The following is a 129,070-nucleotide window of genomic DNA, read 5'->3' as shown; positions in this document are numbered from 1 at the left end:
GTATTGTTGAATTTATGTTTATTTATTATGGTTGGATCTATGTGATTTGTGTCATTTCTGGTTTTGGGTTGAGACGGCGAGGTCGGGACCAAGGAGTTGGTTCCTTCCCAGAATTGTACCATAATTCCTTATATTATTATTTTTAGTTGCATAAAACTGCTCTTTAATGTTTCTTTTCTTTTGTTTGCTGGCAGGGCCTGGGGACCCTGGGGCAGACGAGTGACCAATTAGGTGGTAGCATCTTCACTGTTTGTCGTGGCCTTTTCTGACCTGAGTGGTTGAGTGTGTGTGCAGTGCTAGCATGTGTGTGCACTGGATAGAGTAATTCCCTTAAAGGTGAATTCTTGAGACTGCCCCTTGGGTACGCCCGGGTTTCTGCTGCAGCCAACATTGGTATTCAGCATATTGAAGAGAGTGATTGCTGGTCAACGCTTTTTATTTTATAAATGCTTGCTTAATTATTAATAAAATATATATATTTTCCCATTACCTATGTCTCTGACTCCAACTCTGATCAGGATCTGTGTGTGCCTTTAGTTTAGAGGTTGTGTTAAATTCTTGGGGCGAAATTCCCCAAGTGGCCTAGTCGGAAATAATAAACTGAATTGAGCGTGATAAATTGTTGTCTGTCCAATTCCACATAAAATAGAGCTGCCCGCTTACCGGCGCTTCGCTACACTTATATGACAATATACATATTAGTTACATGAAACATTTCTCTTTAGTATTTTCAGCTTTAGGGATAGGCCTACGTAAATCTTTGAGCAATCGTGAATTTGTAGTCAAAACCATTATAAGTTTGCAATGCAGTTTTTTTAATGTTAATTTGAACAATGGCGTGAATAGCCTAGAATTTACTGCATAACTATAAAGCTCTACATATGCCTAAACTGGATAACATGTTCAACACTTGTTTGTCACATAGCATTAGACCAGGGACTAATATGTCCTGAGAGTAGAACGAAGAGATGGTCCAAGTAATCTCTTGGATCCAGAGGTCATTAACTGTAACGAGTTTGATAATTGTCCCCCTTGAGATCATTTCTTTGTGATCTCAGGTGTGGGAGCCAAGGACAGATCACTGTGATGACCACTGTTTTGTAACTATCCATATGCTAATTGAAGATTTTATTAAAAGTGAGTATTGGCTTGGATTCTATTGAAAGACATGCATACTCAAAAACTCAGATTGCAGATTCTTCCTAAAATGGAAAGTTTTGTAGAAAAAGATGGGGGTCTGCCAATCAGGTTTAACAACACCAGACTTCTATTGTTAGTATATGCAAAGAGTTATACAGTTAATACTTTAAAACCAAGATGTATACAATGCCATAAACAAACCAGTTTTGGCTGTATGGTTCCATAAAGAACCTGTTACATGTGAAGAATCTTTCTGTTTCACAACGGGTCTCTGTGTTAAAACTTTTCTTTAGATTATAAAACAAAATTGTGATTATGTATTTTGTAACTACACATCCACATTTACATATACATCCAAATTAATTTCCCATTTCTTATTATCGGCTTTTATATGTGAGCAAGAGCTATGTTTCTCTAAAGAGACTTCGGGCCTAAACTGAAAATCCAATACTGGGCCTGATGGTTTTAATCGCTGTGGTTTTCATCATGACTATGCGGCTGTTTGGTCAATGACAGACTACTAAAACTACTGTATGTAAGTATGATTTTAATAATTAAATTGGCAGAGGTACTGAAATTAATAAACAATATTCACAAAGCAATATTTTCTCATACTACATCAGGCTTTTAAACAAAATAGCTTTCTATTGTACCATCAAGCTACTGTCATGGTCAAACATAACAAAACATGAACAGTAAACTGAACTTCAAGAGTACAATAAAATAGGGTTTTATATATTTTGTACTTTTAAATGTTTACATTGCAAACTGAAGGTGCACTGCACTTTTAAAAACATGCTTCATTATGCTATTGAAGAACCATTTTTGTGTGTTTCTATAAAGAACCCTTAACATTTCTTTGTGTCACAAAACTCTTTGTGGCAGAAAAGGGTTCTTTAGGTTATGTAAGAAATTGTTCTGTAACACTTTCCTTAAAGCATACACTGTATGTATAAAGCATTTTATAATAGTAGTTTAAAGGCAAATCATGCCTTGTATTGCAGGTTATAATGCATTGTAACGTCTCATGAATAATTATAACTACAGTTGATACATTATAACTCTTATCAATTCATTGTTACATTTTGCCTTTTTAATTTGGTTATAATTCTTTACAACAACATTTAATGTATTATGAATAATTATAATGCGTCATACCCTGTAGTAACCCTTTATAATGCATTATACATAAAGGCTTTAAGTGTTACCAATAGTTCTTATAAAAACCTTTTGTGTAAAATTGTGTAAAATGCAGAACAATTGTAAGTCTGACGATATGGCTGGCAACTACACACAAACATCTGTGGTCATGCTTAATTACTATGCCTCTGAGAAAAGGACTAATTTATAACTAGATAAACATCTTAATAACAGGTCATTATTTCTTTAAACACACAAATTCCCAGGGAGGCAATTTATAGTAACTGCCGATAAGTCTCAAGTACAAGGTCAACAAACTGAGCCCAATAGACAGTGTCAAGAGGACATATCACGCTCAGACCATAATGACATCCCTGAAGAGATCTGGATACTGTAGCACGTGAAACTGTCTCTAAGAGCTTGATGCAATCACAAAATAATTATTTTTTACATTATAAAATAATAATACAATTGATAATGCTTTGACTTTAAATAAAAGCTCTTTGCAAAGGAATTAAGGCTGCTTCAGTTATTTTATTAATGTAATACACTGCAAAAAGATGCTTTAAACTTTACTTGTCTTTGATTCAAACCCAAAAATAAACACTGATACAACACTCAGAAAGGAATATTAATGTGTCATATTCAACACATATGTGTTGTCATTAAACACATCCCTGTGTTATTTAAAAAAAATTAACACAACCGATTTTAGAACAGTAAAAACTGTAATTTTGTTAGAGGTAATTTTATTAACAGGTTTGAGTTCTTCACAAAAAAAAGAATAATCACAGTTTTTAAGTTGAACAAATTTACTGTAGTATCCTAACTAATTTGAGTAGATTCACCAAATTAATTTATTTTCATAGTTGCAAATAGTTCATATGGGGTGGTTTTCCTTACAGGGCTTAAGACTAGTCCTAAACTAAACTGAAAAACAGATTGCACTGACACATCCCGGGGTCTCCTCATCACCTTATCTTACCTTATAGGGGTCAGCTATGACCTAGTGGTTAGAGGGTTTGGGTTTGTGATCAGAAGGTTGCCGGTTCAAATCTCAGTACTAGCAGGTCATGACTGAAGTGCCTTTCAGCAAGACACCTTTCCCCAGATTGCTCTGCAGTAATGTGCCACTGTAGAAAACTACTTGTAAGTCGCTTTGGATAAAAGCGTCTGCCAAATGAATAAATGTAAATGTTATCTGGATCTGTTCCACATTGGTGGAATGATCTACCTGCTGCTACAAGATCAGCAAACTCGGTTGCCATCTTTAAAAAACGCCTGATAATGCATCTCTTCCGTCAACACGTTGCTGATTGATTTAACCTAATTCTTCTTCCTTTCTTTCTTCTTATTAAAAAATAAATAAAACAATTTACTAACCTCACTCGTCAGTCATCATACTGGAGGCTTTCTACAGTATGGATGGTTTTAAAAACTTGTACTTCACAATCTTTTTCATGTTATACATGCTTGTTGTTTTTGCTAACACCGCAGTCATTTTTGTTATAATTATTGACAAAGCTCTCCATAAGCCTATGCACATCTTTCTTTGTAATTTAGCAGTGAATGGCATCTATGGCGGCACAGCTTTACTGCCCTCCTTCCTTAGTACTTTACTATCTCCATATCATGAGGTATCTCTGGCATGTTGTAAAGCTCAAACATACTTTCTGCACACGTATGCTATTATAGAATTTACTATTCTGTCGGTTATGTGCTATGATCGCTATGTGGCTGTCTGTTACCCACTGCATTATCACAGTATTATGACCATGAAAAAAGTGTATAAACTGGTTGCCCTCTCGTGGGGATATCCATTAGTGGCGTTTGGTTTGTTTTTTGTTCTGACTTTGCAGTTAAAGTTTTGTAAAAACATAATAGGGAAAGTGTACTGTTCCAATTATTCTCTGTTAAACTGTCATGTGATGACACCTATGTTGTGAATATTCTGGGATTGCTTTTTGTTGTTGTATATGCTTTTCCTCAGCTTGCAATGTGTAATGATGTGTCGGACACAGCAGGATCCATTTGCAGCTTTATTTGGAACAATCAAACAGGCAAGGTAAATCGGGGACAGACAGAACAACAGAGATAATCCCAGAGCCGAAGTGAGTCACAGGCAGGGGTCGAGACAGGTAGAGAGCAATCAGAGGTCGATATAACAGTCCGGGTCGAGGCAGGTAGCAGAATAATCAGAAGTCGGTATAACAGTCCGGGTCGGGGCAGGTAGCAGAAGAATCATAAGTCGATATACACAATCCAAGGTCGATAACAGAATAGCAAACACAATAAATAAACCGCTCAGAAATTGTACGCCGGGGCAATGCACTACTTCGCAATGAACTGAAGGTAAGCGGTATTTATATGGATGGGTGTAGATTAGCTGCAGGTGTGCATGCAATCAGTCCCAGGTGAATGGCATGATGGGATGTTGAGTTTGAGCCGGTTAATATACTCGTGAGTTTGTCATGTTGAGTCGAAATGTAAACTAATGCAAGAAAAATGTCACAAGAATACAATTCACAAATTGGTCCACACCAGTAGTCTTTAGAATTAAATGCTCCACTCTGTCATGTCACTTACAGGTACATCTAAAAAAATATATCATGAAAAAGGTCAATATGTTTTGTCACTCATTTCAGAAAGTGAACCCATGTGTTATATAGATTCATTACACATAGAGTGAAATATTTCAAGCATTTATTTTTATTTTAATAGCCTACAGATTATTTTGATGATAATGGCTTACATATAATGAAACCCAAAATTCAGTGTCTCAGAAAAGTGGTATGGAGGCAATCCGCCTGTGGCACTGCTCAAGTGTAATGGCGGCATGCATGATTTTCCAGGATAATTGTCCAATGAGGGACTAAGTAAAGTTGTTACTAGGGCTGTCAAAAGATTAAAATTTTTAATCAAAGTAATCACAATGTTTCTTGAATTAATTTAGATTAATCACAATCCTAAATATGAATGAAAAATTCACATTTTCTGTGTACTGTTCTCAGAACAGAAAGATAAATGACAAGAAGCGCATATTACATTTGTCTCTTCTTTTTTATTAATGACAAATCCAAAAAATAATTGTAATTCTAAACAATTTTGGCAACTTAGCCATTGCTCTTAGCAAATACAGGATAGATGAATGGAACGTTTTTCTTTATGAACAAACAACTTGACTTTCACACATCTGCATGTGGCTCTTTTATCTGTAATTTATTCATCTTTTAGCCAGTTGCTAAGGCAAACTAACTGGTTAACATTTTCGGAAAGTAAAGCGGACCGTTTCTTCTGAACAATATGGCCCGCGACTGAGAAGAGTCGTTCACATGGAACCGTGGATGCAGGAGTCGCTAGATATTTGCTGGCAAGCCGGGCCAGCTTGTCATGTGCTCCTGAATGAGCAGCCCACCACTGCATGGGGCAGTCCTCCATACTTATGCTTGGCTCTGCTCTGTACCTGTGTATCTCTCTATCAGGTTGTACCTCTTCATCTGATTCTGAATCTGAGCCCATCTGTAAAAGGTGAGTTTTCTTCCTCGGTGGTCCAAGTCAGCAGATACCTTCTGGGTGATTGTTCACAAAGCATACATCCAAGTGAGGTCCACACCTCTTCCCTTTCACTCTTGGGCAGACTCTTCAAGTCTTTGAAACGTGGATCCAGCGCCGTTGCAAGCTTGAGCCATGCATTGTTAGTATTTTCTTGGCGGGAGGCTAGTTCTTCCATGAAGATTGTCTTAAATCTCCCCACATATGCAGGGTCTTCTTCAGAGACCTTCATCACTTGACGCAGGCGGCAGAGGGCAGGCAGTACCACTGAGCAGGAGATATAGGCCTCTCCACCCAGAATCTCAGTCACATACCTGCAGTAGAATAAAACGCGCACGCACACGCACATGCACACAAACACACACACACAAGGTATTTGAACACTAGTTGGTATGCTGGCAAATAGTTAAATATTAAATTTGAGCTAGATAAGTTCAATTAATTTTTTCAATTTGCACATTATATGAGCATTCCTTACCTGCAGGGCTCTAGGAGAGTGCTCAGTCTCTGCAGTTTGTCCCATTCGGGTGGCGTCAGCATAACCAGTTTGTGGTTTTGTTGGTCCAGTGTTGCTTTTAGTGCTTCTTGATTTCGGTTCAGGCGCTTGATCATTTCCACCGTGGAATTCCACCGCGTTGGCACGTCTTGGATCAGTGGCTCCTGCTGCTGCCCCAGGGCCGCTTGCTGTGCTTTAAGCTCCGTGGTGTTTGCTGCGCTGTGTCTGAAGTGACCGACAATTTTGCGACACTTTGCCAACACATTCCCAAATCCACTATTAGAGAGGCTCACGTTGATGCTTCTCTGTAGCATGTGAGCGATGCAGGGCATGTGCTCGTATGGCAGAAGTTTAGCCGCAGCGGTCATATTTCGTGCACTGTCAGTCCCTATAGTTGTGATTTTTCCTTCAATTTTCCACTTGTGTGCCACGGTTTGAAACTGTTGAGCACATACCTCTGCAAAGTGACGCTCTTCGGTTTTCATTATTGTTAAAGCAAACGACTTCAGTTTCCAGGTTTTAGTGATGTAATGCGCCGTCACACCCAGATAATTGTTGTTACTCACGGAGGTCCAGTGGTCTCCCGTTAAAGCAACATATTCCGCTGAAGCCAAATCCTCTTCCTTCGTTTTCTTTTTAGCGTCATAAAGTTCGTTGATTTTAGTCATCACTGTGCCTCTCGACGGTGGCTTGTAGAATGCGTCTAAAGTTGCCACTTTCAAAACTTCTGCTAGGCCTGTGTCCTCGACAATATTAATCGGTCTACAGTCCATGGCTATCCATTTGGCAATTGTGTCTGTCAGCTTATCTGACGTAGACTTACTTAATGCCCTGCGTTCGGTGAGGGTGGTCTGACGCATGCCAGGCTTAACACCTGAAGTTGAAGCCCCAACAAATGAATGCTTGGCGTTAAGATGATACTTAAGGCTCGAGGTGCTTCGGTGAAACGAAAAGTGCTTCCTGCAGTGTGAGCAAACCACAACATGTTTATTTACTGTTCCATCTTTGTTCTTTTTATACTCGAAGTGTCCATCCAGAGGGCCAACGGGTTCTTCGGACACCTCCATCTCTCCCGTGTCAGCCATGCGGTTTACGCGACGAGAAATGAACGTGGCGGGGGTTGAATTGTGGGTAAAATATGGCGAGAATGCGTTAATGCGTTAAAAAAATGTTCGCCGTTAATTACAGAAATTAATCATCTCGTGTTAACGCGTTAATTTTGACAGCCCTAGTTGTTACATAACTATTTTTCATGTTAAAGAAAATTTTCCGAAACCGGTACAGACGCCGTGGGGAGTGAACGCGTTACTTCCGCGTTTCACATTTAGAACCTGCGGCAGTGTCTTGTTGGAGAGACTTAAAGGAGAAAGAAATGGGAAACTAAATTTTTTTTCAATTTAGCAGATGTGTTGTGGCACACACTGTAGTGGTATAAAGAAGTGGTGTTCTACTGTATTTGAATGTTATAACAACATGTAAACTCATGAAAGCATCATTTTAAATACGGTAGAGCAGTACTTCTACATACAACTGCGGTGCGCTGCTGATGTCCAGTGGACTGTGCGCTGACATGTTGTGCAGCAGCACTTCGGTCAAACTCTTCAGTATATCATGCCCCAAACTAGCCTATTATTTTAAAAACATGAAATGAATTACCTTCCCTGCGTCCAATTTCCCCTACTTGTACTATGCCCTATTAGTAAGTATGGATTTTGTGTTGGAATACTAGGTAGTAGGCTACTTTTGAGGGCATACCAAAAGAGAATGCACACATTGGGAAAAACTACTTCTGTGTGACTGAAGTGACAATTTTCAACTCCGTATTGCATTTAAACATTTCAATCAAAATAATTTATTATTTGTGGTGGCATGCCGTTCAGGAAATTAAGAAATTTATAATATGATTGGTTGAATATGGAATAAACTAGAATTATTTAATGAAAGTCTGAATATAAATATATTCTCCCGCAAGCTTTCGTCAGCAGAACGCAATTATGATGTGGGTGACAGAGAACTATTAGGCATGAAAGCGGCATTCGAGGAATGGAGGCATTGGCTAGAAGGGGCTCAACATCCGTTTACTGTTCTCACCGATCACAAAAATCTGGAATACCTGCGCATCACCAAGAGAATTGTATCCGACAGAGGGCCACAGTTTACATCCCTGCAAGAAACGTAGTCGTAGGTATGTGGGTCCTTTTAAGATTGCTAAACAAATAACTCCTGTATCATTTCGTTTAATATTACCTTCTACTTATTGCATTTCTCCCACTTTTCATGTTTCCTTGCTGAAACCCGGTGGTGGACCGAGAGAGGAGCAGGAGGAGACAACCACCGGACAGACTCCTCAACCCCTGCGGATAGATGGTGAGGAGGCTTATCTGATTCACAACCTCCTCGATTCCAGACGTTGGGGCAACAAACTCCAATATCTGGTTGACTGGGAGGGGTACGGCCCTGAGGAACGATCTTGGGTGGAGGCCAGAGATATCCTCGACCCTTTACTCATCACTCAGTTTCACCGAGACAATCCCGGGAAGCCGGCCCCTCGACCTCGTGGAAGACCCCGGCGTCATCCGCCTCTTCGCTTCGGGAGCCGCTCCCAGAGGGGGGGCTCTGTCACGAGTGAAGCTCCTGCTTCGCTCCTCGATCGCCACCAGAGGGAGACTTCTCCCGAGTATTAACATTTACCCGGACTCCACTTCCCATAGACCCACATACCGGAACTAATTGCACTTACACATGAACCTCATTGGACTGCCTACTTAAACCTCTTACTCATTCACATTCACTGCGAAGTCTTGTTCTGCCCTGGCACCAATTCTGACCGTTATTCCTGTCTGTTTATCCCGTGTATATTTTGGAGAGTTTACTTACCTTGCGATTGTTTGCTGCCTGCCCTGATCATCCGCCTGTTTTGTGACTATGAGATTGACTTACCCTTATATATGTGTTTGCTGGAGATTGACCCTGCCTGTACGACAGCAATTGTGAAGATTAAAGTGTGCAAATGGATCCTCAGACTTCTGGTGTTCCGTTACAACTAGTTTTGTGTACTGTGCTAGGCTTTAATGGACTAGTTTTGATGCACTTATGTATTTTGTTGCCTATGTTCTAATAATTGCTTCTAAAGTAGATGTAAGTATAGATGCAGGGTATCCGAAATCACTCATGTCCATTTACTTCTTCCCCATATAGTGGACAATTATCATTTGCTATTTAGGGAATGAGTGAACGAGAGAGCAAATCACGTAACAAAAAACTGTGGTTAAAATACTACTTAAGCTAAATTGATTCTTTTCATTTTGTCATTGTGGAAGTTAATTTGCTTGTAGACAAACTGAACAAATAAAAAAGGGAAACTAGAGTCATAGAGTCATAAAATCTTTTCTGTGTAATACTGTTGTTGTTGTTTTTACTTTTAATTGCATGACAACCTTGCATTTATGCAATGAAAGACATACTTTGCACTGATGTATAAGAGGATACTCATGTCATGCATGAATCATAGTCATTTGTGAGATTTGCAAGAGATTCCCACCAGTACACCAATGCAAAATTCTGATTATAAAACGGTCAGTTCTGGTCCTTGATTCTGATTGGTTGAGCGGAGATCTAAGCCGTTATAAAATACCCCGATATATAACGGCTGACCGCATTACCTAGAATCACTGCGCCACTCTTGTTACGTACAGCGAAATAATTGTCAAAATGTCAGATTTTGTGAAGAGATTGACATGACAGACAAATTAGACCAATAAGACGACACGCTGAAATTAATGAAAGAGAAATTGAAGACATCAAAAAGTCTAGAAATGAGGTGAATACTCATAAACAGACTATGTGCTCTGTTCGTTGTTTTCAGTCCTGGTGTGCCGAAAAAGATATTGTAGTGAGGTAGGCGGGACGAGAGTCAGGATGCGAGGCCGGTGCGTGAGTGTTTACGAGCGTCAGCTGTACGTGCGACGGTCTCGTATCACGGAGGGGATTGTGGAGCATAAGAGGACGAACGATCGGACCGTCAGTGAGAGAGGAACAGGCCTGGATTTTATGTTGTGGTATTTACGTGTGAGTTATTTATTAATTAAAAGTTCGTTTATGTTCGCCGGTTCCCGTCTCCTTCCTTCCCTTTTATGGAACTTTGTTACACGTATGTTTATTGACTTTAAAACAATGTTCATGTATAAAAATAGAGACATGTTAATGTTAATAGATAAACACCACAGTCTTTAAGCACATTTTTCATTGTGTTCTGCATCTGTGTTGCTTGGCAGCCGCTGTTTCTGAGGAACTACTTTGTTTGGCGGAAGAATATATTTCTATTAAAATAATTACATAATATTTGCTGTGTTTAACTTCATGAAACCTTACTATGCATATGAATTAACCGTTTTATAAAAGCAATAAGCCCCGTGAAGCCGTTGTTCAGTAATTGTTCAACTCCGCTTCGCGTCGTGCCTAACAACGCCCCTTAGCTGTTATAAAATGCACTGTAACCCACGGCTTCTTGGGGCTTATTGCTTTATTGAAATCTTTTCATATGTAAAACTATAGGATCAATTGATAAAACAATACTTCAATTTAATTCACTACGCAATGAAATTAACTGCAGTATTTGCTGAGAAAAACCACCAATAAAAATAAGAAACTCAATAAACATTACAAAAAGTGTCTGTGGAAGTTAATGTATGGTTTGTTAAATTGCCATATCATTAAACAAATGCCTTACACTGGCCTACAATCCACAGGAGTCCACTTTTTTTAATCAGTGCTATTTAACATGCAGCTAATAAAGCCATTTGTTTGGAAAATGCAGTACATTCGACTTTCTAAATTTACAAAAGTTCAGTAATCAATTGCTTTTGTTTAGATATACTACGTTATAACATAACAATAATTAAATTATTCATACAAGATTTATGAATTTACATAAAAATGATCATGTGACTGGAAACCAGTTGACAATTCTCCAGGGTTACACGGAATACTCTATACAGCATTATAAAACAGTAACTGGTGTACATTTCTTTAACAGTCATAATGTGTCATCTAGCTGTTATTCAGTTGCTCTAAAATTTCTGGAACTGCAGGTATCAACACTTTACACATGAACTACATATCTGTGGCCAAAGCACAGTTAAATGTAAAATATGAAATTTGATGTTAATATTATATTATATTATATTACCAATATTTGACAAGAAAATGATGTACTGCTTATGTTTTCAGTGTGTTGTTCAGTCATTCAAAGAAGATGAAAAACTCATCGGTTATGTCATCAGTCATCATACTGGAGGCTTTCTACAGTATGGATGGTCTTAAAAACTTGTACTTCACAATCTTTTTCATGTTATACATGCTTGTTGTTTTTGCTAACACCGCTGTCATTTTTGTTATAATTATTGACAAAGCTCTCCATAAGCCTATGCACATCTTTCTTTGTAATTTAGCAGTGAATGGCATCTATGGCGGCACAGCTTTACTGCCCTCCTTCCTTAGTACTTTACTATCTCCATATCATGAGGTATCTCTGGCATGTTGTAAAGCTCAAACATACTTTCTGCACACGTATGCTATTATAGAATTTACTATTCTGTCGGTTATGTGCTATGATCGCTATGTGGCTGTCTGTTACCCACTGCATTATCACAGTATTATGACCATGAAAAAAGTGTATAAACTGGTTGCCCTCTCGTGGGGATATCCATTAGTGGCGTTTGGTTTGTTTTTTGTTCTGACTTTGCAGTTAAAGTTCTGTAAAAACAAAATAGGGAAAGTGTACTGTTCCAATTTTTCTCTTGTTAAGCTGTCATGTGATGACACCTATGTTGTGAATATTCTGGGATTGCTTTCTGTTGTTGTATATGCTTTTCCTCAGCTTGCAATGACCCTTTACTCATATGGACATATTCTTAAAATATGCCTTACTGCCACTAGAAAGTCTAAAATGAAAGCACTGAAAACATGCACCCCACACTTATTGGCGATTTTAAACTATAGTGTGGGGTGTTTCATAGAAATTGTACAAGGTCGCTTTGACACAAGTTATTTGCCCTTTGAAACTGAAATATTTATGTCACTTTATTTCTTGATTTTTCCTCCTATTCTGAACCCAATCATTTATGGGCTTAGTGTTCATGCTTTAAGAGCCAATCTTTCTAGACTGTTTCGTACGAAAAATAAGTTACAAGTAATACCTAAAAAGCAAGATGTTAAAACTCTGAGCGTGCTTGTCAACTGCATATCTGAGAATGTTTCTTAAAGACACTGTCAGGCTTCTAAGTTCAAAGTGGTCTTAAAATGGGTTTCAAGTGTTTCATGGTTTTCCATAATGCCAGGGCCATTTGTTCTGTCTGTGTCTGGATGCTTCCAATTTACCTAAAACCTAAATTAAATCCATCATGCACTTCATGTTTTCTTTGTTTTCCTGTAGTCAGGATTACACTGAGTATTAATTCCATATATCACAGGCTTCTGAAGAAACAGGCCTAATATGTTCAGCTGGCATAACTGGAATTTCCAATTATTGTTTGTAGCAACACACTGTTCCTTAAATAAAAAAACAAGCCAAAATAGCTGTAACCAGTTCTGAATTGGGAACAGATTTTTCTTTTACTTACAAATGTAACAAAATCATGTTGAGTAGAACTGTAAACTAATGCAAGAAAAATTTCACAAGAATAAAATTCACAAATTGGTCCACACCAGTAGTCTTTAGAATTAAATGCTCCACTTGTCATGTCACTTACAGGTACATCTAAAAAAATATTATATCATGAAAAAGGTCAATATTTTTTGTCACTCATTTCAGAAAGGCAACCCATGTGTTATATAGATTCATTACACAGAGTGAAATATTTCAGGCATTTATTTTTATTTTAATGGCTTACAGATCATTTTGATGATAATGGCTTACAGATAATGAAACCCAAAATTCAGTGTCTCAGAAAAGTGGTATGGAGGCAATCCGCCTGTGGCACTGCTCAAGTGTAATGGCGGCATGCATGATTTTCCAGGATATTGTCCAATGAGGGACTAAGTAAAGTTGTTACGTAACGATTTTTCATGTTAAAGAAAATTTTCCGAAACCGGTGAAGACGCCGGGGGAGTGAACGCGTAACTTCCGCGTTTCACATTTAGAACCCGCGGCAGTGTCCTGTTGGAGAGACTTAAAGGAGAATGAAATGGGAAACAAAGAAAAATTTCTATTTAGCAGATGCTATATGTTGCGGCACACACTGTAGTGGTATAAAGAAGTGGTGTTCTACTGTATTTGAATGTTATAACAACATGTAAACTCATGAAAGCATAATTTCAAATACGGTAGAGCAGTACTTCTATATACAACTGCGGTGCGCTGCTGATGTCCAGTGGACTGTGCGCTGACATGTTGTGCAGCAGCACTTCGATCAAACTCTCCATACAGTATACCATGCCCCAAAATAGCCTATGTTATTTTAAAAACATGAAATGAATTACCTTCCCTGCGTCCAATTTCCCCTACTTGTACTATGCCCTATTAGTAAGTACGGATTTTGTGTTGGAATAGTAGGTAGTAGGCTACTTTTGAGGGCATACCAAAAGAGAATGCACACATTGGGAAAACTTCCGTGTGACTCAAGGGACAATTTTCAACTCCGTATTGCATTTAAACATTCCAATCAAAATAATTTATTATTTGTGGTGTATGGCATGCCGTTCAGGAAATTAAGGAATTTATAATATGATTGGTTGAATATGGAATAAACTAGAATTTATTAAATGAAAGTCTGAATACATGGAATGAAAATAGAATATATTGAATGAAAGTATTAATATATATGGATTGAAACTTGAATACATGGAATTAAACTATTGAATGAAAGTATGAATGTATGGAATGAAACTGACGTCATCGAAGCGCCATCTTGTGATTTCATTTGTGATTATTCAGATGTTGAAAAATTAGTTCTGCTTGTAATCTAGCAGCAATTTTAAGTAATAACAAAATAATAAACACGCTGGTGAATGCATGTACAGGCCAAAGTGCTTGAAACCGGACTCAATAGCCTACGCTTCTAACGATGAAGAAAGTTTGCCATTTCATCGCGATAGCCATTTTTAAACCATCAAATTGAGAAGGTTGTTGTTCTGATAACAAGGAAATAAAGTATTACTCCATTAAGTATTATAAAATGTCCACGTTCATTCCATATATTTAGAGTTTCATTAAATGTATTAGAACTCTCATTCATATATTCAGACTTGCATTCCGTATTCACATTCATTCAAAATATTCTAGTTTTATTCCGTACATTCGGAGATTCATTCCATGTATTCAGACTTTCAACCAATCATGCAGTATTATAAATACTTACATTTCCTGAACGGCTTGCCATAACGGTGTATTAGTTCAATATAATGATTCAGTTAGGCGTCATTCATTTAATTTATGAATTCTGTGTAGTGTAACTGCGCCCTCTTGCAGTAGGTTGTGTGTAATACCCGCCGTTTGAGTGTGCTTTTATCTCGGCTACACTTTGAATTTTCAAATAGACCATTCGGGAACTTTATAAATTATACTCATGCAACTCATGAAGTTTCGAGTACTATTTAGGACGGATAGTATGCAAAGTGGGACGCAGGGTCTGTTTTAATTCTGTAATGGTTTTATTATAAGCCTAAATTGTAGTAACTACGTTTTTGGACAGGTTGATAATATTTGTTTTTACTAGATATACCATGGTTAAACTGTAGTGTGGTGGTTAGTTACCAAGTTACTATTGCAATTTGCAACATTTCTTGAAGGTTAAGGCGGGGTTGTGATAGCTTCAAGTAAGCATGACTTTGCACTTTGATTCTTGTCTGCTCCAAGAGGAGGAGCTGGGTCCCGCGAACAATTCCGGAAACTAGAACTTAATCAAAGCACAAACTAACGTAACATACAAGACATCGTTCAAAACCTCACAAAATGTCCAAGAAAGTAGCTGTAGTTACAGGAGCAAACAAAGGCATCGGACTCGCTATTGTGAAAGGGCTGTGCGATGCGGGTTTCGAGGGCGATATTCTCCTAACCGCACGCAATGAAAAACTGGGACAGGAGGCTGTTTCTGCACTGCTTTCTGAAGGGTGCAAAAACATCGTGTTCCATCAGCTCAATATCTGTGACCAGGGAAGTTGTTTAAAACTCCGCAAGACTCTGGAGGAAAACTACGGTGGCCTGGATGTGCTCATTAACAATGCGGGGATCGCGTTCAAACGTTAGTACCAGAAATCTTTTTGTCATTATTAATCAAAATAATACTATATCTTTAATGTTATCTGTTTCTCAACACGCAGAAAAGAAGTGTACAAATATTGTTTAATCGTATTTGCAGAGGCAGCGACAGAGCCATTTGGAGAGCAGGCTGAGGTGACCATGCGTACCAACTTCTGGGGAACCCTGTGGGTGTGCCATGCCCTCCTGCCAATCCTGCGACCCAGTGCTCGGGTGGTCAATGTGTCTAGTTTTGTCAGCAAGAGATCACTTGATCAGTGCAGTGCTGAATTACAGGCAAAGTAAGAATGAGACCTTTTTAATTGTGTGATGATAATAAATGACAGGTGATATCAAGTGGTTATTTTTTGTTTGTGATTTGGTCAGATTGAGAAGTGCAGATATTTCAGAAGAGGAGCTGTGCTTGTTGATTGGGGAGTTTGTTAGTGCTGCACAGAAGGGGGAACATCAAGCTCAGGGTTGGCCAAACACTGCTTATGGTACCACCAAGGTAACAAACATTCAGTCTCACATACAAAAGAATCCTTGGCTTATTGTTTAATAAACAGACACGCAAGGATCAGGTGATGTGTGGAATGTTGTGAATGTGAAAATCCAAGCATTCTGGGCAATGTTTTGTCCTGTCCTTTGTAGATTGGTGTGACTGTGCTTTCAAGGATCCAGGCACGAGTTCTCACTGAGACGAGGCCGGCAGATGGTATTCTCCTGAATGCTTGCTGTCCAGGGTGGGTGCGGACGGACATGGCTGGACCAAAAGCTCCCAAGAGTCCAGAGGAAGGAGCAGAGACTCCTGTCTATCTGGCCATGCTGCCTGTTGGAGCCAAGGAGCCACATGGACAGTTAGTGTGGGACAAGACTGTACAGGAATGGTAGAAAGAAGAGCCACATTATTAGTTCATTACATCCGAAGGAAACATCATGATTTCCATTTTTGTAAATTATTCATTGTAACTGGTTTAAAAGAAGATTTAATAAAATTGTTCTTTCACACATCTGCCATATGTACAGTATATACTTGAATCTCTGTGCAGTTTATTTTATGATTATTAGCTGGATGACTTGAATCTTTATGGACTTGTTTAAGCTCCCATTATCAAGCTTTTAGGTAGTAAAAATGATAAAGCCTTGTAAACGTCAGTAGCATATGGCCTTTAGTGGACTCAATAGAACTATCTGCACTTAATCTACATTTACATTTTTTTTCTGACAGATTCTGACAGCACATCACTGACGCTATGGCAAGCCGAATTAGCTTTTAATCCTTCTCAGGATATACATTTTTGATATCAACAATTACATTTTTACTAGTGAAAACTATAATTCTTGATATCAATAATGGAATTTCTAATTTTAACAATTGCTATTTTTGATATCGGTAATTACATTTGCACTAGTAAAAATGTGAATTCTTGATATCAACAATGATGTCAGCACTGGCAGTAATGTGTATTCTTGAAATCAAAAATTTAATTTCAACTAGTAAAAAAAAATATTCTTGATATCTGTAATTGCATTTTTACTAGTTAAATATCACAATAGACTGCCATTCGAATTCAATTTCAGATATCAATAATTCATTTCTTATGTGTTAAAAACCTTCAGATATCAGAAATGCAATTCTTACTAGAAAAAATATAATTTCTTAGGTCAACAAATGTTAATTCCTGATATCAATAATTAAACTTTCACTAGTTGAAATGCTCATTCTTGATATCTGTAAATTAATTTTAACATGTTGCATTTGTTATTTCTGACATCAGGAAATATATTTCTGATATCAATAAATCTGAGAGTAATTGTAGATATCTAAAATGGCTTTCTTACTAGTAACAATCACATTATTGATATCAATAATTAACATTGTCACTAGTGAAAATTGTATTATTGATATCAGAAATTAGCATCTTTACATGTAGTAATTCAATTCTTGATATCAAGAATAGACATTATCACTAGTGACCACAACATTATTGATATAAAAAATTGAATAAGTAGAATTTGCATTTCTGATATCTGGAGTAAGACTTTTAACATGAAATCAATTATTTTTTGATATCTGAAATTTAATTTGAATGGCAGTCTACTGTGATATTTAAATGGTAAAAATGCATTTACAGATATCAAGTATTAAGTTATTTACTATTTTAAATAAAAATTTTGATATCAAGAATACACATTTCTGCAAGTGATTGCGTGATTGTTGATATCAAGAATTCTAATTTGTACTAGTGCAAATGTAATTACTGATATCAAAAATATCAATTGTTACTAGTAGAAATTCCATTCTTGATATCAAGACAAAACAAACACATTTTTGACGCGTTAATCTGGAAAAGAATCCTATGCGTTAACGTTGACAGCCCTAGTTAGTTGATTAATTTCTTGATAGGCATAAAGCCTCCCAGCATTAATGCAATTTAACGTGACAAACCTGATAATGGATTCTACAGCATTCCTAGATACGTAATTAGCGTAGCTGTAATTTATAGGGGGGGATTGTGCTAATTATGAAAGAGTGTGCATGCACGTGTTATTTAAGAATGGTTGGAATCTTTCAAATCTGACGTTTACGAAGTATAAATCCGGAGGAGAGTTTTCGGTAAGGTCAGTTTTACTGAAATTAATCGGAATTTTACTCATTATTTAACGTGTGTTTCGTGAATGAGGCCCATTGTTTTCAAGGCCCATGCAGTCAGTTTTATCAGCATCAACATAATGCTGAATCGCAGGGAAAGTGTAGTACTCGTAGAACAGCAGTAGAGGGCACCATAGGTATGTGTAAAATAATATGAAGGCATTGCAACACAACCCCCACTAACGTAATTATAACATTTTACATAGGACCTTCATGTGGGGAAACTATTGGCAAGATGAAAAAAGAACATAAAAAGTCTATATATTCATCAAAGATATTTTTTGAAAAAAGTTGCAAATAAAATAAGATGGCATACTTCGGCTACTTGAGGTTCCATTTAACTATACTTTTAATTTCGCTATGCCCAAATTGTTCCACTAGAGGTCAGCATTGGACTAACAATAATATTCCAACTAACAATTACGTCTATCCTTTCTCATTTGTGATAGTACCACTATTTTCACTTTAACCTTTTATTGACGTAAACTGTTGCCATATCTATAGATTGACTTTCATTTATTCTGTTTTATAATCACTGCATTTTATGCTTGTGTTCCACCTGTAAAGAGGATGGCTTTATATGTAAAGCCGGGGACTGTTTAGAAAAGGTAGACAAATTGTTTATAGTTTGTACGTTTTAAATAGTCCAAGTTAAAATGTATGTATGTTTTCGATCATTCTTATTTAACAAATTGATTGTACAACTATTATATTTTGACCAAACGTTACAATTACATACATTTATCTAGTAGACAGTGTAAAACATTTACTGTAACCATTTAATCCACTTCCTTAATATCAAGCAACAGAAGACAGACAAAACTGGCCTACAGGAAATTGTTCAGATTTCCTGGACAGCTGTAACAGATCGGATGCTTGGAAAACTAAAAAAGTAAAAACATTCAAGAGTGATCACAGATGTGGATGTGCAACTAAATTGCATCATGGCGGCTGAAAAACGTAAAAGTGTGATGTCTGTGAACTAAAAATGATCAAACAAATGAATGGGTACAGAATACAGCAGAAAACTGTACAAACGTTGGCCTCATCCAAGAGATACTCCTCCCATCAGAACCACAGGATAATTGTGACTTCAGCAGCACTTGCAGGTTTTCACAATCATATTTGACAACTGTTCGACCTGAGGAAAGGCACATTTTTATTATACAACATTGTTGCACGTGTTTTATAAATACAAGATTAGATGGCTTCTAGATGGTATATTATTATTAGATGGTATATCATACAATATGTAGGCCACTGACAAAAGTGGTTAAATTCCTTGACACTGTAATGCGACATAAGCAGAATAAAAACATGTAAAAAAAGGTACCTTATGCTGCCTCCCCACATAGTACAGAATGGGCAACGGATCAAGAACTTGCGGTACACAGCAAGGTTGAGCAGAGGCGCCTGGATTATGATGTTTATAGAGTGCAAGTACCTGCGGTAGTCAAATAAACAAATATAAGACATATTTTCTGAATGTCCCAATAATGAAATGTGTAGAGGCATCCATCATTCTGGTACCTGCGAATACTTATTTTCTGAATTCCAGAAGTAAGAGCAAGAGCCAGTGCAATAGTTGGCATAGTAACCCGAGGGCTTGTGTATCCACTTCCAGTCCAGGTCTTTGCGAAAGTCGATATACAGACTTCTCACACAGCAACCGTCAGATTTTCTGCAGTGGTGGTTAAAATAACACATTTATGACTTATGATCTTGACACACCATACACACAAACTTGTATAAACATGGAAAGTTTATTAAAAAAACAAATACTCAGTGCAAACTCCATCGGTTTCTGCTTGCCGCTTGCTGCGAGATTTCAAATGACTGTGGCGATCAACAGGAAGTGACATCACCAAAATGTGGGGCCTTAGCTGTGCAGTTAGGTATGCTGTATCAATTCTTTCGTTAACCAAAGCTGCATACAGAAATTATCATATTAACCTATATAATGCCAACATCATGCAATCTTAATCTTAAATAATTTATTACAGACCCGTTATTGTGAAGTCAAAGTTTGCCTCGGATTTACCACATTCACAGTGTAGCCTCAGCTGAAATCCTTGTTCCTTTTCTGTGATAAAAATTTTATGAACGTGATTTACAGCTCTCATAGTGACAATGTATACAAAATGAATCTCTAAATGTTGTTAGCAATTCACAATGAACAAGCTTAATTCCATGTGACGTCAAACCTTTTAAAGGTACAGTGGCGTCGTTTCTCACCTGACTTCTGCAGCCAGTCCTTCACAGTATGCGTCACGTCAAAAGACAGACGTTTCTTTTCCATTTCTTTGGTAATGAAGCGTGAATCCAGGTAACGGGTTTTATTTCCAATGACCTGGTGCAGCTCCAGTCTTTGCTCTGAACCAGGAGCTAAATTAACTTGTTTAACAAGCATACGGAGCTCTGCCTGGTGAATGATGCGCTCTGGACCCAATGTGTGATTCATCTCTGTGATGTTGAACCATAAGTACTTGCGAACGTTGGTATCGTCTGGTTATGAGACAGATAGCAATCATATTATGAGAAATATGAAACAAACTGGGACGTGCATCTATTTATATTTTACAGAGACATTATGCAGTGTAACTACACCAAAGAGTGTGTTTAAAAATAAGGGGGCCAAAAGGTTCTTTACCAATGTAGCAATGCAATAGAAGAAATATTTTTGAATTCACACGAAAAACATTAAGTCAAAGGTTCTTTAAAAATCATCTTTTTATAATCTGAAGATTTTGTAAAACAGAAAGTTTTTTCAGATGTTAAGGTTCTTCATGGAAACATTTAGACAAAACCTTTTTTTCTTTCCAACTAAGTTCCTGTAAGTGTAAGGTAATAAAAACATTACGCTTCATTATGTAAGGTCTTTAAACCTCTGAAGACATTGTTATGTAAATTGCATTGCTGTCAATAGATGTTGAATAAAAACCTTAGCTTGTCAGCAATTTCTTTTAACAGTAGGCCTAAGTTTTAAATGTAGCTTGAGGCTTAACAAGCTGCAGCTGCAATTCCTTCGCCTGGTCTGCAATAACAACACATTTAGGAATGTGGGGAGCTAAATAAGAACATCAAACTTCATGTCATGAGATGACAAACATAAAAAAAATGTGGAAATGAATAAAAAGCCATTGAAAAGTAACTGTGGTAATTGTCAGTGGTTTTCCATGTTCATTTTAGAAAACCGACACCGTACCATCACCACATAAGCCAAACAAGGGCTTTTGCCATAATCCAAATACGGAAATGAGATTCAATAACAAACTGTGGTATGTTTTTATCAAAATTAGCTTTACCAAAACGCTCTTCATCCAGTATGTTCTCTAAGCAGCTTTCCTGTTTACAGTCAGATCATTTGAACACACCCTCAGGCCTCTGAGGACATCGTCACGCACAAGGGTTTCAGCTGCCGAATCTAAGTGTGCTTCTGTACTGATCCTATTATATCTTTTGCTTGAATCAAAGGGCTACTTACTCAGCTTCATTTGAAACTTGTGAACTTCTTTAGCGTAGTATTCCTCCTCCACTGTTTCCTTTGCAGGTACAAATTCAGGGTCCACCGTCTTTTCTTCACTGAACTCCACAGTGCTGTTGTACACTGACAAGAGTTCCACGGGGATGTTTTGAGATTCTTCTTCATCCATTTCTGGTTCTTTGGGTAATCGTAGCTTGCTGAGAATCTGACCACGAATAGCTTCAACACGCTTTCTCTTTATCAATTCCAAGTCTAAAGGACTGCAAGTTGACAAGGCTCGGCCATAGTGCACAAATCCCAGCAGGCATTGCAGTACCAATAATAATATCTCGGCTCTCATCGTCTTTGAATGTGTTAGTGGATGGTTTAAAACTTGAAGACTGTGTGTGCTGTAGGTGTAATATTGGTTTCACTTAAGCATAGCAGATATGTCCCAAACCCAAAGGCCTGAATCAAAACCAAAACATCACTGAGAGACTGCAGTCCATATTATTGACCATCTGGCAGGCACCAAATCTCTGAAAAACACAAAACTCACCAATAAAGTCAGATGTCCGTCAAATTGTTATGAGATGCCATGCTTCAGTTACAGGACATTGATTCCCATTCAATATCTTCAGTTATTTCTAGGTGCTTATTCAAATGGTATCAGCGGTTCAAAGTAATATCAGTGATTTTTTTGTGTTCTTCCTTTGTTCCGTAAACTCGTGGTGAGCTTTCAAACTTAGGAATGACAAAAGAGGAAAAGGAAGTAGCACAGTTTAAGCAAATGATACAGCACTTCCTCTGCAGTGTCCCCTGCAGATTTAACCCGTACGGCAAATAATATGTGAGCCTACATTCTACATCCACATGTTTTCATAAATTTATGTTTAATAAAAATCAAGTTCCTAATAAAAAACGTAATGCGTTGAATGATGCAGACCTTTTACACAAACTTCACTACAAACAAATGCTGCCATTAGAGGTTTGTTAATAAGGAACTACTAAATTGCGCAACACAGAAAGCATATGCTAGTATTTTATAATACATAAACTAATCTGTTCAATCTCCTGTAGTTCACGGTGACAGAATGCAAAATTAATTCCCAATGGAAGTATCCAAAATTGAAGCTTCATTACTCTCACAAAATTTTTTTTTAGCAGAGGCTTTAAAAACCTTGCAAACTGCACACTTGTAAACATGAAACATAAGCACTTTACCATCCCTGTCTGCCTCTGTGTCTATACAAAGAAGCAAACGGTCCTTTCTCAGTTTTTGAGGGAACATCAAAACAACAGGAAGCAAACAACACTAAAAATACTCTTATGACCTTCTGAAACCATGACTGAAATAAATGGTGTGAAGAGTTTTCTTACCTGTGCTGAACCAGCAAAAGCAGAAAGGTTCCTGTTTTCTACGTTCAAAAGTCTATATTTTAAATCTATAAACTGTATACACTCTTTCTATCGCTTACCATAAATCATCACAGCCTGGGTGAACTTGCTCTTTTTGTCTTTCTTTAGCTGTAGCCTACTTATATGGAAACTCGCACAGGAAATGACAAAAAATTTACAATGTTAGATCTTCGGCAGCATCGGGCTGATCCTCATTATCTCCAAAAGACACATCCTATTACAGCATTTCACAAAACTGTGTGTTTAATACTGATAAAACTGTGGTTTTAAAAACTGTACATAAATAGAAATACAGTCTGTAATCTTGCAGGCTGGTCTTTTAAAAGTTCGAGTCTGTTAAGGCTTTGGTGTTCTGTGTACTAAGCTGTACCCTGTATGTTAAACAATTCTAAATGTATGTTTCAGAAATAACCCTCTTTCAAAAACTGCCACATTTAATTGCATCTAAACACATTTATATAAAACAAAGTGTATAAAAATTGTACGAAAACTAAATTAAAACGTTTCATATCCAAAACAGATTAATCATAAAACATTCTATATACTACACATTTACATTCTGATGATCACATATACTTATATATGTGCTTCTGTTCTATACAACAAAATATCTGCACAAAAATATCTAACAGTCTCTTGTCCAACGTCAGGTCTCCACACCGTATCTGTCAAAGTGCCTCAGAATGACAGACAGCTCTAGTTCGACTGTGCCCATGGCAACCGTGTGGAGTCTGTATCTGTCTGCTCCACTGTAAATGAGATCTGGAGTACGCAGCTGTGGGCCTCCACCGACAAAAATCTGAGCAAGTTGATCCTGCCAGGACCCCAACGGTCGCCATGTTGCACATTGCAGGCGATGCTGCCCTGGGCTTGATGGTACATGGCAATAACCGTAACCGTACAGCTGGCATCGCCCATATGAGTCCTGATGCCACACTTGGAGATGAAGCTTTGGCCATCCTAGAGAGAAATATGAAGTCCCATATATTTCTTCAAAATCACATATTTACTCCAATATCTGCTACTAAGGTTGAATATTTAACAAATACCCTGTAAGCCTTTAGTTGTGTAGTGCAAATCAATAGGATGGCTCCAGTATGCCATGTCTGCAATTTGAGGCATATCCACTTGGGTCTGGCCTTCCTTTAGACCAGACAGAAGCCTCCATGCTCCACCTGATAGCAATACAGTGAAAATGTGTAAGTAATGATGTAATCTTGTTTATACAATTAATTGCTGTCCTAGACGTTTGTTTTAAAAAACAAATTTTCAATGGTTGATAATTAAACATGTGCAAAGTCAGTTTACTATTTAAAAAAATAGACACCTGTGTGTACGCCCCACTTGCAAAAGAGGTTGTTCTGTGGGAAACCAGTGGCCCCAATGATCTGGCCAATTATATGCACTTCTGCCATAAGACTCCTGAAAAATATCATATTCATTAGATACAGTACTACCTAACATTATGTAGTTTGTTAGAAAACAGATCAAAGAGTAGTGGCATATTGTAATATTTATTTATTAATAAGTCTTTTGGATAAAAGGGTCAATATTAAATGTATGCAATGCATACATACACATGTATAAATGTTCTGTTCTTTATTATTGTTATGCATCAATAAATAAACTTTGATGTGACTTTGAAGCACAGTCATCTGTGATAATTTAAGCTAAACAAACAGTCACGTTAACATATATTTGCCAAAATGAACCATGGTTGAATACTGATGTAAAACCATGGTTTTCCTGTTAGTAATCGACACACCAAAAAATATTATAGAAACACTTTTATCACATAAACATGGTTAATTTTTGTAAGGGTATCTATCTACATGGTGAAACTCTATGGACTAATATTGTTTTCATACACAGCTATGTTATAAATATGATAACCAAACTAATAGCTAATAAAACACTTTTTACCGTATAGCAAAACTTTTTTGCTACTAAAAATAAATGTTGCTTTTACGATTAAAGACGTTTTAATTAAGTAATATGCAGATCCACGTTTTACGTGCAATAACAGATTTTGCAACAGATATCCAAACCCAGCCTGCTAAGGTAAATCAGCTAACGGTAACTAGCGACCTGGCTAGACACATTGATTCATTTTCTGCTTTCACCACAGACAAACCAAACACACTAAATAACATCATCGGTCACAGTAAGCACATGTACAATAAAAGAATCAATTTATTCAACAATCATTAAAGCTAATATTATTTCTATAGGAACAAAAATACAAACCTAGCTGACTGTGAGCGTTTCTCCGCTGTTTAGTACACTTCTCTGTCGTTAAGGCTGTCATTTCCTTAGAAACACGGTTTCTTCGTGCGCAGTGAGTTCCGGTTTAACAAACTCATACACTGCCATCTAGCGACGAGTGTGTTGCACAGCAGGTAATAGATGTTTTATATAACTGTACTGGATGACAAAAGAATCAAACTTAGCAAAACAAATATTATCCTCTCACTTAGATTTAAGTGTCAGCATTAACCACACTGACTTTTAAAAAATCTACAATTTTATCCTCAACAGATTAAGGTAAAAGTTATGGTTCAGATATTCACAATAAAAAATGAGTTTGCAATTCTTTATGTGTAAGGGGACTTATAGTCCGACCTATTTGGAGTGTGATGCTGATTTTTATGCTCTAAACTGTAAAATGTTTGCAAATGTCTTAAAATGTTTATGTAGATAACAAGAGCATCCATAAGGAAAATAAAAAGATCCAAACATGTTTTTCTCTTCCCTGTGACCCAGGGTACATCTCACCTTGGATAGAGTTTAACAACACAGATGTATCCTTAGAGAACATGGTTGTACAGGTTGAACAGACAGACAAATAGTAAATATTTGATGGGATTTTTAATGAAAACGCATGGGATTTTGTGCAGGGAATTCTGATGTAACCCAAGACATGATATGATTAAGTATCATAAAATAAACACAGTGTTAAACATATATACGTACATATGTACACATATACGACAATGTTTTAATATTATAGTGTCAATGATGTATAATGACTACTCATCATGTGGTGTGACCATTAATGGAATATATAATATTTATAATTGTATTAATAGAATATTAATAACCTTAATTAAAGAAAAAAATAATCAATATCATTTTTGTCAATGAAAAGTATTTTTTTAAATGATATTTCAAAACATTTTCATCAGGTTTGCAATTTCTAGGAAATTTTCAAAAATAAACTTTTACTAGTCGTCTTAATTAAAACATGAGAACATTACTTACCAAAACTCAAAGAAATGCAAACACTTTGTTTCTAAACACTTTAAATACTGAAAACTTGTAAGAAAAAAAGGTTAAGCATGCTAAGGAAATTAATTAATTTTAAGGATAAATAACACCACATGATATGTTTAAGGCTATGGCCAATTAATCTATGAAAAAACACAAAAAATCACTTTATTCAATTTTTTAAACAATGTTCTGAATGTTTGAATAATTGCAACATTATTATTTTCTGTATTTTAAACTGGTTAAATTTTTATTATCCATTGATTATTTGATTTGTATTTGTGTTTTTGTGTTTTGCTTACCCTTTGTGTTTAGTCACATGTGGGCTACGTACACCCATAAATAACTACTGGGATTCAATACATACTTTATGACATAACGCTACCTCAAGTGGACAAATATTTAAATAGTGAAACCTTATCTTCTCTTCCGTCATTTACTCTTTGTGACTTTAACAACACCTGTGGGAAGAACTACTGAGGATATGCAGTTACAACGACTTTAGATGACAATATTATTCTTTGACTAACAGCAAATGTCCTGAAGTTGCTCTTCTTATTTTCACAACTCTGAAGATGCCTAGTCTAAATCACTCCACATCTAACCTCACTCAGAACCAGAATCCAAGTCTGGCGGATCGAGATGTGAGAACAGTTTTGTCTGTGACCCCATGTGTCATTTTCCTCTATGTCAACGGGGTGATGCTTTTCACCTTGAAGAAAAAGGCTGTTTTCCAGGATTCATCTCGCTACATTCTGTTTGGTCATATGCTTTGGGTGGACACGCTCAATCTGTTCATGAGTGTAGTGCTGTTTGTTATTGCTTTTACTAGGATTCCTTTACTGAAAGTTTTCTGTGTTATTCTTTTGGTTGCTGCAACAGTTTTTTATCAGGTTTCAATCTTAAATCTGGCTTTAATGTCACTGGAGAGGTATTTGGCCATCTGCTTTCCTCTCAGGCATGAAGATATCACCAAGTTCAGAAGAACTCACGTGGCCATTGGTGTTGTCTGGATGATAAGTTGGATAAAGCCCATGTCTGAGCTGACTATTTTCTATGCCTTTGATTCGACAAACACACAAGTTAATTTGTTCTGTTGGAAAAGACTATTTTCAGGCTGCCAATATATAAGAGTCTATAGCCTTTGCTTGTTTATATTTTGTGTCTGTGTGTTTTATTGTAATATTAACTTATGCACCTATAGCAATTGTGGCTAAATCAGCCTCCAGTGATAAGAATTCTGCCAAAAATGCCAATAAGACTGTCCTGTTGCATTTAATACAGCTGGGTCTGGGTGCTGCATCTATTTTATTTGGAGTCATCCAAGAGGCTGCATTCGTTTATACTGACTATTTTACTGCAATGTCCATAATGTATATTTGTTTTGTAGTATTTCAGATTTCCCCCAGATGTCTTAGTCCTCTTATATATGGCCTGAGAGATCAAGCCTTTAGCGGTGTATTTAAATACTACTTCACATTCGGTCTGAAAAGGCAAAACAGTTGTCATACAGAGACACATTTAGCAGCAGGACACTGACAGTTTGTCTATGGTGACTTTATTGAATATGTTTCTTAGAATTGTTTAGCTGATATATATCCTTATCTTTCATTTCAGAAGTAAAAAAAGGTAAATTGCCATAATAGCAAAGCTTTTAACTATATCAAGGATCTGTGGCATAACATGAAAGCATATTTAACTAATATAGGTAAGGTTGAAACACACCGTCTGACTGTATATAGGGAAATATTATATGTATATATATTTTATTTTTTCAATTATAATAGTGTTGTAATGGAAGCAGATTGTTTTATATTTGTCAATTTATACAGTTTGATTGAAATGATGTAACATCTAGACGTAATATGATGTTACTGAGGTCACTTCTGCCTCACCATAAACACAATAAGTTGTCTTCAAATAAAATGTATTTAACACTTAATCAAACTTTTTTTTTGGTTCACATTATAGTAGGTTTTTTGGGGCAGGGGGATTATAACAAATATTGACACTTTTTTCCATAAATTTCACTGACTAAAGTGTCTCACTTTACCATATCACCCTAGTACTTGAGTTCTATGTGCAGTTTTTATATAGCTTTTCTGTTTGTAATCTATATTCTGTGATATACTGCTTCATCACATCTACATTAGCCAAATGTGATACTTTAAGCTTCCAAACTTCACTCTTAAAAATAAAGGTGCTTCACGATGCCACAGAAGAAATTTTTTGTCTGAATTAATACCTTTAACAACGTCAACTGTAATTGCTGTAATAATGCTTTGGATAAAGGAATCGCTCTCAAGAACCTTATTTTATTTTTCAGAGTGTTGCTTATAATATCGATCAAATAAATCCACTGTAATAGAACACTGTGGGGTGGTACATACTGTATGTGTGTCACTTCCATGAAGTAATTTTGTCAATTTTGTGGGTGGAATTTTACCACATTTTATTTTTTTAAGAGTAAATATTACAATGTCATTAAAGTTAAATTTCTGTTTCTTTGTGTGAATGCAAGCAGTCTGCCAAGTTGCAAACCCTAAAGTGAACAAATAACAAAGTTGTTGGCTTGGGGGGAAAGGAGTCGATCTAAATCATGCGAACGAGTCATCTGTTCTTCTAATTTCAGTCCGATTTGTACGGTGGCCCACACAGCAAAACGAAATTTAAAAAGCAAATATAAGTTCACAACACAACACAATCAAGCTACAACACAACGGAATAAAGCCACAACACAACGGAAATCCTCCCGTCTACTAGGGGGCCCGAAAGTTCTTATAATTGTTATTTATTTTTAGGTGCACATTCGTTACATCCGTGCTTGGTTCAGTGCAGATGGCAGCAGGAGAGAAATCCGGCTATTAAAGCCGAGGACAAACATTCTAAGACTTTTTCTTTTAACTGTAGCTAGCAGATTCTAGTCTTAGGCAGTCAGAAAAGAGCACACAACTGCTTCACCACTATACACATTTTAACACATTAACTGACTCGACTGGACTTTCTGCTAAACCAACAAATCTATTGATTTACTGATATAGATGAGCAAGCTTTGTATCCAGCAATGCTCAATGCTCACGTTTTTTACACGTGGTTGTCCTTTAATTGATATAGAGGTTATGCATAATAATGTTAAATAAATTGGTTATGAAAACAATATTTAATAGAGTAATCTATTCTTCGTAAAAGTAAAAAAAATAAATGCAGGCTGAAAGTCCAGAGCTTGCAAACTGAAACTGAGATAGGAGAATGTGGCATTTTCTGCATCTAAATGCAGACTTAAATTTGAAAAATATTTTAATCAAAATAATAATAAAAATTACAACACGTTTTGATTGCTGGATCGCAATTTGATTGCTTGCCCATCTTTTAAACAAGGCTGTATGTTCTTCTGTACCCTTACACACACACACACACACACACACACACAGCGTAAACAATAGCTTTTATTTTTGATTGACAATTTCTATTTAGCTTAAGATGGCTATTTATTTTTCATGAAGGAAAAGTTTCGTTCTAATTGCACCTGCTGCTGTGTGTTTTTCTGCATTTATAAACAATAAAACGTGTATTTTCCATGAAAACAGCCGTGTTTGTCATTTAAGAACATCTTATAATAATAACCCAATGATAGCTTATTCATTTATATTTTTGTCAGCATTTCTCAAAATTTTGCTGTGTGTTCACCGTTTCAAGTGCATTCATAATGTCAGTCGTGGCCATGATAAATATAAATTAAGGCAACTCCGCAGCTGCCAACATACATTAGAATGTCATGACTAGCCAATTAAAATCAAGCTTTCAAAAGTTCTGTGTAACAAGTCTCAAATTTGTTCATGAGATTGTTCAAAACGATCTCATATGAAAAAATTTGAGACTTGCACACAGCACTTTGGAATGCTTTATTTTTGCCACAGTAGAGCACACTTTCCTTTTAAATGCTTTACACAAACAAAACAGGCTACTAAATCCAGCAAAATGCTCACCTCTTGCTCGGCATGCCGAAAGTGCCCCATAGTGGTCTGGGCATTTCCGTTGTGTTTTGACTCGATTCCATTGTGGCTTTTTTCCGTTGTGTTGTGAATTTATATTTGCTTTTTAAATTTAATTTTTCTGTGCACTAGTGGGCCACTGTAGATTTGCGTACTGTGTAATGCCTGCCTAAGTGGTAGACCAATACAGCAGACTTGACCATCTGACCAATCAGATCAGAGTATCCTGATAGAAAGGAGGGGATTAGACAAATACTCTAAATCGGCGAACAAATTTTCAGTCAGTGAGGTGATAATAACGGCCTATTAAAATGAAAGTGTTTTTACACTGTCTATGTACGTAAACTTGTTGGATACTCTATGAACTAAAGTAGGACCTTTAAAATAAAATCACAAATAATTTACTATTTAAACTAAGCTATAGTTTCATAAACCAGCAGGAAACATTTTATCCTTGCAAAGGTGATGCAAAGCGACAGTACAGATAGAAGCATAACTAAATGCAAAGAGGCTATTTTTGACTAAACGTTATATAATAATATTTGTTTACAATTAGAATCTGTAACTATCGCTAACCACTGGGGTACAGCTCAGACCATTTCTTTTCATCTTTGCAACTATAAAAATAGGATTCATTCAGCATGTATGACAGTCTGTGAGTTATTATTGACATACTGCACACACTTCTGTTGCTATATTTTGGATGTGTTTAAACATATTACTGAAATTCATGTAAAAAATGTAAAAAAGAAACTTTCACCCTATCCCTCTAAAATAAAGTTTTCAAGGAAAATTAATTATTAACTTAAGTAATGCATTGATATTGCAATCAAGGAGGTCCCCAAAGGGAGGTTTGTAAACACACACCCACAAACATCCGCTGGGATTCAATACGTACATTATGACATAACTATACCACGAGTTTACGGATATTTAAAATGTGAAGCTCTGGCAGCTCTCTGTGACTTCAACAACACCAGTGAGGGAAAACCTATACTCTAGATTTGCATGTACAAGGATTTTAAATGACCATGCTATAACAGCAAATGTGTCCTGTTTGGTTTCTGATTTCTTTTTGCATTTAAAGATGTCTAATCTAAGTGACTCCAAATCTAACCTCACTCAGACTTTACTTCTGGCGGATCGAGATGTGAGAACAGTTTTGTCTGTGACCCCATGTGTCATTTTCCTCTATGTCAACGGGGTGATGCTTTTCACCTTGAAGAAAAAGGCTGTTTTCCAGGATTCGTCTCGCTACATTCTGTTTGGTCATATGCTTTGGGTGGACACGCTCAATCTGTTCATGAGTGTAGTGCTGTTCGTTATTGCTGTTAGTAGGATTTCGATTATGAAAATTGTCTGTCTCATTCTTTTGGTTGCTGCTACCGTCGTTTATCAGGTTTCAATCTTAAATCTGGCTTTAATGTCACTGGAGAGATATGTGGCCATCTGCTTTCCACTCAGGCATGCAGATATCACCTCGTATAGGAGAACTAACATGGCCATTGGTGTTGTCTGGATGATAAGTTGGTTACAATCCCTCATTGAGATTATTATTTTTTATGCAATTGATACTACGAATACATCAGTAAATTTGTTCTGCTCAAGAACGACTCTTTTCAGACTGCCGATATATAAGAATCTTGATATATCCTCTACTTGTATATATTTTGTGTCTGTTTGTTTTGTTGTAATCTTTACTTATGTATCCATAGCAGCTGTGGCCAAATCAGCATCTGGTGATAAGATTTCAGCCAAAAAAGCCAATAAGACTGTCCTGTTGCATTTAATACAGCTGGGTCTGTGTGCTGCATCTATTTTAGTCGGAGTCATCCAAGAGGTCATTTTTGTCTATACCAACTATATGACTTCAATGAACGTTATGTATTTTTGTTTTGTGGTGTTTCAGATTTTCCCAAGATGTCTAAGTCCTCTTATATATGGCCTGAGAGATCAGGCTTTTAACAGTTTATTCAAATACTACTTCACATTTGGTCTCAAAAAGCAAAACAGTTGTCATGCAGAAACACATTTAGTAGAAAAACACTGAAAAAATTACATTGTCATTGCCTTTGAACTTGTTCAAATCTATCCATAAATTATTTGTTTTTACTCTGATTATGTGATTATATGGTTTTTATATCCGGGATAATTTCCCATAATCGCAAAGACTGTAAGATCGTAGCTAGCCTCTGGCACAACATGTACTACATTATAAAATATATTAAACTAATTTTACAGTGCATATCAGTGTAAACCGTTGTGTGTGACCACAAATGTGTAGAAAATATTCAATTCATAACCTTTTTCTTCATTATGATCATGCTAAAAATAAGGTTGTTTTGCATCTGTTATCTTATACTGCATGTTTAATGGAAACAATGTGACATCTAGATGTTTTAAAGTGAGTTACTGGAGTATTGCCTCACCAGAAATAAAATGTCATTATAGATTACTCAATCAAAACTTTCTTGCTGAATGATTGTTCAATTTACATCTATTATTTCTATCACATCATAAGTCAAAGTAATACAATTGCTTTAAAGGTGATGCTTTAAGCATTTATACAGTCTTACACTTGTTGGAAATCTTTAATATCAATACATTCACAGCAATTAAAACGCAATGCATACAATGTCAATGTGCAGTACCTTCACAGAAACCCGTTACTGCTTCCTTACAGTTATTAGTATTCACACAATGATAATTCTTCTTAATGTTGTGTAACATTACAGTGAAGCAGTTTTAGATTTTCATAGGGAAATATCATCTTAACTCATCTTAGATCCATATAAATTGTAAAAATGTTGGTCCATATATCTGAAATCAGATGCTGTTTTCTGATCTGTGTGTACTGTTTCTCTACACAGAAAGTGTGTAGACCACCAGTAACCTTGTAGCAAGAAGCTTGAAATATACACTTTTTTTAAAAACTGTTTTGTTCCAATGCTTTTACATTATAAACTAGGTCTCACTAATAATGATATATTTTAACACATTACATTTGCCGATCAAAGTTGCACAAATGCGTATCAGGCTAAAATGTTGTTAAACACAAATGTTGGGATGCTCTAAAGCTCTACCATGCAAAAAGGAAGCCAAATGTGAACATGGTCCATGCAACGTCATTGTGTCTTGGGGGCCAAGGCTCATTTAAAATGGACTGTTTCAACGTGGAAATGTGTTATATGGTCATACGAGTCCAAATTTGACATTATTGTTGGAAATCACAGACTTGCTGTCCTCCAGGCTAAAGAGGAGGGAGACCTTCCAGATTGTTTTTTAAGCGTTCAGTTCAAATGCCCGCATCTCTGATGGTATGGGGGTGCACAAGTGCTTAAGTATGGACAGCGTGCATGTTTTGGAAGGCACTGTGAATGCTGAAAGGTATATAAAGGTTTTATATGAAATCTATTTCAGGGAAGTTCTTGTGTATTTTAGCAGGACAATGCAAAACCACAAACTTCAGCTATTACAACAGCATGGCTTCCTTGTAGAAGTGATGAATTGGCCTGTTGTTAGTCTGTATTGTTCAATGTTGATGCTTTTAAATGGTGTTTAAATTGTTAATTACTAATAGGGTCAAAATTATTATAAAATGTATAATGTAAAATAATGTTTTAATTCTGAATTTCAGAATATTTACAATATTTACTCATTCTAACAAAATACCAAATTAAAATGAAATGATTAAAGCACATTTCACACTATGGAAAAAATCAATAGCATATTGACAATAGCCAACATGTTGTAAATTTTGGTAAGATACACTGTATAACAAAATAGGCTATTAGGATGTCATACTATACAAAGAATAGCACTACTTCAAAATGCATTGTTTTCCCTTGCTGGATTCACTGAAAACAAAGTGTGTCATTTGTGATCTAAAAGTGTCATGACAAACACGAACACTTCTTCCCCCATCTTACAGTACGTGATCACATTAAATATTGATGCTCACTATTCAGGATGTTTGTCTTTAAGACGGTTTGGGAATAGGCGTTAAAAAGACTGACAGGGATGTTTTCCAGCAGAGATCTTACTCTAGTCCTCAGGGATTATGCTCTTTCAGAACAAACACATTTGTTATTGACAGGCTGATGTAAAATGATGTTTCATGGCCAAATTAAAACAAATGAATAAATTGCTTATCTTCCCTAAACTATGCAGATAGCACGCGTTTGTGCAATTTCAGTTAATTTCTCACATTGCAATAACTGGCTACATCCCAACATTCAAACAGGCATTGCATAAATATCACAGAAGCTTTCAGTGTATGGTTTAATGCCTTTATCAAGTGTAAAACAGAGGCTTTTATCAAAGTTTGAATGTGAACATTTCTTACTCTGCATCCTAAAATATATTAAGGGAACTAAATCCCTTTACCGCTCATTCTCCTTCACAACTCCTTCCTGGTGGAACATTCTTCCCAATGCGGTCCGGTCAACCACATCTCTCACAACCTTCAAAAAACTACTTAAAACTACTTTCGCTCTTCGGCGAATACTTGACAGGCAAATAAAAAAAAAAACACCATCTTCTCTCAATAGGTAGTGGTCTAGCTTTTGTTGAAACTAGTAACTTTGTATTAGCACCTATTGTACTATTGCTCTTTCTATGACATATCGCTTATTGCTCCCCGAACTCTTTGTAAGTCGCTTTGGATAAACGTGTCTGCTAAATGACTAAATGTAAATGTAAAACATTTCTGACTTAATTTGCATATTGTCCTGTTTGTTTTTTCTTCAAACATAACATGACATGACAGCACAGATGCATAAACAGATATTCCTAATGCAAAGTGATTATATTTGACATTTTTCTCTTGTAATAAAAACAGCTGATGGTGTGCAGTGTGGATTGTGCTCCGGCGCGTTGCGTGAAAGTTTTGGTTGCTTGACCTGAGTTTGAATCTATCACTATAGTGTCACGATATCTGTGAGGACATCTTGTTTTTATATCGGGCATATCATGTCCTAACTCACTTCCTAAACCTCACCCTTGCAGAAACTTTTTGAATATTAAATTAAAGAAGCAAGGTGGAGATTTTAGCGGCATTCAACAGTAAGGTTGCGAATTGTATATATATATAAACACACACGTGCGCACAAACACCCTTACTGTATTTAGCATCTTATGTAGACACGTGTTGAATTGACTTGAATGATTATTGTTATGACAAATTCATAACTGTTTATACTGTATTTTAAAAAAAGAAAATAAACTACATTTATCCTTTATCTGAATCAATAATCCCATTGGGGATAACCCCCCAAAGAGAGGTTGTATCAGATTTCCTTCAACAGATTTGTCCTCAAAATTTGACTAAGGAAATCCACACCCATGAGTGTAACAGTATTTAAAATGTGATGCTCTGGCAGCTTTCCCATGATTTGCTTTCTGTAACTTCAACAACACATATCAGGGAAGAACTACTGTAAGGACTTTGTAAATGACTACATTATTCTCACTCAGTCTTATACTGTATAACTGAATTCGTTTTTTGTTTCTAAGAATGTCTTATAATAAAACTAATCACACTCAGACTTTATTGCTCTTTGACCGAGATGCACCAGTGAAGACTTTTTTTTCCGTGACCCCGTGTGTTATTTTTCTCTATGTCAATGGGGTCATGCTCTTCACCTTGAGGAAAAAGACTGCTTTCAAGGACTCGTCTCGCTACATTCTGTTCGGACACATGCTTTGGGTCGATACGCTCAATCTTTTTATGAGTGTACTGCTGTTTGTTTGTGCTGTTAGTAGGATTTTCATTATGAAAACTGTTTGTCTTGTGCTTCTTATTGTTGCAACAGCTCTCTTTCACGTCTCAACCCTAAATCTGGCTTTGATGTCACTGGAGAGATATGTAGCCATCTGCTTTCCTCTCAGGCATGCAGATATCACCATGTACAGAAAAACTAACATGGCCATTGGTGTAGTCTGGATGATAGGGCTGATTCAATGCTTATCTGAGATGACTATTTTCTATGCCTTTGATTCCACAAACACAGCAATGAATTTGTTTTGCTCAAGAACGACTCTTTTCAGACTGCAGATATATAAGATACTTGACATTGCTTTTACTTGCATATATTTTGTGTCTGTGTGTTTTATTATAATCTTTACTTATGCTTCTATAGCAGCCGTTGCCAAAACGGCCTCATGTGATAAGATGTCAGCCAAAAAAGCCAATAAGACTGTCCTGTTGCATTTAATACAGCTGGGTCTGGGCGCTGCGTCACTGTTGGTAGGCGTCATCCAAGAGGCCATTTATATTTATCTTGACTATATGGCTACGATACACATCATGTATTTTTGCTTTGTAGTCTTTATAATTTTCCCAAAATGTCTAAGTCCTCTCATATATGGCCTGAGAGATCAAGCTTTTAGCGGTTTATTCAAATACTACTTTACATTTGGTTTCAAGAAGCCAAACCCTTGTCATACAGAGACACATTTAGTAGCAGGGATTTGAAAATAGCAGTTTGTGCTGACTTTGTACTGAGGTTTCCTAAAATGCATTTGTAAATAGTAATCTTTGGCTTACGTTTTCTTATATCAAAAAATAAAATGTTCTAATTGTAAAATCAATGTCTGACTTGGTAATGCTGGTGTTTAACAAGACTTAAAAATGACTTCTAACAAGCATGTACATGCATAGCAAACATGTAAATAATCTGTCACCGTGTTTCCCACATTTTCTAGATTTCCCAGAATCAGAATATTTTAAATATACAGAAATACATTGCTTTATATCCTTTTTTACATCCAAGTGTGATCACAAACAGTGGAACAATGTTGTGTATGCATTTTCCTTTTTCTTTCATTACATCTACCTGTTTTGGTCCTGTTACTTTACTGTACTGTACACATTTTCACATGTAGCCTTCTGTTTTTTTACATTCATGGCATTTGAAAGTGCTTAAGTGAAATGCTAACGTAACTGATTTCAATAAAATGAATTCAGAAAGCTCATTACACTTTGTAAAATGATTACCTTATTCTCCGTAAGTTAGCTCAGGACAAGATACATCTTGTTTTAATGAGCTATTTGGTGCTGTATACTGTATATATTTTCAGCAACATTAATGAGCTGTCACATGGAAGCAGCAATACACAATATATGTTTTGTGAAAAAGCAACCTATTTCTGATAACAATTAATGCATTATCCATCCATGATTCTTTTGCTTCATTGGGCTAATAGAAGAGTTTTCACAATAAGATATGCAGCCAAAGTATATCTAAAGTGGGCCACAAATAATTTATGGCACATTCTGTAAAAACCCAGCTAAATTCATTTTTGTAATTTACTGTTTTCTACATAAAATTATCCTAAATAATTTGAAGAACACACTGTAAAAATATAACGTTGATATATTTAATATTGACGGAGTAAAGCCATGTCAGTGATTTAAATAATAGTGAAATTAATGGTTGAAATCAAACTTTTATCTCAGAATTCGTTTTTGAGACCTCAGCCTGGTTGTCACAGACTGGGGTCATATTTTATTAATGTTGGCCATTTAAAAATCTATCTCGTGGGATGACATTGTATACCCATGTTCTACAGCAGCTGTGGCTAAAATAGCTTCCTCTAATAAGATGTCTGCCAAAACCACCTGTCATGTTGCATCTAATACAGCTGGGTCTGAAATCTCCAAGTGACCTATTTTGTTAATTCTAACATAAAACTTATATGGCCTAAGAGACCAAGCTTTAAGTTGCCTGCTTAAATACTTGCAAAATACTGCAAAATCATACAATTCTACACAAAAAAAAGGTTTGGAGCAGGCATATAAAAAATACACTGACAGTACACTGACTTTATTTAAATGTTTTCCTGTAGCAAAAGCATGATATTTTTGTCTAGCCACATACAGTATATGGAAAAAGTCCTTTGTAGGCCTAGTTATTAGGTATTACGATTTTAGCCTATTCATGTTAAGTTAAATGAACAAATTCAGAAACTGCAAGCTGTGTCAAATGACACTGAAACAATGCAACTGTTAAACTTCGCTTCTCTTACTCAACATCTCATATTCATACCCTGCTGCCAGGGAAAGATCTAACAAATTGAGAAATTGAACTGAGGTATTCACACATATGCACACACAAACTCAAAACAAACCATGGGGATTCAAAACGGAAATGATGACATCATTATACCCTGACTTAACGGGTATTTAAAGTGTAACAGAGAACAACACATGCCACAATGTCACAAGCCCTTTCAGGGGTCACCTTGAGGTGGAGTAGGCACTGGAACCGTGATTTCAACAGGCCTATGGTCATCTCCACTAGGGCTCCTGTCCTGCTGTCTGCCACATTGAAGTGCTGCTGGGGGCCTGGTTCAGGTTCAGCTTGAGGGGTTATGAGTGTAGGTTGGCACGGGTAAACCCTATCACCAAGCAGAAGGCCATCGGTCTCTCCTGTAAGGTCACATTGGTTTGGTGCTTTTCCACAGACAGACAGACATGACAATGTGTTCAGTGCATATATTCACTTACCTTGGCCCATTCTGTTGCTCAGAGATTCGTGATATATCTGTGAGTCATGAACAGAGCCGGGCCACTTAGCCTCCACATTTGTAATTATGTGTGCAGCATCAAATATGATCTTCACAGTGAAAAACAAAGACATTAGAGTTACTGTACTTGGACACAGTCTTTGACATTAGGAAACATTAGGTTATGTCAGTGTACCTGCACATTAATGTTGTGGATGGACTTCCTATTGACATAATCAGCTTCATTTTGGGAAGGAGCGATGATGCCATCACTGCACCCAATCACATTGGGAAATCTTAAAGGTTATTTGAATTATTAGCATACTTCCAGAGGTGGCAGCAAGGCCACATTGATTTGATCAGCCTTATTTAGAAAGATGTACACCATTCACCTCTGTGTAATCCTGTGACACTCCTCTTTGATTGCTCTCACTGGTTTGTGGCCAGGAAACTTAACAAAAACGTACAAAAAGTGCTTGAGAGCGAGGCACACTTTTCTTACCGCTCTGCATGCAGTTGCCTTGCCTACGTGTTCTGCATCCCCGGTGTTATATAGAAAGCTACCATCAGCAAAGAAACGTAAGGCCATACAAAGAATCTGCTCAGATGTAAGAGCGCGGCCACGACGAGTGAGGTTTGTGATGTAACGATGAAGCAGAGTGTGGATATATGTAGATAGTGTGGATAAAACGGTAGCGCTCGAATAACAAATCCTCCCGATATGATAAAACATCCAAACTGGGCCTCACCATTCTCTCCCGACGTAAATTTAACTCTCTCCAAATTCATGCAGCTGTCTTTTGTTATCATAGTTGTGTATCAATAGCAGTTGTGGCTACATCAGCCGCCTCTAAGATCTCAGCCAAAAAAGCCAACAAGACTGTCCTGTTACATTTAATACTGCATCTATTTAAGTTGGAGTCATTCAAGATGTCATTTTTGTGCAGATGTTATGACTTTTTTAAATGTAATGTATTTTTGCTTTAAGTTTATAATCCCCAAATGTTGAAGTTCTCTTCAATATATTAAATATATGGCCTAGGAGACCAAGTATTTAGTTCCCTATTTAAATATTACTTATGTGCTAAAGGCAAAATAAAGCCAGTTCTAATAGAAGGACATTTTTTAATACTCGCGATATGCTTTCATTAAACATTAGATAATAATATTTAACTGTTAAAATATGCAACATATGAGCTAGTTGCATTATTTTAAATACATACAAATGGCAACTCAAATAATGTCATTCACAAACATGTTTTTCCACAGAAATGGGAACACATGCTTTCCAAATTCTAATAATATTATGTTGTAAAGGGTTATGTTTTAGAGCTTCTGGTCAAGTTAGAAATTGTATTAACATCATTCAGGATGTTTTGCATTTGTCATTTGCTTTTGTTCAGAAAAAAGTAACTTTTGAACGTTTATAAAATCGTGCACGTTTTGTGTAATGCACGGTATTGAATCCAGAACATTTGTAAATGCTAGCACCAGCAGTAATAATGTAGATTGCAAATAACCAAAATGTTATGAATGTTGTGGCCATTATGATCACGTATACAAATAATTTCAAACATCATGGTTTATACCTTCTGGGTTCATCGAAAACAAAGTGTGTCTTTTGTGACCTAAAAGCTCCAGAGAGTGATATGACAAACACGCACACTGCAATTACAAGTACAAGATCACATTAAATATTTATGTTCACTTAGATGTTTGTTTTTAAGACAATGGGAATAGGTGTTAGACTGACAGAGATGTTTTCCAGCAGAGATTTTACTGTTGTCCTCGGGGACTGTGCTCCTTCAGAACAAACACAAACACATTTGTTATTGACAGGCTAATGGGACTTTTTATGACCAATACTAATGGCTATAATTTCACAAATTACATCTGGACATGACTTTGGCCCGTGGCTGAGGCTGTACAATATTTAGAGTCACCAATACTGTGTGGTTCATAGAACACGTTGCATGCTTCATATTAAACTTCATATTAAGACTTTGACTCTTTTTCTAGAGGTAGGGTTCACGGTTTGAAAACAAATTCATCCATTGCTGTTTATCTTTCCAAAAAACTGGATGAATTAACCATTAACACTGGTTATATTAGAAGTAGAAACCATATTTGGGGGGGGCAGAATGATACATTTATAAAATACTAGTTTTTCTACAAAAATCATGGTTAAAATGAAATGCATAAAACCATCAACGTGTGCGTAACCTACTGTCGCTTAACTATGAAGAACAATGTTAGTTTTGTTATCTTGTTTACACGGAAATGTTATTTTAAATGTGTAAGACCTGTAAAACAGGATCTATGAATAGACTTATCAACACTATCGTTTGAATTCCTAAAGATCTGTTTAATGCAGACATTGTGACATTTATTACCAGAGAGAAAATAAAAAAACGAGCTTGATGACATAAGTCAGTAGATGCAATGCTGGGGTTAAAATATATGCGTTTTAAAAAACGAACGTTTATTTTTTATAAATCATGTTTATAGGAGGCGTCTGGTTGTAGTTCTTCCTGCAGGGGGCGTTTTCATGTTTGACAACTTCCTTGATCAAACATGGCGGCGTACAGAAGGAAATTATTAGCTGCTGGACTAAGGTTGCGTACAATGTATCTCTAAGTCTAATGTTCTTATTATTTATCTAAGTTAAGCTGTGGCATTTTTGTATAATAATCATAAAAGCGATCATTATTTCATTACACGTGTGTGGTGGTGGTGGTAGTATCCCCCGGACGTTGTTGTTGTTCAAAACCAGCTATTGCTCTTTCATTTCTTTTAATAAGTTTTAAAAAAATCAACGTATTAAAATTGTCATAGTGGATTAGTTTTATACTGCCGTTATAACAACTTTTTTCATGTCTTGTGTAGTTGTGCGTCTTCGTTCATAAACAGGAGCGTTTGTAGTCAGAGCCGCCGGAGACTCACTGTGTTGCCCGCAGTCTTGAGAAAACACTGGATGACACTGAGCGTCACAGGAGCTCTATGTGCTGTTCCTTTCACACAGGTCTGAACCATGACAATTTATGAACTGTTATATAGTTGTGATTTAAACGTACATGTACATAAAAAAGCACACATAATACGTATTTTATCAAATTCATCAATGTTTCTTAAATAAGTGGGCCTTTTAAGTCAGGCAAGTCAAATGTATTAATAATACTTTCAAATCAAATGTATTCATAATACATTTGACGAAAACAAGTAGTTAATGCGTTAGCTAAAATGAACTAACAACGAACAATCCTAATACAGCATTTATTAATGTTAGTTCATGTTACTTTATGAAAATCAAACATTATTGTTAATGTCCCATGATCTAACACGAATAACTGTATTGACATGAACTAACATTAATAAGGAATAATAAATGTTGAAAAACGAAATTGTTCATTGTTATCTAATCATAGCTAATGCATTTACAAATGTAAAGTAATAGCACCTTATTGTAAAGTGTACCGAAATAACTTTAAAAGTAATGTAAAATCGAGAAAGAAATCAAACACAAACATAATATGCACATACATACATATGTACACACATACGGTATACTGTAGACATTCTATATGTTGTGTTATTGAGTACAACTGTCATGGTTTTATTGCACGTCCCACAAAAGATGAGATATATTTAGGTACATTATTATCATAAAATCAAGATATTTCTTAGTGTTCAGTTGAATTTTCAAAATGGATATACATCATTCTAGTTATGTCAAGCTCTAGAATAGGTCATTGGATAGAAATCGTGGACAGTTGAGTGTCCTAGAAGGCCAAATATGGACGTAATGATTAATGGTTGGTTTTATGAAAAAACAAATGCATAAATGTTCATCATATTTCTTATAATTCAAAGGAAACGCGTGTGGGTGTTAAATAACATGGCATGGCAGAATTGTTGTTTTTGGCTGAGTTGTTCCTTTAACCCCATTTTCTCTCTTATTTAGAAACCAGAAAGTCTATCCCACGAAGAGCTGGTACGAAGAGCATCATCTCTGGTTACTGACAGCACTAATACTTTCCTGTCACAAACTACCTTAGCACTGCTTGATTCCCTCACAAGTTATGTTAAGGTAAACACAAATATTGGAACATGCATTGATGTTTTTGATATTAGAAATGTAACCATTACAAAAAAATTAACAATATACTTGTCTTCTCTAGGCAATTAACAGTCTTGTTTCATTACACAAGCAATATGTGGATTCCATCAGAAAACTTAGCCCTGCAGAAGAGGAGGCTGTTTGGCAAGTCATTCTTCAGCAACGTCATGGGGTAACAATTTGCGTCACATGGTGCAAAGTTCACTGCTTTTAAATAAGGATTGTCATTACTTGAAGAGGTTTTATGTTTATATTACAGACAACTGATAAGATTCCAACAAAGCGGTTAGCATCTAAACAAAAGTTGAAATAGTAATATAGTTTGTAAGTAAGTTATTGTGACAATGGCTGAAGTATTGTCACGTTGATCATTGAGTAAAAGGTACTGAGAGTTTATATATTTATATATAATCACATAAATACATCTCTAATAAAACGTTATGTCGTAAATATAATGTTATAACTTTTCTTAAAATAGTTTAAATTTAAGGTGGTTGTTCCATATTTAATTAGATAATTCAGAGGCAGAAAGACTGTCAAAGTTTTGAATCCTGCTGGATGACCGCCATAAATCTCTCAGAGGTGGCAGCAGAGGCAGCCTTCAATGCAGGTAAGTTGTATCCAGTCCAATGCTGTTCGGCCTTCGTGATAGTTCACCCAAAAAATTTAATTTGTCATCAAGAACGCATTTGCCATTTCAAACCTGTATGACAGGTTTTCTTCCACGGCATGATGTTTTGAAAAATGTTGTTAACTGGCACCCATTGACTAGCATTAGTTTTGTGTCCATACAACAGAAATGAATGGGTGCCACCACTGTTCGGTTACCAATATTCTTTGAAATATCTTTTGTGTTCTGCAGAAGAAGTCCGTAGAGGTTTGAAATGACCATACGAGTAAATGATGACAAAATTTTCATTTTTGGGTGAACTATCCCTTTAAGGTTAAAAGTCAGCTTTCTGTATTTAGTTCAGAGGTCTCTAACCTGCTCCGGGAGAGCTACTGCCCTGCAGACTGCCGCGCCAACCCTGCTTCAACACATCTGTTTGTAATTATCAAGCAACCCTGAACATCTTGTTTAGCTGATTCAGCTGTGTTTGATTGGTGTTGGAGCTGAGCTGGTGTTGGTTCCATTCCGAAGTAATCATCCCTATGCCCTACTCCCTTCGAAGAGTAAAGCTCTTGATGTGTAAACTCAAAAAGAGGCAAAAACTCAATTGTATCTCTTAATCTGTCCGTTTCAAATTTACTTGGCAAAAGGAGCAATAAAAACAACGTCATGTGCTCTTTATTTGGAGTGATGTTTCATATGGTGTCCCCTTTCCAAACGGCCCCTCGGAGGGCAATTTATCCCATTTGGAACACACTGGAAATCTTCAGGATGGTAGCTCACCAGTAGCAGGGTGGTTTCTGTTGCCACCTGGTGGTCAGCCAGAAGTCACAATTTAACTGTTTTCTCCCACTAGGCGCCGATCAAGCTTCTGTATCAGTACATGCTTATCTACAGGTTGCACAGTCCCAGGTAAAACATGCTCAAACACTGGCAATAGAGGCAGAGAAGGAACTCAAAGACTCTAAAGCTGGTGATAGTAAGAGGCTTCAGAACACCCTAAGCACCACAGAGGAAGATGAGGACATCCCAGATGCATATCTGCGAGAGGATTAATGACATTTCGTCATTTAGCAGACATGACATTAATTAATGGCGTCAAGAACATTTTGAGGAATGTGACAATTCCAAAATAAAAACCAGCTCTGTTAAACCACTGAATTATGACTGGTCATGTCTTGAGTAACGTTCCTGAAAACTTCCAATAGAGGTGGCTCAAGACAAATGCTGTGAAATAATGATTAATTTGAATAATACCAAATTGTGAGGTAAATAATCAGAATTAAAATGAATAAAAATAAATGATAATACTTAGTGTGATTAAAAACATTTACTTAATAATAATTGTTTTGTGTTTTATGCATTACAGTAAGCTAAATATGTATGAATTGAAATTCTTGCATGATTCTGCTTTTATTTTTTTCAATAAATTTAAGGTATGGAATTTTTTTCTGAACTTCCAAATTTTGTTGACAAGCAAAAATGTGTTCTGCAATTTTATTTTATGCAAGTATGTCTGCTTTCTGGTTTGATGGGATATGTTTATTATGCCTTCATTTTATGGAAATAAAATTATTAAATGCAGAAAAGAGAGTATCGTTTTTTTTAAAGAATGAATATAGTTAAATATAAATTATGCAATATATTATTATTAATGATGGTGATAATGTTTTCCTATTTCACTCATTAAATCTTTTTTACTCTACAAGAGTACTGAATTGCACATGAGTGCAATTATTCATAGACAATATTTCAATTTGGGTCATTCACATCTAGCTTGTCTCAGCCTTACTTCTTTCCTGTGTTCTGGGCTGAAGGGCCCATTACCAGTCTATCAATCATGTCAATAGTCTTTCTGACTGTGTGCAGTCCAGAGTGTTCAATCATTTCCCTAGTCACACATTAATTTTGTTTTCCTACATATTAATATGATCATTTTGTATCCTTACATATTGATATAATCGTATTTTGTATGCCTGGTATTCGAAGCAATTGTTTTTTTCAAAACGAGTATATTATTTGTTACACCTTTTTCTAACGGTTATTCAGCCAGCAGAGGGTGCTATAGGATAAATTGTTCACAGTCCTTTTTTTAGTATGGCATCTTTGGCTTCAAAAGTCCTTTCAACTTTTAGATTATTAATTAAATTTTACAGCGTTCTTGCAATAGTTTACTCTCTCATTCTGCCTTCCTAACTGACCAGTGTGATAAAAATGTAGATATTTCGCATCAATTTTCAGAAAAATTTATTTTCTGCCTTTTACTTTCCATGTCAATTATTTGCTGCAACTGTTCTATGCGTACGCGCAGGTTGCTAGCATGTTATATCATGACATTAGGCACATGATTTATTTTCTGAGGAGACCTGTTCTATGTTACTTGTCTAGGTAATGTTTAAAACTGCAGCTTCAAGAAATTCTGCAGTGTACACTTGAATAAACTATAGTGTGCTCTGCAATGAGGGAGTTAAGTCAGATCGTGTTGGTACAAAAGACAGCACCAACCCTCCTCTTTTAAGGGTCCTTGAGGACTCATGCAACATTCCTGGAGCAGGCAACCCCCTCGGTGTGCTTCTGAAATTCTGAAAATATCCTTTTTTAAAGGGGGTAAAATACATTCCCCTTCAAGCAGAGCTAATGGTTTTCTGTGTATTTGGTTGAAACATGATGAAAAGATTCAGCAGAGTTTGAAAGGACAGGTTTGAGCAATAACACCTCAAGTGCTCTGTGTGTCCATTTGTTATGGTTCCAAGACAGCCTCTATAGCCAGATGAAGACTAGATCAACTGCAGCATCACTTCAGTCTGGGATACATTACCATTTGAATGTAACAATGGCATCGCACCATTAAAGATACAAAAACTCTTTGATGTAAGCTTGCCCAGTATCCAGCTTCTTTGTTTATAGATAACGAAGCTTTGTCAAATGAAAATGTATTTAAATTAAACACAAAAAATAAAACTGATGTTTTTGTTAATTGATGTCAATGGCATTAAAATACAAATACAAACTCAAAAGATAATGTGTTTTCTTTAAAGGGATAGTTCACCCAAGTATGAAATTCTCTCATCATTTTCTCACCCTAGTTGTTTCAAACCTGTTTACATTTCTTTGTTTGGTTGAACACAAAGATAGATATTTGGAAGAATGTCAGCAACCAAATAGATTTCATCCCCATGTACTGCCAAAGTATAGGGAAAAATCCATAGGAGTCAATGGGCGATAAGATCTGTTTGGGTTTGGCAGAACAAAGAAATGTTAACATTGTTTGGAACGTCTCCATACGTATCAAAAGACAAACATCCTGTTCACATTATTGATCCCGTATCACACTTTAAATAGAATTTTGGGATGTAGATCATCATAAAACTGTAATTCACTAAGGCCTTCTTACATTTTTTAATCATTGCGAGAACCTCATAAATACATCCATCTCTCTGCCAGGTGAGAATGTGTGCCCATTTTTCTTTCCCACAGTTTTTCCATCTTTCAATTAAATAAATGGTGAAAGAACGATTAGCCAAAAAGTTTGCTTTCCAATAATATATAGAACAATTCCAGACCAAACCCATAAGGTAAAATTAGTGGAGTATATAAGTATATGCATACATTTCCGGAGTCTATTTTTTCCCAATAGGCATGCCTCACATTTAAAAACTAAACTTGACTCTACCTTGTCCGTCTAATAACCAAAAAAGAGAGAATATATTATTGTGTTAATGGCGTCAGCAAACAACATATAAAGAGTTTGAGGATTTTGCTTAAAATTCAATGCTGCAGGATGAGTCTTTGTGAGCCTATCCTTTTGGGGCCAGATAAACAAATCCTCTGATGAGTATAGACTTTCATTGGGCTGTTGATGAGGATATGAACTATTTTGGAGAGGAACCTCTGTCTTTGATGTGCTCTTTAAAAAGTTATATTAATTTGATTTATTTTAATTTATCATAGCCCCCTTTTTTGATCTAAAGGTGGCGCTCTTTTACGGTTGCCTGGGCCTGAATTATTTCAAGGACAACTAATACATTTTGTACACTTTGTAATTAAATCTCTAAGGCATTTTCTAGCATAGATGCACAACCCCGTACAGATTATCTAGCATTTTCTCAATTCAAAAGCTGTTTCATATATACACTGGCGCAAGTTCTTATTTTCCAGCTATCATTCAAATAAAAAATGTGTCCTTGCTTAAACTCAATGAATGAAAATCAACGAATTGTCGACTTAACAAAAATGGGGTTGGAGCTCTAAGACCCCCTGCATTTGTTGGTCAGAAGGATTAGTTTGTTAATTTCTTTATGCCCCAATTAGAGTCAGAGCAACAGCAATGGGGTGAGGTGCGGCTTTGGGCCAAGCAAAGCACAGATTGGGCGCTATAAATTTGTGAGAAGGGGGGCTCTGAGTGGATTAGGGGTACAGAGGATTAACAAAAATGCAAGGTTGGTGCCCCGTTTTGGCCCTCACTCTGTGACACCTCAAGTATTTTGTACACTACTGTTCTGCCCCCCTCCCCCTTCAGTTGTCAACACCAAATCATCAAGACAGTCTTCAAAAACAAATACATTTAAGTGACAGAATGTCTCTTAACACACTATTTTATTGTTTGAAGGAAATATTTATGAGACGGGAATCACGCGAAGCTCATAAATGTTCGGTCTCAAACATTCCTTCAGGGTTCTTAATATGTATTACACTACTTAATTGCAAGTCAGTTGGATTATTTATTAAGGAGTAGCGACCTTTAACGTACATTCTTCAAGTTAATATAATAAAGGACCCTGTAATGGTCACACAACAAAAAAACTCAACATGTTTTTAATCATTATTGACCTAGAGAGTCCAGAGAATTGTACTGTGGTGGAAATTTTGAAATTGCTTGAAAATCAAAGAACTAGTTAGCAAAAGTACGTTTTTAACATCGTCACCGATAACTCGTGAACCGTTTGATTGATGGATCAAGAGGCAAAGTTGTTCAGAATGTGGAGGACTATCGTAAGATATCATTAGTTTGTGTAAATGTGAAATGATCACGTGATGCACAATTGTTTAAATGCAATGAAGTACGCGTCAATTTTGCAATTTTTTGTGTTTTAGCGCCACCTAGTGTCCAAACGACACCTTGTGTAGGTGACCTCGGAGTGATGGTCTACACATATGTTCCAAGCCCCATGATGATGTGTTAATCCGTTCTGGATTTATGGCCATTTTAATGTGATAGGCTCCGTCCATTTTAAGTTTTGACGTGCCTAAGCGACGGTGAAAGGAAAATACTTTTTTTCAATGATTATTTACATTCACACTACACAGAAGTCATCTGCATTGGTTTGGTTCCGATCGGTTGAAAAACCAAGGACTAGTTCGCGAAAGTTGGTTTTTACCATCATCAGCGAGAACTCACGAACCGTTTGATCGACAGATTCGTGTCCAGAGGCAAAGTTGTTCAGAATGAGAAGAGCCATCATTTGATGTAAATAGTTTGAGTATGTCTCGTGATACACAATTGTTTATCCACTCTAAAACCGTTACCGTTGTTTCGATCGGCCCCGTTAACCCTGTCCAATGAGTGCTCAAAATTAATTGGCCGAAGGCGGCCATGTTTTTTGAGAAACGCCAAAGTCCTTTTATACAGTCACGGTGCATGACACAAAGACACACCACACCAAATAATAAGTCGATCGGGCAAACAGTTGCGTTGTTATAGCCCTTTTCGAGTTCTTTGCTATTATAGCGCCACCTAGTGGCCAAACACCGAGTCTTTTTTATTGTGACCCCGGACTGAGAGTCTACATATACGGTCTAAGCCCCGCGAAGATAGCTCAAACGGTTCACGAGTTATATAGCTTCCGGCTTTGATGTTTTTTCAATAAATATTTACATTCACACTCCACAGAATTCATCAGCGTTGGTTTGGTTCCGATCGGGCAAAAATCCAGGGACTAGTTCATTTTTTTTCATAAAATGCAAATTAGCGGTACATTTGGCTGGTTCACGGAGTAACCTGCACAGATACAACCAACTGACAAAGTATCGAGTTTCTACGACTTACGTTGGGCGACGCGTTTTAAGGCGGAAAAAGAAGAAGAAGAAGAAGAAGAAGAATAAAAATCACTACAAAAACAATAGGTTTTCAGCCCTTCGGGCTCGAAACCCTAATAAAATTAAACTATAAAACAGTACATTTAAAACAAAACCTTGTACACTACCAAGAGGTAAACAAACCGCTTACACATTCGTGTAATGTTCCCATAATTCGTTCCTTGCTCTGTGTAATAAATATAAATGGAAATGAAAACTTTCTCAATTAGCTTGATTGTTAGCCACTCATTCGTCCACCAATGAGCTTTTTATTTCAAATTAGTGGGAGTATAAAGATTCAGGTGAGATAACACACCCCCGTAACGAAGTGGCGTTGTGGTACGGTCCAGCCTTTTCCCTATGGAGTTGTTGCTGAGGAGGTTTTCAGAGTTACAGAGAGAACGAAGGCGAGGACGGCGGCGATATGGCGCTGAGAATGACTGCCCGATGTCTCAGGAATAACCCGTTTCGAGCCGGGCTTAACGTTAGGATCCTATTCGTGCTGTGTTTTGTGTCAGGTATGTTTGCTCGGGCTTTATCTGCTGTGTCGCGAGCGCGCAAAGGTTTGATTAAAGTTTGGGGGAATCCATGTAGTAAAGTATTGAGCGCGTGCCGCTAAAGTTTTTAAAACGTAAATGCGCCCAGTTAGATGTTTAATGTCTCGGAAAGATTGCCGAATAGCATGCTCTACTATTTTTGCAGTAACGTTACCGTTATTTTCCCACAAACTACGTGGATTTGGGGAATTCTAAGCACAGGAATCTCGCACGAGGACTGAGATTCAGCTGCCATGGAAACATTCGAGAAAACAGAAACGATCACTGACAGGTGTTTAATAAAGGGTTTTCTTTCCCTCAAATCTTTAAATAATAGTCGGATAACTTTACTCGTAGTGACCCCTTGACATTTGTGCGCTGGCAGAATGGTATGTAGGTTATTGTTTGCCTTGTAAACCATGCCAAATGTGACACTCTTTGTTCTGTCAAAAATATGCAAAGCCGTATTGTGCACATGAATTACAGGATTTTAGCTATTGTGTTTACTCAATTGTGTTGATGTAAAGTTGTACGGCATGCTGATACAGAACTTGCGCGACCTACTTCAGATGATCAATTCCCAGTTTTCAAACGTGATCATCAGGATGTTCATGTCATCGAAACTGCTTGACATTTGTGTTGTATTACTGCACACCCCTCAATTTGCTCTTGGACATAACTAAAAAAATACCCCCCAGAATGATATAACAATGCTCGTGCATAGTTAAACCCATTTTGTCCATGACAAGCACACCTGTCACGACCGCAGTTGCCTTCTTTTAGCAACGGGCCAGCAAATCTTTCAACTGTGTTGTGTATCATTTTGCAGCTGTAGGGGACACGCGCAGACAGAGGTCAGACCAAAACACAGCAGCCGACTCGTGGGCTGTGGGGCGGTATCCATAGTGACCGGTTTGTCTCGCGCCTGATCGATCACTCCGAATTCCATCGTTTCCCTTCCGTGTTCACACGCCTCACAACATTTTTTTGGGGGGTTCTTAAAAGCGCATTTGCTGTGGCAGACTTTTATAATGTTATAGGTAAATGACTGAAATAATGTTTTGAAGCCATATTTCTTGTTTCGGATGACATGCTTATTTTAAATGCGTTGTTAAAGACAATGAAGTTGCCTTTGTCTGAGTAGTCACCACTATTACTCTTACTTTGGAAGCTTCTATTATGAAGATATTTTGGTTAAAAACGTGCTTCACTACACCGAAGACTATAATAGCAGGGCGTTCTGCCCCATAACCTTGTGTCCATCGGGGTCGGTTTCTGCGTCTCCTGTCCTCAGGTCCAGACGCGAATTGTTGTTCCTTGCGCTGCAGTGAGTGATGGCAGCAGGGGAATGAGGAGGAAAGAATAACAGTTAAAATGCCACACAGGAGCTGAAGATTAGTCCTGGCATTCCACTCTGGATAACCCACTCGTCCTCCCAGTTTCCTTCACCTCTCACTACTGCTCTTCACTTCATCCCATTCATGTTGTCTTAATTGCTTTCTCGATCAGTCTTTGTCACAGTGTTCCATTTTTGTCCCAGATTCAAATTGGTCCGTTAATAATTTGCACTTAGAAATTTCTCCCGAGCCATTTTCTTTGTTAAAGTGAGTTTCTCTGTGTGCGTCGTAGGTGATCTCATAAATCTGTATATTGACATACCGCACACGTTACATTGCAAACATTTAGTAATATAACAAAGAGAAATCTCTTGCTGTTTTATGTTAAGAAATAAACATTTATAATATAAAATACCCATATACAGTACTTTCCATAAATATGGTATGCTTTTTTCTTATCATTTTCATTGTTTCATGAAAACCGCAATGTTTACCTGTGTACATTTTGTGCCTGTTAATTATGCAATCTGATTTATTTCCTATTACAAAAATGGAACTCTTGCTTAAAGGATTTGGTTTTGTGTAAGAAATCGTGCCTTAAAGGCATAGTTCACACAAAAATGAAAATTTGTGTTAACTTAAAATTCTATCATTGACAGTTTTTTTACCAGTGATGGAAAAGTCTGTAGACCGTAATTTATTTTGACGGATTACGTTATTGGCAATTTTCTTACTCTCCATTTAGTAATTTTCCCTTCGTTAGAGCTTGATCATAGGCTACTACCTCTGCTCTGAACACAATAGCTAAGGGATATGTGCTTGCCGCCCCTGCCATAAACACAATCGCGAAGGGTTATGTGTGGTTGTTTCACATCTGTATACATGTCTTTGTTCTGTTGAACACATGGAAAGATATTTGGAAGAATGTTAGGAATTGAGTTATGGGACATCATCCGCTGCCATGGTAGATTTTGTTTCATGCGTTTTGTTTTGAACAAATATATTGAAGAATTTCGGAAAAAAAGTTCTGGGGCACATTTGACTGCCATTAAACTTTTCCTACTATGGTAGTCAATGATTTTCCAGAACTGAAAATTGCTAACATTATTCCAAATATCTATCTTTGTTCCACAGAACATGGCAGATCCATTCCAACAACATCGTAAACAATGCTGCCTCCAGACAATACTACGACTTTCCTGCATTTGCTTTTTTGGGCCGCTTACTGTAATCCAGCACCTCAGGTGCCGTGCTGGTTCACTTGACCGAAAGCCTATGCATATTTCCCATAGACAAAACGTGTAAACATCATAAACCTTTATTAATCACAGACCTTTATTTTTTGTGATCTTCCAAAAGTCTTATCAATATTATCTTTACAAAGTAACACCACCTTTGTTACTGTTAAAGCCGAAATGCAGTCAGCAGAAGTAAAGGGTTAACACGATTCCATAAACTATCGATGTCACTACCACCACAACCTCCGACAACTTTCAAACTTTATAAAAAATGTTCCCTGGAATGTAATTACGCTATGAATGAATCCACATCTACGTCTTAAGAGATTCTTGCCCATGTTGCATTATTTGACATCTAACGGTCCCATCAAAGGAAGTAGTCACATTTAGCAACTTGTTATGAACCGCTGTTTTTAAGACCCAATTAGAACTGCGCTGTTGACAAATCATAATCGTGATCATTTTGGCCAATATTGAGATGCTGATTATTTAACATGATTACTCGTTAACCTCTAAAACAACATGGAAAATAAACTTGGCTTTTAGATTCTGAATATAACTGAAAAATAAATGTAAAGAAATAGCACTGCTGAACCACTGTAAAGAAAATGGTGCGCTGTGGATTTATACTACAAGAAAAGAGAGGATCCTTGCAAAATGGAATGCAGCACAATAATAGTTTACCTTGATTATTTTGTTTTTGTAATTGATACAGGCCAAAATTGACGATTACGGTTAATTGCACGGCCTTAGACACAATAAGGCTTTTAAAAAAAAATCACATGCAGGTTTGAATTGATGTGGTTTGTCATGGAATAAAACGTGAAAATATTTTTAGGTTTTAACACATACCTTATTTCAGGCGATTTACCAAAAACAGACTTTACAGCAATGGAATCGTATGTCCTAAAATGCTAACTCGTTTCTGCGTTTTTCATACAAAAATACGTCATCTCTGAGCCTCGCGATTGATGAAACGCCAAAAGGTGAATAATGTCGTTAATTCAATCCTTTCAACACTCCATCTTCTGCATTTCTCTAGAGCTTAAATCACTCTGTCCCTCGAGCACTTGTACGTTATCAAGACTAAAGGCTTTTTGAGGCTGGTGCTGCAGTATTATCAGTATAAAACATGATTTTAACATCGCAAGAGTTCAATAGCTGGAACTCAAACAGTTCCTCTTACCACACTGCAAAACTGTTAAGCCAGCATTATATTGTGTTTGTTGAAAGATCTTTGGCACCATTGTTATTTAATAATTAATTTGTTTAATAACCTAAACCTCTATGATGTGAAAATCATGCATGTTGTGCATGGTTGTTGGAAAGGAGCTTTCTCCACTTAAAGAGGGGTTAAATAATAAATGATCTTTTTATATAGACCTTTCATCTGTGGAGGAGAGTGGGCTCACTGTTCCTGTGGGCCATGATGTCACTGTGGGATATGCCACAAGCCGGATTTGAACCTTCATACTCATGGCATGTGCCATTGTGCTAACCACCACACCATGGCTGGGACAGCATAGGGTTTGTGACTCCTATTTTGAATGACCAACCATAAAGTCAAGGCATTCTTTTTGGGTAACTCATGGAATTTTGTGAGATTGCGTTTAAGTCATCGTGTCTTGGCTAAAAGGAAGTAATTCTAATAGAAAAGAAAATATTAAGTTGATGGTCATTTTAGAATGTTGAAAATTCTAAATTTTTCTTGGCGGTTTTGTGTGTATATATCTGCTCGGCTGGTTTCTCATATTGTGGCCTCTCCACATGGATTTTTTTGTATCGTTTTCTTGTTGTCCTCTTGTTCTGCCTTGCGGGATGGGCCAAAAGACTTTACTTGTCCCTTTTCATCTCGCTTAACTGTAACATTGTAAAGTAAGACCATGAACACAATGGCCTTCAGACTGTTATTCTCACCTTTAAAAATTCTCATCTCTCCACCACTGACAATTTAGATTTAGTGGAATTGTTTTCTGAGACTTTTCTCAAACTGAATTTAGCATCATTCATTTCTGTCCCTCTGCAAATGCTTAAGAAAAGAGGATTAAAGCAATAATTGCGACGCCAGTTTAGAATCTTGCCATCTGGTATGTGTGTGTGCTGTAGCTGCTGTTAAAGCAACATGCAACTGTACGGCTGTTTAGTTTATTCCTATATTCAATTTCCGAAATGACCGGACCTGCTCTGCTGTCTTCTGACCTGAGCATATAGACCTTCAGCCCTGTTTCTATGACCTCAACATGAGGCAGCTGTCTCTCTGTGGGTGGGGAGATGGCCTGTGTGTCTCCTCTGATCCAGCGGTTTAGACATTTCCCCTCTTTAGTCCCCAACTTCACTGTCACTTGATTACTATTTACAGCTGTTCTAGACTGTGATCAAAGACATCACTTGATCTTTGGTGTGATGTTGGCTATGACTAATCCCTAAGGTTTTTTTAGGAGGACTATGATAGTCTTGTGCGTTTAAACTTGCCTGTTAGTTATTCGTGTTAACCATCCGAAACCTGGCTTCCTTAACTAGGGTTGGGGCTATCAACCTGTATGATCACGAAGCCTGCGTATTGTCTGATTTACAGTTTGTCTCGCTAATAGCTTATCTACATCATGATTAAACCGTAGTTACTTTAATGAAACTATGGGTAATTTGTGGTTCCTGTTCTTTATCACAAATTAACTCAAGCACATCTCTGAAAATATGCACATGAATTGATAAGTGTGATCTAGTTCCTATTCGAACCCTACTTAAGAGCAATGTGTTCAGTCTACCCATCAACTTGTCTGTGAAGCTTATTTTACAAGCATAAATGTTTTATAAATTATGTAGCACATCCCAAATAAATTCTAGGTGTTTATGCGTGTTAAAGATTGTTTTCAACTTCAGTTCAAAAGAATGACTTTTTTTTAAAACCATGTCGATAAAACAGGTTGTGGTCTCCAACTGTTAAATTGAACATTACCTTTGAAAATATTTGATTATAAAATGACTCATCGGTCGTGTTATTCATGAATGAGAGGGGGCAGAAAAGACTTCATAGATTTCATACAGTCTGACAAGTCCGTTTTCTTGTTTCTTTGCTTAGGTGCTGTTTTGTTACCATGGTGTCTCTCTAACAGTTCCCCACCTTAATGCTGTATGATTCCATCCATAATGCTGTGTTTGATCCAATCACTGATGTCATATTGCATAGTGTTGTCCGAACGATGCATACTGGCCCAGTTTCTGCATGTTTGCTGCATTGTGCGACCAGTTTCAGATATTTCAAAGATTGTACCAGGAAGTATGAATGTCCACGGGGTCCCTCAGGGGCTCTGCAGCAGAGTTACAAAAGAATGTTTGTATGTGCAGTGGTCAGTTTCAGCCCTCTCTTTGTGTGTGCCCACAGCTCTGGAAGGTTTTAATGAGATGCTTGTTAAGTTTGTGTGTGTTTGATTTACTTGCGTTTACATTTCCATTTAGTAATGGTGTGTTATGTGGCTGCTGAGTTTCTATAATGCCTATATTATATGTGGGTCAGACTTTAGGTTATAGTGTAGTCCTAAGGGACCTGGACAGCACTGTAATTGACCCTGCATTAATCTTTTATTTTTATTGTAAACCCTGATTGTAAAGCTTAATTTGCTGAATGTCATAATTGTGCTGCTTTTAATGCGTTGCAGCATTTTATATTTGATGTAATGCAATAGAAAACTTTAAACCCATCTAAAATGCTTGGAATGCAATGGATTAGACTTTGGTTCTCAGAACGTTCTCCATGCAACCCCCTGTCTTATTGAAGCTGTGACCTGATGGTGAGGTCTTCGAAATGCCCACAGGTCTTTTTCCGTAATGTTTTCAACCCAGCATTGGATAGACTTCCCGTTGGCTAGTGTTTGTTTACAATATATCTTTTCACACTTTGAGCGTTTATTCTGATTCTGTTAGGATTTCCTTAGACTTTTTGTGTTTGACCTTAATTACTGTACATTATGCCTTTGCTCAATCTAACATATTAATTGGCAAGGGACCCGTGTTTTTTGGGTGTCATTTTAAACTCTTGGGCCCGGTTTCACAGACAAGACTGCTTAAGCCCAGACTACGTCTTAGTTAAACTGGGATATTGAAGTTGTTTTTAAAACATACTTTACAAAAAACATTACCTTTTGCATCTTGAGACCAAACAATCACACTTGCATTTCTTAAAATCTATCATTGCATGTTGTTTTTAATCAACATTTAAGTTAGTCTGGATGTGTGATTCAGATCAAGCCCTGTCCAGGAAACTGCCCCCTTGAGCTGGGAAAACCAGAGCTTCGGTTTTGCTTCATTAGTTCTCACAATTGAAGACCGTTTCCCTTCTTATCAGCGTACACCAGGGGTTTTCAGCTTGCCGACGCTGAGATGTGAAGCGGTCACTCATTCCTCCCAAAAGCATTGTATAATGTTCATCCTGTTCACTTATCCGCATTTGGGTGTGAACCATGTTTGGCAGTCTTAAGTACCCCTCACCCTCTTAATTGTGCATCTAGCACTGGACTCTACATATATACATGTAAAAATATGTAGTAAAATAGAGATGTGCCTGATGCTTCGGCATCTCTTGGCTTTTCCCTGTCAATCATTTCTGGGGCAAGAAAACACTGAAGACAATATATTTTTGTTACGCTTTTGTTCAACTGGATCAGTTAGTTTAGTCTAGCCACCGCTTTCTGAAACTGGTTCACCTAAAATCCTTCCACTGTCAGTGCACACATGCTCTATCATTCATGGAAATATCCAGATTGTGGCCCAGATCGTGATCTTCGCTCTGCCTGTTTGGACAACTCAAAGCTCCTCAGCATCTTCGTATGTTGGCTTCTTTCTTTACAGCGTTCCTCCGATGGAACCGTTCTGGTTTTCTCATTTTGTCATTCTGGAATGCACACACTCTGAAAAGCAGTTCTGACAGCCACGCCAGAAGACGATCTCTGTAATTGAGTTTCCTCTCTTCCAAACGCACCAGAATGTTATGCAGCGGCTGTAATTATAAAGGCTCAGCAGCTTCTCGCTGATGACGTCACCACTTTCCAGCTCTAAATGGCCTCATTCTGGTGTGGGGTATCATTAGCTTAAGTTCTACCGGGCAAATGTGAAACCCTGCATGTGACTTTGCATGCTGTTGTCATCTCTATCCTTGCATACAATGGTTTTCATATACTGCACATGGGCGACGTTGAAATTCTTGGAGCTTGTGGTTGAATACTCTCATATGTGTGTCCATATTTTTCTGATGTTTCAGATCTGCATATGAAGCCTCCAGGAGACAACTCTCTTGAAGTCTTTTGATTTTTGTAACGAGCTGGTGATTTAAAGATTAGTGGTATTAGCTTTTTATTTAAGTGCTCCATTTTAAATCCACATGCTTTCAACGGTCTTATATTAGTGATGATAAAATGGGGAGGGCCTCTGTTTGCGTGCATGTGCTTAAAATAGCTGTAGTCGAAAATTTTGAATGTGTACTTTAACAGAAAGGGAGTAGGTCACAGAGAATCTGTGTCTAGAGACTAGAGCAGATGCATTTTGCCATCTAATGGCGTAAGATTTCTGATGTAGCTTTTGCACTGCTAGCTTACTCTGGAAATGTCATTGTGATGCTATAAATATAGTTTGCTCTTGTATGATAAATTGCTTGTGGTGTTGTAGCTTTGAATAACTGTTTTGTGCACTTAAATGTTTGTTAAATTAGTTCTTAATGATGTTTATTCTAGGTTACACACTTGCGTTTTTTAAAAACAAATTATCATTTCAATGGCTTAACTGCAAGATGTTGGAGAAAGTATGTCTGTCTCTTTCACCATTTTCACGTTCAACTTGATGTAGTAGGTCTTCCTCGGAGTCATTTTCATTTCTTTTAGGTGTCTGAAATGTAGTTCAGAGAGATCAAGCTTAACATTTTCCAACATCCTCCACATTGGCAAAGTCTTGACGTCATGCTGAAATTGTTTGCTTGTACCTGCCTTCTCCCTGTTTTCCAATCTGGCCTGTAGATTCGCAGTGATATTTGGGATGATACGCTGGGCAAATTTCCTAGACTGCAAATCTACCAAACTCCCATAGCTTTAAACCTTTATGTATGTTTAGGAGGTCTTATTGGAGCTCCACTTCACCTACCACGGCGACAAGCTTGCATCTCCCACGCTTGAACATCAAATGTACTCTGCTTCCAAACCACTTATTTCTCACTTCTCGTCGCAGCACAAGTTGCCGGGCCGGCCTCAACGCAGACTGTTTTGAAGTGCCTGTGTCCCTTTAGAGACCTGCGGTCAGACGATCTTCGAGACCCGTTTCTGTGTATTCAAATCTGTCTTCACCAGGCTAATACGTCCCAGAGCTGGACTTTGTACAGATATTGGATCCAGCTTGTTTCTGCATCGTTTATCCAGATCTAATAATGACCTAACTTGCTTGCTCTGAATATCACACATCCAGACATATCCTTTGCCTGGCCATTTAGAAACTTCCTTGTTTAGACAATTTTTTTGTTCCATACTGCTAGAGCTGCATGCGTTGTGAAGTGTCATTGGCATAGTAAATCAAATTCAATTGAAATCATGAGGTTGACGCCCATGCCCAACCACTATTTTGTGGCAGGCCAAGTTGCTGCCTATGAACAGCGTCCCACGCCAGTCGATTTAAGGTTGCGTTAGCGGACTTGCATATCTATGTAGTGAGGGGAAATACAGGAAATGAGTAAAATAATTGGCTGGACACAGAAAGCAGCAGGGACTTTCCCATAAGAAACTTGTTTTTTTCTAATAGCACACATTAAAGTCACATTTCATTCATCTTCTGTAGCTGTTGCATGTTGAATGGTATGCAGAGGGCTCAGCTTCACATTTGGATACTTGGTGTGATTAGCATCATGTTTTTAAAGTGGAAAAGGAAGGAAATCTTTTCACTGTTGAGAGACTTGCTGTTATCATGAGGAAAAACGGGGTCTTGAAGTGGGGTGGAGCACACATGTGACACTCTATAATTTGCCCCAGTGGAAAGGTCTCGACTGATGCGTTTAAGCATGCATGTGTTTTACAGTTTCGATTACAAGATCTTTGCGCAGTAGGAAAAATATCTGGTATCGGAAAACTTGATTAAATCTGAAAATGTACAACTAGAGGTTGAAGCATTTCTTTTCACCCCTGTATATTGCATTCTGGTCTAATTTTTAACCCGGCATGGAATGATATTAACATCAGTGTGATGGAAAGACAACCTGGGTAAAATGGAAACATTGGTTTGTTTGCTGCTGTAAGGAAGAATAAGTGCAAAGGTTAAGCTACTTATGCTATGGTTTTTGCTATCTTCAAGATCACGAATTACATTCGTGGCATCACGCATGTTCCTGTTACAATTAGTTCACATGATTAAAGCCATAGTAATTAAGACATTCCCAGAGACCACATCTCATGGAAAATATAGGAAAAAGAGCTTAGTGCCTCAAGTCACATTTGTCTATTGGGATTGAAAGCACGTGCGTGACTTTCTGGGGGTTCCTCGTGCCTGGCCTGGGACCTTTAAAAATATTTTCACTTTAAGCACTTGAATACTCTGGAGTGGGCGGCCACCTCCCCCTCACACTGGCTGTTCACACTCGTATTGGAGAGATTCTGGCAGGCTCCCGACCTCTCTGTGGTCTAGACTGGAGCTAGCTTGTAGCTTTCTGAAGGAGCCCCATGAGTCACTTCACAAACCACCATCTCTGTGTGAGGGCATCAGCTTCCCTGCACTAGCTCAAGCTTAACATTCCCTTTGGCTTCTTGCACTAGCTCAAGCACCTGGATACAGCGAGGTAGCTCTGTATTCTGTCATCAATTCTTTGCTGCTCTGAGGCAGTAAAAAGCCTGTTTGTCTTGAACAATCTGTTGGCCATTGTTTCAGATTTGTAATCTTGTCTTTAAAAGTGAAATATCCAGTTTTTGTGTAGCCTTTCTCCTTCCCGAATAGTCCCAACCCCCAAACTCAAGTCAGATGTTTGTCTGTTTTGGAAAGTTCAACCAAGCTGTGGTGTTTACACGCTTCAGGAAGGCAACCTACTAATGGCTTGCTTGGGTTTTCTTTAAATATTTTCCATATTTAACTAACAATTTCCCATAATTTATTCTGCCTCATGTCATTCCAAACATGTATGACTTTCTGCGAAAAGGATATTTTGGTAACCAAACAATGGCCCCCCCCATTGGCTTCCAGTGATATATTTTCGTCTCATATACCTGTTTTTAATGACAACACAGTAAACGCACATTACCTTTTAAGCTCCCAGCTTTTTTGCATCAAAACCAACATGAATGATACTGCCCACTATGATATGTATGGAGCAATTTGTCATTCAGGGAGGTGGAGACTTACTTGAAGTCTCTGAGTCTCAAACGGCATGAGCAGGCAGCAGGAATGTACCAGTGACCGCATTTATGTGAAACCTGAAGCCGCTGAGCCCGCTGCTACGTGCAGTAATGCCGTAACCCTTAACGTCTGTGCCCATCAGTGTTTTTAATACACATTCACACAACACAATTGTCATTTAACCTTTAACCTCATCATGGAAGTCTGACATTTTCTTTACATGACCTTGAGCCTCTTCAAGCATCCAGGTTTATTTTCAATCGGGGTCTCCTACCCATTTGTGTCTCTGCCTGACATTTTCAGCTTCACAGGCTGCTCCTGTACAGCTCTCATTTTGATTATTATTTAGTGTAATACCTCCCTTAAATGCGTCTCGACGGGTGAGTTGGCATGATCAAAAGCAAAATCGTGAAATCTTTTGTATGATTGTGGATTATCTAAAAGCATTGTTATTAAAATGTTGATCCGATGTGATTGTTATTGAGATTTTATCCTGTCATGGCTGGGATAGGAGTTGAGATTCTGATTGTTTTTTGCAACATGGTAAACTACCTTGAACCTTTAATGTAATTTTCTATACTATTGACGAATGCAATATTATATTAATAACAGTCTTCCAGGGCATATGTTGCACGTGCAACAGAAAAAAGTGTGCAGATCAGCATGTTTGTTTACAGTGCGTTTGTCGTTGTGCTTGTTCATGTGAGTAACTAATGGCGTACCACTTTATTTTTGTTTATATTTAGTTTTTGCGGTTTAAAACGTATCCAGCTGCATGGAGTACATTTTTTGTAACTTGTATTTTCCATTATTATCGTCTGGTATCTGTGTTGTAATCGACATCTGGATATTTGTGAGACATCGTTGATGTACGATACATCCCATCGCCCAGCCCTATTTCACAGTTTGAGTGAAGCTACCGTCAAACCAGTGTTGCCAATTATTTTCATGGAGAGTAGCTAAAGCCCCCCTGAAGTCACTAAATGACGCCATGCACTAATATACATATCCGTAGATAGGTTTCCATTACAGATTTGCGCAAAATACAAAACTCTGAACGATTAAAAAGAAAAAACTAATTTGGGAAAACAAAATTATATCTGCCTAATTGATCCATCTATGTTACTTTAATGTCCTTTGTCATTTAGCTGGCTATGAATGGCAATTTATACTTGTGCAACAACTATTTGGTCTGCAGTGCTACAAAACTAAGCCTCTGTAGCACCGCTGCTATGTCGCAAAAAGTTACCGCACAGCCCTGTCTTCAGACCATAGCACAGACAGACACCGACTGTTTACATAAATGTCCACTATAGTCTCTGTACAGCAGCTCTGAGAATGCTGCTGGCTTATGTTGCATTAGGAGTTGAACACTGACACTGTTCACTTGTGAATAAAAGCTGTTTAAATATACAGGTATGTGAAGGCAAAGTCTAATTCACACTGGTCCGACAAACGCCAATAGACTGACGTTTGTTGCCATTGTCATATCTGTGTGAATTAGCCTTTAGGCTCCATGTAAAATTATAAATCAAGCTTTATTGGACCTTGCCCCTTGCATTCTGTTCCATTTTATTTAGCTGTTTTTGAAGTCCTGTTTTAACACTCCCTTAACAAACTTCCAAATCCAGCCTGGGTATTACAGGGCTTTATTAACACCAGCTAGTCAATGATTTTCTTGAATGTCACCATATTTTAAAAACATTTTGCACAAACTTGCTTTTCATGTCACACACACACACGCACAGCCTCTCTCTCTCGCTCTCCCTTTCCTTCATGCACTGCCATATCTCCTTCCCGGAGCTTAATATCAAAGTTAAGACCATCTGCTGAGTCATGGCAGAGGTGATTGCTCTATTTTGACCAGCCACAAGCAATGAATACAAACTGTCTTTGAGTGGGAAAATTGAACCGTGTCACCTCAGATATGCAGCTTTTACGCAGACGACCTCGCATGCACCAGCACACCTTGCTACCTGCCTGCTGGCGCATGTGAAGAATAGCTGACTGAGCGCAATCCCTTCTGGGATCTGTGTCCTTGCTGTCAGGACAGTTGACTTCCTGTGCCGCTATGACCATTTGTGCTGTATGGATTTAAGTTTACAGTACGTGTGAGTGTATCCATTATGCAGCCACTGATGTTGAGCATTCACAAGTTTAAAGTGAGTTATAAGTGTACAAACAGTCACTATAAAAGTTTCTCAATTGTGCTATTTGAGTGTTGCTGAATTCTCAGGAAGAGTTGAGATTTTTTATATTTATATATATATAATTTGAAAACATAAGTTACTGTAACATTACCAATTAGAATAACTTTGTCCATATGTATTATATAGTGAACTTTTCATAAATTGAAAAATAAAGCACCTGAAAGTCCAAAACTTTTACTTCCTAAATGACTCCAAAGTGGATTGTCAAAGTCGACAAGCAATTAATACTTATGTATTTGGCTATAGCGTGCCACAGGTATGACCTATTTTTGTATGCAAAACCCAGAAGCATTTTAGCACTTCCTGTTCCATTGCATGGAGTCGTTTTTTTGTTAATTGCCAGAAATAAGATCTGTGGTAAACTCTAAGGGGCTGTTTTCCTGGACCAGGGGTCTCATTTATAAAACTGCATAGGTGCAAAGTGTATGTGTGCCCGAAAGTCAAAAATGGTGTACACTGGAAAATATCTCTACTTGTAATACCATGCTTACGCACACCTGTCAGCAATATTAGCTTTATAAATCACAATCACCTGCAAGTGTGGGTACGTGAATCGGCCTAATATCCCACAGTTCCCACCTTGTACATGCCCATTTTTACCCATAGTCACTGCAAAGTGTCACGCACCATAATAGACATATACCGTTTCTGGGTTTTCTATCCGATGATATAGGAAAATAACTAAACATTACGAAACGACATAAGCTTCACTACGATAATTTAAGAGGTCGCTGCAGCATTTATATCTTACAGCATTTAGACTGACCATTAACGCCTCAATGTTAATAAGTGGTGTCATTCACCTGAGATACAATTTGAAGACATTGTAAAAGACGAATGTTCATTCCGGTTTTATGAACGTAGTTGGGACTGATAACGAGGACATAAAGAGAAACAATTGTGCGAGAGCTTGCTGTCTCTATTTTCTGACTTTGAGATTCGATTACTAGCACAGTATGCCAGATGACCCCATGTTTTAATTGACAAAACACCCCAGTTATATCGCCATTGTTATTTGTTTAAAGCTTTGTGTCTTAGAAACTGCACTAGCTAAAAGCAACTACATGCTTTGCTGGTATGTTAATGTCATTGCGACTATAAATCACACAAATAATGCTACATGGGCACAGATCTCGAAAGAAATGTGGACTGGGATTAATTCACGGAGTAATACTTACAGGGAACACGTTTTAATAATGTTTGAAAGAATTTGCAAGGCTTTGTGGTAGTGACTTTGATATCGAGAGGCCGCAGTCTGTTTATACAGTTTATATGTTAGCTTTTTACTTGTGTGGCGCAAAGTTCTCGATTGGGGTGACTAGCATATTTTATAAATAATTAATTTTTACCCTAAATTATTCTTGTGATAAGTCTTAAGAAGGACAGTAAGTATGGAAATGTATTAATAATATTATGAAATATTTTATCCAGCATATTCCCATATATTTTGTTTTCATTGTGACATGAACTTTGCTTGTGACATTTATCTATAGGTACTACTGCATATGAGTAAACGCAGAAGATTTTTAACAGTGCAGATTACACAACAGAATGTGCTTGAGAAACACTGCTGTTTGGCAACCACTGTAATTACTACCTTCTTGATTTCCAAATAATATGCCATTGTTCATCTTGACAGGCAGTCCTGCATTACTAGGATAGTTTGCTGTCATACAACAAATAAATGGCTTTAATTAAAGTCGTCTTTGCACAATTTCCTTTGCATTACCAATTTAAAGCAAGAAAAGTTCAAGCATTAGGCCAAGTTCAATTTCAAGCTTGCTCGACACCCACATAGGCATGTGCCGGTATCACTTTTTCATGCTGCGATTAATTGAGAGAGCATTTATCACGGTATACGGTATTATCACGATATTGTAATTTTACAAGAGAAACAGGTTAAAAAAAGAAAAACTTCAGTTTTGTCCTTTTAGTAACTTGAATAGCTTTTTAATGAACTAAAAGTAACTCAAACATTTAAATACAAATAAATATAAATAAAACAATATAAAATATAAAAGTAAACTGAACAATTATATCAAAATGAATCATGTGCAAACTGCAAAAGTACAACATTTGCAAAAACAGAACGATACACAACTATAAAGTTGTGTTGGGCTTCCTGGCATATTTTTTTGGAACCCAAAATATTTCCAAACCTCTGACTTTACCCTTTTAGAAGGGGGATAAATTGTCGGCAGCGTTCCTCCTTCCGCCATGCTTCTTCTTCATGTGAGAATTTGACTGCGGCGTCAGTGGCCGTGGCGCGCACTGCGTGCAGTGTGATTCTACGTGTGACGTGAACACTGTTTACATCCGGGTGCGCTCACGTGTTCTGCGCAGCATATACGCAGTGTTTGCTCAAGCGGTTGATGGAAAATAAGCTGTAATGCACGTTCTAAAAATAAAAATTCGGATCTATTATTTTTTACGGTATTTTGAAGTGCCCACGATAACAATATTGTGTATATTCATTATCGTGATTTATTGAATTACCGAAAATCGGCACATGTCTACACCCACATAAGGGACTGTTGAGTCCGAGCAGGAGCCTCGTTTATGAACCTGAGTGTTTGGGGACAGTGACTCACCTCTAGCAGATGGGAATACCCAAATGGAGACACCAGTGGCCTAAAATGCCTTTGTTTAAATGCCAATGACATAACACTGCTCAACGTTTACAGCTCCAAATCCTTCTGTTCCTTTCCTCCCTCGTTTATTCCTTGCTGTGAAGGTTTGGCATTGTAACCTATTTGCACCGAGAATTCTAAACCTCAAAATGTGGAGTCTTCACAATTGTAATTTTCTTCCGCTCATAACTAGCATGTATGCTGTAGAGACAAAAGGGAGGGTTCTCGTTGGCAGAATGTTTGGAGTCTGTTGCCAAGCAATGCGGCGGGTACTGATTTACGATTACATCTTCCGACCAGCAGCTTGTTGCAATTAGCATTATCGTTCTAGAGAGCAAGCGGGTGGGTGTGTGCTCGCACAGCATTACTGTTTATTCAACTGCATATGCTCCAGCGTTTCTTCACCAGATCATCACTGATAGATTTCCTACATTTTTCACAATGCCTGTTGCTTTTAACATCTAACTGTTGTCAGTTTTTAATATTTTCTTTTCCTTTCTTGCTGTTGTTCTTTGTTATGGATCCCACATTTTCCTCTGAGCCTGACATGGCTGTATGACATGGACTTTTAGGGATTGTGTTTAGGGGATGGTGAAGGCTGGAGATTAATTCCAGATCTTTTGTTGTTTGAAGTGTTGCTCAGACTGGACCGAAATGACGCTGTTCTGTGAAGGGCTGGTTTTAATTCCGATTCGGGTCAGCAATCGGACAGCATGAATGGTCTCATGTATAGAAGCTCAGCACCAAATCCAAGATGTTTTTCAGTGTTGATCAGTCATAAAAGCTCAGAGGAACTCCAAAATAATTTAATGTAGATCTGTGTCTGAATATTTGCAGATTTTCAAAATCAAGTCCTAGATCTGTTGTTGTACACCAAATCCTGATGTGATGGTCCCATCTACAGGAGTCCAATTTTCTAAGTCAGACAGACTTGAAACATCATGTATAGGTGTGGAATTTTGCTTTGTTTGTAACATGTCATATTGCACTTTACAGATTATTTTTCAACAAGATGCCCTAAAACCAATTATCGACTAGTTGTTTCCTCTAAGAGACCGGCTCACCATCTTTAGGCTAGGCAACCCTACAGAGTGCAGATCTGAGATCTGTGTGTGTGTGTGTGCTTATTCATTGAAAACTCCTGCACATGATTGATGTGGGTAACCATCCTAGATCTTACCATATGATCCAAATTCCATCATCTCCCCACAGAAGACATTCATTTGCTTCAGCCCCCACATGTTAGGGGCCGTGTATGTCTGCGTGGTGTGTTAGCCCATGTTGTGTACTCTGACTGGGAGAACGCAGCTGTCTGGGTGTAATAAGACACACGGGTTGTCCTCATGTGGCCTCCGTTGTTTCTTGGGCATCCTGACCACTCGTGTGTCGCTTGCTCGCTCAGTCTCTAGTCTTTGCTTTTTTCGCACACACCCTCTCTGACATAATTAAGCTTTTGTTCGGCAAATGGAAAGGGGGAAAAAATGATGATGATGGGCCGAGTGCAGGAAAGCAGGTTAACGGAAAGGGAGAGGTAGGGGTGGAGAACAGGGGAAGGTTTTGTAGTGAATGCCCATGTTGTTCTTTTAAAGCCGTATGGGCCTAATGGCCTGGGCAGATTGGGGTAAGGTTGTCCTGCTCGCAGTCGGATCAGCCGGTCTTTAGTTATGTTCATTCTCTGGCCTGCCATGACTCCCTTGTTCCTGACCCATTCTCATACTTAAGAAATCACTTGCACAGGGTTTCTGCAGTGCATCAACGGTTTGGGCTAATTTTAGTCTCTCTGCAGCCCAATGAAAGTTATTTCCTTTACAATTTATAATGAGACAAATTACAGCAACCAATGTGGTATTTTTGGTTAAACACGTAGACGTCTAGTAAAAGAATTGGAAAAATAGACCTTGGCGCCTTATTGATCGGAGCTTGAATGGGATTTGTCAGTTGAGATTGTTGAAGAACTCGCTCTTTTCAAAAAGCCAACAGCAGCTCAAGTGTCCTGACTAATGATATCTGTCTCTTTCTCGCTCTCTCTCTCAGGTGTTGTATATGGCAGTCAGGTGATCGTCCCCCCTAAAGTGAACGCAGTGCTGGGCAAGAATGTCACCCTCAGCTGCAGGGTGCAGGTGGACACGAATCTCAGCTTGACACAGAGCTCTTGGGAGAGGAAGCTGCCCACCGGCTGGGTGACCCTGGCTGTATATAACCCCATGTTCGGCATCTCCATTTCGCCTGAATACATCCGACGCCTGTCCTTCCGTTCACCGTCTATGCACGATGCCACCATTGTGCTGGAAGATGTGGGATTCACTGACATTGGCATCTATACCTGCAAGGTGGCCACATTTCCACTGGGTAACACGCAGGCCTCCACGACCATCAGCGTGCTAGGTAATGCAAACAAAGTTGGCAACGATAAAAGATTAAAATTTTTTTTAGTTGTAGTGTGTATTTGTCAAATAAATCCAATGACTATAATGGGTTAATGTACGCAAGTAAAGCTTGACCGTACGTAAACCGAAACGAGCTGCTAGCTTTCTTATAATTTAAAGTAGCTTCCTCAACACTCTGCCAAAAACGGTCTCAGTATCTTTAATATTATGCACACAGTCAGACTCAGATCATGAGTATTAATGCTAAAGTGGCGTGACGAACCTTTCTCAAATGTGTGGCTCCTAAACAAAGCATGCGAGTGGATACACATCACAGCTGGTAAATAGAGCACCACTTATTTGTTTAAGTGGGCAAGTATGCATGCAGCGGTTGTGCTGTAGAGGAAGAACATAAGAGCAGCCTGGGGCAGGAATGAAACTGTGTTTGGTGAGACGGTCCAGCTCTAACAGGGAACACTGTGTAAACTCTTGTCCCTCACCAAACCCCCATAGCCCAGCTGCCCCGCTGAAGACAGATCGAGCTGAATAAAGCAGCAGGAGTGTATAAATTAAGAATTTGAGACACGTGCAGTGAGTTTAAGATGAAGGTTGTAAGAACAAAAATGCAGATACACTAGTATTGTATTTTAGGTTGATTAAAATAAAAACTTGTCCGAGGCTCAGTGGTAGCTAATAACTGTGATGTATACACTGACGTTAGTCTAAAAGGCAAAGAAATCAGACAGCCATGGTATCGTTAGAAAGGTTTTAACAGAATCATGTTGGTTTCAGTCAAGCTATAGTGAGTGTTTTGCACGTGGAAAGGACAATTCACTAAGGACCCGTTTGAAAACACCTAGACTGAACACTGCGGCATGGTTAATGCTGCTTGGATGTCTTTCATGTGTACGCGAACAAATAAACACAATGGTACAAGCAATGGATTTATGGAAAATAAAATTTTCCCTGATTGTTGGTAAATAATAAATTGGGTGTAAGGTTTATATTGCAGAGATAGATGTATTATCAGTGATGAAGTCATGGCTAAATCTGCCTGTGCTGTGATATTACAGGCAGATTTGGAACATGCACAAGCACAGAGATGAATGAGAACTGGGGAGGTTAATAAAAGGGGAAATTGGGAGTACAGAAAGATGGCAAGTGGTGAAGTGAGACTGCACTGAAATCAAGGAGGGGAGAGCACGAGCTGGAGCTATAATTAGCTTGGGAGGAATGTGCAGCGTGTGTGTGCATTTGTGGGAAAGATGCCCTCTGCTTTTGGGATCCACTGCTCTGTGGGGTCAAGGATGTTGTTACAAGGTCTTGAATATGTTGTTTAAAGTGACAGAATGTTGGCACACGTACGGTCACACAAGTGTCGAGCACATACAAATGTCATACACACCACATGCAAGCTGTAGATCTAGATTGTTGAAGGTACGAGGGGCCACAGCTGCTACTGTTCTCTCTGAAGGTCAGCTGCCAATATTAATACTTTTCTTTCCAGAGATGCATTTAGTAACTTATTGATGAAAGGAGTTTAGGTCGTTTGATAAACATGAATTATTATTTCATACCCCGCATTATTCATTTGAAAGTATCTTCATCCATTTGATGTACATATTGTAAAGTTTCCCCAAAAACGACATTAAAAGTAATTTAAGCCGAACGTAAAGGGATACTCCACCCAAAAATAAAGAAATGTACTCGCTCTCAAGTTCCAAACCTGTATAAATGTCTTTGTTCTGTTGAACACAAAGATATTTGGTAAAATGTTAGCAACTGACATTTCTGGGACATCACGGACTACCATAATAGGAAAAATTGTTGAACCCCAAATTAGATATATCGAAGAATTTAAAAAGAAACCAGTTCTAGAGCCCCTTTGACTACCATTAACATGTTTCCTATTATGGTAGTCAGGGATATCCCATAAACCTGGGGGAGTAATTCATGACAGAATTAAAAATTTTGGGTGTATGACCTTTGTGTGTGCTACACTTCCTTTACAGAACTTTAGAATCCAGTTTGTCTGCACAGAAATGCCCTTTTTCAAAGTTCCCACTAATAAACAGGATCTAAAATTTCAATGCTGTATTGTGAACAGAAACAAAAGCGTTATTAATTTTTGGCACGGACCTAAATGCATAATTTTAGCCTGAATGGTTGTCTTGTCTGGGCCACTTTGTCAGAGACTCGGACAACGTCTCCTTTTGTCCCCACCTGTCGACAGCCCTGAATGGAGAAACGGGAGGTGCACCGCACGTGTCGAGTTTCTGTCAATCACTGCAGGGGCAAAGCTCTGCTTTCCAGAACCGTGCAGGATTCATAACGTTTCCACACATCCAAACCCCGCCCCCTCTACAGAAGGCTACCATGTTATCTGGATAAGCCATTAAAACAAATAATTAAATCTTTTCTGGAAAAGCACTTAGGCCTAGATTTCTCAGAGCACATCCTTAACCAGTAGTTGTGTCTTAATTTTTTTTTTTACGGATTATCTAATAACCCTCCCTGTCATTCTTATCAGTTTATGAATTTATTGGATGTGGTACGAGAGAATCTTAATGCTGGAGGGTTTAGCCTTTATTTGCATTGTAGTCTCATCCGAATGGATTTCCTTTAGCTGGCTTCATTATCTTGATACATCTTGGTTTTAATGGGATGAGCACGTCTCTTCCTATTTCAATCTCTGAATGAAACTAGAACTGTTTAGTACATTAACTTCTAAATATCTCTCTATCGTTCTGTCTCTTTCTCAGTGGAGCCGAAGGTGTACGTCTCGGCCGGATCTTCCGCTCTGATCGATGGTGGAAACGAAACTACAGTGGCGACGTGTATCGCAGAGAGAGGCCGGCCTCCTGCAGACGTCTCCTGGGAGACAGATCTGTACGGAACTTCCGAGGCCCACATGCAAGACGATGCTAATGGCACTACGACAACACAAGTGCACTACACCTGGCAACCCAGCCGCCACGCCCAGGGTCACACTTTAACATGTGTGGTAAAACACCCCGCCCTCCAGAATGACTTCAGGATCCCGTACACTGTCAACGTGCAGTGTGAGTTTTTCTGCTTTGTATTTAACATACATTTTATTGTCATATTACCTGATGTTGATATAATATTTGATCACAATGTCCCTGCTTAATTCCTCCCCCACATGTAGACTTTGTTTGTTAATGTAAATGTAAGCTTGCTTGTTTTACTTTATCCAGCACTCAAAGTTGCTTAAACTTTTTGTCTTTACATGTCAAAGCGATCATCAAATTTATGTCCATAGCCCACATCTGTTTTCCATATTACTCTAGTGCGGTAACTAAACTTATGACATGATGTCTTGTGATTGAACAGCAGGCCCTTATACTGAATAAGAGTATTATTATTTCAGGCAAATTATTTATCGACATCGTTTGACACTTTCCTTCTACATTTGTATGAGGCTGAACAGAGAAGTGTTGAGTAGCAAGAGAGCCATGCAGGCACATGCGTGTGTGCATTACGATGGTGTCGTGTGCGTAAGTGCAGATGGCTGCTGTATGAAATCTAGATGTAGCTGTGTGGGGCGGCCACAGGAAACTGCCATAGTAGGGAGTATTGGGAAGGCGAGGTCACATCAGTCACAAGATGCTCCTGCACTTAACCAGGGACTTTAGTCACGAAAGTTTCCATCTCAATCTTGCTATCCATCATCTCCATCCCTTTGGATGCCTTCATGTCTTAATTCAGCTCTTTCACTTACAGAGAATGGACACTAACCGTATTGATTTGTGCCCTTACAAAAGCTCTTTAAGTGGTCTTGTACTTAGCTGGTCGGACGCGCACTCAAGATATCTAATGAATGGTTGTATGAGTTTGTTCTTGGAGTTGCATTAATAATGTTGAGTTATGGATGCATACAGAAAATATTTGTTGTACTAGTTGTTATGGATAGTATACTTTTGAGTACAAAGACAAACAATATCTGAAGAAGATTTGAACTCCAAGTAATTGTCTTGATGTCTCAAGCTGAACATTGGCTTAACTTTTAAGGACTTACCTTTCATACTTTACATTGAATGATCCCATTGTGCTGTTTGTATATGTGTGTGTAGTTGCTCCAGACATCCAGGTGCTGGGCTATGACGGAGACTGGTATGTTGGCAGGGAGAACGTACAACTTCAGTGTAGAGCCATAGCCAACCCACCCGCCCAGCACTTCAGATGGATCAGGTGTGTAAGCACTACTCACAACACTCTGGAACTGGTTCAAGAGCTGTTGCCAAGCCCTGCATCCGGAAGCCATCTCAAAAACCAGATGCTCACTACAGCTCTACACCAATCACTGTGTTGAACTGTCAGGTTAACTATGCAAATGAACCCGATGCTTGTCATTTCACGAGTGAATACCCAAGGTAGCAAACATTGTAAGAGTTCAAAGCAAGTCTGTTCTCTGGCAGTTATTATTTCAAAATTTTCATCAGGATTGGTCGCTCCTTTGAAAGATTGCACATCATACTTGTGAGATTGAACATTATTCATTGTGGTTGGATCTGTTTCAAGCAATAGAGCTCAAGCAAAAAATAATATACTATCAGTCAAAAATTTGGATGCATCTACTCATTTGTTTAGGGTAACGGAGAATCCATGAAAACAATTAAGTTATACCCATGAAGTTACAGAATTTGTTAAATTCAGACATTGAGGTCATAATCACATTTTGGAAAATACTTTTTACAAAGAACGCCCTTTATTTAAAAAGCGTTATTTTATTATATATTTTTTGTTTTGTGCTAGTAATATAACAAGTTCTCTTGGAATCTAACTTTTTTTTCTTTTACACTGTTTTTAACATTCACCATAAAAACATACAGAATTGACCACATTTAAGGTTTAATTGAGCATTCTGTAACAAGTTGCATGTACATAAAATAATAAATTCCTTTTTATTCAAACAACTGATTTATTTCCAGAACATTAAGTTTAAACTCTTAGTTTTGTTAGGAATGTCATCTTATTGTGAATAAGTATCATGAATTCGATCACGATTCATCGCATCCGGAATAAAAGTGTGTTTAAAAAAACTAAATTAATATGCACAGTACACAGACGTATATTGTTAAAACATACACGCGTATATATTTAAGAAATGTATTTAAATGCATGTTTATAGCATGTCATTTTTCCTATATGTATATATATGTGTGCGCGTGCGTGTGTGTGTGTGTGAATACAAAATGAACAGGCAAAGTACACAGACATATTTTAAAACAAACTTATTTTGGCTGCGATACAATTAGGGCTGTCTAACAATGTATCGAATTGTAAGCTGAATATATAGGTCTTCTACACAAAAAGGTCTACATTTTGTGCACGCTTTCTTCCGCTCTAGTTCCTTGAACTACTCTAGCATACTTTTGAAATTTGGCAATGTGATAATGCAGCTATTGTTAGCTCTTGTACGGCAAATTGCTAACAACATTCCTTATTGGTGAGAAGCGTTTGATAAAGGTGTCATCTAATAACTACATTTTAAACTAAAATATGCTGTCCAAACCTTTCACTGCCACTTTAGGTTAGCCTGAAAAGCTTTACAAATGTGTTAAGTGTGTGTGTGTGTGTGTGTGTGTGTGTTTAGGTTGGATGGAGACATGCCAGAGGGTGCAGTGGTGCTGAATAACTCGTTGGTCTTCACAAAACCCCTGCAGAAAAACGATTCGGGGGTTTACAGGTGTGAGGTGGCAAACGAAATCGGTCTCCAAAGTCGAGACATCAGAATACGCATTCAGGGTGAGTGAAACTCTACTATTTGTCGTGTTAAGATTGAGAAATCAGACGCTCCTGAGGTGAAATCTTCTCTGGAATCCATCCGACTCATTACTCTTAAGAGATCAGCAGCGCTCTGATCATTTCTCAGCTAGAGCCTGATGCCCGAAGACATCAACCCTCCATTATAACATTTCACTTTCACATCCTAAAGTTTTTATTGTTCATTAAACTGATCATTGCGTTTCACAAATCCAGTTTTCACCGTCTGCCATCACAAGTCATGGTATTTACGTCCAGTCACTTTCATGTGAAAACTACACATCAAATCCTTTAATTGGTTTTTGTGGAGCTGGACTCTCTCCTTTTCTCTCTCTCTCTTGCACCTTCAGACTGTCACAGTTATACAAGGTCTAGAAAAGCAAGCAAAAGCAACCTTGACTGAGATGTCCTAGATTCATGAAACATTCACCAGCTCTTTTCAGCCACCATTAATTATGTATTTCTCTCTTTATGCTCGCCCACCTCCAAAGATTTGACGTCTGCGCGCATGAAGCTGTGTGTTCCTGTGTGCGTGGTTGGTTAATGTTGGTCTGTCTCCTCTTTATAAAAGTCCCTTTGCGTCATACGTTTGAATCGTGATGTTTCTACTAGAATGCCTAATGTTACGGTTTGTTCAGTGACTGTGCCTTTGTGATGGTTTGTTGGCGTTAAAGTGTGTGTGTTTGTGTCTTTCTGCTGTGTTGTCACAGAACTTTATGCATGAATATGTGAGGGCGGCACCTGTACTGCATGTTAAATTTGTCACCGCTACCAGTGTGCTCGAAATTCACTATAAAAATGCACAAACCGATCAACCGCTTTTCACTTTGCATATTTGGTACAGTGTATGAGCGCAGGTGGGATACACATGGTTCTTAGTGTAGTCTAAAACATGAGGCAGTGCTTCTGTATACGTAAAGTCCTGTTTGCACTGACAGCAATGGCGACAAAGTCCATCACTAGAAGAATTGCCTTTTTGTTTTAACAGCATGACATGTAACATTTCAGGGCGGGACTATCTGTTCTGCAGCCAATTAAATGTCTGGCGCCACTAGTGTAGAAACTACAATATTAACGGCGTTTACTCTTCTGTAACTTAAAAGAGGAGCTTAACAGTTCGCTTATAATAGCACACAATCAGCCTGAAGGCAAGACCGAGAATTACTTTGCGCTATTTTCACTATACGATTTGTCCATGCACACATACGGCATGTAATGGAAAAAAGTACTCTAGAAACAATGTCAGAAATTGGAGTTCATCTTGTGCATGATATGGTTAATTACGCCTTGCAGGGAAAAGATTTATATACAGGAAAAATGTTAAGCAAGTTATTTTAAGCAGCAAAGAAACTGCTAGTAAAAACATGTCACTCAATTTCGACAAGTAATCATTAATTTGTTGAGATTTTCTTAATGTAAAAGCCCATTACACACCCCACAAATTGCATCACATCCAATGGCATGGACGCCTACTGTTGACCTGATGACCTCAAGCGACTTTAAAATTGCTGTCAGTGAGAACGGGTCTTAAGGGAGTAGCAGAGAGAGAGAGAGAGAGAGAGAGAGAGAGAGAGAACATGTCCGTGAAGGTCAGAAAACCTCTACGTCTTGTTCTCTTCGACTCTGGACATTGATATGCTGATGCTGGAAGCTCTACGGTTTATTGATTAAAATAAATCATTCTTTAACCCGCCAGGCTGAATTGAATAAATTAAAATAAATTGTCGTAATGCATGTCCTTGTGCTTTTAATAAGATGTAATCTGGATATCACACATGCGGTTTAACATGTAATAAGCGTATGCTGGGAACTTCTACGGAGCACAGAGGATTTTGGAGAACCTTTTCTGTATCGCACATTCTGCCAAAGTAATGAATGGAAAGTTTACGTTTTCATCAGCTACGACTATTCTTTTCCACATACATAAACATTCTCACCAGATACACAGATTCATCCGAATAACCTTTGGGCCCCTTTGGTCAAAATACGGTCCTGGAATGCTAAACATGCTACATTATTCATTCCAGCGAGGATAACTAAATGATTCCCTACTTTTACCGGAGCTCTTGATAAGCGCGACCCCTTAAAGTGCCCGATCTCACGCATTGCACTGAAAACATGCACACACATCACAGCAAGCCAAATAGCTCAACATGAACCGCACACACGGTAATGGGATGTTTTGACTTTCAGTCTCCGAGCCTCTCGTGAGAACACTGCTTGCATAGTCAAGATGCATGCCCCAGAATGCACTGCAACGCCACGCTCTGCTCCCTAACTCAATCAAGAGATCAATGCATGATAATGCTGGTGTTAAAGCTCCAATGGAAGTCATGGTAACAGTTAAGATGTAGTAGTCGCCCAATCTTCAGGTATTATTGATATCTGTACCCTCCCCTCCCCTGGTAGCATGCAACCTTTCCCTGACCTCTTCTCCATTTTTGTTCATTCTCATCACTTTGCTATTTGGTCATCCGTACTCCTCTCTCAGCTAACACTAGGTTGCTCCTTAGCTTTCATTGTTGAAATATGTTAATGTTATAATGTATGGTGTTAGCTGGAGATGTTAGTATGTAGGTTCTTTTGAATCCCTTTTCATGAAGCTCCTGGAAGCAGAAACATCTCACCCAACTCTTACTTCCATGTTTTGTGTTTTAGTCAACTTTTGCTCTGGACTACAGTTTCAGGTTTTTACTCTTTTTCAAACAAGGTTTACATGTAGCTTCACTAAATGGCCAAAATGTATGTTGATACTCAAGCAGCACACTAACACATGCTTTTTTAATATTGGCATCTACTTAAAACAACTGGCATTAATGGGACTTTGCTGCCATAACAGACTTTCCACCTGAAGTTGGAATGTGGCTGCAAAGGTTTGCTTGCATTTACTGTAGACTTTAACAGTAGTGAATGTTGGGCAATGGGGCCCTGCTCAATTCATCCCAGTAGACTTCAGGTCTGGGTTATGTGGCTGTCAGTCACCAGACTCTGTTGCCATTTCTTTATGGCCCTAACAGCCATTTTTAAACTCCAGCATGACTGCCCTGTGCATGTTCATGCTGGAACAAAAACAGGGACTTAGACAAACATTACCAGTAGAATAAGGAGATTTCATGGCTGTATGCTTGGTTTTATGCAACTGAGTAATGGATGACGCTGAAATGACCAAACCTGTTAATTTGAATGAGGTGTCCATATTCTTTGGCCATATAGTGTATATTGTTGCAAAAGAACATTTTTAAAACCTTAGCAAAAACTTGGAACTCTCATCAACAGCAATAGAAATATAGTCCAGTTACTTGTGTCATGCAAGCGAATATTACAACCTTTGACACAAATTCATGACCATAAATGATATACTGATGTAGTTGGCATTGACATTATCTACTTTTCTTTGTGTGTTCATTCCTTCCTCCTGCCCCTCCCTCTTGCCTCTCCTTCCTTCCCTCCATTAGATCCTCCCTCAACCACCACCATGCCCCCCACCACCCCTGTCCGCCTCCTAACTGCAGACATCTCTGCCACCGGGCCCGGTAATAAGCAACGAGCGCTCATCACTTCTCCGACCCTGGCGCCTCTGCCGGAGGGGAGCCTGGGTACCATTGTGGGTGGGGCAGTGGGCGGAGCCCTCTTCCTCCTGTTGCTGCTTGTTCTGGCCGGAGTTTATTACCAGCGCCAGCGGCGGACATTCCGCGGCGACTACTACACCAAGCAGTATCACGGTCCCTCTGACATGCAGAAGGCTCCCCAGCCCCATGAGCTACAGCAAGTCTACAACAAAGGCAGTCCAGATACAAAGCCCAAATCCAACCAGGATAATGGCACCATCTACCCAGACAAGGATCGAGAAGAATGGGGAGATTTCGACCGAGAGAGATCACCTAATGGGCGTAGCAGAGCACTAAGGGAAGCGGGCGCTCCTCTCAACCATCAAAACCATCACAATCACGAGCTTGAGCACAACAACCAACAGCAAAGTTTCAGTCCCGCTCACCAGAACCAAAGGAGCTCGCTGCAGCTGGACCCCCGCAGGTATCCCGCGCCTCAAGTCATGAGCAACGGCTCCCCCTACCTGCCGGAGGACTCCTATGACAACGATTACGTGTCACACATGGACGGCTCCATGATCTCACGCAGAGAGTGGTATGTCTAACCAGAATGAGCAGGAAAAGACTGCGTAGACACTTAGGAAATGCTTCAGACTGCAAAAACAACAACACAAAGACTGCAAAGTTACAGTATGTAAGAAAACGAATAGAAAATGTACTCTCGCACCTTTTCTAGTAGTTTACATGAGCCCAATTCGTTGTAGTGTTTTTTGTACATTAGCCTAATCATTAGTTCACTGTTCATAGTTTGTTCAAAGGATGTTTTGGGACCAAGAGTCTGTGTATTCATCTGTTACAAAGGAGATGGTCAGTCAACAAGATACGATTTATGTATAACAAGTAAACCTGTGCAGGTTTGAGTTCAAGTGCGATTAATGTTGGGTTGCCAAATCATTAACAAATAAATTTCCTCTATTGAGGTGCACAGTAAAGGTCTTTAAAAAAAGATGATTTAATAAAAAAAGATTTAATTGAAAAAAAAGATTGACAAAATGTAAGCGTTCACATGTCGAAGTGTTTTAGCGTAGCCCTAAGAGTTTCTACGAGTCACGTGAACTTTCACCAATGCTGTCACTCCAAGAGGCAGAAATTAGCTCCTGTCAACAGCCAGGCGGTTTCCATGGCAACATTTAATTCTCTACTGGCATTCAGAGTTTGAGTGCTGTTGGGTGGAGCCAGACAGTGAGACAGCGCAGGGTTTGATAAAACCCGACGGGAGAGATCGGGAGACAGACAGAATCATTACCAAAAAGAGACGACGAATTCCGTTACCATTTGCATAACGGCGTCTGTATTAAGTCTGAATTTCTAGTGCGGGTGAAAGTCTTCAAATAGAGATGGTTGAAAAACATCCTGCAAATTCAAAACTACTGCCATTGTTTCTCTATCTGGCTTCATCTCACAGACCATCACTGCCCAGTGTTCAGACCCTCCTGTATTCAGCAGCTGTTGATCTATTGGTCCAGCACGCATTACATCACAGATAAGCTTCTGTGCCTGTCTCTTGTGGTTTTGTGTGTTTATACTGGCGTGAGTTTTCGATGTGCGTGTTTATCTGTGCCTGTATGCTATCCACTCCTGTAAACGCCAGTGTTTCGAGTCAGCCCATGAAATCTGCGGTCTGATGTCGTTGCTTCAGAACACACTCTGACGATAGCCAAACATAACTCGTTTTTTATCATTTAAGTTTAAAGTGTTGGCTGGATCATGATAAGCTAGTAATAATGCATCTGGAGATGATAATGTAGTGCCTTACAATGATTGTGCACTCTGTACGCGTTACAGCGAGCACTTAAGTTATGAACGAGCGGGTGTTTTTTCTGAAGTTACGAATGTGTCATTTTCAGAAGTATGCAAGTAGCTCTGATGCATCGAACGGTCAGGTTGGGTGATTCTGAGGATGTCTTGTATTTTTGTTTATATTTGTCCGTCTCTTGCCTTTACAGCTTTAGAAGTTTTTTCTTTTGTTGTATGATATTTTTCTCAGAGATTATCAGACAAAAACGAATTGTTTTGCTCTATGACGTGTGACACTTGAGTCACAGTGCACATCTAAGAGTTGTAATAAAATAAAAGTAAAAGTATCACTTAAATATCTATGTGTACAGGTTTGGACATTGTAGAGTTAAATAAACAAGGTTATATGTGTATATATACAGGTATTTGGGAGAACCTTGTTTTTGTTTGAGTTTATTGTTCCTACATAAGCCTAAAAGAGATGGCTGCTATAGGGAATGTCTGTGGAACGCACTAGAAAAGCCCACCCCTTCACAGGTCGAGATGAGGCGCCGTTTCTTTGATCACTCTTTGCTTCTTCAGAACATCTTGTTCACTTTTGTTTTACAAAAGAGCTACTGTTGAAAAAATGTTCACAAAGAAATGTATTTGCAATGTATAAATGATTCCGAGCATTATTTTGTAAAATCAACTTTTGGGATACGTTTTGTTGAAATAAAGCACCTTTTTTTCTGTGATCTGCTTTTGTTAAGAAGTTTGCCTAAATCCGCTTTGTGTTGGTTGGAAGAGCGTGTTGAAATATTGGGTGTGACTGGTTGCTTCAGCTGCAGAACTCTTCCCTGTGGGGGTCTCCTCATCTTCCCTGGAGGGCTTGAAGGATATATTCTTCACGCCCTCTTTTCCTTTGCTGTGGTTAACCTATTTCATCTCAGAAGATCTCTCATGCACAGAGGCTCATTTTCATGCATATTTTGTGGGAAGGCCCGTGGCTAAAAGCTTCCTGTGGATGGGTGCTAAACTTCCTCAGTCTTACCTAGGATAGCCCTAAAGTGCTGGGATTACGGGATGGTTGATCCTTATGTTTGCACTGCTGTTCTGTCGATCAATAAGAGAGGAGATGAGCACAGCAGTGAGAATAAATAGTGTTTGAGCGGGCTTTGTTTCATAGAACAGGACACCAGATAAGCAAACGCTATCAGCTGATCGCGTAGAAGGCATCAGAAATCCCCAGGAGCAGGAAACACACAAGGACATAAAATGTATACATTACATGCATTCTCAATTCTGATTCTCAAAATTCCCATTATGATGTATCTTTCTCAGACATACCTGTGTTAAACCACACAAAAGCGACTAGAAGTAAAATGGTTACTTTAAAGCTGGTGTCCATTTAAAATGAATAACAATTAGTTCAATTTAGTTTTACATTGGTATACTAAAGTAAATACAATTATTTGCTTACAATAAATGAAACCAGATATTAAATTAGCTTTATTTTTAGGCTTCATGGTGTTTATTTTTAGCAATTGTATATTTTATTATATACGTTGCTTGGGAACCATTTCTCATTTTCATATTAAACTTGCTTATTTTTGGTTTTCGATAATATTCCTGTCACACAGGTTATTCTTTACATTCAGAATCAGATTATAAGAGCACAGTCATATTATTATGGACAATGACATCATTCTGTATTACATCACCATTTCTACAAAATCTCTGAGGAGCAGCATTACCTGTCTCCCCTCCCGATTCTGAAAGCGCCTCTGATTGGTTAAATTAGTCCGGTAGAATGGTTTTGTTTGCCATAGCCCCCTTCCAGGCCATTAATACCGTCCCCATGGCAACAGGCTCTTCTCAGCCTCATGACAGAGCTTGTTCTCATGAGAGATACCTGTGCCTTCTCACAGAGAAGGGATGGGGGGGGGGGTTAGAGAGGGGATGAAAGAGGGTAATTCAGCAGAAGGGGGGGGGCAATGAGACAGGAAGAGAATGGGAAGAGTCTGAGGGTGGAACAAGGTTAAAAAGTAGAGCAATGACAATGCAAGCTTGAAGGTGCCATTGTAAATTCACGCTATAAAAGATGGTCACTTTAAATGGCTGTGATTTGTCATTGTGACCTCATAATGTTATTTCTTCTGTCCGGAGAGAATCTGTCATTGTGATTGTTGGATTTTTCTGTTGGAAAATTTGTCGGTGTCTCTGCATTTTCTTCCCATGATATCAGTCTTTTATGAGATATTTTTCCAGTAATACATCATAGTGGTCATGAAATCATTGCCTCAATGGTAGGCTGTTATTAAATGTGCAATGTTCCATTTTACAGAGTCTCACATTCATCAAAAATGTATAGGAGTTCTGGTAAGTGTGTGTGCTTTATTATATCACAAGACACGGCTCACTCTGTGGGGTGCATAAATATGTAACTACATACAGTACACTTGAGATATTTAAGGGTCTCTTGTTGGATCTGTATATATCATGTTAACTATGCGATCTTCCCTAAAAGACAAATATCATCTCTCAAAGACTGTTTTCGTTTCTCAAAGACTGTTTTCTTTATTTCCTCCCTCCATGCACTCGCTTTTATTCTAAAAATACCAGATTACCCATAGATAAATGTAGTTTTGTCAACCTTACCTCCAACGGGAAATCCGCAACAGTGCCACACTTAAATGTTTAAGAACTCAATGTTTTTGAATGTGATTTATTTCCATTGTGTTGTTTTTCCTCTTTGCAATTTATTTATTTAGATTAGAATGTGAATCAGACATGTCAATCAAATGCTCTTTGTAATGTTTTTTTAACAAAATAGTGTCTAGGGTTTTCACCAAACACAGATGAATTATGGGACACTAGACCACCCAGATTCAGATTCCCGTCTCGAAATGTGCACATGACCCTTCATAAAAAATCGGTCACTTTAAACAAAGTAATCCACAACAGAAGATGACCTCTGACACTTGACCTACCCTATGACAATCCTCTGTGGTCTTTCTCTTATCTGGTGACCTCAAAAGAGACATGTTCTATTGAACGACCTTGCCTTCATCACTGACGCATCATAAACCTTTGACCTTTAAAAGGACAATTCTTTACGTAGTCTTACAATCTGTAATTGTGTTTCACAGTAATCAAGACTCACGGGTAGAAAATGGACAGCAGCAACCGTTTCCGCTCCAAGAGAGATAGATCCCTACCTGCACTACAATATGGCTATCAGATGTCAGCCAGCTAAGTCAGGCCAGTTTTCCACATGTACTGCTTTCCAAAATGCACTGTGGCTTCTCCCACCACCCAGCTCCTGTGTTAACAAATGCAGGTTCTCACGTTAACCTGCTGTGAGTGCTGAATGAAGTTACAAGGTGTTCATGTCCATACTGATAAAACAACGATATGGGGGTCAAAGAGAGATACCTAATCCCTTTAATCATGTTTAAAAATGCTCAAATATCTGAACCAGCTCTTGTTTCACAAACTAAATGTGTAACTTACTTAATCCTCCATTGCTCTGGGATCATCGCCACTCTGAACCGTGCACTTTTCCAAAAAACTTAAAATCTGCTCAACAAACATGGCGAAAACTGGTGGCAGATTCTTCAACTGAATATGCTTCACCTCTGGGTTCACCTGTGAATGGTCTTAATTCCAGTAAGGTAAAACTGAGCTTCTAAAAGCCTCTTGAATAATGACGGTTTTAAAAAAAGTGCACTTTAGCAGGACTAAACCCATACACAATCTAAATCCTTTCTGCTGAAGAGCAAACAACACCTTTTAGAAGATTTTTGTGATGGTCCATAAGAAGACTTAGGTCAAAACATAAGCTCTACTTAGAAAACCGTTAAGTTTGTTGACATTAAATTCACCTTGTAATCTCTTCATGACATGTAAAGAACCAGACAATTAATCATTGAACATAAATTAAATTATGCAAATGCCTATGTTTTTTTGTTATGTGCTATGATCTGAATTTTATACAGGCAAGTGATAAGTTTTAACCCATAATGAACAGAACTGTAATGGGGTCTTATGACTCACTGTGGGGGGCCCATCTGTGGTATTTACCGCCAGACGGCAGAATGATGACTTCTCCCCTGCCCCCCTCCAAACCCTGATACCGTCCCTCACCATTGTTCTCGTACACTGAACCTTATATAATCCCAAATGATGTTAAACCTCCAGAACACACCTACAGAGTGGAGGTAAATAGAGTTAGAATGGATGGTAAACTTTGATAATAATTGAGTGGAGGGTAGCAAGGGGACTTTATTCGGAAAACATTGAGATTAAGGAACTGGGTACATTCCTTATAATTAAAGACACCATGTGACCCTGATGGGAAACTTGCGTTTTGTGCAAAAAATTAAGATATGTATATAGCAGGTGCTCATTATGAAAAATATGAGGCGTTTTGGTAACGCATTAGCTCTCTTCCAAAATCGAATTTACCTTTCTTTGCTTCCTTATGAGGCACAAAACAGTACACTGCATAGGAGACTTGAATGACAATATTGTGATATTACAGTAGCAAATCCCCTTGTGTAAAATGTGTATACTTCAAAAACAATTCAAGTATACTTAAGTTCAATATGTAGTAAGTATACTAATATCAGTGTTCTAGTAGTATACTTGTTCATGTACTATTTCAATAATAATATTATATTAATAAAAAATAATATTGGTACCCTAATTCGCTCACTTTTTAGTTTATAAAAGTATACTTTAATGTTGGCATGAAATAAATTTTTTTAATTATAATTGTTTTACACAGTGAAGTATTTATTATAAATAATTTATCCGTTCTCCTCATTATTTGCACTTGTTATCTTTAATCAAAAACGTTACCCTCCTCCCCCTCTCGAAACAACCTCTTCACTTCTGGTCAAGAGGAATGGTGCGTGGGCGGGGCTGCAATGACTGACAGATCGCAAACTGGCGTTCACATCTTTTTTTTTTATTTCACAATATGGGAAAAAAAGACAATCGCTACTTCCGTTCATGCCGATTTTAAGTGTAACAGTGTCTACTTTGACTGCTCAACTATCTTACTTGTTTCCACTGCAAACCGGGAAATACATTAATATTTACTAGTTCAAAACTTGTAACATATTTTTAGTTGATGAAAGTGCACTTTGAGTGTACTATCAGTGAACAACTTTATATGTGTAAGCTTACTTTAAGTCAATTTAACATCATACTTATGCGGGCAGTTTCCTGATCAGGGTTTAATACTAGTCCTAAACTAAAATAAATGTTTGGGGTGTCCAAACTGAAAACAACCCGCACTGACATATCTCAAAATACATAAGTACCGTTGTTTTGTCTCAAAATGCACACAAGTAATGGCATGTTTGTAAAAACTACTTCGTCCTGGCTTAAGTATATTCCTGTCCGGGAAACCGCCCCATAATAGTTTACTCTTTATATTATATTGTTAGCCTATAAATTTGATCATGCTGTTAAAAACACCTTATGCAAAACTATGTGAAAAAACTTGTATACTTTACCCAGTACAGGCTGCAGAAACAATACAAGCCAAGTATACACTACTTTTAAGTACATCTCAATGGAAGACTCAGTACAGTACTGACCAAATATAGCCTTCTGTCACTCAAGTAAAAAGTTGAAGCAGAATTAAGGTACGCTCATACAATAATAGTGTGCTATACTAACAGTAAACTACTTTTTTGTGAGTGCCCCTGGACCTAAATTGTCAAATATACCTAACTGACTAGTGCTTTATGCCATATGGACTTACTGTGCAAAGATCTGCCACAAACCTGCTGAATCACCATTGTGCCAAACCATTTCAGTTCAGCGCCGAACCCTTTGCCAATGTTTTCCATCCCATATCCCCTTTATCCACAATCCCCATCCTGATCTTCAGACACCTTATGATCTTAACCTCATGCTCTCACTGTCTTTATTCCTCCACCGCCAGCTTTCCTCTGCCCTCTCATGAGCCGGATGTGCACTCAGCAGGGCAAATATTTACCGCTTTCTACTCTTTAACGATCACTATTGAGTGACTGAGTGAACATCCTGTTCCGTTCTGCAGAGAGGGCAGAGGTGAGGCAACCGAACTGTAGTAATGATTGGGTTCACGGTCATTAAATACTCAATAATACCTTTAATTGATTTCTGTATAACAAAAATGGGAATTTAAAGGCAGGACATAATGCTGATTAACAAATAGGAATTTACTGTTTACAGAACTGTAAACACCATCATTATCAACTGAAAATGTGTGGTTATATTACAACTAATATTGCTTTTGTAATTCAGGAACTGAAAAAACGTTCTCCATTCAGTTGTGAATGGAGCACAACCCTGTTACAGAGTCATTGTACCACCCTCTTGCCCCAAACGGTTGTTGATCATCCAAAGGGCAGCACTGTTTGAGCTTAATTCATCTTAATTAATGAATGTAATCCCATTTCATAAGACGCGTTATGTGGATACCAGACATGCGATCTCCCAAACCTCTGCTATAGATTCTGGTGAACTTACTAAATTAAGTCCTAAGAGCATGAAACTCACCGTAAACACCTACAAGATGAGCCGGTAATGAGAGAGAGAGCGAATGAAAGGGAAAGTTGGAGGAAGAAGTGCAGTAAAGCATAAGAGCACTGCGGGGTAGTAGAGACAGTAACAGCAGGCTTTAAAGCAGGACAGCATGAGGTCCTAATTACAGAGCCTTAGAACTGGCTGACTACAGCTCGCCTTTGCCAACTACTGCACAATCCACCCATCCACCTGACCCTCCAAAACAACAAACATCTAGTTCCCATTCAGTCCGACTCCTGATGAATAGTTACTCCAGCATTATTTCTGCCAGAACAGAGGACGCACTCGAAAGCGCCCATTGAATCATTACCATCAGCCCAACGTAGGCCTACGTGTTCTGCATGTTGGTATCAAGTTTTCTCGTCACTTCATATAACAATGTCTGGTACCTAAATAAATAGGTGTAAATGTTTACACAAATGTAAAACAGTTTTGTTTTAGTAAAACAATCTATGAGTGTCCTTAAAACAAGATAAATTGGTTATACTTTAGGCAAGGTTTTTTTTGGTTAGCATGTTACCATTAGCTAACATTAACAATGGGCAATACAGTTTTTTATGTCAATACAATTGCTCTTGTTAGTTTTCTGGGAATTAAGTGATGTTACAACTTTTGATTTAATTATCAAATCAATTAATTTGATTTTTATTATCAAATGTTTTGATCATTGCTGAAGTATTTACTTATGTTTACAAATGCTAACTTTGATAAAGTGTCACTGATGAGAAGCAAACCCTGTAAGATAACAAGTATCGTTTTGAAAAAAACCTGCATAACATCTTATTATATAGTGTTTCTTGTCTAACTAAATTTAGTATGATTTAAGAGCATCATTTTGCGAATAGGAAACTGATAAACGGTGTGCAGGGAATATTGAATTAATATTTAACCTTATTATTGCATACTCATTTAATATTGTTTGAAGTAAGGTTGAAATAGTGTGATGGTTATAGTCCAGTGTTATGGATGTGACATTTTTAGTCAAAACTTGAAATAGATATTTTAAATATTTTACTTAACCTCTGATGATATAATGCAGACATCAGAAAAATATCAGTATACACAAGTCTTCAATTTTAAAAGACTTTGTGAATGTGAAGTTTTTGAGAGACAACATTTGTGGGATTTCTGTGAATTCAAATGTACGAACCAGAAGCAATAATACCCAACAAATGGAGAAGAGATGGCTCTATAAACACCACAAAACAGTTATTTGATTCACATCATGTGCCCATTTATGAAGAATATGAACTGTTGTGGATGTGACAATTCAGTGAATAGGGAAAACTATGCTTTAAAAACACCCAAAAAAAGATTTGGTAAAAACTAAATTTTTTCATCTTAAAAGACATTTGCAATTGCCTGAGATTCTTGTTTGCTCTATCTTCTATGGTTAGATTGCATTTTAGTCATTTTAACTGGTCTGTTTGCTTTTCTGTTTTCGTCTTCTGCAATCTGCATATCTGTCACATGCTATAATGTATATATGCACATAATTGCTAGCTACTGTGATTTGCTGTTTTGTACCCTTGATTATAATTCATTGCGTTTAGGCTATTTTTGCCGATATGAGCAGTGTTTCTCCTGACAGGCTGCTGATAATTACGGTGGAACTTGATGTACCTCCAATATCACCAGCTATGTTTATATATTAATTCGCTCTCATATTTCTTGCCTTACTGTGTTGTGGTACCTTTCAGAAATGTCTCAAAAGCAGATGACCTCCTCCATGGCGATCGCTGGGGCCGTGATGGGAGCGGTGCTGGCGCTCTTCCTCATCACTGTTTTCACTATCGTCCTCCTCACAGCTCGCAAGGCCCCCCCACCCACATACACGGATAAAGTGTGAGTAATGCAGTCCTACTGTACTGTAGATCTGCATGAATATCTAACAATGTGCAGAATGTGTTACAATGGCTTTATTTGAACATACATGAAAGCAGCGTTTTCACAGTATTCTGATTTTGATGACTGATTATGAAACATGGAAAAAAAAAAAGATTATTTTTTAATCTGTGAGTGGATGAGCAGACATTTGATTGATTTAGGCAACGTGAGGATTTTTCTGAGACATGTGATGCTGCAGTAGGCATTTGAAAGATTTCCTCTCCGAGTCACCTGCTTTTCAACACGTAGACCTTCAGTGTGTTGGACAGCTGGGGCAGGACATGAGCACTTACCTGGTGAATTATTTAATCATTACCTTGCTTCATCAGCAACTTCCTGACTGTCCTTTGGACCCAGACTGACAGAATAAAACATTATCATTACTACCCTTGGTTTAGTGACCTTACAAAACCATTTTCCGCCAAAGTTTGTAAGGTCACTGAAGGCCTGACACTCATTTTGTAGTAGTTTTATGTACTTAGAAATAGCTTTATGTGAACGGCTGGGAAAGAGAGAACCGGAACATTTCTTTGAATTTACTTGACAATACAGCCTGGTTAGTGCTGTTTGGTGCTGAAAGTCAGAATGCTGATGATGTTTGACATAGCGAATGTAATTTTCTTTCATATTGTGATGTATTTATTATTAAAATAGCTTTTAGAATTAGAGATAATGTAGGTTTGTATTTTTTTTTGTCCTTTGATAAGTGATTAGATCATTGGGTCATTGTAAGCCTGCCCATTGTCAAAAGTACCGCCCCTACGCTGAGACATACAGAAAGGATTGAGGTTATTGTTTTTGATTATGAGGGCATAGTTTTGATTCCGTCGTGACTTTAAATTAACTCAGAAACATGGTGGGAGTACATCAGACAAGCCACCATCTCACTCTAAAGATCAGCAGTCAAAACACGACATTAACTTGAAAAGAAGAAATGGTGAAAGGAGTCCATCTTTACAACACTGATAGTCTTCTGAGGAAATATACTGAACTACACATTTGCCTACCTAAAGTATAAGGATATCATGACGTACATTACAATGCTCTTCAGCTCTGCCCAGGTCACCTGTTGCCCCATCAGAATGAGGCATTTAACGCTACAGCGCATCTTTATGACTTAATCTTGATAAGCTGCCCCAGCCGTAATAGATTTTGTCTGGTCAATGATTACCGAGTGCAGTCAACACTGTGAATGTTCCACATTACCAGGAGCCACATCAGATAATGTGCTTTTGTTTTTCTGGTCTCTAGAAAGGCAACTGAATGTCAACAGAGACAGAGGCTTGCCACAATAGACCTCAGCTGTGTGTTTGCTTGTACAGTACACAGAAACTACCACATCATTTAAAAAGATCTGGCTTTTTCTCCAAGCATGTTGATTTTCAGATCTTTTTATCTCTTGGTGTCATATTTGCTTTGTTTAGTCAGAGAACGTCTCTAGGCGTGTACCCACAGACGTCTCATTTCAAGCATCCCAAAGATTTTCTCACAGCCATCAACAGACAGGTCACAGGGTTTCATACAATACTCAGCTCCTACACTCCATAAGGGCATACTGTTTTGATTCTGTGAGGGATGAAGAAGATTGATCGTTTCATAGGTTATTACTGTTGGGCCGCCAAAATTTGGGACATTCTGCCTCCTGCTTCTTTACAAAAGACCTACACGTAGTTTAAAAATACAAGAATGTAAATAGTTAAACAAACATAGCCAAAGAATTTTCGTTTCTGAGAGCCGTGGTGATAGATGTAGTTCTCATGAGGATGAGGTCACAATGCAGCCTTGCATGTTACAGCTGTTGACAGGGGAAATGGAATTGAGAAACAAGGGAAATGTAGCACACAGATGACGCTTAACGTTTGGCTGCTTTCAAACCAAATGTCTGGCCTCCATATGAGTTCTGGATCTTGAAATTTGGCTCCACGTTGTCTCATCATTTACATCATGCAGTGTCTTTTGTAACATGACATGAGCTAGTTATCCAAAATATTCTAGCTCACTATGAAAACATTATCTTACAAAGATTTGTTTTCCTTAACATCCTCAAAATAGAGCAAGTTTGCTTCAGAAGATCTTTACGCGTGTTTTCAGAGAATATGTTGAGATTAGTTTTCTTTCATTTACAAATAGGGTGAGAATAATCTTGTATACTGTATTTCTCCTGAAGTTAATTTGTCTTGTTTTAAATATGCTTAGATATTGACAGAACATTGCAGATTTGTTGACTGCTAGTTTATTATTTATTGCTTGTGTTCTGCTGTGCCATCTTCATCAACATCATCTGTATTAAAATGAGCAATCTCGTCTCCAAGCCCTCAAATTTCTTGACAGAATAGGTGTGAGAGCGGCTCTTATTTCTTATCTGTTTCAACTGATCCCAGTTCAGCCTTCTTGCTCTTGGCTTGGCTTATACCGTGGCATACTGAATGCAGATCTGTGAGCCAGGACAGCTGGGTTTTAGCTGATGGATGAAGCTGCCACTGCGTTAGATACAGCGGGGACTGTGCAAGAGATAAGCTGCATTGAGACATTGACACACTGGGTTCGCACAGAAATGAAAGAAAAACCGTTTGGATTTCATGAGAGGTGCTCTGGTTGTCAGGATTCAAAGAGAAAATGTGGCTTCTTATGTTTGCCTCGGTATGTTTGTGAAGAAAGGTTTAGCCATTTTGACAGATTTAAAAGCTCTCATCTTTCCACAATTTTCATGAACTTTTGTGTCGTGATTTTTGTGGCATTTATTATCTGCCTTTGAATTGAACCTTCACAGCATTTAAAATGCTTTATTATAGCTCAAGGTCTTTGAAAAGGTTCAAGGATGGGTGAGGAGGAAAAAAATGTCCTTCAGGTTCACATGACTGTGCATTTTATGATTTGGTTACATCTTCTTGAGCATTTTGTTGCATGCAGTTCACTTAAAACATAACAAACTCACAGAACAAAGATGTCGTCTCCTTTTTGCTTCATTGCAGAAGGAGATAACATATTTTTTAAACACCCTCTGTAGAGCAGTTTGTCCGTTTAGGGATAGTACATACTAATCTACGTATGTAGTTGAGATAATAATTATGTTTAAAAAAGAATCTCATTTTAAACACTGACCACAATTTCTCCTTTCCATTTCTTCCTTTATGTAAAGTCCAAAATATTGGCCCTTCTTCAGTCATTTTGGACATCCAGGTGGATCCATTGAGAGTACACAGGCCTGTCTGTGACTTCATTCCACAAATTCACTTGCCGTTTCCTCTCCAGACCATTGATAAAATGTATTGCTTTCAATCCTTTATTTCAACCATTAGTTTTCATGGGAAATGCTAATGTTAGTCCATGTAGACTTAATGAGTCATAAAACACTGTTGTACACTTTTCCATCTCCGCCCTGTTTAGACCATGTAGGAAGGGCAGGGGACACATTAGACAGACTGATAGTCCATTGAAAATCAATTACACTAAACATTGGACTACTAATGGTTAGATATTAACGTCCACAGGAAGTGGAAAAACAAAAGTGACACAAAGCTCATGACTTAAAGAACAGACAGCTGTGGGAGCTTTTGAATGAAAATGCAAACAAGCCTAAAAGATTAGCCCAAATCAACAAATTTATTTTAACAGCTTGCTCCCATTGGCTTGGTCCACATGCAGATGTATCTCTATGCTCTTTGGTGACCCTCAAGGCACTTTCTGGACTAGAATCATAGTACACACGGCAGTATCTAAATCCAGGGAGCAGGGAGAGGTATCTTGTCACTCTAAGCATTCTCGGAATTCAAGGTCGGTGTAGGGCAAACCTAGGGATCTGTCAAAGCCTGGGGCTAGCAAATAGAAGCTCAATAGGTATTAGAACCAGGGGCCAATGCATTAGAAATGTGAGACCACCCCTCTTAAATGTACTCGCGTTAAAACTCATTCATCTCAAAGGAGAAAGTGCAGAGCCATCTAAATAACAGAGTTAGAGCGAAGATGTAGAGATGGATTTAAAGAGGAGGATGAGACTGTGACATAATGGATAAAGGATGACTGAATCAGAAGACATTAAGAGCAAAGTTAAAAGAGGCAGTTTAGTTGCACATCACATTAATAGGCTGCCGGGAGATAAGCTTGGGGTATTAGATTCTACACTGTAAAAAAGTGAAACTATATACTGTATTAATATGAAGGAACTTTCTGTATTGATTTTTACAGTTGTTTTACCTGTATTTAAACTTTTTTACCGCATTGCATTTTTACCGGAAATGTCAGTATAATAAAGTGATGAAGTACTGGTAGGAATTTCCAGTATATTTATTAGATACTCTACACTGTATACAACTCTTCTCTTTCTGTTTTATAAAAAAAACTTGAAATGCGTTAAAAATGTAAAAGTACTGAAATATACAGAAAATGTACAAGTCGGGTGTAAAAATACATAAAAACATGTAATTTTACCCTTCCCAAAAAATATTTTACATTTTTCATGCCCCCCTGTAATTGGAATATTATTGTTTTTAAAAATTTTCGTTTTTCTTTATGATTTTACTTTGCATCAATGTCAATTTTTGATTCATATTAAATTAAAGGTGAAGGTCTGACTTTGAAGCGGAGTATAAATATAATTTTAGAAAAGCTAATAAAAATATACTGTCATCTGTTATAAAAGTATTATATTTTTAGTATGGAGATGCAGTGTGCTTCCATTTAAGGAGTTAAAAGCAGGTCACACATGAGCTTAACCTCTCAAATCTTTGCACTTCAGCAAAGGCCATCAATTATTGTTTTTTAATGATGGGTTTAGTTGATTCATTGGATGCTCGCTGTAAAATGACTAAAAGTACATATCCTAAGGAGCTGTCATACATTATTCCCCAGGGAATTGTAAAATGTGTTTGATTACAATGGATGTGCTTTTAGTGTCTGGTATTAACTACAGCAATTTACAAACTGAACAAAATATGTCAAAGTGATAGTGCAGGGCATGGAGACGTGGAGGCCACTTCACGTCATGAGTGGCTGGTGATTGAGTCCAAGTGACACCTTGAGAAGTGACTTGAGTCTGTGTGGGAGCTCAGAAACAGATTCTCAGATGTGAGATGACTTCCTACAGATTTCAGAGCCAAACACGGTGTGGCTGTGCTGAAAATAACAAGATTTCTGTGCTCAAGAAAATCATGCCATGTTAATACTGAGCTACAGTGTAAATGCCTCCTTGTTCATGGTTTTCTCCCTTTACAGGATTGACCTCCCTCCAACTCACAAGCCCCCTCCTCCATACACAGAGAGGCCTCCCACCATTCCGTTGGCCTCTCAGGCCCCTCAGGTGGCATCATTCTCACAGGTAAACCTTACACAGCTCTGTTTACTCTGCAGGGTTCCCCGGTCTGATTTACTTTCCTACTCGGGTGCTTTATAATGGAGCCATATTTGAAAGATGACTGCTGGCATCTGCTTTATTATTCAAGATGTGATTACATGTTCACTCAGTCTCTTTTAGCTCTTGTTTGCCAAAATCTATCATTGCTTTTCGTGCAAGCCACATTAAATACTGCTGCAACATGTAAAGAATCTAGGGCTGTAAATTTGATGCAGTTATTTTGTGTGATTCATTATTTTAAAATATATAATAATGTGATGAGAAAATGGGTCCCCTGATCCATAGTTTGGAATTTTCCGACCATCAGATCAGAGCAACTTGTCTTGCAAACATATCTGCAGTATATGCTTGTGTTCTCCTAAAAATGTTACTTAACATTTTATTTAACAAATAAAAAATGTTTTGTAGTTATACTCTTTGTCTATATTGACCAGGCTGACAAAGTCAAAATATTTTTTTTTATGGTACATCAGTGAGAGGTTTCTATTAAATAATATATAAAAACACCATTTTGACTTCTAAAGCCACTTGTAATGTCTTTTCAATGCATTTAATCTTAAATAATCTTTGAATTGTCTTCATTTAGGGCTTTCTCAACAAATATTATTATTAATTCACTAAATGAACCATCATAAATCAATTAAAAACTCTTCTAAAAGCCAGATTAATTTCTTTACATCTAATAATTTTAAACATAACATTTCATTGCTTATCAGCACCTGGGTGTCATTCAGGGGTGTCGGACTGGGGGTAAAACCAGTACTGATTACCAGGGCCCCAAAGGAAGAGAGGGCCCTTTAGTGGCATTTACTGAGAACACTCCAATGTCATATAAGCTATCTGTTCCCTTTGTCTTGTTCATTCTGCAAATAAGTAATGACTGAATCAAGTCATGTTTGGTTATGATACAGTACGCAGTTTGTTCATGTAGTTATTTAAAAATTAAAATAGTATGGGGGGGACATGGGGGCCCATCAGGACTGCCCATGCATAGGGCCCAGGATCTTTTGCACGGCCCCTGGTGTCATTCATAATAATACTTGAAAATTGTTAAATATTCTGTGTTTAAAGTAAACAATATTTTTAAATACTTTTTATGTGGACAAAAACAAGTGGCAAACATAAAGGGTGACCAATAAAAATGGATTATAGTAAAAATGGCGAAATATGGAGATTTCAGAAGACGGCAACAATTTGCTATATCCACAACATGCATTGAAATATACACAACTCTTCCTGAGAATTGTTCAGTTCTAGTCTGTTGTGTGTCATCTGTGCCATGTAGGCTCGTCGGATTGAGAGGCGATATGAGCCGGTCGAACGGGTGCCTGGCAGGCAGGACCGCAGAGACATCCAGAACCCCACCCACCATTCGCTGACCTATCAGGAGTGGATCTGTCATCAGAACGGAGCAGACCGCGTTTACATCAACCATAGAGAACATTACGTGTGATGGTGCCCTTGTGTCAACTGCAACGCACTGCCAGCTCCAAAGTTAAAACTGTTTACGAGTATGCTGGGAGCGAATAATCACCTTGTTTAGAGAATTGCTAAACAGTAATTACAACACTGAGCAATTACTGTTATATACAAGCTCTGTATAATGCACAATGAAAACTGGCAACATGTAGATCTTTATTAGTTTGGCCTGGAACAAAATACCGTGCAGTGTTTTTAATATGTACAGTAGTCCTTATGTAATATATAGTGACTTAGATTGAATGTTAAAGGTGAAAAGCAATTTTAGTTTAATGAGTTATTGCCTTGGGCCTGGATTTGAAGTGGTTTTTTTTACTGTAAAATGTATGTTTGTTTGTTATCTTAGTTGTCATTTTACTATACACGAGACCTCGTGAGATTGAAAGATTTGATTTGTTTGCCTATGACAGATAGCGATTTATAGGTAATTTGCCATAAGTTTTCTCGTTTTACACTGTGATGTGCAGTAGATTTCAACATCAGGGGCCAATGTTGTTTGATTGCCAACATTGTTCCAAATTCATAGAGGCTTGGGATGACACTGTGAATAAATGATGAGTGAGCGATGACCGAATTTAATATTCGCCCAATAAGTGGTCCTTATTGACTTTTCATGGTAAGAATAAAACTTACTATGGTCAAGCCAATGGGGACCATCTCTGTGTGATCTATTATTTTAATAGAGAACATTAGCATTTTACTCCAGTTCTGAAACGCATAACCAAAGCAATATTTGCATTACATCATACCAGTAATCAAATAAAACAATATAACCAGTGAAGACTTTTTTTGTTGTCATAATTTCTCTGTTGCTTTACTGTAAACACATCTGAAATAACAGACAGGAGTTGAAGACTAGACTAGACTAGACAGTGCTTTTCGAACCCCTACACAATCTTATTAGACAACAGACTGTGAGTCAAATATAGGTTGTAAAATCTGATGAATGCATAAAACAACTTTTTATGCTGCTCTTATGGTCATCAGAACTGCTGGATGACTTCTCACAGTCGATGATGGAAAATCTCAGACCACAAAATGCTCTCTGGGAAGGAGGGAGAGCCAGAGAATGGGGGAGGTGGGAACGCTAGTCTTTCCGCAGAGACCGCTGTCTGTATGTCAGCTTATGACTTGTGTTGTAGGTAAACAAACCGGTTATCTACTGGGCAACTGGACTGGTGGGGTCATTAAACAGCAAGCTTTTAATGAGGTGCCAGTCACCAGTGAGCAATCTACACTATTTTGGCCCCACCGTTCTGGGAAATATCAGCCAGTGGACCCCATACACTCAATGAGAACATTGTTTATTCCATCTGTGAATCACCTCTCTGGAATGCTTCCACCTTCGCTATATAAAAATGTGTCAGTCCTACAATAAAGTATCAGCTTGGGCTCATCCAGAATAAATCCATTTAGGCTAATAAAGGTGTGCGTCTCGGTCCAAATCTATAACCGAACACTGAGTAATATGCAACTCATTATAACAACCCTCACATCACCTTAAACAAACTAAATTCAAAATGCCTATACAGAGTTGTATATTCTTTCTTATGTTGTAACATTGGGATTCCCTCTTGCTATCCGTAACCCTTTTGCTCATTTCATGTCTGTGTATCTGAGTTCAATGTATTAAGAATCGTTCAGAGGGATTTGAGGTGCTTATTCCACCATCCATAATTTTCACGTGAGAGCTCTTGTATTTGTTCTGGATGAGCAGACGCTCTAATGTTCCAGCGAAGGTTTCGGTTTTGTGAGACTCTTGACACAATGTGGAATGCTGCGTAAATATTTTCACAGTTTTATCTATAGAAATAAAACCTTTGGGAGCCTTGTAATATGAAGTAGACGTATGAGGAGCTCCTCAGCCCTGTCTTGCTAAGGAGAAAAAGTGATCATGGCTTAAGAGATATTCAGGATTAGTAGGTTAAGGCAGAGTTCCTTTACGCAAAGAAAATATATTTTTATATATATTAAATATGTTGAATCATAATTTAATATATAAAGATGTATTGATTAATACATTGTTTATATATTACAATATTGAATAATGCATAAGTCATTTGGTATTTGCATATATTGAAATATACTGTATAAGCATTTTCAAAAGGGAAATGTTTTATTTAATATATTTCTTAATATTTTCCTAGTATACTCCCGTTCATTTTTGTTTAGGCACTGGTGTTCATGATTTAAAAAATAAATTATAAAACATTCACCAATGCGATCGGGAGTCTGCTTAACATTACTAATCCTGAATATCTGTGAATTCCAAAAACCAGCAGGGAATGACAGTTAAAACTAATTTGTCACTGGAGATTAACGCAGAGCATTTTAAGTACTGCTGGAGAGTTAAATACGGCCGTAAAGTAATTTTTATCACCTGTGCTGGAAAATACAGCGTAAACTCTTATCTGCCTTTTGGAACATGGTAGCTAGCTGACCAGTGGATGACCGGCTAACACGTTCCAAAACACAGTTACCACCTTAAACTTGATTTTTCCAAAAGGACAGCAAAGTGCATCCAGATCCTTAACTGTTATCATGAGACTGGTTAACTTTATTTCAGTTGGAACGATCTGCAATATCCCAAATCCATCTGTCTCAAAACAGTCCTGTCTCTATAAAGCACTCGTTTTCTGTCTCCCCTCTTCTCGCTCTGACCTCCAACTCTGACACGTAGTGGAGATGCACGGCGTGGCAGCCATATTGGACACCTGCCCCACTGTACGGTCATTAAACTATTAAGTCAACCTGCCCCAGAGTGACTGTCTAATGCAGATTTACAGCCTTGGATAGATGAGAAAAAAGAATGGGAATAGTGGGGGATGGTTAGCATAGTCCAACATTACAGGTTTATTACTTGACGGAGCAGAAGGCTGTGGGTCCTTCAGAGCTGAAAGCCACCCATTTGTCTCAAAGAGAGAGATGATGTCATAGACAGTATTATCAGAAGCAGAAGCACAGGTTACGACTGATTCCCCAAAGACAGATATTGTCACTAATTCAATGTGGTAGCAATGCTTCTTCATTGACGGTCCATTCAAATGTAACATGTTTATAGGCCAGTCATGTAAAATATAGTGCACTTTTAATAGGCCTTCACATGCACCAGACAAACAGCTATTGGTCAGAATGTGCAGGAAAAATATTCAGTGTGATTAAGATTTCATCCATCACAGATCCATTTCAGTCAAGAGAGAAAATGTCTCAATTTGGCTGAGTCGTACTTTCTGTTGTTTAATATATCAGATGAAGATGGATGAAAAGATATGCAGAGTCATTCATTCACCTATTGATTTGTGTCAGTATATGGAACGCAGCGCTTCATAAAAACCTCCTAAAAAGATTATAAAGAGAAGACAGCCCACTAAATTAAAAATTGGCACATTTATCTAGATAAACGATGAAAAACATTTTTGATTAAAATGGATTTCATCACTGCTTGTAGAAAGTGCCTGTTGTCTTTTATAATAAAACTCAGAGTACGTTACACGATGAACAACGGAAAAGTTGTTCCTTTGCGTTTTTGAAAAGTTGCACATACACATGACAGCGTTATCAAAACGATCTGCATTTACATGAAAATTCTGTATGACATCATCATTGTTTTTGGAAAACGCCGCCTTCCGAGTTTACACGGAAACAAGAGTGCTGTCGTTTTCAAAACCTTGCACTTTGAGACCCGTTTTCAAAAGTTTGAGATTTCAATCCCTCAAAACGCTGTTGTCGTGTAAATGAACAGCCAAAGCAGATAAAAACGTTGTAGTTGAAAACGGTCTCGTGTAAAACCACTGCTTAATGGTTCGCCATACAAAATACTGTGTTTACTATCTAGTCTCAAAAAATGTATTCTGGCTTTCCTAGACAGACTTCTCTGCCTAAACCGAGCCATTGCTGGCACTCCCCTTATTGGAATGAGAGACTATTGAGACTGTTTTGCCCAACTTCTCTTCCTTTCTAATCATTATTTATGAGTTTTTTCCTGGTTCCGTTCTGGCCTTTAAGAGAGAGGGGGCTTTTTTACACAGAAGCCCAAAATAGCATACATTTTTCTTTGTTAGTGGATGTCTAGGCAATTCAGCCTCGGACATAAAGTCGGCGGAGGATACATCTGCTGTTTTGAGGGAGAAATTGTTTATGCAAGTGTTTTGTTAACACCGGGGGGATCAAGGTGCCCTGCTGTGGGGGATGGTCACTGTGAACGATTGATTCTGCTCCATGTCTCAATACGTCATCTCTCTATCTTTCTCTCTCTCTCTCTCTCTCTCTCTCTCTCTCTCTCGGCTGCTTTTTCTCCAATCTTTTCATTCCCTGAAGATTTCTATGACACAGAAGTCTCTAGTTTTCCTTTCTCAACAATCTGTTGGAACTGGGACATATAGCGACCCTACAACTACAATAGTACAAATCTTTTTATATTGCATCTATATGTTTATAAAGACTTAACACTACAAATGTCATAGTATATGGTATGTTCATCTTTCGATGTAATGATTTACTCTAGTTGGCATGTATCTTCCTTGTCTCAGCATGACTTTAGATATTTCCAAAGTGCCTCTTGTGTTCTTCAATGGAGCCAAAGAGATTTGACCTTTCATACAGAGGAGTTAACATGATCAATGTCACAAATCTGCTTTGATCAAATCTGCAGAATCACATCATATTGTTTCTCTGTATCTCTGTTTGAGAATTTAAAAAAACTTTATTTTATTCCAGGTTTAAATGAGATTTTAAATTCGAGCTTTCTTAATGTGGTCTCACTGAATATCTCTGATAGTGTTTCAGTTGACCTTCAGTGCAAAGAAAATTACATCAAACAAGCACATCGTGATCAAATCATTTTACAGTAGAGATGGATGTGTCCGTGTGCCGCAGAAATGACAGCAAGCAAACAAAGGATCCGTTTTCTGTGTCGGCCATGACAATGAAATATGACATTGTGGATAAGTGCAGTATGAACAGCAGCTGCCCCACAGAGCCACAGTATGATTGAGACATTTGTGAGTCTCTTCCCGTTGATGGCTACATAATCTCAACACTATTCAGTGCTGCGGGTGAACAGAGAGAGGGATGTTTCCTCAGGGACAGCTGGGATATTCACAGACTCCTCTAGTGTACAGAGCTTCATTTCTCTATCACACTTTTTATTCCTCTTTTCCTATTGCCCAATCAGTCGTGTTGTATTGTCTCAGCCCTAGACATCACACCAATAGACCGCCCACAACCCATTTGCTGACTGTATAATGCATATTACTCACAAAACTGGGAGGCAAAAAGGGTCAGTTTAAAAACAAAGTTACAGATACAACCGTTTTTTTTTTTTCAACGCAGTGTTTTCCAACACAATCTTTCAGCAATTTGTAACTATTTTATGAGGTAGCTTATTTATACAATCTAATTTGTACTGTTGTACTATTTGCTTTCGTGCCAGTGATTGTTAGGTTTAGGGGTGGGGTTTAGTTGAGGGGCTTTTGTATGGCTTTTTTAAAATCCCAGTGAAATAAAAAATGACACTGCCTATTTTTTCAAGAAATTGCAGCATTTATAGTGAATAGTTGATCAATGTTCTCTTTGTAAAATTTGTGTGCACTCGTAATGCACTTCCTTCCTCTAATGAAAAAACGGCTTGGGCGGAGCATCCATTAACCCCTCCCCTTCCTGTAGCTCAGTGGTAAGAGCATTGCGTTAATAACGCAAGGTTGTGGGTTCGATCCCAGGGGATTGCAGCAGATACCTATGTAAAATGTATAGGATAATGCTATGTTAGTCGCTTTGGATAAAAGCGTCTGCCAAATGCCTAAATAACTGTCAGTCTGCTGCCAGTTCAATTTCAAAAAATTTATACATCCAATCAAATTGCAGAAAAAGACGACAGCCACGCCCACCATTTTACTCATTTGAAATTCCATTTCACTAGGAAATGCATTAACATTCGGAAGCAAAAACAGTCGCTACTTCCGGTTCACGGGCCTTTAATAATCGTCAATGTTTTTCTATATGATTCTCATGTGCAAAATCATTTGAATTAGCCATATCGTAAAATAATTCTTCTGTCTCTTCAAAGGGATCGTTTGCTCAAAAATTTAAATTCTATCATAATTTCCTCACCCTCTTATAATTTAAAACAGTATGATTTAGTTTCTTCTGCAAAACACAAAAGAAGATATTTTGAAGAATGTTGGTAATCACAGCAGTAGCACTACCAACATTCTTCAAAATATATTTTGTGTTCTGCAGACGAAAGAAAGTAATTCTGGTTTGAAATGACAACAGGGTGAGTTAATGATGACAGAATAATCATTTTTGGGAGACCTATCCCTTTAAATATCGTTCAGATTCTTCCTGTCGAAGTAGGCAGTTCTTGGTCAGAATAAGCTGCAGCAAGTTACAAAGCCATCAGGCCTGTCAGGGGCTTGCAAAGGTTTCCTTGAATCATTTCCCTATCACTATCTTTTAAACAAAAGAGATTCTCTCTTCAAGCGATTATCTGTGGCCATTGTGCCGATTCTTCCTGTTGAATGAGATCATTCAAGCGACCTGCACAAAGGCAATGGACTGAGAGAAAAGATTGAACTCTTAACCATTTGAAGCTGCTCGCTATAAACCTAAAAGTCAAGAGGGTCAGCAGTTTGCTTATGGCCCGCTCCGAGAAAACCTCTGACCATTCAGACAATTTCACATCTCAGTCTGAGTTAGATGGCCACTGTAAATGTGAAAGAGCTCTTAGCACAAGAGTGCACATCAATACGAAGGGAAAAACAGTGGACTGTAAGATCAATGGACAGACATTTGTAGCAGAGCTAAGATCCATTAGTCGATCGATAATATTAAACCTGTCAAATTAATGATTGTTTTTCTTATGAAATGATTTAGTAAACTCGTGTCACTCATTTCATCAGCCCTATTGTAACAAATGTGTCCAATTAAGAGTTCTTTTGACCTTTCCAAACCTGTAAAGCGAGATGTCTGAAACTCACCTTGCAATGATCTCACGCACGCTGCATTTCTTGCTGTGAAAGCACTTTCTCTAAAATTCAATTAGCATGACTCGGCCAGGCAGCCTCATGCTGGTTTCATAGTGAAAAATAACCAGCACTCAACTTTAGTGCACTACTTCCTCTTCTTTCCTATAATGTTGTGGGGTAAATCCTACTTTGACATCAGGTTCTGTGCATTGAGAAAACCTAGACTGAACGTTCTAGTGTTACTAAAACCTGCAGGTGTGATACAGCTTAAATCTTTCTGTCGGTTTGTTTGTGTCAGTATTTGACAGCTGCTTAAAATGCATGGCAAATGCTTCTTCATTTGATGTCGCTTTGAGGTGTTTTTGAGTTATTTTTAGTTTATTTCATTTCATTGCAGATGTATGTGGTTGAGGGAAAGAAGCAGAGCTTTTTCTGACGTACTCCCGTTAGTATTTCCCTCTGCTGCTTGTATAGAACCACAATCCCTAAATGTGTTGGCAGAATTATCTATGAGGATGTCATCAGGCGAAATTACAGCTTTGTATCCTCATGATTCTTTTCTTTGGGTTTTGAATTAAGGGGTTTGAGATGGTTTACTTTGATGGCATGGGGTTCAATTTACTATGTAACTTGATATAATGTGTAATTAAAAACTTTTTTCTTTTTTCTCCATTGTTTCTCACTTTATGATATGCCACTTAACTTGACGAAAGTGCATTCAGGAGCAGTTCTGTATTTAGTACTGTATACTGTATTTACTGTAATACTATATTTAGCTAAGATGTTAGTGGTTAAACAATTCCACCTTGACAACATCCAGTCTGGCAGGACATAAAAGAATTCCCCCACATCCCATTTTAATTATACTGTAACCTACTTACAGTAATGTAGTGAAAATTAATAAACTAAGTCGTACTTAAGTCACAATTTTCTTTATAACCTTTGAGATTTCTCACTACTACCTTGTGTTAAACAACAGACAAGGCCATTGAAGCTAAACTTAGCTTGACACAAGATGTTTTAAATGCCAGTGAATACAAAATGTTCTGTTAAGTGCAATTGTCAGTGGAATTTTAAGGTGTTCATTCTGTACACATGTAAATAATCTTTGTGTACGATGCAAAATGTTTTCTAAACAGTTCCTTCCATGAATTTGGAAACAACTTTTTTCAGTCCATTTTTATCGATCCTGATACTTTCCTAAAAAGGATGTGTTGACAATTACCAGATTTTGATTATCATCCTTTTAGCATAGAAGTATGTGAACATCAGAAGATTAGTCATGTTTTTGTATCTGTTTAGCATTAGAACATCATCTCCAACCAGTACTTTTCGCTTGGGCGTCTGAATGTTTACAATGGGTTTTGACTCTTCAAAGAACGACGCTGTGTCTTCAACAGCTGCTTATTTGCCGCAAAAAAAATCGTTTTATAAAAATGTATGTGATGTTTTACGACATGTAAAACATCACATACATTTTTATAAAACGATTTTTTTTTTTAAAGTCAGATGCAAAGAAAGGGCAGAAAAACATTGAAACATGTGTTTACTAAAGGGGTTCTATTGCACATGTAAATAAATACAGGAAAGCAAAATTTGTTACTCAAGTTACTCAGAGCATCCTAAAAAGTAAAAAATCTGTTCCTCAATTTCTATTTAATTGTTCTCTCATTTGAAACATTAGACATTACATTGCATTAATGAACATCATGAGTATTAAAGCCCTGATCATGAAAACAATACTTATTTGAACTGTTGTCCGTAACAGGTCAATTCCTAAAAACTAAACAATAATAATTTAGATGACATTATTTTCGGAACAGTGTCCTTGCCCAGAACTGCTGATTGTATGAGCTCATTGCACCATCTAGTGGAGAAATATACACTTGCATGTATTACTTCCTTTGTTGTGAAAATCAGTTAAAAATAAATAAGCCAGTAATTATAAATATTACACAGCTGTTTAATTGTCAGGAGTTTTGAAATTTCAGTTTAAATGGTGGAGCACAACAAAATTAAGTATTGGCATACATCATCGCTCCAACTGCACTTTTCTTGTTTAAAGTATGATGCTAAAAACCTTTTTATGTAAGACACATCGAACAATCTCCGAGCACCATTAAGACACAAACTGTAAAGCAAAGGCCGCTCATGCATTGGCTCATAACCTCCAAACCTGCCTAACAAACCCAAGTTACACGCCAGGCCACAGCTTCACTGTAAGACTTTGTTCATTCTGATCCGCATTCACATTTCTCTCTTCGTCCTTTTCATTTTGTCTTTTGTTTCTGTCTTAATGCGACAGCAGAGGTAGGTGCTGGAGCCGGAGCAGGTGGTGGAGGTTTGACCAGAGAGACCACAAGATCAACTCTAACAGCAGAGGAACATGTTAAAAAGAGCAAGGATAAACCAAGGTGGATTTTAATACTCCATTTATTTGTTTTAATAGTACGAAAATGCATGCAGTGTCTTTGCCAGGAGAAACAGATGATTTGGTTTAAATTATGGGGAAGAGTATTTTTTCTCATTGAGTTTGTATTTCTTAAGTCATGTGTCGGAAAGCTGAAAACTTACATTTCAGTAATTTTCGTAACAAGTTTTTTGACAGCTTTGACAATCTTCCCAATCCTTTTCTGTAAAAAAATGAACAAATAAATTTAAAATGCATGTATTGACATCCCTGAGAAAATAGTTTTTTCCTATTAGCATTTATGCCTGAGTGAAATTTCCCTGCATTAAGTTTTTAAGTATAATCAATTTGGCTTTACAAGTTGTTTTTTCAACATACTATTTAAAATTTCGTCAAGTGATTAGGTTATAACAATAAGTTGAAATTGCTCGACTTATTTTGATGAGTGGAAGTAATGTAAAGACATTGTCAACATTTAACAAGTGAGTTGAAATGATAACGGTACTTAAAAACTTAAGCCAGCAAATAAAATAACATTTACACCGTACACAAGCTTACCTGCTGAAGTTTGTACAGCAGTGGCAGAGAGAAAGCACAAATGACACCTGTGCAGATGTGAGACTATTTAGTTAACACGCACATCTGATCATAACAGAACGTAATAATGTTTATACTGTTGTCACTTCCAGCTGTTGTTTAGTAACACTATTGAAAATAGATTAGTATAATGTCATACTTGTTCTGTGATTTATAAATAATACTAAACAAATTACAACAAGACATCCTTACCAGCCATTATTAGAGTAAGGCCATAGGTTTGGACCCCCACGAAGGTCAACAAATACAGCAAGGCAATGAACTACAACAAATAATTACAGTTTACGTAAACAAAATGTTATTTGTTCGATTCAAATTATTTGCTTATATTTTTGATCAGGAGTACATGACATTGTTATCATGTGTTCACTTGGGGTCGAACCCAATACCATGGTGTTGCTAACGTTATAATAGCCTACCAGGTGTGCAGCTAGAACATAATGTTTCTAAGATTCTGTTTCTTATGATTTTGCGTTCCCTTCACAAAGCGTAGGGCTATTTCCTCTGGTACTGAAAGCACATGGTAATAGTTCAAATCGAGACTAAGTAAGCGGTTCCTCCCCTGATGTGGTGAAAGTAGGTCATGAATTACTGTAGTGTGCAAAAATAAGCGCTCCGCACAGCTGAGGCGAGACCTGTCAGACCTTCAATGAGTCCATGATGTTATTGATGAAGAAAAGCCTCTTCAGGTCAGTGACAGCCGTAGCGATCAGCAGCACGATGTGTTCAGCCATGCGAATCGTGTCCTCATCCGTCAGCGTCTGGTCCTCATCCAAATATGATCTTTTTTAATAAAGAAAAGTGGACTGGTTAAGAAAGATGACATATTTATCATGACTTGAGTTCTGCTTTTATACATCACATCTCAAAATATGAATATATGCACATTTACACAATTAAAAATTAATAGTGACCCACTGCTTGGCAGGGTTTATTGCTTTATTTTGATCTTATGTAGAAGTTCTTCAATAGTATGCAACTACAGTATATAAACATCAGCTCTGTATAGCAGCAAAGATGATGTCATGTCAGAGGGAATCACTGGGGTTTAATTAACTCAGATGAAATAACGTTCAGTGCAACCACACAGTACACTTCGCAAGAGACTTCACATCTATTCCAAGAGTCGAACATCAGTGTCAGTTACACCTTCACGGTTACGGCTGCCTGACAGTGTTTAATTGAACACTAACTCACTGAAAGGGGTGAGAGCCATCACTGAGGCGCACCAGGTCCAGGGCTTTGTAAAGAAAACGTACAAGAAGGGTGAAGGCCATGATCCACAAGCCGAGGTTGGACAGGATTGTGATGGCGCTGAGCTGGAACAAACAAGCCAAACCCACAACCAAACCCGTAAACATCAGCGCGGTGGTCCCCACATCTCGCCAGTACAGCAGATCTGACACTGGAGAGAGCAAAAAATAAGAGTGAATGAAATCATAAATATAGCAGCGTATACAGAAAAAAAATGACGAATGTGCCCAACTGCTTTGAAGTTGATCTCAGAGGAGATGTGTGGTGTAGTGTTTGGGTGGTCAAATGTAATTTGTGTTATAAAACAGACAAAAAGAAATCTTTAATCCGGTTATTTTGGACCTTTTTCATCTCAGAATCAGGTCCTAAAGTTTTCTGGGACATGTCATGAATTAATTGGACAGACCTATGCGATCATCAAAGCTAACACTGCCAAAACATCTTTATGAAACCATTTAACTGTCCAACAAAGAAGTGTCAGTGATGTAAAGTCTGTTAACGCATTTCATCTCTTCTATGTATGAACGAATTCCTAACAGGCCGGTCTGAATCCAGACCTGAAGGCCATGTCCAGGTGTCGGTCGGCAACATCCGTCACATAATTTTCTCCATATGTTGTTCATTCTCAAACACATGGTTTTAGGGGTTAAAATTAGACTGGAATCAGACAGAGGCGAGCCGGTAATGGCAGAGTACAAGTACACGCCTCTACCCGAGCAAAAGCCAATAGACCCAAACGGCTGTTGATTCTGATTATCCTCCAAACGCAGGTGCAAAACTTATCTCGGATTAATCCAAACCCTCTGGATTGAAAAACAGATCTTCCAGGTCTCTGCTAATAGTTTATCGCAGCTTAACATGGCTTTGTCGAATCTAATTTCTCCTGGGTGACACCTGCCAGCACCGCCAAAATAAGGCAAAGATCTCACCTCCTTGATTCAGTCATAATACGTCTTTTTCTCCTCAAAATGTATATCATGCATCAGTCCATAAGGTTAATCCATCCATCACTTTTCCGTCCGCCTGCCACACTCCCAATGCACGTCTTGTGTGGTGTTTTGACTTCTCAATGGCAATACCAAACCTCTAGTGTAACACAATTCAACCTGATCTCCAGTCTCTCCCACGCCCCCACCTCCCACCGGGTTACTGCCAACACGTTACTCGTGTCCCAGCAAAACACATTTGTGAATACCATAGCTAAGGAGAGCTCGGTTCCAGCGCTATTCAGCCCAATGGAAGACTCTCACCTTTGCTGGCCATATCTAACGCTTCCAGACCACCCTCTCCTCCCTGCGCTTCACAGACCCTCTGGGCTTTTTTTGGCTATCTGAGCTTTGTCAGCAGGAAGGGGATGGCCTGACCTAATAATATCTCAAGCACTTGGACACCCCATCTTAATACACACACATACACATCGGGCTCAGCTATCCTCCATCACCCTGCCCCCTTCATGGGCCGCTCTGTGCTTAAGGAACTCGAGACGTCAGCATGTGTCAGCTCATAGACAATTCTTCATCTCGAGGGACACAGCTAATCTTACATACAAGCAAATTACTCAGACGCTACTTCAAGAGTGGTGTGGAGTACTCCCACACGCCTTTTTTAAACACAAATGGTTTGCTTTTTCATGGACGTAGTTGCACTGTGAGGATCATATTTGTAGCCTACACTATATTAATATGCATGAGGTTATTTTATTTTGAAAACTGACATGTGATCTTCACATTGTGAATTATTTTCTTTTCATGCAGGAATAACATTGATCATCTGGTTTAGCACAAAAAGTCACTGAAAGGTCATACCAATCCTAGTGTATACCAAACAAAGTTTTCATGCAAGGTACACTAAACTGTGTTGGTTCTTTAGTACAATAAACACCGTTGGGACATTGTGTTTTTCTGATGGGTAATAGATCACATAAATATACACATTTGTATTCATGAAAAACCTTCATTATTCTCTCATTTGTAAGTCACTTAAAAGTGTGCTAAATGAATAAATGTAAATGTACATTAATAAAACATAAAAAATATATGTATATAAAAACAAATTTGATATTTGTTTACGGTTATATCCAAAGCAACTTACAAAAGTGAGCTTAATCCACATACTTGTAATAAGTCTTTCAATGGAATTTAATTCTTTATATGCAATATAGATGATACAAAGACTTTCTCATAAAATACACTACACAAATCTTTTCATGCAGAAATAACATTGATCGTCTGGTTTAGCACAAATATTTGGAATCCATCCTAGCCTAAGTGCCTTCTGTCAATAAAGCAAAAGGATGATATGCCAAATTACTGAGAAAATCTGGTTTATTCATTCATTTATTTAATTTAACATTTCAATTTCAAATATATTGTTCAATTAGTCTTAATATATGATTTTGTAGAAATCTTCACTGGTGCTCTTACACCTTTGGACCCCATTATAAATACATACTCATACACAATATATATGCTTTACAGTAGTGGGCAAATATGATGTCTGCAGTGCATTTTTGGTCAATATTAACTTTTAATACCCCTTTAGGTTAGGTAAGACATGAGACTACGACGTGCATTGTACAAACTGGGCAAAACACAATTTTAAAGGTATTTATTGGACAAAATGAAATGGCAAAAGAGCATATCAGGGAGTATGGTTTTTATTCAAATAGGCCTATAGAGAAATACATAAAAAAGACAACAGGACATAAATCATATTTGAGCACAATTTTATCAGTTGTTAATATTTTGTTGATCTTGTGTAGTATAATATTGTATGTCCATTTTTGTGAGCCACGACCAGATACGCTTACTTGAATACTGTAATTGCCTTCTTTTATTTTGAATGCATCTTTAATAATATGTATATTAAAGTAAAAGTAAAGATTTTGCGAGGTTAGACATCACTTTTGGCAACTATCAACAGACCAAAGTGATGTAATTTAGCTATATTCACATCTGACTGAATTGTATTAATTGTTATTAATTATTATGAAGACTAATGTCATGATGTAATGACCATTTTGTGTTTGTGTCATCGCACACACACAACACTACGAAGACAAAAATAGTCTGTTATGTAATGATGTATTCACGAATACATTCGTGATTTACATAATCCACTAATCTGTCTGAATCAACCCTTGTTAGGGTCTCACAAGATCATATTTAAATACGTGATTCATGTAATAAGCTCAGGGCGAATCCTGTTCTTTTTAAAAGAGTGCCTAAGATAAAAATTCAAGAAGCAACAGAGTGTCCCTTATCCTCTCTCTCTCTCTCGCTCTCTCTCTCTCGCTCTCTCTCTCGTTCTCATAAGGCAACCATTAAAATCTGTTCATTAATCTGTGGATGTTAGGTAATCCACAGTTATCAAACGTTCAGATGCACCGATGATTTACAGAGAGTTCAAAAGGAGAGGGAGGAAAAAGAGAGAGAGAGAGAGAGAGAGAGAGAGAGAGAGAGAGAGAGAGACTACGAAACGCGTAGGAGAGTGAGCCCCTCTGCAAAAGGATTGCATGGCGGTGTGTACAACAAGAGGGAGAACACTGAGATATGATTGGTGCACAGAAATAGCTCAGCCAATCAGACGGATGACAGGTAAATATCCGCTCAGATGGTGAGAAAGCTGTAGGGAGAGAGAATATCACTGATATATAGAAGAGATAGGAGACAGTAGTGGCTCAATTCGAAAAGAACAGATAGATCGGATCTCAATGAAACGCACAGTAATGGCTAGACTTACAGAGGAGGAAATCAGCTGTTCTGGATTGGATCGTTTGAAGATGCTCGAAGGAGCAGTCTCTTGGGATATAATGCTGTAAGGCCCTGAGAACCAAAGCCAGTGAGTTACAGCACAGGGTGGAGGCCGTGACAGGATTCACACAATCGGAAAAACAAAAAGACACCATGAGAACATCCAAGAAGGGAAGCGTGGAAATGCCCGCTTTTGTACGACAGTTGGTGAAGGAGACAGAAAAAAGGGTCACCTCCTTTTTTAAAGGGGGACGGGGGGGAGGCGCAGGGGAGTTGGCTGAAGGCGAGGAGGGGGGAGAGGAAGAAGGGGTCATCCCCAGCCCCTACCTGGATCGACCGGTTCTGGATAAGCATATGCAGGAGGGATGTGCCTCCTGGGGTCTTAACTATGCCCTGGCCAGCATGCAGGGATGGAGAGCCCACATGGAAGATTTCCACAACTGCTTCCCTCAGTTGGGGGGCGAACTCTCTCATTGGGGGTTCTTTGCGGTGTATGATGGGCACGCAGGCGGCATGGTGGCCCAACACTGCTCTCGAAATCTGCTGGACCACATTTTGGGAACAGGTAATGAATGATCTTTCTTACAAGGTGCAAGAGATGTTTCATCACAGTGATGTATGGTACATGGAGTAGACATTTTATGTTATGTCAGACCGCACGGAAGCAATAGGGATGGCTTACACAGAGTCATAGAAATCATAATTACAGTGGATTACATCATCACATCACATGCTGTACAGCTCTTTAGATAATCGGAATTCATTTGTAAAGCCACATCATCCGAGTCGCAGCAATGCTATTTAACATCTGACAAGTTAATTGTGGAGTGTGACAGGTTTCTAATAGTCCTATAGGAAAAGCAATTACACTTTTCAGCAGTGAAGCATCTGGGAAATTGTGTTTTTTCCCAAGAGATGGGTGATAACTTAAATGTGTTTAGGCCATACAAATGTTAAAATCTTAAACACTCTCTTTTTTGAAAGGCGCTAAATGAATAAATTAAAATGTATATAAATATATGCAAATGTTATTATATTATTTTAAATGTATGATTAGAAAAACAAAGTTCGTATTTATATAAACAATATGCTTTTATCCAAACGCGACTTGCAAAAGTGACACTAAATAATATTATTGTAATCCCTATATTCATTCAATGCATAATATTTATATGAAATATATGTAAATAATACAAATATAAACTAAGAAAAGTAACTGAAAGGTCCTATCAAACCCAGTCTACTTGTATAACAAACAACGTGTACATGCAAAGTATACTAAACTGTGTTGGTTCTTTAGTAAAACAAATAAATTGTGTTTTTCGAACGGGTAATAAGTTACATAAATATACACATATATATCCATGAATGTTTACAAAAGTTTATGAAAAACCTTTATTATTCCCATTTTTAAGTAACTAAAAACTGTGCTAAATGAATAAATGTAAATGTGCATGAATAAAACATAAAAAGTGTATGTTTATAAAAAACTAATTTGATGTTTGTTTACAATTATATCCAAAGAAACTTGCAAAAGTGACATGAATCCATAATATTGTAATAAATATATCAATCTTATTACATTCTTTATAAAAATATATATGATAATGATACAAAGACTTTCTCAGAAAAGACACTAAAAAGTCATAACAAAAGGTCTTTACATAAAAAAACTACTTTACTAAAATAGTGTCTGCTAAATTAATAAATGTAAATTTGTATAAAAATATGAATAAAGAGTAAATATAAGATTTAAATATAGGTTAAAAACATATAATTTTTAATCATTTACATTTACAATATGCTTGTATCAAAAAGCAACATACAAAAGTTACATTAATACACATTTTTATAATCCATCTATTAATCTAAGATTATATTTTATATAAAAGGAAAGTCAACAATAGGTCATACTTAAGGTCTATACTTGAACTTTATTGTAATGTGTTAAGCCCTATTCTTTCTCAGGCAAGATCCGAGCAGAAGAAGACGTGGAAAGGGTCACTGAGGGCATCAAGGAGGGTTTCTTCCTCATGGACAAGCACCTTCATGCCCTGGCCTGCCGCGAGGGTTGGGAGCGGGGAGGTACCACTGTAGTCGCCACAGCTATAACCCCTCACCACATCTACTTTGTGAACTGCGGAGACTCTCGGGCCGTCCTGTGCCGTGCAGGTCGGGTGGTGTTCTCAACCGAGGACCACAAGCCTTTCAGCCCAGGTGAGAGAGAGAGAATAGAGAGCGCTGGGGGATCGGTCACTCTACAACGTGTGAATGGATCACTGGCTGTGTCTCGCGCCTTGGGAGACTTCAGTTACAAGACAGCAGAGTGGAGGCCTGTCACGGAACAAATGGTGTCACCCGAACCTGATGTGTCTGTCGTGGAGCGCTCACCAGCAGATGAGTTTCTGGTTCTGGCCTGTGATGGGGTGTGGGACACTGTTAGTAATGAAGAGCTGTGCGCCTTCATACACAGTCGACTGCGTGTCTGCACAGATCTGAGAGAGGTCTGTTCTCAGGTCATTGACCTTTGCCTCTATAAGGTAAGAGAGACTTTGAAAGTCAATATATATATATATATATATATATTATATATTTTTTAATACGATAAAAGTAATTGCATTAATATTTAACTATAGATACACAGTCATTTATACACTGGTTCAGGGGGTTTCAAACTTTTTTGTCTCATAAACTTATTCAATTATTTATTAAAATTTCATTCAAATTATTTAATTTAAGTAGCCCCACCCCCTGCGATTTTAAGTAAATGTATCAATTTCGACTTCAAAAACATTTATTTTTCATTTGTTTAAAATTTTACATCAGCAGTATTTTACAAAACTATTATTTTTATAAAACCTGTAAAATTTCTTTGCAATTTAAGTACAACTGGAAGTACACCAACTCGCAAATTGCATGCCATTTACATGCAGTTTCCTTGCACACCACTTCCCTTGCAAAACCATTTTTGAAACTAGGACACTAGGCACGCTGGATAATGTTCAGCTAAACAATGTATGGATTCTCGTCGTTTTTGACGTCTTTTGTTTCAAAGAAAGTAAATCAACTTAAAGATCCATTTCATTATAAGAAAAGAAAACGAAAAAGATATTTTACAGGGAAATTGTTTGTTTTTCCACCTAAAATAGTGAGGTTTATACACTGCATAGCTCTTCACTTGCTGGCCTCCGTTACATCTACACTCTCTGTAGGCCTATTCATTTGTGTAAAAGTGTATGAAGCATCCCATACAGTCAACCATATCAACCATTTGTACAGTTTATCAACCATTTGTTCGGAACAGACCATAACCCCTATTTTAGCTTGGCTTTTATATAACGTTAGAGAAACACTGGCTGGCCATCAAGCTTTAAAGATGGATATGTGATGACCTGAAAATGTCAACATCTTTCTCCCCGCAGTAAGCTCTCTATTTTGTCATCAATGCACTTTCGACCCCCATCTCAAAGTGTATTCAGGCGCTAAGCTGCAAACGGATGAACTACTTTTAGCCCTGGCGTAAAGGGACTGCTGTTAAGCATCTTGTTGCGTAGAGACAGATAACAAACAGTTTTCTTGAGAAATTAAGGATACGGTCTGTGTTGGCCCACCGAATTCAATGTACGGAATTGTCAACCTGATGCATATTGTGCAGACTACTTGATCACTTTGCATGCATGCAGAAACATGAAATTGTGTACCAGGCACATAAATTGCACATCAAACATTATTGTTTCCTGTTTTGGGTGATGCAACCACCTCTCGTTTTTGCCAACAGGGGAGCCTTGATAACATCAGCATCAATCTAGTCTGTTTCCCCGGCGCCCCCCAGCTGTCACATGAGGCATTACACCAAGAAGCTGAGCTGGAGGACTTTCTAGAGTCTAAAGTAGCTGGTAAACCATCAGATTAAATCTGAGTTTTGATTCATTTCATTACATATGAACAACTCTTAATCTTTGTATGGCAGTTTTGTCACAGATGGCAATCCGCTCAGTGTCTGACATTGAATAGTAGCCTGCTTGGCAATTAAGTCTTTTCGTACATGTGTCTTCGGCAGAGATATTTGAAGAGCTGAGTGCAAGAGGTGATGAGCCTGATCTCCTGTCAGTTCTGACAGTTCTGGCTTCAACAGTGATACCAGGACTACCACCAGGGGGCGGACTTCAGAGCAAGTGAGAACAAGAATGACCGTGAAATACAATAACAGTGATACTCTTACTATTTTTAGGGTTTATAGTATTTCTAATTTGTCCAGAATAACATCTACTAAAATCCTTTTTACAAACAGTATTTAACTCTTTTGTGATTGACAGATAGTTGAATATATAGGCTTGTAAAATGTACTCCAACATCCTTTGAAACACAGAGAACAAAAGTAGCTCTGCTTATTTAAAATGACACGGATGAAATACACATGGTAATAAATAACAGATTAGAAAATCCTTAGATTTCGATGTTCTTTGATTCAAGCTGCACTTCGAACAGACACTTTTTTCTACAGTAATCGAGAAAGTGATGTATAGGTGTGATCACTTTATTTCAGAGAACCTTAGCTCAACACCACTAATCTGCTTTAATTGTCTTTTTTTTACACTTGCAGACGGAACTGTATCATATCAGCCTACTATCAGCAGAAAGAAGCACGACGCTTTAGTTTAACACAGGTATGATACTAAACTCTTTAATGCAAAGTGAAAAATGTAGTTACATTTTACATTACGTTTACAGCATACTGGTGTACTAAATTAAATAAATTTTAAACTACTAATGCTCAGATCAATCATCAGTGTGTTAATGTACAATTATTTTTAATATGAGTTGTTTATATCTTTACAGGAGCTCAGTCCTTATAATGGCAATTAAAAACGTTAAATATAAATAATTATAGTGACCAGGTTTATTTTTTTGGACAGCAATGAATATAAACACATTTTACTTTGTTTTTTTGACATTTTTGTCTGTTTTATCATTCAGAAAACATACAAAAAGAACAATGTTGTGCCACAATCAAGGACAATTCTGAATCTATAGCCTATACATGTGACTTTCTTTAGATTGTGATCAAATATTTTAAATCTTTTAAGTCAAAAACTCAGGAAATTTGTTGAACAGATGGAAACCAATTTTTAAGGTTCTTTGACGTCTTGAATATTATATGACGTGTGTTTACATTTTTAAAACTGATCACATAAGAAGAAAATATTTATTGACAGCCTCTGGGTTTTAGGGAACAGTAAATAAGCAACAAGATAACTTTTTTTGGTTGTCTTGCACATCTAATGTCTGGAATACAGTACAAGACCTAGACATCAAACACTTTCAGACTTTTTGAAAGTTTCCGAAACACTAACTGATCAAATCTGCAGACTTGCACAGACTTTCCATACTTGAAAATGGGTCAAATCTGAGCAAATGTCTTGTAGTGTATTTTAGCCGTAAGTAATGAGCTCACATATTATAAGTCATAAATTTAAAGAAATAAATTTAGTTCAATACAAGCACTTTGAATTTTTTACAACATGGAGCTCAACTTTTCCTACTGTTCAATTGTGGTTTCCTGTCATTCTCTCTAATCTGTTTGCATGGTCTGTACTTTACTGTGTTGCCTTACTGACCTCTTTGAAATAATGCCAACAACATATAAACAGTGTTAATATTACTAAGAGACTTCGTAATGACTATCAAATGAATTGATGCTTTGCTGTATCATGTTGTGTTGTGAAATCTTTGCAGATATTGTACAGGCGCCGATACTTGTGCTATCATAAAGGTCAAAAGTTGAGTAATAAAGATGATAATAAACAGATCAGGCCATTCATACGGTTTCTGTTTATTTCAATGTTTGTCCTGCTACATAAAGAGAGACCTATGGTAACTGCATTGCTAGTCATACATAAAACACCAGCCGCTAGAGTGCAGTACCAGTATCATCCTTAAGGGGCGACAAAAAGACACGCCCTGTTTAACACCCCTCTAATCTGCAGTCCCGGACGAACTCCGATAGGCAACTCCTGAACACCTTCAAACCAGAAACAACGTATGGAGCTCTGGCGCCTGTTGCCATTGAATACGTTATTTCTGGGATTGAGCTGGGATATATTTCAAATCCGAGTTGTTTTGAACTGTAAGCACAACGATTGTGCGTCACTTAACAATGCCAACAATGCTTTCAGAGGAAGTGTATCAAATGACTACTCTGCATGAACACAATCATGGATCAAATCCACAGGGTTCACTCTGTGTAAAGCTTTTGTAGCTATTACGGTTGAAACACAAATATTAAATTGCTATATAAATATTAAATAAGTACAATTTGTGTGTACAATATGCAGTACAGTATCTATACAATCTATCTATACATACTTTGTGCGATTATTACTGTAGACTCAACTGTTCTTGCATTAATTGTCTGTCCCTTTAAATACGCCACTTTTGCTAAAAGCCTATTTACACATATTTGTATTCATTTTAGATTACATGCTCCTTAGGACAATCAACAGCAGTGCGATAGAAACTATTATGCAATGAACACTACTAACCATCTCCTTTCTATTTGACACTTGTTCTTTTTTTCACCCGGGACTGTCTTTCTCTAAGTGCTGTGGCTACATCTGCCCTGCTCTTGAAAATCAGTCTGTTTTTGTGAAGAGCTGCTGAAGGATTTCTTTAGAGGCACAGTGTGATTGTTCACCACACCGGCCAATCACTTCAGCATCAAAGTGACTTCGAGAAGCGATGTCACTATTAAAATCCCATGGTCTGTTTATAAGGATGGAAAAAATTGAGAGAGGTCTCCTTGTAAGAATGAAACCATTGATGAATGATCAGCATCATCTTAATATAACACGACATGGAAATAAATCTGCAATTTTAATTTGATCTGATTTGTTCTGTACTGTATAAGTGACCCTGCCTATGAAAACCTGGCTAAAGTCTCATAATATAAGCACTTAAATGATATACTGAGTGCATGAATTTACGATCTTCCTCTGTTATTGCGTGCAATAATCAACCATAAGAAATGAATGATATATTCATATATAAATAATGTACAATATCACTGTCTTTGTATGGAGAGTAAGAGAGCTATCTGTCAACACTCGTCTCCTGTAGGCGATTATTCATGATAGCAAAGGCGCCCACTCCCCCGGAAAAGCCGTTCTGTCGAACATGGCTTTGTCTTGGATTACCGTGAGCAGTTTCTGAGAGTTGCTTCTGTAGAATGGCCAGAGAAACCTTGTTGGCCATAAAGTCATTGACGGAGATCATTTCTCCAGACAGCCTGCGCCCTGTCAGATAACCTCCATCTGGTCCTAAGCCAGCTTCAGTCTCACTATCACAAACTGTTTCCACTGATGCATTAGTGAAGCGTTTTCCCGCCGTTTCATTTGCGGGGGCAGGATGCACGGCATTGCGTTTTTGCCCCCTCAGCCGAGAATTACCGGGATGAGGGTGGTGATTGGTTCGCTGGTTGGGAAGACGCGGGAAGCAGCAGCAGCAACAGCAGGCCCGACCCCGTCTCCTGTACGGTCGGCCGCGGCACTTACAGTGGGACCTGCTGCGGTCCAGTTTCGCCAAGATCCAGTTAAGCGTTTGCTTGATGATAATGGAAATAACATTAAATAGGGAATAGATACAACACACACCCATGAGGATGAAGAGGCAGTTGCCAAAACGGTAGGCCTCCTGAGCTTTATAGCTTTCCCTCTGGCTGCTAACCAGATCTCCGAACCCAATGGTGCTGAAGGCCACAAAGCAGAAGTACAAGGATTCAAAGTAATCCCAGTCTTCCATGGCGGAGTAGAGAGCAGAGGCACTGCAGGCGATCAACAGGGCAGCAATGCCCAGAATGAGCATTACGTAGTAGACCGATGGTTTCCAACCCTCCAGACTGTCATCCTCACTCCTGGATTCCTCTCCTCCCACGCCAGAGCGGCGCAGTTGGCGCTCGTGACACCAGCGCATAATGTAGGCCAGCATCGTGATGATGCGCTCCAGGAAGAGGTTGAAGAAGAGGATTGTTGCTGCACAACCGAGGAGTCCATAGAATATTAGAAAGATCTTTCCTGCAATGGTGACAGGAGTGGTCATGCCAAATCCTGGAGAGAAACAAGACGCATTTCATGTTTTTAAGTTATTATATTTAGTAATGTAAATGAAGAGTAAATTAAGAAGTGAAAAGAATGAAGAATGTTGGTAGCATGATTGAAGAATGTTGATAACCGAGCAACGGCGTTACCCATTCAAAAAAAAACAATGGAAGTCAATGAGTACCACCATTGTTCGATTACCTACATTTTTCAGAATACCTTTTTTGTGTGTGTTTACAGAAGAAAGTCATAGTCAAGAGAGTGAATAAATGACAGAATAAAATGTTTGGAGTGAACTATGCAAAGATCTTACTTTTCACGGAACTCACCAATCGTAGAAACCACAGTGCCCACAAAATAAAATGCCCCTGAAAAATCCCATCTAGGCCGAAGTTTGTCTACACGGATTCCAGCCACGAAGGCTTCCTCATATTGTCTTAGCAGGTCCTGTAGCGAGTGCAGGTTGATGCTGTTTTGCTCTGTGAAGTTCGCCAGCTGTTCCTCCCATCGCTTATGGGCCTGCAGCTCAGAGGGATGCTCCAGAGCGGAGAACACCATTGCCCCACACAGCAGGTAGAGCAAGATGAAAGCTGCCAACAAGCCAAAACGGGCATTGTCCTCCTTTAGGTGCAGTGGGAGGCAACAGTTGTTGCTGACATCTCTTCCACGTGGCATGACTTGATAACCAGCAGGAATTGACAGGACAAGTGAACACGCACAGATACACATAGACACACATTCAGAACACACACGTACATAAATGCACCGCAATGGAGTCTAGAACAAGTATGCAGTCACATGAAAACTGTATTGCAGTTTGCACTGAAGAAAAATATTTTGCAGATGGGTTTATTTCTGTCCATTGTGATTCATAACCACATCACTTACTTCAATAGTGTTGGGACAGAAAGGATCATAAAAAGAAAGGTTATCTGGTAAAATGAAACACAGTCTGGGAAATAAGACATCAAGATACACCTTTTGGGGTAGCATGTAACAGTAGGCAGGCAAGCGCAAGATTTTTATCTTTTCCAAGGACTCTGTCCAGCTATCGCAGGTTACACGCCAAGAGTGTGTAATAGGCTTGTGGTCTTGAAGTAGAATCATCTTAAATCAAAATCTGTCTGCAAATAAAAATAATTATTTTCAAGAAGAGTCAAAAGAAACATTTTAATTTTATTATTTTCCACCCAAAGACCCTGATGTCAAAATATAGTGGATAGCAAAATTATAAAGAATCTGTCACTATGTTTTATTTCTGTGTGTAGTTTTAAATGTAAAAATTTGAAACACATTTTTTTGCAATATACAGGCTTGAGTTAGAAGGTTGCGTGACTTGCGGGATTTTAAGATTGTTATAAAAAAAATAATCCAATGCAAATTCATATCTGATCATTAATCTCTCGCTAACAGAAACTTTAAAAGTTGATAGATAAGTATTGCCTACCTGATTTGTTCTTTAATATTTTATGAAGAGCACAGCTTATATTGGCATATCCCCCAAACAAAGGTCACTGTGATGAATGTTTCGAGAAAGAACAGAAAGCGAAAACGTTTAATAGATGTTACACGGCGTATATTATTCGTAGCAAGTGTCAATCCTCGGCAGCACTGCGTGATTGAATGATAGAGCAGAGCTTTAGTGTCCGAGAGAGAGAGAGAGAGAGAGAGAGAGAGAGAGAGAGAGAGAGAGAGAGAGAGAGAGAGAAAGAGAGAGAGAGAGAGATGTGAGCTGTCTACCTAGACACCAATTTGGGCAGTCTTCACGAGTTTAAGCCCTATAAAATGCAGTCCAGGAAGGCAGTTTCCTAGGTTTTGAAACTGTCCTTTGCAAAGATTCATTGTAATCTTACAAAGCGTCAGAGACATGAGAAGGTGGACTTAATTTACATTTATTTACATTTATGCACTCAACAATCAACAACTGCTTACAAAAAGCAGAGTCTGCGCTATATATAGTGCGAGCTGAATGTCTGAACGAGATAATACTAATGATGATAAAGAAACATCATTAAATTCCTTTTGCATTTAGATGTGACATCTTTAACTTTCTTTTATTTTCAGGTTTGAAGTGCATAAATGGTTACTACAAGACTTTACAGTGCTAACTGAAGCAATGCTATTCTAGCGTTTTTGTAACGGGCCGTTGTAAATGCCTTAACACTCACAGATATTACAATAATCCCCCCTGAGAATGCACCTTCAAAGAAATTCAACAAGTACAATTTAAAATCCTTAAACGGCTGACAGACCACCATTTTCCTGTTGCTTTACTGACATTAAAACATTGCCTTGTTTGATGTTGACAGACAAAAATATAGCATGGTACTCTCGCTCTTTCTATTGTGAGATGCGCTTAGAAGGAGACTGTTGCTTTGTTCTCTCTGACCAGCCCACCCATGCCTTTCATCTTGGTTGCCAGCTCACAAGACTGTATCCCCATCATTAAAGTACTTGCCTGTAAGTGCCCAGGTGCAGTTGAGACACACAAGTGCTGTAACAAAAGAGTATGATGTATATTATTATTCAGAAACTTTGTCTTCCTCAGAAGACAAGTGTTTTGGCAACTGCATGTCTTTGCAAAAGGGAAGAAACCCAGAGCTACGTGTAGCGATGATATTATTCCAGAATCACAGGTTTGTGTAAGTGTGCTACACGGTCTTTTAAGTCATCACAAGATCTGAGACGTGTGATCTGCATAATGCAATTCAACACAGGTGCCGTTTGATGAATGCTAAGCTCATTATGGAGTCTGTCTCTTTCCTCTAATTTTCCCACTCTCCTCTTCGCTTCATCCACCTGACCTGTCTTTGTTGTCTATGTGTTAAATCCGTGCTCTCGATATTGACCTTCACGCTGGTTTAAATGAATAAGTCATTGTTAGGGCTAAGCTACATGTTGAACGTACAATTAAGTCATTCTTACTGTGATATAGCACAAACACAAAAAAAATTATCAGTAAGAGGTTTATTTTTCAGAAATTTGACATTCACAAACACATTAATATTGAAAAATCTTGTAAATAAATAAAAACTCTTGTTGTCAACTAATATCTGCACATTAAAACAAGTTATTTGTAAGTGATTCATAATAATATAATCTACATCTGTTTATTAACAATTATAAATCTAAAAACCATATTAAAAGAAACCAGAGATATTCAGCATATTCAAGTTCTGAAAATCACACGTTAAAAAAACATGTGACACGTGTCCCAACCTCTGTCCGAAAATAGCTGGGTAGGCTCTCAGGTGTAGAGGTATAGACAGATGGATGTCACAGTATAGAGAAACATATTTAAAAGAGAAAAAAGGGAAGGGAAAGAGAAAAATGCTCTTACACGTTTCGTATATGTTTACAGATATAGATAGGTGCATGCATGCCTGTAGTATTGTTATTTTTAATGCCCATTGCTTTGGCCAATCAGTATAACCAACCAATAAAGCATATAAATATTTGAACAAACACTTAAAAAAAACAAAAAAAGAGTACGTGAGAAAGGCAACCAAATATCTTAACTTTTATGTCTAAGGACAGTAAAGGGCACTGCTAAAAAAAAGCTGTTTAAAGGCTAGAATCCAGGGCCTGCACCCTAGCGGCAAAGAACAGCACGTTCTTCTCAACCTCTGCATTTAACTCCCGCTGGGAAGCCCTGGGATTCCTCTTGACAAAGTCAGCAATGGTCTGGATGCACTCCGTCTGTGGAAGCAGAACGTTACAGGTGAATTTACCAAAACTTAACATACGTTATACCTTTAGCCTGGCACATCTGGTATAGCACAGTGTCCTGGTATGGTATGGTATAGCTACAGTACCCCTCTGTAATGATTTTAAGAAAGCTCTCTACATACAAAGGTACATCAAAATAGCACAGATGCTTCTTACCTTGTAAGCATCTATTTGTTTTTGTCCAGTCAGCCTGTCCAGAACTTCACGAGCCACCTGTATTCCTGTGACCGCAGTCAGAAGTTCTTTACACTGAACACTATCAGTCTTCAACCAACCCAGCAGAGCCAGCTGAAAGAAATGCAAATACATGATCACACTGTCCATTAATCAAACTTTTAGATAACAAAATAAATACTGTTATTATAATTAAATATATTTTCAATTATGAATTATCAATTTTATTTGAAAGACAAGAAAATACAGCGATCGCAATGGATTTGAGATGAATCCGAAGATGCAAGATTTTACGTTTCACCAACCTGCTGAATTAACTGGGCGTCGACCAAATCGTTTAAACCCTTTGATTCCGCCATACTGTCGTAGAAATTCGATACCTATTTCTATTTTAAAAGACAATCCGATGTCTCTGATCAATAAACATTAATATTTCTATGCAAATGTATCGTTTATTACTTTTGTAACGCCGCTGACTCGACCTTCCTGTTTACAGTTTCTTCTTCCTGTGTTCCCATGTTTTTACTCTAGCGCCCACTTCTGGACGTGTCAAGTCAATCACGGTTTTTAGCAAGGGATGTACGGTACAATCCTAAAGACGGACTTTAACATGCCTTTTCACCTTTATTTACATTATAACAGCGTGAAAGTATTTAGTCACAGGCAAAAGTCACACGGAAGTGTTGTTCTTAAGTGTATGCTGAATCATTTAGATATGCGACACACCAAAGCTGAGACCAAACCTGCGTCCATGTCTTGAACACACATTTACACACAAACAACGACAGAAAACAGTACACGATAAGGCAGCAAACAATCCGTTTATTTTGCCAGTTAAATACTACAATACAATAACATTTTTGTCCATTCTGACTTTCTTCAGTTTTTATAATAATACCAATATAGTACCAATCTGGTTGTTTGTTTGTTGAGTCTCGCCGGTCCTTTATTTGTCAAATTACAGCGAGGGTAGGTATTTATGCACTTTTGATTCAAGTTGCAATTGATAAAATATATTATCATATGGCCATCATAGATTGCCTAGTCAACTTTCTTTTTCAGACTTGCTGAAAGATCCAAGTTGTTTAGTGTTTACATCTTTAAGCAGATCAAGCTGGCGTTGGGCTCGACGATACAGATACTCAATGTGCATGACATCAGTCTTCTTGATTTGAGCGTTGGCGCGGAATTCATCACGTACTCTCGGAATAAACCCCGGCTTGTCCTGTGCAGCACGCAGAAACTGACGATACAGGGACAGGACCTGTTTCTGTAGCTTACTGTGCCGCATCACTGTGTGTGGGATGATAAAACACAGCAAGAAAATGGTCGGACACTACGGGGACTGTTGACGATGACGTCTTCAGCCTGCAATGGGAAACAATGTGGTCAATACAGTGTTGGAAAATTAAGTGAGACATTTAATATAAAATAAAAAATGTCATTACAAATGGTGAACCACAAACATACACCTTACACATGTCCTTTCCCACATTTATTTAACACAAACCTTTCCATGTAATTTGTCTAATATAACGTTAGTCCTTTTGTATAAACAAAGGTGGTACATACTCAGTTAAATAAACAGCCAGGAAATGCTTTACCTTGTCAGTCAGTTACACGACTCGACTTCATTGGTTACTGCTAAAACACACATGTTGTGACTGCTGTTTTTATTTGCTAAGTTATAAAACGTACAGAAATTGACAGCATAGCTGAAAGCACATTAAAACTGTAGATTTGACCTCAAGTTTCCTCACTGACGCCGTGACCTTATGTAATGCGGTAACAAGAAAATACACTGCCACCTAGTGGCTGGAAGTATACGGACTACACTACACAAAGATATGTATGATCCTCACAGTTTATTCTTTATTTAGGCATAGATTATAATATCAAGGTAAACAACTCTTTTGTAACTCGATCCTCAAATGCAAAATATATAATATGAAATAACAAAATTATAGAATTACATGTGGTTTAACATTTAGCTATTAAAGATTACAGATTGTTATGGCCCTATTATTTGAGAAAAATATTGCATTATTTAATGCAGTATATATTAATTATATTATAATTCGTAGAGCATTATAAACCTTAAGTGCAAAGTGTAATAACGCTTTATGGCATCAGGTTTACATTCATTCATTAGCTCTAAATATCTACATTGCATTCTATTGATTTTATTGCACAATTATTGAATAGACAAGCACACTTTTGTAAACCTATTTTTTGGCACAGATAATATTATTTTGTTAAAGTTATTATAAAGTGCAATAATTAATAGCAAATCTACCCTGAAAGTACAGTACTGATTCACTAACATCACGGAAAATCCAAAGCACATGTCAGGTTATAGGACGGCAGCCTGACAATACAGTACAGTGTGCATACAATACATTCCTCAGAACAGTTACTGATATAAGATATCCAAAAGCAGTGAAGCTGAGGCATAAGATGATCCATTATGCATGTGGATGGCTGTAATCTTATAGCATCCTAGAGCCTAAGATATTCTGACAGAAAGACCACAAGGATTTTTGTAAGATTCTCCACAGTGTGACTGTGAATCTTGTCTGCCGTATCTTCCATTGTGTGCATGAAAGAAGGGAAAGGTGTAGCGATCATGTGCAGCACTGGAACTCCTGTGGTAAAAAACAACAACAAGAGGTTCTCTTGCAATGACATTCAATTTTGGAGAAAACAATAGTGTACTACATTTGGGAAGAATCCTGCATTGATGCTCCATGGATTACCTTTCTGAAGGAAAGGAACATGATCATCTTCAACCAGCCCCATGTTTACATCCTTCCTGAAATAGCTCTGCTCACTGGGATGGGAGGACAGGAGGCCCAAACCGTGAAGTTTCTTCTCTAAGCACAGAATGTGAAATATAATAAGAGGGACCAAAGAATTAAATTAAACAGAGGGTAGAAGCACAAGATGTGCATAAGATAGTTGATAGTTCTAAACATTTGCAAAGTCAAACATAGGTTGCACAGCGCTTGCAAGCCATTAATGATTAACCAGTCCTAGTTTTAATGGAAAGTCAAATCAGTGCTACCTGCAGCGATAAGGCGGTCAAACCAGCGAGCCGTGTTCTCAAAGTGATTCACAAATAAGGGTTCTGGGGCACCAATAAGGTCCAAAAGAACAAGGAGATCCTGCAAATTGAAGTTTCAACATGCAAGTACATTTGTGTATAGATCAATTCATAGATTTATGTGTGTATGAGTGTAACATCTCACCACAGCATTTAGCAACGTAGTGTGTTCAGAACCTGGAGGGTGAGGAATGCGGGACATCTGATCTGCCAGATGGCGTGAACCATATAGTGAGTCTGTCGGAGTCCACTGCTCAAAAGCTTCTCCTCCATCAAAAAAGACCAACTCCAAGGTCACCCGAGACATCTTGACAGAGAAAACAATCTGATATGTTAACCTGTACATCTAATCAAAAGCCATGAAGTGCATTCCTGTGATATTCTGTTTATAAAGAATATAGTCCTGACCAAAATAATGCAGTGTTCTGTAACTTCTGGCTCTGTTACAAGTTAAAAAGGAGAACTGACTAGATATTCTACACAACAACACTGCGGCTTTTCACTACCTGTGCAGAGTGACCTCCTCAGAGACATACAGCATGCCCAGTTTGTCTCAGGACATTCTTTATATTTAATAGCTGGTTCATTTTTTATTAAATGACCCATATAAAGATGGGCAGCTGAAATCAAATGTGTTTAATTTGAATGCATGTTCTCAGACTTCCGTATCACAACTGGTTTCTTCCAGCTCACCATCTGCTTTTGTAATTTGAGGTGTGGGTCCAAGGCCGTGACTAGCTCCAGCATCATAGCACAGGGTACAGCTGAATCACTCGCACCCACAAACACCTTCTGTGGGTCACCTGGATCTGTAGGTATGGACTTTGAGTCGCAGTGGCAAGCCAACAGCAATCTGCGAGGAGCTGTGGGGTCTAACACAGCCACAACATTAGAGAAACTGACAGGGCCACGAGGTGTCACGGCGATGAAGGAATCAACTTCTACAGACCAGCCTGCGGATAATGAATCCAGCTGAGAAAAGATGTGCTAGGATCACAGGAAATCAGATTGGTACATGTTTAGCTGATATTTACTTTCAATAAAAACATGGCTGATGCTTTAAAATCGTTTTTAAATATCTCACTTTTCGGAAGACCCGGCTCCCACGACTTCCAGGTTGTCGCTCAATAAGAAGGGGCCGCAGAAGAGAGTACCACAGTCTTCCCCAGCTCACCTGGGACACAAGACGCTTCACTTGAGACACTGTGGGCTTACCTGGCTGGTGACTGAGCTAAGGTTAAAGACAGCAGTTGATACATTTTATAATGCAGGCAAATTATCTTGTATATCATTTCTTAGTAAAACATGCATAATAAACATTTATTCCATTAGCCTTATTTATGTTTTTTACGGCAGGGTATATTTTTCTTACTTTGTCTTTGAATAGATCAGGAGGTCTGGGAGGTAAGTCCAAATCTGTTGTTTGCTGGTTAGATAATAATAACGCCAGGGTAAATGTCATGGCCACGAGCACGCACAAGCACAGCAGCATTAATCTCACGCGACACATTTGCGGCTGGTCACAGAGTCTGACGGTCGTTGCTTTATTTCTCGTGCTCCTCATCTTGTGTTCACGAGAGATGCCAAAATAACAATAAAACCTGCAGGGCAGAGGATCGCGTAATATGTAGGTCAAAATGCACATTTGCATTTACTTAATAGCCATACAAACTAAACTGCTTTTGCCAACAGTTTGTCATTAACATGATACGACTCAAACTGCGCATTAAGACTCTTCCTGAACTTGAGGCATAAAAGGATTGGACACATTTGGACTGTGCAACGCATTCATTCATTTATGCTATTCGTGCCTAAATACGATCAATTGTTATTATAATTATTATAAAGTATTCGAACATGCGCACTTACCAGTGGTCCACAATGATTGTCAACACCTTGGAAAATCCGATGCGGTCGCTTGAAATAAACCGCACATAGTGCTGAACGACGAAAGGAGCGTGTCTGGGGGACATTTCATCACCAACGTCAGTCCGATTCGCCCTTGATATGCATCTTGCCGTAGCTGGTTAAAAATGACCGTATTTTCAGTTATGCAAGTCGACGCTTGCAAGAGAGGATGAAGAAGGATGTGCGCAGCATCCCATCCCACGGCGGACGGGGATACCTGCCCTCACTCAATGCAGTCAGTTTGGGCAGTGACATACAGACGTTTCCTTTGTGAATATTTAATCTTCTGCCCCTTAAAAGTACAGAACAGGATTTTAAAATATGATAGCATACAAAAGGAAATTGCTAATTTAAATAAAAGATTATTTCGATGCAGAACATGTCAGAGTAACTTTACGTTAACACGTCAATCATCCTACAAGCGCTGTTTTCTTTATTATAAAGGCATTATCGCAAACCCTTTACGTCTGTCTGTAGGTTTTGCAGATATTTAACCAATGAAAAGTCTTCAAGTGAGTTTGTGACTCAACCTCGTAACTCCATTGGCTCCTCAAACTGTCGGTAAAATAACTCCACCCCCGCACATCTTCAAAACAAGGCGCATAAAGTCCATCCACATCCTAAGATCTCTGAAAAATATGTGCAAAAGAAGTAGGGATGAGCGAGTACAGCATTATCTGTATCTGTATCTGTATCTGTTAACCATATGAATTATCCGTATCTGTACTCGGACTGGGCGGGGCCTAACATGGAATTGGGCGGGGTTTAACCAGGAAGTGGTCGGGTTGTCTTGAAAGGGGCGGGGCTTTAACCAGTATGTTATTTTTAATCATGCAATTGCTATGGGTTGATCAGAACCCGTTGATCAGAATACGCATTTATACCACTAACTTACTTACTTTATTTTTTTGCTTGAAGTCAAAAAACTGGTTAGAATCAGCAGACGGTTAAAAAAAGAAAAAAAATCTCAGACAGGCAGAGACGCAACGCTAGTCGCGTTCTACCAAGCACCACGTCTGAACAAACCCTACGTTTACCAGAACTCTGTTAATAAGTACTGCAAAAAAAAACGAAATAAAAAACAAACCTGAAGCTGAAGAAACCCTAAACGTTAACGGAAAAGACCCGCGAACCTGAGTGACTGAGGGAGAGACAGAGAGAGAAAGAGAGCTGTTCTCTTCTCAGCATTCTGTGTGTGAGTGAGCAGAGCGGGACACAGCAAATCTGTATGTGTAAGGGAGGGGCGCTGTGACTAGCCTATCACAGAACGCAGACACAGTCAGCTACCCAATGAGGATTTTTATTCCATCCGAGCACAGATATTGACTCGTATTACTCGTATAATACTTGTACTCGGCAAATATGCTTTATCCGTACCGGATACTCGTTTCAGCCGAGTATCCGGCTCAACTCTAAAAAGAAGAGTTCAAATCTTGCATTTCATGCCGTGAGAGAAATAAAATACGCAGTGGAAATCCAGTATGAGGTTATCGTTATACACGCACGATATAATTAATAAATTCCGTAGACTCATATTTTGTGGGGTTCTGTATTTCCTTTCGTCAAAGCCCAGCACATTATCTGTAGGTTCGGCTAACTCAGCCATTCTTATCCAATTTAAGTAAGCGATTCCTTCGTCCAACGAGAAGTGCGAGAAGAGAGAGAAGTGAAGTCAATTAAATAAAGAGCTCATTCATTAGCGTCGTGTTCATGGACATTCTCCAGCAAATAGTGTAATGCGATTGAACAACGTTACCCTTGGTTTTCACGTCGATTTCCTTCCGATCTGTAGTTAAGACAATGCTACACTGCAACGATACGGTACTGAAAGCTTAACTAATACTGAATACTGAAAAACGTCATACAACGTTCACATGAAGGGACCAAGCAACCACACGGTAACCACATATCCAATAAATACACCGGGGAAAGGCTCGGCGTGACCCAATCAGTGCAGGTGCTGAAGCTGATTGGCTCTGTTCGTCCAATCACAACTCAGAAGCTCTGCGCTTCTGGAGATTTAATAACAGTATCATTATATCTCCAGAAAACTGTAGAATAAATAACGAGAACGAATATTATTCAGGTAAGTGATCTACATATGCAGAAGAAAATGTTAATCAATTAAGAAATAACTTTTCAGAGATCTAAAAAGTTTAACGTCAGATCGAGAGTATAATTCTTCTTTACTGTAGCTGTCAAAACCCTGTCAAACATATACTTCAATATTGAAAATATAGAAAATATTATAATCGTTAAATTTTCTAACATAGTGCCACAATTGTATTTATATTAAAACAAAAATGATTATCAGAAGACTCTGATCAACAT

General features: G+C 38.0%; 13 protein-coding genes and 1 pseudogene across 23 annotated transcripts; 8 read left to right on the top strand and 6 right to left on the bottom strand.

The window, feature by feature from the left end:
- Positions 1–11,600: 11,600 nt before the first annotated feature.
- LOC306911574 (olfactory receptor 52K1-like) lies at positions 11,601–12,590 on the top strand (the record flags this gene model as incomplete). The annotated part of the gene is made up of 1 exon (XM_079487042.1): positions 11,601–12,590. The coding sequence occupies one exon, from the start codon at positions 11,601–11,603 to the stop codon at positions 12,588–12,590; it is 990 nt and encodes a 329-aa protein (XP_079343168.1).
- A 2,182-nt stretch (positions 12,591–14,772) lies between these two features.
- On the top strand, positions 14,773–16,596 carry cbr1l (carbonyl reductase 1-like). Its single transcript, XM_079486615.1, has 4 exons — positions 14,773–15,567; positions 15,685–15,865; positions 15,951–16,074; positions 16,218–16,596. Exons 1-4 carry the CDS (start codon positions 15,279–15,281, stop codon positions 16,455–16,457), a joined length of 834 nt encoding a protein of 277 aa, XP_079342741.1. The 5' UTR covers positions 14,773–15,278; the 3' UTR covers positions 16,458–16,596.
- tgfb1b (transforming growth factor, beta 1b) lies at positions 15,868–23,315 on the bottom strand. Of its 6 annotated transcripts, XR_013788252.1 has the most exons (10): positions 23,063–23,213; positions 22,242–22,426; positions 21,704–22,150; positions 20,455–20,724; positions 20,225–20,302; positions 20,002–20,146; positions 19,750–19,900; positions 19,553–19,663; positions 18,690–19,360; positions 18,553–18,614 (listed from the first exon to the last, which is right to left on the bottom strand). XR_013788252.1 is itself a non-coding variant. In XM_079486613.1 (8 exons), the coding sequence occupies exons 2-8, from the start codon at positions 22,041–22,043 to the stop codon at positions 19,313–19,315; spliced, it is 1,143 nt and encodes a 380-aa protein (XP_079342739.1). In that variant the 5' UTR covers positions 22,044–22,221; positions 23,063–23,315; the 3' UTR covers positions 18,682–19,312. The 6 variants fall into 6 exon arrangements, 1 of the variants encoding a protein (XP_079342739.1); XR_013788250.1 differs by lacking the exons at positions 18,553–18,614; positions 22,242–22,426 and adding an exon at positions 15,868–16,440 and having other exon boundaries at positions 19,258–19,360; positions 21,704–22,221; positions 23,063–23,294; XR_013788251.1 differs by lacking the exons at positions 18,553–18,614; positions 22,242–22,426 and adding an exon at positions 16,108–16,395 and having other exon boundaries at positions 19,258–19,360; positions 21,704–22,221; positions 23,063–23,294.
- A 15-nt stretch (positions 23,316–23,330) lies between these two features.
- On the bottom strand, positions 23,331–25,402 carry b9d2 (B9 domain containing 2). The gene is made up of 4 exons (XM_079486616.1): positions 25,349–25,402; positions 24,429–24,523; positions 24,151–24,276; positions 23,331–24,061 (listed from the first exon to the last, which is right to left on the bottom strand). The coding sequence occupies exons 2-4, from the start codon at positions 24,514–24,516 to the stop codon at positions 23,748–23,750; spliced, it is 528 nt and encodes a 175-aa protein (XP_079342742.1). The 5' UTR covers positions 24,517–24,523; positions 25,349–25,402; the 3' UTR covers positions 23,331–23,747.
- Positions 25,403–26,943: 1,541 nt separating this feature from the next.
- Positions 26,944–27,907, top strand: LOC306911573 (odorant receptor 131-2-like; annotated as a pseudogene). The gene has a single exon. The product of its transcript is annotated as an odorant receptor 131-2-like (transcript).
- A 3,540-nt stretch (positions 27,908–31,447) lies between these two features.
- LOC306911572 (odorant receptor 131-2-like) lies at positions 31,448–32,410 on the top strand (the record flags this gene model as incomplete). Its single annotated transcript, XM_079487041.1, has 1 exon — positions 31,448–32,410. One exon carries the CDS (start codon positions 31,448–31,450, stop codon positions 32,408–32,410), a length of 963 nt encoding a protein of 320 aa, XP_079343167.1.
- Positions 32,411–35,875: 3,465 nt separating this feature from the next.
- On the top strand, positions 35,876–36,835 carry LOC306911571 (odorant receptor 131-2-like; the record flags this gene model as incomplete). Its single annotated transcript, XM_079487040.1, has 1 exon — positions 35,876–36,835. The coding sequence occupies one exon, from the start codon at positions 35,876–35,878 to the stop codon at positions 36,833–36,835; it is 960 nt and encodes a 319-aa protein (XP_079343166.1).
- Positions 36,836–41,262: 4,427 nt separating this feature from the next.
- Positions 41,263–45,180, top strand: diablob (diablo, IAP-binding mitochondrial protein b). The gene is made up of 6 exons (XM_079486772.1): positions 41,263–41,483; positions 41,755–41,890; positions 42,830–42,955; positions 43,047–43,157; positions 43,499–43,595; positions 44,452–45,180. Exons 1-6 carry the CDS (start codon positions 41,443–41,445, stop codon positions 44,649–44,651), a joined length of 711 nt encoding a protein of 236 aa, XP_079342898.1. The 5' UTR covers positions 41,263–41,442; the 3' UTR covers positions 44,652–45,180.
- A 4,810-nt stretch (positions 45,181–49,990) lies between these two features.
- Positions 49,991–95,533, top strand: nectin3b (nectin cell adhesion molecule 3b). Of its 2 annotated transcripts, XM_079487112.1 has the most exons (8): positions 49,991–50,188; positions 68,008–68,358; positions 71,102–71,401; positions 72,434–72,551; positions 73,957–74,108; positions 87,739–87,883; positions 93,137–93,239; positions 94,561–95,533. In XM_079487112.1, the coding sequence occupies exons 1-8, from the start codon at positions 50,095–50,097 to the stop codon at positions 94,726–94,728; spliced, it is 1,431 nt and encodes a 476-aa protein (XP_079343238.1). In that variant the 5' UTR covers positions 49,991–50,094; the 3' UTR covers positions 94,729–95,533. The 2 variants fall into 2 exon arrangements, with proteins under 2 accessions (XP_079343238.1, XP_079343237.1); XM_079487111.1 differs by lacking the exons at positions 87,739–87,883; positions 93,137–93,239; positions 94,561–95,533 and adding an exon at positions 77,582–80,333.
- Positions 95,534–103,249: 7,716 nt separating this feature from the next.
- Positions 103,250–107,287, bottom strand: rtn2b (reticulon 2b). Its single transcript, XM_079487289.1, has 7 exons — positions 107,231–107,287; positions 105,924–106,131; positions 105,371–105,509; positions 104,919–104,988; positions 104,688–104,734; positions 104,294–104,352; positions 103,250–104,089 (listed from the first exon to the last, which is right to left on the bottom strand). Exons 1-7 carry the CDS (start codon positions 107,241–107,243, stop codon positions 103,990–103,992), a joined length of 636 nt encoding a protein of 211 aa, XP_079343415.1. The 5' UTR covers positions 107,244–107,287; the 3' UTR covers positions 103,250–103,989.
- A 2,310-nt stretch (positions 107,288–109,597) lies between these two features.
- Positions 109,598–115,552, top strand: ppm1nb (protein phosphatase, Mg2+/Mn2+ dependent, 1Nb (putative)). The gene is made up of 6 exons (XM_079485893.1): positions 109,598–110,297; positions 111,701–112,272; positions 113,511–113,628; positions 113,793–113,907; positions 114,336–114,399; positions 114,572–115,552. The coding sequence occupies exons 1-6, from the start codon at positions 109,886–109,888 to the stop codon at positions 114,596–114,598; spliced, it is 1,308 nt and encodes a 435-aa protein (XP_079342019.1). The 5' UTR covers positions 109,598–109,885; the 3' UTR covers positions 114,599–115,552.
- Positions 115,553–116,821: 1,269 nt separating this feature from the next.
- On the bottom strand, positions 116,822–118,500 carry kcnk12l (potassium channel, subfamily K, member 12 like; the record flags this gene model as incomplete). Its single annotated transcript, XM_079486757.1, has 2 exons — positions 116,822–117,834; positions 118,155–118,500. 2 exons carry the CDS (start codon positions 118,498–118,500, stop codon positions 116,822–116,824), a joined length of 1,359 nt encoding a protein of 452 aa, XP_079342883.1.
- A 2,258-nt stretch (positions 118,501–120,758) lies between these two features.
- Positions 120,759–122,539, bottom strand: LOC306911307 (uncharacterized protein). Its single transcript, XM_079486565.1, has 3 exons — positions 122,034–122,539; positions 121,711–121,842; positions 120,759–121,524 (listed from the first exon to the last, which is right to left on the bottom strand). Exons 1-3 carry the CDS (start codon positions 122,085–122,087, stop codon positions 121,390–121,392), a joined length of 321 nt encoding a protein of 106 aa, XP_079342691.1. The 5' UTR covers positions 122,088–122,539; the 3' UTR covers positions 120,759–121,389.
- Positions 122,540–123,567: 1,028 nt separating this feature from the next.
- Positions 123,568–128,736, bottom strand: qpctlb (glutaminyl-peptide cyclotransferase-like b). Of its 4 annotated transcripts, none has more exons than XM_079486563.1 (10): positions 128,496–128,736; positions 127,270–127,368; positions 126,701–127,031; positions 126,204–126,432; positions 125,916–126,005; positions 125,525–125,818; positions 124,977–125,138; positions 124,793–124,892; positions 124,485–124,601; positions 123,568–124,373 (listed from the first exon to the last, which is right to left on the bottom strand). In XM_079486563.1, the coding sequence occupies exons 3-10, from the start codon at positions 126,802–126,804 to the stop codon at positions 124,228–124,230; spliced, it is 1,242 nt and encodes a 413-aa protein (XP_079342689.1). In that variant the 5' UTR covers positions 126,805–127,031; positions 127,270–127,368; positions 128,496–128,736; the 3' UTR covers positions 123,568–124,227. The 4 variants fall into 4 exon arrangements, with proteins under 4 accessions (XP_079342689.1, XP_079342687.1, XP_079342688.1 ...); XM_079486561.1 differs by having other exon boundaries at positions 123,576–124,373; positions 125,916–126,062; positions 128,496–128,660; XM_079486562.1 differs by lacking the exon at positions 128,496–128,736 and adding an exon at positions 127,639–127,940 and having other exon boundaries at positions 123,576–124,373; positions 125,916–126,062.
- Positions 128,737–129,070: the final 334 nt, after the last annotated feature.

Source organism: Barbatula barbatula (genome assembly GCF_947034865.1).
Source record: "Barbatula barbatula genome assembly, chromosome: 22".
NCBI classification, from domain to species: domain Eukaryota; kingdom Metazoa; phylum Chordata; class Actinopteri; order Cypriniformes; family Nemacheilidae; genus Barbatula; species Barbatula barbatula.
Note: the sequence above shows the minus strand (reverse complement) of the source record. Positions and strands in the feature narration are given on the sequence as shown.

Bases quoted from the DNA above. Each gene is read 5' to 3' on its own strand.
- qpctlb (XM_079486561.1), bottom strand. From the start codon at position 126,804: ATGTCCCCCAGACACGCTCCTTTCGTCGTTCAGCACTATGTGCGGTTT. The intron at 126,433-126,700 runs GTAAGTGCGCAT...TCTGCCCTGCAG, and splicing joins ACAATCATTGTGGACCACTG to GTTTTATTGTTATTTTGGCA. The intron at 124,893-124,976 runs GTGAGATGTTAC...TTCAATTTGCAG, and splicing joins CTACGTTGCTAAATGCTGTG to GATCTCCTTGTTCTTTTGGA.
- tgfb1b (XM_079486613.1), bottom strand. From the start codon at position 22,043: ATGAGAGCCGAGATATTATTATTGGTACTGCAATGCCTGCTGGGATTT. The intron at 20,303-20,454 runs GTGAGAAACGAC...TTTTTATCACAG, and splicing joins GGACTGGCTGCAGAAGTCAG to AAAAGGAACAAGGATTTCAG. The intron at 20,147-20,224 runs GTCTGTAATAAA...TTCTGTATGCAG, and splicing joins CTTTGACTTCACAATAACGG to CTTTGGTTAACGAAAGAATT.
- diablob (XM_079486772.1), top strand. From the start codon at position 41,443: ATGGCGGCGTACAGAAGGAAATTATTAGCTGCTGGACTAAG. The intron at 42,956-43,046 runs GTAAACACAAAT...TGTCTTCTCTAG, and splicing joins CCCTCACAAGTTATGTTAAG to GCAATTAACAGTCTTGTTTC. The intron at 43,158-43,498 runs GTAACAATTTGC...ATATTTAATTAG, and splicing joins TTCTTCAGCAACGTCATGGG to ATAATTCAGAGGCAGAAAGA.
- cbr1l (XM_079486615.1), top strand. From the start codon at position 15,279: ATGTCCAAGAAAGTAGCTGTAGTTACAGGAGCAAACAAAGGCATCGGA. The intron at 15,568-15,684 runs GTTAGTACCAGA...TCGTATTTGCAG, and splicing joins TGCGGGGATCGCGTTCAAAC to AGGCAGCGACAGAGCCATTT. The intron at 15,866-15,950 runs GTAAGAATGAGA...TGATTTGGTCAG, and splicing joins AGTGCTGAATTACAGGCAAA to ATTGAGAAGTGCAGATATTT.
- nectin3b (XM_079487111.1), top strand. From the start codon at position 50,095: ATGGCGCTGAGAATGACTGCCCGATGTCTCAGGAATAACCCGTTTCGA. The intron at 50,189-68,007 runs GTATGTTTGCTC...TCTCTCTCTCAG, and splicing joins CGTGCTGTGTTTTGTGTCAG to GTGTTGTATATGGCAGTCAG. The intron at 74,109-77,581 runs GTGAGTGAAACT...TCCCTCCATTAG, and splicing joins CATCAGAATACGCATTCAGG to ATCCTCCCTCAACCACCACC.
- rtn2b (XM_079487289.1), bottom strand. The intron at 105,510-105,923 runs GTGAGTTAGTGT...TTATTAAAAAAG, and splicing joins GATGGCTCTCACCCCTTTCA to ATCATATTTGGATGAGGACC. The intron at 104,989-105,370 runs GTCTGACAGGTC...TATTTGTTGTAG, and splicing joins ACATCATGGACTCATTGAAG to TTCATTGCCTTGCTGTATTT.
- ppm1nb (XM_079485893.1), top strand. From the start codon at position 109,886: ATGAGAACATCCAAGAAGGGAAGCGTGGAAATGCCCGCTTTTGTACGA. The intron at 112,273-113,510 runs GTAAGAGAGACT...TTTTGCCAACAG, and splicing joins TTGACCTTTGCCTCTATAAG to GGGAGCCTTGATAACATCAG. The intron at 114,400-114,571 runs GTATGATACTAA...ATATCTTTACAG, and splicing joins GACGCTTTAGTTTAACACAG to GAGCTCAGTCCTTATAATGG.
- b9d2 (XM_079486616.1), bottom strand. From the start codon at position 24,516: ATGGCAGAAGTGCATATAATTGGCCAGATCATTGGGGCCACTGGTTTC. The intron at 24,277-24,428 runs GTGTCTATTTTT...TATTGCTATCAG, and splicing joins CAAGTGGGGCGTACACACAG to GTGGAGCATGGAGGCTTCTG. The intron at 24,062-24,150 runs GTATTTGTTAAA...ATTTCTCTCTAG, and splicing joins CACAACTAAAGGCTTACAGG to GATGGCCAAAGCTTCATCTC.
- LOC306911307 (XM_079486565.1), bottom strand. From the start codon at position 122,087: ATGGCGGAATCAAAGGGTTTAAACGATTTGGTCGACGCCCAGTTAATT. The intron at 121,843-122,033 runs GTTGGTGAAACG...CATTTCTTTCAG, and splicing joins ACGCCCAGTTAATTCAGCAG to CTGGCTCTGCTGGGTTGGTT. The intron at 121,525-121,710 runs GTAAGAAGCATC...CTGCTTCCACAG, and splicing joins AACAAATAGATGCTTACAAG to ACGGAGTGCATCCAGACCAT.